The 127,609-nt window shown below is 51.9% G+C and overlaps 4 protein-coding genes and 1 long non-coding RNA gene across 7 annotated transcripts; 1 reads left to right on the forward strand and 4 right to left on the reverse strand.

Annotated features, from left to right (window-relative positions):
• Positions 1–32,698: 32,698 nt before the first annotated feature.
• LOC119089573 (flavin-containing monooxygenase FMO GS-OX-like 4) lies at positions 32,699–40,475 on the reverse strand. Of its 2 annotated transcripts, none has more exons than XM_037212323.1 (9): positions 40,360–40,475; positions 38,211–38,581; positions 37,416–37,563; positions 36,760–36,893; positions 36,162–36,262; positions 35,642–35,718; positions 35,039–35,186; positions 33,856–34,019; positions 32,699–33,224 (listed from the first exon to the last, which is right to left on the reverse strand). In XM_037212323.1, the coding sequence occupies exons 2-9, from the start codon at positions 38,408–38,410 to the stop codon at positions 32,880–32,882; spliced, it is 1,317 nt and encodes a 438-aa protein (XP_037068218.1). In that variant the 5' UTR covers positions 38,411–38,581; positions 40,360–40,475; the 3' UTR covers positions 32,699–32,879. The 2 variants fall into 2 exon arrangements, with proteins under 2 accessions (XP_037068218.1, XP_037068219.1); XM_037212324.1 differs by lacking the exon at positions 40,360–40,475 and adding an exon at positions 39,855–40,014.
• A 3,552-nt stretch (positions 40,476–44,027) lies between these two features.
• Positions 44,028–45,002, reverse strand: LOC119089294 (procathepsin L-like). Its single transcript, XM_037211959.1, has one exon. It carries the CDS (start codon positions 45,000–45,002, stop codon positions 44,028–44,030), a length of 975 nt encoding a protein of 324 aa, XP_037067854.1.
• Positions 45,003–52,288: 7,286 nt separating this feature from the next.
• On the reverse strand, positions 52,289–62,654 carry LOC119089565 (uncharacterized). Its single transcript, XR_005093162.1, has 3 exons — positions 59,241–62,654; positions 58,853–58,938; positions 52,289–53,405 (listed from the first exon to the last, which is right to left on the reverse strand). It is a non-coding gene; the product is annotated as an uncharacterized LOC119089565 (long non-coding RNA).
• Positions 62,655–62,807: 153 nt separating this feature from the next.
• qvr (glycosylphosphatidylinositol-anchored protein quiver) lies at positions 62,808–74,971 on the reverse strand. Its single transcript, XM_037212313.1, has 4 exons — positions 74,448–74,971; positions 70,090–70,134; positions 64,998–65,132; positions 62,808–63,578 (listed from the first exon to the last, which is right to left on the reverse strand). The coding sequence occupies exons 1-4, from the start codon at positions 74,482–74,484 to the stop codon at positions 63,379–63,381; spliced, it is 417 nt and encodes a 138-aa protein (XP_037068208.1). The 5' UTR covers positions 74,485–74,971; the 3' UTR covers positions 62,808–63,378.
• A 5,537-nt stretch (positions 74,972–80,508) lies between these two features.
• Positions 80,509–109,138, forward strand: Atf-2 (Activating transcription factor-2). Of its 2 annotated transcripts, none has more exons than XM_037212311.1 (9): positions 80,509–80,684; positions 84,887–84,978; positions 99,606–99,713; positions 100,233–100,341; positions 101,658–101,806; positions 102,160–102,296; positions 102,832–102,949; positions 104,010–104,110; positions 108,850–109,138. In XM_037212311.1, exons 3-9 carry the CDS (start codon positions 99,654–99,656, stop codon positions 109,034–109,036), a joined length of 861 nt encoding a protein of 286 aa, XP_037068206.1. In that variant the 5' UTR covers positions 80,509–80,684; positions 84,887–84,978; positions 99,606–99,653; the 3' UTR covers positions 109,037–109,138. The 2 variants fall into 2 exon arrangements, with proteins under 2 accessions (XP_037068206.1, XP_037068207.1); XM_037212312.1 differs by lacking the exon at positions 108,850–109,138 and adding an exon at positions 105,535–105,587.
• Positions 109,139–127,609: the final 18,471 nt, after the last annotated feature.

The following is a 127,609-nucleotide window of genomic DNA, read 5'->3' on the forward strand; positions in this document are numbered from 1 at the left end:
CAAATTACTACTTAATTACGGAACAGCATACGAACATCACGTTGAAGCGGCTGATGAAAGAACAGCAATGGTAGGATCGATTTGACAAAAATATCACGCAATTAGGACATAGAATTAGTAAATAGCCTCATTAGTACCACGCAAATGTTCGATACCTACTATTGGTATTTTGTGCAACTCTGCAGGTGAAAAACTGAGGATGTTAAGCTGAAATCATTAGTAACAGTATGCGTTGCACACAACTGACGACCGCATTGACAGCACCATCACGCTGTCCTCACGCCAGCATGGCGAACATAAATGTACTTGGCTAACATGGCTAACATGCTTTACTGCTTGAGTGCTACGAATAGTTGATATTGATGGCATATATAAACCCCTGACATGAATGTTGTCATGATTACCTATGATTCCTGTTTTTGACCAACTGGGTGCCTTTGACCAGCGCACAGCTTATGTTCTTTCAACGCCGGGTGCGGATGTTAACATCTTGGTAACCATCCAACGCCATTCCCATTCCCCACCTGTGGTTCCAGCGCACTGGTACTCATCCAGCAGTGTTACGAGCTATAGAGCATACCACACTGAAGTACTACATACTGTTCTTTCAACGCCGGGTGCGGATGTTAACATCTTAGTAACCATCCAACGCCATTCCCATCCCCCACCTGTGGTTCCAGCGCACTGGTACTCATCCAGCAGTGTTACGAGCTATAGAGCATACCACACTGAAGTACTACATACTGTACAAAGAAATATGGACAAAATAAGAACATGAACATTGTATTCAACTCAGCAAATCGTCTTTAGGTGTGCGTTGATGGCAAGTACACGAATAAGTGTTTTGCATTATCACAATCGTGTTACAGAATGTTTGCTGTTCTTAAATATTTCAGCTGCACCTCTCCAGGTTTTCACCTGAAGAATTCAACAAAAGACAGAGTATAAGCATCATTTCATATTTCATGAACTCCAATGGCACATACGGTATTGAAACTAGCACAGAAATTCCCCCTGCAGGAACGACTACCTGACATCGAAATTCTAAGCTTTTCACAAGGATTTCTAGAAAATCGGCATTATTGATCGAATCGTAGGCATCTGATCTAACAATCCGTAAAGAGCAAAAAAACAGTAGCAATGTTCCTTCAACATTCATGGTGCAGAATGTATGCTGCACTTAATGATTTCAACTCAAGCTCTCCAGTTTTTTTTTTTACTTTCAGCATTGCATAACAGCCATAGGAGTCGATGCACATTTTAGTGGTAGAAATTAAGCATGGAATCGTCATATTCAGGGGTTAAATGCATTTACTGGCCTTATCTTTCCTTCACTTAAACCCAGTAAGAGCGGGTCTGACCCTACAGACTGTCGCCCAATGGCGTTGACATGGTGCGTATGCGAGCTGATAGATTTTAGTAAATGGCCGTCTTGCATGGTGTTTAGGAAAGTACGACGTCTTCCCGGACGCCAATTGCGACATCCGAACTTTTGCTCTGACATCCGAGCTAGTTTTATGGAGAAGCAACAGACTGGTACTATACTCTTCGATATCGAAAGAGCTTACGATACGGCGTGGCGATATGGCATCTTACAAGTTTTTGATTACGGTGTACGTGGAGCTACGGCCTTGTTCTTGGCAAACTCTGCAACCCATCAGTTTTTCGGAGTTCATGTCGGCTCGCACATTTCCGACAGCTTTGAACAGCGCAACGGCGTGCACCACGGTAGTGCTCTGAGCGTGGTATTGCTTCCGGTAATTATTATTGATATTTGAGATCCTCTTTCAGCGTCGGCTGGGTGCTAGAGCTCTTCGTTGACGATGTCGCTATCTTGTACTCTTCGTCAAACATTGCGCCTTTGGAGCGCCGATTGTGCTTGGCCGTGCCCAGCCTGGATAAATGAAGCTTCAAAACACTTTTCGCCTCTCGGCGTCACGAATTAACTCCGTGAAATTTTGTTGACGTCGTCAATGTCCAGTTGTACCTAAAAGGCTACACCGGAGGACGATTCCTTGCAAACCCATTTCCTTGCCTAGTTCGTGGGCATGGGTTTGAAAATTGCTTGACATAAAGGCCACATTTTAGAATCTTATAAGATGGCCGCTCGGTTAGCTGTGAACATGATGAAGTGTGCGTCCCGAACCTCTCACGGCGCAGATTGGAAAATTCACTCTTGTAGCGTTCACATATACGCTCGAGACCAGACTACGGATGCTTTGTTTATGACCGCGGGGCCAGATTAACGTTCTCTGGACATTGAGCGTCATGCCATGTTGTGCCTAGTAACGGAAACCTTCAGGACACCTCCAGTCGTTGTCCTCTGATGGAAGCGAATGAACCACCGTTGGCACCCAGAAGAAAAATACTGGAAACGCAGTACGCCTGCGTGCTAGCGCAGTTCCCTTATCACCCGACACATCTGGCAGTTTTTTCACGTCATGCAGAAATACTGTTTCAGTCATATGGCATCCCATTTGACGTGGAAATGGAGTTTTTCCGAAAAGAGTCGTATTAATCTGCGTGGTGTGATGAGGTCAGGTCCCGTTCATTGGAGTGCGTTACCAAAAGTGGATGCGTCACTGTTAAGCATGGGCGAATAACATGTGCCTCCTGCGCAACCTTAAACCGAGGGCTATGCAACATATCGCGTCATACGGGAACTTTCACACCTCGTATACGGATAGGGCCCAAAACGGGGGATGACGTAGGCTAGGGATTTGTGTGCAGTCGAGCCACCCGGTCCTCTTCGATGTCGAAACGCGTCACGGTGTACACCCCCGAGCTGGTCGCAATTGTTTAGTCGCGGTCGGCGAGGACAACTAGCACCTTATCTTGTCTGACTGTGTAAGTAGCCTTCAGGCTCTCCCACAGCTTTTAATCCTATATCCCCTCATACAGGATGTTTTAAGTCATCTAATATCGCTGCATCATGAAAGCAAAACCGTCGTTCTATGTTGGATGCCGAGCCAAGTAGGCTCAGCAGCTAATGCTGCTGACGCCGCCGCAGCGCCGCATATGACGCTGCTGCATATGACCGTAGCTCTCAGCGCCCCCGGACACCCTAGTCACCACCACGGTACCATCACTGGTTGATGTTGACGTGAAATGACAACCTATGATGCTGCTTTTGACCGGCTGCATCAGCAGGGGGTCCAGATATTGTTCTCTTATTACGCAATATTTTGAGAAAACTGACCATGACATCTTGATGAGAACTCTGTGAGCATCTTGGTAAACAATTGACACTATTTCCAGCCCGCAGTTGTGGGTCAAGTGCGCTGATTCTCGCCAAGCGCAATTTTTGGCACAAGCCATACAGCATGCTGCACTGGCAAAGCAAAGTGAACGAACTAAGAAAATAAATACATTTAATCAATTCAGCAAGCCGTTTTTAGGTGTGCGCTGATGGAAAGAGCACACCATGATAATGCTCTGAAATTCTGTACTCATGTTATGGAGTGTTTATCGTTCTTGATTATTTCAACTGAGCTGTTTTTCACATGCACAATTTAACAAAGACGCGGTAAAATGTTATTGAACAATTTAGTGATCCGGTAAGACATGAGGCATGTCAAACAAAACGTTGAATTCATTCACTGCTTGGAGGACATCAAAGGTCGATGATCATGCTGGATCACAATCTCCGTTCACTGTCTTTGACCAGCTGTTTAAATGTGGGGTGCTGGCGTACGATTATTGACATCATTGACATATTGTCATCAACCAGTTCAATGTTGTCTCAAGTTTTGCTCGTATGTATTGGTAATCAACCAACACAATTTGTTGTGTCATCAGCGAAATTTGCTTGTGCTCACAAAAAATGGATGCAATGGCAACGTTGGTGCGCAGAATTCAATCCAGCATGCCATTGGTTAGTTCTCTGTGATGTCAAGAGCACAGCATGTTTTTTTAATTGTTTTACTCCTGATTCACGATCTTAGCTGTTCATCACTTTAGCTACATCTGTCCGGTTTTCCACTTGCGGGTTACAAAAAAAGAAAACAGCAGACGAATAGGCATTTACTATTGCGCTGGTACCAATGAGTATTGGGGATACAAATCATCACCTTTTAGTTCGTTACTGTTTACAAGCCACCAATGGCAGCTATTAATAGACATTGGCGACTATTAATAACCACCAATGGGGTATATTGATAAACAATGACAATTTCTCACTGCTCACTTACTTTTTCGAGCAGATGATGTGATCGGAGCTGCAATGCAGCTCTGTCGTAATCACTATGCAATATTTTGGAAAACAAGTGTTCACATGTCGAACGGGATTGTTCAGACAACCTGAAAGCCTTCATTCGCAACACACATAAGGTGTGAAAAATCCAGAAATTATCCAAAAGGATCATAACGTCTCCAATGACGGACGCAGTCTTGCTTGCGCTAGACATGTCCAAGGCTTTCGAAATACATTTCAGTGTTTGCTTGAAATGTTGGCCGCGTAATTTGCACTGGGAAAAGAGCTGAATTTATACAGGATGCAATTCCGCCCCCTTCCCTCCCCCGTGCTGTTTATATGAATGTCAGGTCCTGATAGTTGACGAGGTAATGTTTTTGAAAGTTGTTTCACAGGTGGGACGCTCCCTTCAATGCTAAGCTCTAAAGCGATACGAAGTTATAGCAAAGTGATATCGAAGGAAGCACTCACGCGCATATCGACTCGCACACGCACACGCACACATCACTTATTGCATTTTTATCCCCATCCACCATCCGTCCACACGATGTTTCATAGGGCATGAAGCATACCATTTGTAACACCACATGGGACATAAAACCAGCAGTTAACAGCACATTCAGAGTAATATTACGTGGTGGAGCAAAAAGGGAAAACATGTACACATATCGTACATCACGCTTCCATACAAGCCTCAGGTACACCCACGCCATACAAGCCATCAAACACCCATGCTCACAAAATGACGTATTCACACTGCAGTTCTTTCAAAAGCTGACATAGACGTACAAATTTGAGTACATTCATCAGCAAGATTCCGATAATCGTTGCCAATTACGACTTAAAGCCAAGTGACGTGCCTTATTTATGGCAGGTTCCGACAATGCGTCGTCGCTGAGGCATCAGCAACAGCATTCCACCAGTACAAGTCGTACCGCACGAGGACAGCGGCATTCCACCACTACATGTCGTACCGCATGAGGACATCAGTAGTTGTCACATGCAGGTCTTGGATCTCCATTCAAAATGCGCTAATGGGTATGTCTAGTATGCCCTACCTGTAGATGGCTGTAGGATGATTTCTTGGCGTCGGTAGTTCGTCTTGGAAGAGCCCCATTTTCCCCCAAAAAGTTTTCAAGGTAGTGTGCCGTCCATATCCATACGAAGTTTCGTTGGCAATTCTCGAATGCTGGGATTCAAAGTGAATAAATAGTGCGTGCCACGTTTGGGTTTCATGTAGTTCGTGTAACAGTACAGTCGCTTTTGCGTGCGCATCTGCTATTTTGTTTCCAGTTGTACCGCCGTGGCGTGGAATCCGGACGACGATCAAATCGAATCCCGTTTCCAGTAAACAATGTGAGGCTGCAAAAACATAGCCACTAGCCGGTTAGCAGACCAATGTTTCAGCGTGGTAGCCACCGACAGAATCCATGCATATCACACGCTCCGGGACACCGTTGTTTTCACATTATCCAGCCCCTGCGGGACAGCCCCGGCCTCAGCGAAAAACACCGAACACTCTCCTGGCAGTTCAAATCGAACATATCTCCCTTAATGTTTCCAGCCAACTCCCTCAATTATTTTTGAACCGTCTGGAAAATTAATGTGGAGTCAGGGGTATTCATTCTTGGTTCGCGGAAGCCATTTTGCATTTGAAGACCATTCGGGGTACTCTCGTGTTTATTTGTAAGCTCTCTGATTTCAAATTTGGTAAGCTTCCTAGGTCGTGTGTAACTTTTCTTTGACACAAAGTCATTAACGGAAGTCGAATTCAAACACGTTGCATATATTCGTTATCCTTACATGCAAAGGAAAACTAGAGATTCGTTTCATGTATACTTTTTCCACTTGATGTAGCTGGGAAGTTTCGGTGCTCAGTCCCTGGCACGGATGGTTGTTCTGGCTTCGTGCCTTCATACAGTATCGTATCATCAAAACATGTCGCAACGAAAGAGGAAGAATGCTCTACCTGTTGTCTCTACCTAAGCTGTCTCTACCTGTAACGGCAGATTTACCGGTGTTTGCAACGCCCCTGTTGCTATGCGTTAGCATGCATTTTGGATGCGTCACAATGTCTTGACCGCTAAATTATTGGGACCACCTAGTATGGGACATGCGTAATCCAAACTGCGTCCGATCATTGCTGTATAGGTGCGTACGAGGAAATTCTATTTGCACCACATACTCGGCCCGCCAGAAATTTTATAATTGCTATTGTCTTTTTGGCCCTTGCTTTGGTGCATTTGACATGTTTCTTCAGTGTGTCTGGAGTCTAATATGGCTAAGAAATTTAATCTGCTCTTAGGAAATCACCGGCTGCTCATCAATCTTAAGCCCTGGTAAATTCATCAATTTTCGCAGTTTTATGGACCGTGTGAAAACAACGGCGTTGCACTTCGAAGGCGAGAAATAAGCCTCCATTTGTCTGCCCAAGCAGAAACACGATCCAAAGCCTGCTGCATTTACTCCATCAATGGTGTAATTATTCTTTTTTGTACCCAAATCGAACAGTCGTCATCATACAGCGCACTACATATAGTTTTTTGGGACATCATTGAGAATGTAATTTATTTTTATGTTGAACAAAATATGAGGTATCACCTCACCCTGCACCAGTCCATTTTCCCGTTAAAGCGTGTTTGAGAGCACACCGCATTTCACCTGAAATTTTGTACCATCCAGATAGATACGATTTTAGGTAATGCGACAATGCGGTGCAATTTTCGATGCGATTAATGCGATATTATATTATTGTGATATCCAGTCCGCTCTCGCTGTCCAACGAGACACTACGTGAGGTGTTACCGTCAGTATTTCCCCAACATTTCAGTGCTTACAATAGAAATAACATAACGTTCGACGCGACCGACCCGGTCGCGTCCCCCGCCACACGCGCCACAACACCAAGCCCCCAAAACCACAACAGCGACAACTCTGGCGTAACTGTGCCAATTGCCTGGCGCGAAGGCGCTCACCTAAACAATTGTCATACACCACAATAATGCGATGCGATGCGATGCAATGCGATGCGATATTATATAAAAGCGTGATTTTAGATGTGCGATTTGCACCACGAAAGTCTCCTCGCTACCATCTTTTCCACCAGTTTGCTGAAGATGACGCCAACTGAATCGGTCTATCCGGCTCGTGAACGCGTGACACGCAGCACGTGCGACATGACAATTCATGCAACGGGATTGTTCGATTCCGCATCAATACATGCCATTCCCCAGTGCTTCCGTGGTCTGGGTGCTGCGATGTGTCACAAAACTTAAGAACCTGACAAAAACACGAGATTCAGTCTTTCCAGAGCGTGTGGGTGCGACACGTAATCCGTGCGTATGTACACAAGGAAACACACGACAGGCCATTTCATTCCTTATCGCAGCATACCAGTCCCGTGACTATATGCTCGGAATGCGGAAATGCGGCGGAAAACGTAAGAACCGACGAAGTCAGAAAAGTGGAACCCCACAGCTGTTGTGCACGTGGAACGTGGCACGTGCGACATCACATCTTACATCATGTGGTTGCCCGTTAGATTGCCTATCGAAGCGTGGCACTCTCGAGCCGCTTCGTGCCCTGGGTGCCGCGATATCGCAAAAAGTGCAAACACGTGGAAAATAGCAAAGTTCATGTTTCAACACGTGTGTGCCCTGACACGAAGCACGTGTCACCAATCATTGCCATCTTACTTCTTCCATTTCTTATCGACGCGTGCCACTCCGAAGTGATTCCGTTTCCTGGGTGCCGAGATTTGTCACAAAAGGTGTAAACCCGTGGAAGAGAGTAAAATCCATCTTTGAACGCGTGCCACGTGATACGTGCTACCATAGCATTTCACATGGTACATCTTTTCCTGTCATTCCCGCGTCGCCGCGACCTCCGTTCTCGAGGTATCTATGCAAGATGGCATAATTGTTCGGAGGCACTGAATTACGGCAGCCAGGTACGTGTTCTGACGGCCGTTTAACATTGAAGCAACCGCCGGGGTCGGCCGGGACACCGCACAGCGCCGCTCCATCGCGGCGCAAAAGGCCGCCGTGCAACGCGTTACTCTAGGCTCATTTGGGAGCAAACCACCATTGTAAAAATATGGTCCACAAAAGGGTGGTAAACACATAGATTGAATCGGCCAACGTGCTGGTGTAGTTTTTAACACAAAAATCTGAACAGTTTTGACGGTAGCGACTTCCATTCGGCGTCGATTGTGAAAACCTGGCTGTTTGCAACTTTTATTGCAATTTGCAACGCAACAGTGCGTTGCACAAACCCGCGATGCACACTGAAAATGTAGCCACTTCCATTGTGAATGTTGAGAATCAAAACTCACGCCTGTACGCGCGCTGGGTGTCAGGATGTGACCCCAAGGCTAAAAACCCGCCAGAAAACGGTGAAATTTGTCTTTTCATTGCACGTGCACGTGCCACATGCCAAGTGGCGCTTTAAACTTACACCAGCCCGATGACCCGCACATTCCATCGTCTATCCGGGTGTGCAAGTTTCATGTCGCTGCGAACCTTGGTTATCGAGGCTGGTTATTAAGTTAACGACGAAAGTCAATGTGTCCGTAGCTTTTTCATTAACTTTTGTAGTTAACCTCATAAACTTGATATGACATACTTTCATTCAGCCGAAATCTACGCACATCCCGGTCAGCACAACAACCATTCAACAATAAGCATGCATGCGGCGTCCCTATTCATAGCACGAGTAGTTCATACACCCCCGTTACATCAACTCATCCTCACCGCTGTGTTTACAGCGCATTTTTAGGCATCCAGTTGAGACATTTTTTTCTTTTAGCCTCAACCCAACACAAATATTCGTCGATACACTGGTGCCAAAATGGGGCGACATGAAATAAAATAAAGCAAAACCAACTGCAACTAGCATCTACAACCGCGACTGGATAATTAAGCGCATCATTGGTAATTGTGCATTAGGATTCCAGGTATCTTGTCGCATATACACAGCCTGCACGATGTAACAATGGGCCCGCATGTCTAGTTTCGAATGCTAAGCTCAAGCAAGCTTACAAGAGTGATGTGCGTGACCCTCGTCATCTGCCTGTGCCTGGCAACAGGCAGCAACTTCACTCTTGAGGTCAGACCAAAGTCATGAGTAGGGCATAGCCACACAAATACAAATTTTATTTTGTGAAGTGAGATGCTCATTCACATTTGCTCAGCATGCATTTAACATCAAGGTACGATCAAGTGAGCAGCAGTTTTGACTGACCCTTTGCTGATCGTCACTTGGCTTTTCACAGGCCATGACAGGCCATTTCATAGACCATGACTGTTGGTACTCAACTCCCATGATGTGAAGGGTGTAAGAGCATAACCAAACGTAATTAAGTTGAATGATGGACCAGTACATAAGCATAAGACTTTACACGGTCAGGCCCATTTATGCTAACCACATTGGGTGTGCCGTCCTTTTGAGGTGTTTCAGTGCATATCCGAGTCCTCGGCGAAGAGGGGTCATGACCGGCTTCCTGGGATGTGCAAAAATAGGCTCAAGGCTATGAGGAATGAATATAACAGCTTAAAGAAGGGACAGGGTTGGTTATGAGCTGGAGCCAAGAGATTGCAAACCAAGACTCCTCCAGCAGCTCCTGGGAGGACGACCAGCGGCCAACGTGGCCGCACCGGCAGTCGAGATACCGTTTGTTTAACCTTCATCAAGTTAAATTTAACCATCGTCTCGGAAGTGGTTAGTCGGCCCATGCCACTAGAGTCGCTCCAACTGCTTTCCTCCCGTCGCCGCCCCTGGGTTCGTCCTTTGCGCCCATTCCCCACACTTCCACATCGCTGCCCCCATCCCGCCCCGGCCTTTCCAAATGCCAGGTTCCGTCTCACCGCGGCCCGTCCACATCATATCCCAGCTCGTCCACGACCCACCCCGATCAGCTGACACCTCAGGCCGCGTACCATCCTGGCCCAGCCGCGCCTCATCCCGGCCCATCCGCACCTCACCCCGGGCCATCCGCGCCTCATCCCGGCCCATCCGCGCTTCATCCCGGCCCATCCGCGCCTCATCCCGGCCCATCCGCAACTCATCCCAGTCCATCCACACCTCATCCCGGTCCATCCACACCTCATCGCGGCCCATCCGCGCCTTAGCCCGGCCCATCCGCACCCCATACCGGTCCATCCACACCCCATCCCGGTCCATCCGCACCCCATACCGGTCCATCCACACCCCATCCCGGTCCATCCACACCCCCATCCCGGTCCATCCACACCCCATCCCGGTCCATCCACACCCCATCCCGGTCCATCCCCACCCCATCCCGGTCCATCCACACCCCATCCCGGTCCATCCACACCTTACCCCGGCCCATCCGCGCCTTAGCGTGGCCCATCCGCACCTCATCCCGGCCCATCCGCAACTCATCCCGGTCCATCCACACCCCATCCCGGTCCATCCACACCTCATCCCGGTCCATCCACACCTCACCCCTGCCCAGCCGCGCCCTTGCCCTGCCCAGCCGCACCTCATCCCGGCCCGTCTCATCCCTCATCCCTCATCCTGGCCCCTCAGCCCGGCTCGGGTCGACCACATCTCAGCCCGTGCCCCATGGTCTGGCCCCTTTGTTATCATCATCCTCATCCTCCGGCTCTGGTCGATCATCTGAGCCAACGGGCGCCCACCCCCGCTAACGCCACCTGACAAGGCTTCAAACGTCTGTTAGCCCCTCCAGCCTGTTGGCGGTGACGATGGTTTGAGCGATACCCCCCGGGCCGCCCAACAGCGTCAGGCCCGTCGCCGAGCCGCGTGCTCCCACCGTGACAGGATGGTGGCCTCAGCGGAAGGTTTAGAACCGGGCAAGCAGCGAGCTGCAAGGATAGAGGGGGCACGTGACGCCAGGGATGACATTTTTAAGGAGGCCCTGCCCGAGGAGATGCGGGCAGGCTGGGCGTTGTTGACGGAGGCTGTATGCGCTATGCAGGCCATCGCCTCGCCGCCATCGGCCAGAGCACCAGTACCGCCGTGGCTGGTCGCGCTCGCGCTCACCACACTGAGGCTTCATTGTGGTGCAAGAGTAGGAGGGTTACACCAGTCCTTGCTTCCGACAGTGCCATCCAGGGACACACCTTTTGTCAATGGCGTGTTTCCAGGCTAGTTAACATGAAGCGTCGGGCTAACAATGTTGCGTTGGGTGCCGCCATCACAGCCGCAACACAATGGCCAGCAACTAACGGAGGCCTTCGACGCCATGGGAAACGTCACCAGCGAGTGCGCTCGGAAAGACGCTGAGGTCACGAGGGGCTGACGCAAATCTAGATATGTACTATTGTACTAAAGGAACAATGTGTGTGTGTGTGTGTGTGTGTGTGTGTGTGTGTGTGTGTGTGTGTGTGTGTGTGTGTGTGTGTGTGTGTGTGTGTGTGTGTGTGTGTGTGTTTGTGCGTGTGCGTGTGCGCGTGTGTGCGCGTGCGTCTGCGCGTGGCTGTGCGTGTGCGTGTGTGTGTGCGTGTGCCTGTGCGTGTGCGTGTGCGTGTCCGCCACTTGATTGGGATCACCTGCAAGGTAAATAGTAAGGAACTTTTTTTTAATGGGATTTTCACACCACCAAGGCCCGCTGGCAAAGCGCATCTGAGTCACGTCAAAATTATGCATTTCGCAAAAATGAGCGCGTGGTGAGCGAAAAAAGGCGCAAAAATCCCGATCAGATTAACACGGGCAACACCGATTTTGCGACCACCGACCGGCGGCCCGACACGCGAGCCGTATCTCGATAACTAAGGGTTGCAGCGACATGAAACTTGCATACCCAGATAAACAGAATAATGGTTCATCGAACTGTTGTAATTTGTGGTGCCACGTGGTACGCGGCACTTGCACACGTATTGGATAGATGGAATTGACCGTTTTTGACGGGTTTTACGTTTTGAGTCTCATCTCAACATCCAGGCGACGTACAGGCGTGAGTTTTGTTTCCCAACATCCAAATTTAAAGCGGCTTCACTTTCAGCGCGCATCACGAGTTTGTGCAACGCACCGTTGCGCTGCAAATTGCAATAAAATTTGCAAACAACCAAATTTTAACAATCGGCGCCGAATACAACCCATTACTGTCACAACTGTTGGTGAGTTAACGTTTTAAGTTACATCAAGGTGTTGGCCGATTCATTCTCTCTCTAATGCACCCTTTTGTTGATCATATTTTTACTCTGGTTTGCTCCCAAATGACACTAGATTAATGGGCTGCATGGCAACCTTTTACGCCGCGAGGGAACAGCGCTGTCCGGTGTCTCAGCCGACGCCGGCGGTTGCCTCAAGGTTAAACGGCCGTCCGATCACATGACTGGCTGCCGTAAGTAGCTGCCTCCGGCCGATTATACCATCTTGTGCCGATATCTCGATAACGGCGGATTTGAGCAAACCTGGAGTGGCAAGAAAAGATGCGCTATGCAAACGTTTTGCGCCAAACCTCGGCACCCAGCAAACGTACACACTTCAGAGTGGCACGCGTCGATAATGGATGGAAGAAGTAGGATGGCAATGATCGGTCACCCATGCTACGCAGCATGGTACTCACATGTTAAAATAGGAATTTGGCTATTTTGGACGTGTTTACACGTTCTGCGATATCGTGGTACCCAGCGCACGAAGCGACTCGAGAATGCTGTTTCGATAGGCAATCTAACGGGCAACCATGTGATGTAAGATGTGATGTCGCACGTGCCACGTTCCACGTGCACGCTAGCTGTGAAGATCCACGTTGCTGATTTTGTGGTTCTTACGTTTTACGCCACATTTCTGCACTCAGGGCACGTATTCACACGGAGCTGGTATGCTGCGATAGAGAATGGAATGGTCTGTCGTGTATTTTCACGTATACGTACACACGGGCTACGTGTACCTTATACTCCGGAAGGATTGAATTTCGAATTTTTGACAGGTTTTAAAGTTTTGAGACACAGCGCAGCACCCAAGGGACGGAGCAACTGGGGAGTGGAATGCATTGATAGGGAATCGAACAGCCAATCACGTGGTATGAATTGTCATGTCGCACGTGCTGAGTGTCACGCGTGCACGAGCCAGCACGATAGATTTGGCCGTTTTCGCCCATTGTTACATTTTGCGCCACACCTCGGCAACCAAGGCACCTAAAACCGTGATTTGAACTGAAAAAGATGGACAATAAAAATATCTGCATTTTTTTCCTTAGCACAGCGAAGCAGGCGTGCAAACGCTTGCCGCTCCCAAAGTGACATGTTACACTTATTGACTGCCAAGGCGCAAGCTTGACTGACTCAATGGGCAGTTCCTGGCCAGGTATGACCTGATAGCATCCCTCGCAGCCTTTGCAGTGGTCTCGTAAAATACCTTACGCGATCGCCTGCTGGGCTGGGAATACTGGCGGGCTATTTCAGTAGGGGGAGGCCAAGCTTCGTGGAAAGCCTTCCGCTGGGACTTGCAAATATTGTTCAGGATACAACACGCTGTCACAACCAGCGGCACGTGCAAAATGACTATCAATCTGTTTCTTCTGCAGTTTGCGCCACCTCGCCTTCAGTCGTCCGAAGGCGCACTCGATTACCAGGCGGTAAACACTATGGTAAATATTAAAAGTCGTTTCCTCCCTTCCTCTTCCGCTTCCAAATGCTGCTGATTGGCCGTTAACTCTCGGGACCTGGCGGATGCGAGGGCCTGAGCATAAAGCTTGATCAGCCACGGCTGCAACGGGTATGCCGGATCGCCGAAAAGGCACGCATTCAATCAGTCTCGGTTCCTGACTGAAAAGGATACAGCTGTGTTTGTTGGCAACGTGAACTCGTCTAGACGTAAGTGATCGTCCAAGAAGCACTTAAAAGTTCACTGGTAACTCCTTAAATACGTGGAGCTGAAAATTGTTTCGCGTTCAATAAGTTATGAGCATACATGTAGTCCAAAACGGAAATTCGCAAAGTGTATTGTAATCGCCATGCCGGAAGTCCATTTGCAACGCTGCGCATTTTCCTGACTGTCTTTGACCCAGACATAAATAGTTGCTGAAATCTGTAGAGTCGTGTTGCGACGCGCTTACCTTTGGCAGCCGCTCGCACTGTCGGCACTGGGCGGCTGTAGCCAGCACACCTGCGTCGTGCCAACTGCCGCAAAAAACACGGTTCACGCTGCAAAACCTGGAAAAGAATGCGTTAAATCAGATATTTCTCTGCATGGCTCTGCAAAACAGGCGGTACACTGCGTGCGTAAAGCACGACTTTTTTGCACATCAATGTGATGAAAATAAAAAAGGGACGGCTGTCGCCGCAATCAGACGATGGCACCGTATCTACAAGTCCTTCCGCATCTTCTGCCGTTAATTTTACAGTCGCCAGCACTGGATCCATGCAATCCACGCATCCACCAGGTATGGGTAACACGGGACAAAAATGGTTACTTCCACGGAACGAATGAATAAATGATCGCTAGCCGGCAATTTGTGCCAGCCTACTGAGCAAGGCCCTCACAGCGACTTCTACTCACATGTACGCTAGCGGAAAGCACCACTTCTCCCAGCGTTGCGCTGTGTCAATGGCTTCGGCGGCGGACGGCATCTGGACGTATTCCCGCATGCCTTCCACCAGCGCATGCAAAATCGTGAAAGATGTTTGCGCACCTGACGGAATAAGGCTTAACTAATTCACGGTTTCGGTCAGTGATGGTACGGAAACAACGAATACAAGGGAAGGAAAATACAGAAATGTAAAAGCAATGTAACTTTGCCCATGACATCTTGTTACACCAGATACTCGAGAAAGGGTTTGTAACAGAGCGTAAACGAAGCGTAAAGAGAGGAGGAGAAAACTTTTGATTAGCGAAACTTTGCACTTAGGTGTGCTTCTAAATGGTGCGTAACGTTTTCAGTAAAAAATGGAACATTGCAGCGGGGGGAGGATACCCCTAGCAATGTTGCACGAGAATTGCTGGGAAATTACTGTGAAAGAGATAAGTGCTATGCTGATATACTATGAATTTTTTACCTTCAACTTCTGTGAGCCGAACTGATCCGCAGTTACCCGCTATTCCATGCTGCTCGCTAGGTTAAACAGAGCCATTGCTACCCTTTCTTCCAAAGGTATGGGCTCTCGCACCGCAGCTGGCTGAGCCTCCATTCTGTGGCGCACGAGCTCGATTAGCTTCATTAAGGAGCTCTGGGTGGAGCCACCGATCCTGATCCCAAGTATGCAGGCAGTGTGGAATATGATTATGTACCAGGCTGATGTATGGGTTTTATAGTAAGTCTCTCAGGTTTGAAAAAAGTACTCCATCAATGGTGACAAGCTACGCGTCCAAGACTTTGTCTGCCGGAGAGGGTGGGGTGATCTCCAGCATTATTTGCATTACACAAACGTATAGCATAAATGTTATTCGCTCACTGCCAAGTTTTGCATATAAGACTAGGGCCATGCAAAGTATTACATGGAAAGCTATAGAATGTCACCATGCTTGCAAAAGCTTAACTGAGCTGGTTTTATGGCAAGAAAAGCCATGCATAAACCACACTAAGGGAGACGAAGGTTTCCAAGCAAGATGCAGAGCATTTCAAGGAAGACCCTTGGATGAAAGTTTTAAGAAACTCCAGCACAAATGAAAGCCAAGGAAAACATATAGATATTTAATTCCCTGCATTTGGCGAACAGCCCAAATACCTAGCCAAAATCACAAGACCTTTGGCACAAAAATGTTGCCTGACAAGATAAATTTTCCCATACTCCGTAAATATGCTTCCCATACCAACCAGGACCACAAATTAAAGCTTCTCTGTGCACACCAGGTTGATAACAAGGCAAACGATGTTCCGCCTTGATTTGAACCGAATAGCTCATTGCATGCGACAATGTATCAGAAACTCCGTAAAACAGCGTGTCAAAGCTGTACATCAAATGATGCAAAGTGGTGAGTGGGGTATGTGGGCACAGGCCATGAACTGGTCCATATGAGGGCAACGCTTCGTAACCCATAGCATTTTCCTTTCATTTACTAGAAGGGAAATATGTGACGTATCCATCACATTATGCCATGTGACATGATCTCAGACTTTGGGCCCAGCACAATGCTGCACATATAGGTAACACAAAGGCAACTGTTCAAGTTGACAGCAATCACTCCAATAATTTGGCATTGACCATAATCAATGTGGCACGCGAGTGTCAACGAAATACAAACTGAGCTCACTGGACTTCAGACACATCAAATAAGCAGCGTAATTAAGTGGATCTTTTGTTTGATACGCATTCAATTTTTGATAGGTCCCATCATAAGCATGATGCATCCTTATTTTGAGCATGGGATTGCAGCTCTGGATTACGAGATTATGTCACCGAACAATGCCATCTGGCCCCACGATGCCGCTTATAGCCTCATGTGTGGCTTAACTGTTAATAATGGACGCAACCGCAACCTTAAAGGTCAGGAAGTTTACACTGGTCCACACTGCAGCAGCATCTGTACCATTGGAACAGCATGCATTAACACAAAGTCACGACAGTGGGATACATTCCATCAAGCAGTTAGACAGTAAACATTTACCTACAAACAACCCTCAGCAAAAACAAAAGCAAAACAGCAACACAAGCCTGCATCAGTTCTTGATGGAACCGCAGTTTGCGGACTCTGGGTAGTTTCTATATTCTTCCCCCATGAAACAGCTGTCTTTGAGCTCGGTGGATGTCGAGAACGCAATTATCGATATGGCGTCTTCTTCACCTCACCCATGCGATGGTACAAGACCCTTTGCCACCTACGCTCAACCCATTAACGGTATGAGCAGCTTTTTGGCATTGCAACACATGTTTGACACCCAACCAAACCAAAAGCATGGCCTGAGCCAAGTACCATTCCGCCTCTTTATCCATTCGTACCTGCTTCCGCCCATTACCTGCCGTCTGGGCGCGAATTGCTCGCTTTTAATTGTGGTTCAGTGCGCCGTTTCCATCATACTTGCGACAAAATGCGAAAATAACTCCGAAAAAACGTACACTTGTGGGCTAACACGCTAGGCGCTAATTACAAATTCACAATTAATTTTGGGATTTGCTCATGTAAGCGTGTCGAGTTATCGTCCAATCCAAGGATACCAAAATAATATTGAAGCAGGCTGTGTAATTTGGCCAAATGGCTTGTCCCCCAACCCCGTAGATCTTGACCGGGATCAATAATGACCCGGTAGTGTACTTTCCAAGGGGACCGTTTCCCGGAAAGGAATAAGGGGTCACAATAATGTTGAACAGAGTGGGTTGAAGTCAGTAAAAAACAAAACAAAAACGAATGAGACCATTCTATGCCTGCTTGAGAACGCCTATTCCTTTGCAGAATCGACTAGTGCAGCAAATTATCAAAAAGTTTGGGTCTGCGCGCCCCTAATCTCGTAAGCAAGAACGGCGATGGCCTGGGTTGGAGTTTCCGTAAAACCGAACGGCGCTGACCAGTACAAATAACATCAGGCGGCGGGTGCCGTGCGCGCGAGAGCGACCGGCATGGAATAATGCTTCGGAAAGTCTTGGAAAACTAATTCGTACCGTTCAAAGATAGGGCTGGGCGTATCTCTTTTCACAACCTTGAGGCCGTCTTCTGGACAGATTAACAGCCATGTCAACACATAAAATAGAGATTCTACTCTGCCACCAGATTCTCGCATCACTTCGCGTCGTTGTAAAGGCTGATCCGTTCAATCCATGAATTTAAGATTCGTGCAAGTCAAATGTACGCCCGGCTACCATATAGCTCTACGGCTTAATGTCCTTAAGTGTTTAAACGGACGTCTTTCAAATGCGTGATCATTTTTATCCATTCCTTGACTACCACTTAGTGTTAACCATAATGCCGACGCTGCCAGGCCTATGGAGACTGCAACGCCTGACATCGGAGTTTTTATTGGTACGATTTGCGGGCACGCATGCTCAAAACTAAGTGACACGGCTTGTATCACCAATCATTTCTGACCAAATGCTGAATATTTTCAGAAAAAAACATGGCTTGGTCGTGTTAATACATACTGTCGACGCGTTCCGATCCATATTCGAGCACTCTTAATAACTCTGTACAGCCCAGACAAAAATCACAATAAAGATTCTGAGTTCTCTTAGTTTAGATCGACCTATGTAAAATGAGGGGCGCCGGTGATTTATTGTGTACAGTCGTTTAGCGCATGATTTCATCAGTTCATTGAATATAAAATTCAGGCAGAGCTGATCTCTCGGTAGCGTCTGGTTTCTATTCCAGTTAAAGACGGTGAAAATGAAAACAACATCAAGGAAAATATACCTTCATTAAAGGAAATGTTCCACAGTTGAAGATATTGGGATAGGCATCATATATGATGGGAAAAAGCTTAGTAACTATTGGTAAGCTTTCAGGGTTCAGAAACGCTCCTAAGAAACAAAATTTCGAAGTTTGGAAAAATATGCCCCATTACGTTGTTGTTTGATGGCGTCAGGGAATGGCTTTATGACGACAGCAATGCATAGCAGCATCTGGCAGCCAGGCGTAAAGAATAACTCGAAACGCACGAAAACTGACGCCAACTGGCCGTTCTCGTTCGGTCGCTGCGTTGGGTGGTGAGCTAGTGAATGGCTTGTTTGTGGATAATTTGCCTTGCTTTTGGTCGTGACAGAGGCTTTGGTGGTCTGTTTGGCATACGCAATGTAGCGATCGCCAGCTTTTAGGGCAGATTATTAGCATCAAAGCACGATATGCTGTGAGGACTGTCATATAGCGTCATGAATCTTTTGCAGAAACCTGCCAAGGACTGCGGAGGATATCAGTTCTGCATCGTCGATTTATCCTTGCCCGCATTGCTGTAGTCCTGACCTTGATATCATGTGATGTACACAGTAGTTACTTTCTGTATTACTTGCGACTGAAAGTGCAGGTGCATACACAAATTAATAAATCTGTAACATTGCTATGGATTGATTGCCAAAACATTGTTATTTCTATGGTAAAGATAGCAAGATTGGATTACCAAGAATGTTGTTCGTGCTTAGGATTATTTATGCACATACTAGTTAACCATAATGTAACCATTGCAGTGCAACGGCATTCTCAGTCCTTTGGCGTTGTTAATCAGCTGATACCAGTCATTCATAAATTAAAAGCTGTCATATCAAAGGCTTGGCATGGAGTTGTCAACCAATGTCGTACATTGCGTAATGGCACGGGTCAGCAGTGCCATCGTGGCACTACCTTAGTGCTGTACTGTTGCATGGCATAATGGAAAATGACATGGTTTTTGTATTGTAATCCCTGCTGCTTTCATAATAAATTCCATCCTGAACAGATGGGTCAAGCACGCATTCTTGTATTAACTCCACATTTCACATATGACTGACCACAAACACATGATACAGTATACAAATCATTCAGCAAAACATTGCAACCAATAACTGACATCACTTGCTCAGCCTGGGAATTTGGGAATCCACAAAGCATAGGTGGTAAAAATGCAAACACGTCTTCTGCTTTCACAGGCACGCAACATTCTGCAGCCATCAGGCTGCTTTACTCAAAAATGTTGTTTACACAAGTGTATATATGTATAACAAGAAAATATGACATGTAGCGAAATGACACTGCAAACATGCTGATTTGCTCCAGTACACAAGGCGCCAACCGAGCTGTCCGTAAGAAATACGTAGTAGAAGATAACAAAAACAGCAGGTGAAAAAGACATATTTGCCGTCGCGTCATCTTTTTTATAACATTCGGGGGGAGCGTCGTTCTTTTTTTCGGTGCAGTACTTTTTGCAGACAGAGGCGTTATCATTTTATGACATTGACCTATGATTTAGATATAAGGAAAAATGCCCCGTTTGCGGCGAGTGCCGCACAACCCGAAAGTGCTTACACTTGCGTTCGCGGTGCGCGTTCAACTACGAAATCTTACTAACAGCCAATCACCTTCCGCGAATTGCATCATACGTGCAGCATCGTCGCTCTTGCAAATGTATCAGCGGCCATGCTGTTTTGGCCATAAGCAGAAGACAGCCTGTGATATAACGGCAATCCCATGACGTTTCTATGACGACATCAATGCCAGGGTGACTTTGATATAGTCTCTCAATAAACCTTTTCGCACTTTTGTGGCGTATAACTCAGGAGCCAGAGGGCTTTGGGTTTTAAAAAAGCATGGCTCTGAACTGCATCAAAAGGTCCTCAAGACACCACTCCAGTTCAAAACCCCATGTAGAGGGGGAACATTCCCTTTAACAAATAGGCCCTATTCAGCGATTTCCTTTGGTAGGGCGCCCTTTTACCCTCAGGGCGCCCCAGAAGGGAGAGCTTTATTGGATGGAGGTAGGAAGGTGAGAAGATATAGGGACCAAACTAAAATAAGAAGTCACAAACAAAAGATTCAGATGCATTAAGGCTACTAAGCAACCAGTCAAACGCATAAACTGAAAAGAGAACACGCCGAAGACGTCAAAGTAAAAAAAAGATGTAATGGTGAAAGTAAATTAACAAGCAAACGTGTCTAAAGTGAAAATGACGTCAAACGCAAAATGCAGTGACAGTCAGAAGGCATCAAAGTCAATCGGGCTAAGTCCTGGAGGCCTCGGAGCTGCGCTGGCTTAGGCGAGGCTATCCGGTTGGTGGGATTCAGATGGTTAGCCACAGCACTGGTTCTAGCGAGCTCGGGCACTGCCCATGGGCTCCGGCACCGGGGACTACCACGGAGTTTTAGCTGGCGTCTGCGGTTGCGTCGGCGTCAGTAGCTGTGCTGGCCCTGCCGACACCGACCGCTGCGTCACCATGGTAAGGCTGGTCACTACGCTGCTTCCGGCGGGACCGGCAGCTGCGCCGCCATGATAATGCGGCCGCTACGCTGCTTCCGGCGGGACCGGCCGCTGCGTCGCCATGGTGGGACGACCGCTACGCTGCTTCCGGCGGGTCCGGCCGCTGCGTCGCCATGGTAGGACGACCGCTACGCTGCTTCCGGCGGGTCCGGCCGCTGCGTCGCCATGGTAGAACGACCGCTACGCTGCTTCCGGCGGGACCGGCCGCCGCGCTGGCTTAAAGAGGCAAACAGCTACGTTGGCCCTGATGGGTCTGTCTTTACAACATGGCTGATGGGTCTGGCTGATGGGTTTGGCTGATGGGTCTGGCTGATGGGTCTGGCCGTCATGTGACAACTCTCGCGAGGCTGAATTCCATGATGGCTGTAGTGAACCCGGCCGCTGCGCCTGACTCCGGTGAGCTCGGCCGCTTTGTATTATACGTGCTCTGTATCATCTGATTAGGCCTGACCTGGTCATGCATCTGGAATGGTCCTGATCTGGCGGTGCCCACAAATGCGCTGACGTCACTGTCATATAAGCCACACATTCCAACAGAAATACCGGAGTGACATTTTTTTTACTTCCGTGGTGGCGGTCGACTTCTTTCAACCTCATCATTTTCAGTCACGTTTGTACCGCGCCCTTCTACGTAACTTTTGCACACATTTAGTTGCTGTTAATTTCATTCATGAGTGCGTATTTTCACCGCGTATCAACCCGCCTGGAATCATGTTTGCGAAGCCGTACTTTAACTTCTGACAGTGAAACTAAAATGCCTGCTGATAAGCAATTTTTTCTTAATACAAACACATTCTTTTCTTAATGCTAAACTTTCTTACTACTTTTCTTTTTTAACACCATTAATGCCGGGATCGTCAACAGCTTCACTGAATGTACGTGAGCAGCAGGACAGTTATCCAAGTTGTAATTCACTTTTTTGGCTATATTCTGCATTACGATCGCGCAAATTAGATGAATGCCTTTGCCGAGATGGACTTTTCTTGCCGTGATTCATAAGGCCCAAGGCCCTGTATGCAGATTACCGGGACGGTGACGGTGTGAGTGAGCGTCTCGCTATAAACAATCCATTCATATATCTCAAGTTAAGGGTAAGCTGGTCTTGAAGTGGAAGTAGTAAGCGGACTATTTGGGACTACACAAAACACTATGCTATAAATTACGCAAAACTGCCCGATGCGACTCAGCGTTTGTTACAATAAAGGGGGCTGATCCTGTCTACAGCACAGGTTTGAGGGAGGTTAGTCTGATGGGCCCACGGATCCCCCACCTCCCCAGCCATTTACTAAGCCCAACGGGTCTGGGAGCTCAGTAAAGGTAAGCGGCTGCCAGTAAAATCAGGTTATTTGACCGAAACTTGACGTGTCTGGAGGAGTTTCGGCGATTTGCGCACGAGACAATCACGGCAACAATGGTTGTAACCGCTGGCGGTTAGGGAGAGGGGGGGGGGGGGAGCAGGGAACCACCAAACTACGCGGCGCCAGTGCCGGCAGCTGGACCCGATGCCCACGACAATGCTGCTCGCGGAAGGCGACATCTAACGCAGAAAGCTGTCACCACTGGCGGTCTTTGAGCCCTCAAGGTGGCGTTACCGACCGAATCCGCGACCGAGACGAACCGATGCGGAGGCTGAGTGACTTCGCTTGACTGATCGAAACAACGATGGCGCAGTCAAACGTTCCGTTCTTTTCCCATTTTCGATAGTGAAATACGGAATCCTTACCATGCGATTTATATACACAATGGATATCAAACAGCCGACTACGGACAGGTAGGTACCCATAAATAACTAATAGCTGCACGAAATGACCGTTGAGACCAAATGAAATCTAAAATCAGCAAAGCGAGTCGTAAGTAGGAGTCTTGGGCAGCCATTCATACTGGTTCCACGATGCTCTCTGTTTCAGCTCCGAAAAGCCGGGTTGTTTAGAGTTGCGTGGCCCATCTACGCAATTTTCACCTCTTGTTTAGTTTCGGCCGAGTTTTGCTGTTTTTTTTTTTGGCGTGTTGAATTAACGAAGCCACATGTCGCTTGCCTCCAACAATGCAACGAATATATGCATGCTTCTGAAATGTTGTATCGCTTAACAACATCCAACACAATGTTAACAGCCCATTATTTCAGGCACTTGCCCTGTCAACGTTGGGATAGGAATTGCTCATGCACCGCTCACACGAACGATGCATGAACGGTTACTACCCAACTGCCACATTGTGCCATATGTAAAATAATTGAAGGCACGGCATTGCACGGGATGTATTTCCATAACGCAACTTTTGATTCGTTGGGAGCGTTCGGAGGATATAAGGAGCTGCCCATAGCTTACATTACGCATTTTTGGCTGTTTTCACCCCTCCTCTAGCTGCGCTGCGTAAAGCGCAACGTTTGGCTGACCCGAATTGAGCTAGAGGTGCGAAACAAAGATGGACGAGCTGCTAGTTGCGAGCGGAAGCCAACGCCACCCGGCTTTAATTTTCAGGTCACGACCCTAGGAGTCGCGATTCTTAATGTGACCTACAGCCAGTCCCACAGGCCCTCATGCCCTACAACCGAGCCCTTCTTCCGCTGAGGCGTCCGGGCCCCTCTTCGAGCCTCATCGGACACTGCCTTTGGTCGGCTTGGAGCCCCTGGCGAACACTGGACCCTCTGTAATGCAGTGGCCTCGGCTTTGTAGCCGATAGAGTTGAGCCTCCAGGCCCATACGGATTCGGAGCTGACTGTGCGGCACTGGTGGTGCCTGACCGACATGTGGGCCCATAGCAACTTAGTGGGCTTCCGATCGGCGCAAATGGCCATCTAGATGGTATTGAAGTCCCCGGCCCTGCGGGCCGGGCCGCTAAATACGATCTCCGGCCGGCCTTTCGCGCCTCCCGGCACCTAAAGGGAGGAGGGGGGCACGCGCCCCTTGTGTCCCCCTGTCTGCAATATTGCGTTGTTATAAGTCGGAGACAGTTCTACCAAGCCGAAGTTCTACGAAGTACCCCAGCCAGCTCTTTACTGGCGCGGAATTCAGTCGATGCCTGGGTGCAATACGGCCGGTGTAATCATTGAGCGGTGCTTTGCCATGCATCTCTTGTTACTGGCGCTAGACACGCTTCATACACGTATTTTACCGACAATTTGATGGTTGCTTTGGCCGTACCATTCACGTTCACCCGCGATTGATTGGCGAAATATTAAAGACGGGCTGCCGCATTCTTCACAATCGAGTAGCCACACCATTTATCATACTGCACTGTATCAGACGGTCTGTGAAGCCTTTGTCACCCTTGTTCTATTATATTTGACCAAAGTTCTTGGCTGTGCAAACACTTCAACCTATTAACGATGCATGACGTATGCACGGCGCCCGTACGTACCCGGCTCCATAGGACTCGCCACGAAAGAGGTTCCACTTAATCCCTCCATCGTCGGCTGTGCAAGCCAAACCAAGCATTGGGCGATGCATTACGCATGGAGGCACAATGCCGACGTGCACAAGCCGCCCCCAGCGGCGACGAGCGGCGTCAGACGCAGTGGACCGGTTCGGTACGGCAGATCGCCGCTCCTGACCTCGCGCCGGGTCAGCAGAGGCCACCAAGGGTCGGGCCGCGTGGACGCCGACACGAGGCGTCGTCCGCGGCCAGCCGTGAATCACGGCAGCTGGTAAGGTGACTCACCCGGCGAGCAAGTCAAGCGCTGGGAAGGCCCGGGTCTGGCGGCGGTACGATGCAGATGACAGTGAAGAGCCCACAGATGGAGCGGGCGGTGCCGGCCACCCTCCCAGAGCCTTCCGACTCGCACGGCGGGGGGTCGGCCGCCAGCAGCGCCTTCCTCTTTATTCTGAGGCTGGCCGCGCAGACCGGCGGTCAAGGCTGGGGCGCCCTGCTATACGCCCTGCTGATTCTGGCCTTGGAGACGGCGTTCTCGCTCTGTTTGGCTGCTTACCTGTTCGGGTCCGGCGCGGATATGCTGGTTAACAAAGGTCAGTTTGTGCATATAGCTCTTCAGACGGAGTTCTTCGGCTTGACGGCTTTCCTGATGTGGGTGAGCATTGTGCTCAGTGCAGTGTCGGGACGTCGAAGGTACTGGACGCTCCTCTCGAGCATTGGTCGCCTGCTGACGGACGCGGCCCCGCTGCCGGAGTTCGCCGAGGTCACAAGGAGCTGGCGTCGACACGTCGCCGGTCTGCTGATCGCCGGACTAGCTTTAGTGTTGCACACGTTGTGTTCCCTCATGTATTCGATGTTCACCACCATAGGGGGTAGCGAATCATTCCTGACATGTGTCATTTGGACGGTTTGGTACTCGACACTCAGCTGGATGCACATCTGCTTTTATTTGATTCCGTTGAAGTTCGTGTTCGCCGGCCAGCAGCTGTTGAGCGGGTTCCGAATCGTCAGCGCAGGGCTGCGGGCGGTGGCGGACAGGCGACATCCACCCGACCGGGCACTGCTCCAACAGCTGAACACACTCCAGGCCGAACTCTCCAGCCACTTCTCCCGCCTGACCAATGCCATGTTGCAGGAGCTACTCGTGACCATGCTGTATGGGGTCATTTCCACCACGTTCGTGCTCCTTCTCGTGATCGAATACATTCACAGCATGCTCGCCTCAACGTGGCTGATGATTGCCATGTACCTAATAGGCACGCTGCTCGCAATGGTTACGCCGTGTGAGATGAGCCAGCGCGTGCTGAATGTAGTGGGCGAGACCCGCGACCTCCTGCTGAGCACTGAGTGGCATCACCCCGACCTGCTGCCCGAGCTGAAGCTCTTCCGGGAGAGGGTGTGCCGCGATCTGGACACGCTCGGCGACCTGGGCCTGTTCAAACTGCGCCGCTCTAACATTCTCTCCGTCATCACCACCATCCTAACCTACTTCATCGTGCTGCTGCAGCTCTACCTGCCCGAGCAGGGCTACGTGGACGGCGGCGGACTGGGGGGCAACGGGACGGTGTAGGTGGAGCGGCACGTCACACGCCCGAGCGCTATGTTGCACACTGCATCACCTACAACGCGCCCAGCAATTTATAATCAATCGATAACGTCAATAGCAGCAAGTTCGGTCGATAACGTGTACAATCCTGTTATGTTTGATCGGCTGCTGGGTTTGGGCGCCGTTTGATATCCTCCGGCTACACGACAAAGCTCTGCTGTTATAACTGTGCGCGATTAGTGGAAATAGCGTTGAAAGCTCACCCACATTGTCATCGTGGAGCTCCGTGAAATGTTGACATCACGCGACGGCTACCTTTGCACGTGTTCGGGTGCTATCGCTATGGTGGAAGCGTCATCTTGCAGACCGCACCAAGTGGTCAATGATCAATAGCATATTCGGCCTACATTGTACGCAATTTGATCTCGTTTAATATTCTGTGTTGGTGTGTCGTTTAATATTATGTGTGTTGGCGTGTCGTTAATACTCTGTGTGTTGGTGTGTCGTTTAGTACTCTGTGTGTTGGTGTGTTGTTTCTCTCATCCACCTTAAGGATATGGTTATAGGACTATATTTGTGTGATTTGTGGAGGCAAAAGTATAACGACACTTCCATCGTATTTGTCAGCACACTCTAGCATTGACTTAAGCATGGCTGTTCGCATTTCATCCAGTTTTGCCGTCACGTTAGCGCGAAAGCCGTTTATCCCCATGTCCCAGGATAGTGGGAAATTAACAGTCCACATATTGCATGACATCGCCCTGTTGTTAAACTACGCTGGCTCGAGCCAAACTGCACAGAAAAACATTAATGGATCTGTGTTTGATTAGAGTAAGACGTGCTGCAATGTATGATTCGTAATAAATGTCATCCCTTATCGCCCGAGTTTTCTTTATGACATCGTCTGCCTCACCTCATAATTGCCTTGTCACACAGGAAGAGCTAATAAAAAAAACAATTTGGGGGGGGGAGAGTTTGGGTCGATGGAAAATATAAATAGATCCGTGAATGTGTTGCTTCCGCCAAGTCGTGTTTAACTGATAGTAAAACACACATACTATGCCGACACTACGTAACAGCTGTGCACGCAGGACACCAGCTTGCTTTTCCGCACGCGCTTTCAGCCTGCTTTCTTTCAGCGTCTTCTCGGTGACAAGACTGAATTCACCCAGCAAAGTGTCCCGATCGGCGGGAAACCAATTAAGAGGCCTCGACAGACCAACTTGAGGACACCAAAATGCATAGGAATCCTCAGCTGCGTTCCAGAATCCATATACTTTTTATGCCTCAAAGATAAACTTGATAAGTTTGGAAAATGATTTCTGTGTTTGTACGCAAGCACCTTAGAACAATACAAGTATTACTTTGTGTGTTATTTTGGGCTCTCTTGAAACACCTGAAAACTGGTTTCATAGAAGTTTGAAAGTAGGTTTAGAACAGCTTTGATAGTTCGCTTTTTACCTGGACACCACTGATGGAGCAGCTGCGTCGTGGCATTGTGTGGCACGTGAAACCCTGCGCATTCCTTCCTGATGCAAGGACCAGGCAAAATTATCCGTTGAACTGGACGGTGCGACTTGAGTGGTGGCCCCAGGGTAAACGCAGTAAGCTATGCTTAGCAGATGCTCTGAAACACAAATCCAGCCATGCAACCCATTCGGAAAAAGATTGGGGAAAAAGCGAGGACCGGATTAGTACGTCAGCTGTCAACAACAGTGCATCAGCGGGCAGCACTCTGGGCCGCGCGCAAAGTGTTCAGTTGAATCTTCATGACCCAGACTTGCTGCGACGAAACAGCTCGGACGTCCGCGTGACAGGTCTAGGAGGCATGTGGCTCTGGACTTGTGTCTCAAGCCATCGGGCAAGATGCACACTTGTATTGTACGTACATGGACGCGGCAAGTGGTGGGGGAAGGGTGGGGGCTGAGCGCTTCAATTTTTTGAGACTACGACATTGACCTCAGGGCGATGACTGAAAAGAAATAATCCACCTTCCATTGTTTCGTTATGGACCTATATCGCAAGTCCTGAGATCTCTTTTAATCGCCATATGGGCCCCGATCAATGCAGGAGGCCGTCCCTGACGTTCGGCGCCCCGTCCCGCTCCTGTTCAGCGGAAATGTTCCTGGAGTGGCCCTTGCCGACGTGTGCTCTCTGTTAAACATTGCAAACCGCTCATTATTTAAGTCTCCGACCAATGAAAGTCACCGGTCCGACATTGTACCTTTTTAACAAATGAGCCCCAAGGTTCAGGCCGAAATGGACCCGGCCGCTAGGTGTTTAACGGAAAGTTCCACATTTATTTGGGGTTTTGAGCTGAAACAGACATTTTGAAGGTCGTTCGGTGCAGTTCACAACCGTGCCCTGCTCAAAACCTAAAACCACCTAGTGTCTACATCACACGCTCGCGAAGATGTGCAGACTATTCAAGATTCACCCGGAGCAAAGTCTGCGCGGCCTGCTACAGCTGTATGGTATTGTTGCCAATGTCGCGAGAAACCTGCTGCCGGGAGATTTCCTCCGTCTGGAGATTCCGCCATAATAGCATCGGATTACGACCAGCCGTTGACGAGCTCAGCACATGTGGCGTAATTCGGACCAAAAAGGACCGGCACCATCGACGAAGTGGCGTACAAACAGTGGGTCCATATACGCCGCATGCCATTAAGAACACTTCGCCAAAATGCTTGGGAAATTATAGAGGAGATGGGCACGGCAATAACAAACCTGACAAAGCACCACTGGATTGCACGAACGTCCCGTGCGTACCTGGGAGGTTTAACACGCGCTCGGGTGGGGTCAAATTGACCTCCCCGAAGGTTTTACCAGAATGGTTTCGGAACAGCGCGGCGTAGCCTCGCCAAATTTTGCTTAGCTGTAGACAATTGAATAGCGGATCGTTTGGCATAAAAAATGTAGATGTACCTTGTAAGGTTGCTGACCCATGGCAGATCAAAGTCAAGACATGGTTTCAGCGAAGGCAATTTCTATGGAATCCTTCAATCTGATCCAACAACGGAGTGTTAGACGAAGCCGTACATATCTGAGATGCTTTCTTAGGCAACACAACAGTTGAATGAGCAAATTGCATTGACTTAAGGTCAGATATGAAGGCCGCACCAAGGTCAAAACCAACCTGTTTTATTTCTCTAGAGCTTGCTGTATGGGATAGCTTTTGGTGCTCATTTGGAGCTTATTGATAGCAGGAATCGCATTATACATCTTCCATGGACTTGTTAGAGGTCAGAATAGGTCAATGACCTAAAATGACCTAGGTCAACATTTTGTTTTAGGAACATACTGCCCAGCGTAATCTTTGTCGCTTAATCAAAGGCAAAACTCAAAGCAATCTTGTATGATTTTGGTCACCTTTACCTTCGAAAGGTCAAACTAGGTCACTAACGTTAAGTGAGAATGTGAACTGTTGCTTAGAAACGGTTATCTACGTTCTGGGGACATTTTGGAGACCAACCTGGAACTTGACCTTGTTTGACCCTTTTTGACCCAAAGGTCATGACATAGGGACCTGAAACTTTGACCTAAGTGAGTTCACGTACAGATCAATACACCCTGTAAATTTGGTGTTTCTAGATTTCTTAGTTCCCGAGATTTCAGGAGGGGGGTCAAATTGACCCCCCCAAACCCGAGCGAAGGGTATCTAGCCGGCCGTCCGGGCGCGTGTTAAAAGCACGCTTAGAGGAAGAGAGTTCGCTTCGTGTGGACATCTTCCGGAAAATTATCGTGTTGTGTCCATGATCTCAAGGATCCCATCGGGATACAGCGTAAGCGAAAGTGGATCCATTCGTCGGGAAAATGAAGGTTCCATATTAGTGCTTCGACGAAACCCCTTTCCGACGGGATTGTTACGACATTGCTTTTGCTACCAATACTTAAAGTTGACAGTAATGTCACACGGCAAACCTTCTTCCACAAAAACGCGGCTTTTGTGGAAATGCTAAACGGGCGTCAGCATCAGTCACCATGCACTGGCGGAGCAAAACGCGATCTTCAAGAGACAATACCGCTGGCTGAGCGGCGTAAACGCCTAAAGCAATGGAAACAGATAAGACAGCGTAGTAGCCTTATTCCTCAGAAAAACCAGGAGAATAGAGATATAGTTAGGTTGATATTTTGGCAACATGCCTTTCTCGAACCAATAGCAGAAGTGAATTCAAAATTGCCTGCCGATGATCCTACTCGATCTTTCCGGTTTTTTAAAGAGCAAGCCACAGTTTTTACCGGACACCAACATCCAGGGGATTAAACAAAGAGCGATTGCCAGCCATTACCAAGATAGTGCCTGTCTAAGAATTAGAATGCCCGGACATACGTGTACATGCAAACGAATTCAAGTAAATAGGCATCACGCATCACGCTTCATTCGAGCATGCAAGCGAGCTGAAGTAAACAGGCATCACACATCGCGCACCGATTATGCATGCAAATGATTTCAATCGAACAGCCATCGCATATCACGGGACAGGCATCACTTACACATGCAAGCGATTTTAAGCTAGCACACATCACACATAGAGGCACTGATGTTCATCACGTTCGCATAATTGGCCATGACAAGCCCTGTATGTTAAAATTTGGTCGCCGACTTTTTACAAGAATAGATCCACACGACAGGCATATTGCGGCAACATCCTTTCGCGAAACCCACTCTATGTGTGATGTGGGCTAGCCTAAAATCGTTTACATGTGTAAGTGATGCCTGTCGCGTGATGTGCGATGCCTGTTCAATTGAAATCGTTTGCATGCATAATTAGTGCGCGCCATGTGATGCCTGTTTACTTTAGCTCGCTTGCATGTTCGAATGAAGCGTGATGCGTGATGCCTACTTGCTTGAATTCGTTTGCAAGCACACGTACGTCCGGTCATTCTAATTCTTATAGGCACTGTATTTTGACAATGGCTGGCAATCCCTCAACATCAATCCCTGGATGTTGGTGTCCGGTAAAAACTGTGGCTTGCTCTTTAAAAAACCTGAAAATCGAGTAAGATCATCGGCAGGCAATTTTGAATTCACTTCTGCTATTGTTTCGAGAAAGGCATGTTGCCGAAATATCAACCTAACTATTTCTCTATTCTCCTGATTTTTCCGAGGAATAAGGCTAATACTACTGCCTTATCTGCATGACTTATGTTCCTCGCTAATGTACTGAACAACTTACAATGGAAACAGAGATTAATAAAAACATTCGGGTGCACAACATCGATGTGATTAGAAGACCCTGCACAATTTGCACGCGCATGTACGCGTTGTTCTCCGCACTAAGCCAAACGATGAAATATTTCGTGGTGGTGACATTGATCCAATTCACATTTGACGTAATGGTCACCTGCTCAACTCTCACTCGAGTGTGCAATGTCGCGGCACACTAGAACCTGATGCATGCATGCTTCTCGCAAATCGTCCCCCCCCCCAAAAAAAAACAACAGGTGGATAGTCCAGCCTGTATTTGACCCCATTCGCCTCGGCAACAAGTGTGCAAGTGCAAAAGGACGATCCAGACAAGGCTGCATTTTAGGTAATTAAGCGAGCCACCTGAAATAACGAGCCAATATCCGGAGCGATAAGACCAAGTAGTTCTCTTCACTGTGTCAGGTACGCCTCTAGCTACATGATCTGGAGCGTTACGCTCCGCACCACAGCTTCATCCATCCCGATATGACTATGACCTGCTACACGTTGCAACACTTAATGCATGCCCAAAATCTTCATAGTGCCGCCGCCCTTTAGTCAATGAAGCCCGAACCGCACGTGTAAAACCCCAACGGCCGGTCAGCGAGTGGAACTGGATCGCATCCAAACCGTACGCAGTCAGGCAATACACATACTGTCTGTCAAACGCAATGGCCGCATGACGATGCAATGGTATCTTTTAACATCCATCACTAGAAACGTGTCCAGTAACAGCCACACATATCACGCAAAAATCACAAATCCTGCAGCAATCACGCCCACACTCCGCGCTTGGGTTACACCCATATGCATCATGAAGGTAGTACTGCGCAAAAGCGCGCCACTTCGGCCACGATCAGTCCACACAGGCACAAGCCACAGAGCCAGGTACGCGTGGCAAACTTCGGATCACCTCCACAAGATGTTTGTGATGATCACCATCGGCAGAAACCTCAAATCATCCGATACGTCTCTCCACACCCGCCGGGAAGCCATTTCCACCTGAATGACCACCTCCATGACTACCAGTATAACCTGATGGATCATTGCACGTCATTATACCATTGCTCGACCCAATTAGCAATGAAATAGCCTTTACATAACATGAAGGCAGCGCATCAACACAAACCCAATGATCGGCTTGACTATCAGCTGGCGGTGAACCTCAGCAGATGACGTCACCTATCTCTCCAAATGTCGCCGACAAACATTAGATAAAGACCCCCTCCGGAGAAGACTAGCTACAGCGTTGGCACAAGGATCTGTACTAGGCATGAAGGACAGACGCGACAACTGACCGCCGCACGAAAGCACGGAGACCTAGGCTCCTCTAACAAGTGGAATACCTACTCATTGAACGGAATAAGGTCCGACAGCACGAGTCCGACATTTGCCGGCCCGAGCCACCCTGGCCCGTCGCTGGCCCTGAGACACGCCCACACACATAGACACGGCGCATCCCACTCTCCACACAGGACGTGGCTCAACTGAGGTGCGCGTCACCTGAGCCGACCCCGCAGCCGCGCTGCGCAGAGCCGAGAGCGGCTGGCCGCGATACATCAACGCGGTGGAGCTGAGTGCAGCTGAGCTGAGCTGAGCGAGCTGAGCTGAGCTGAGCTGAGTGGATTTGAGCTGATCTAGGATGATCTGAGCTGAGCTAAGACAATCGGAGCTGATCGGTGGTAAGCCATTGCTCCTCACCCACGTCCTGTGCCTCAAACTCAGGCCGGCGTTCGTGCACCACCCCCTCCCAGCTTCGGTGGGCATGCCACCGTTTCGGCGGGCGTCACAGCTTGCTGGCCAGGTCGGCCATTACCTCGTCAGTGACCTCAACGAACGTGGCGGGCCCCGTGATGCGGAAGGCGCGCTCCTTGTAGCCGCGCAGGTCGCGCGCGCGCTGCGCGTGCACTTCATCGTAGAGCTGACGCACGGCCTCGGGCACGGGCTCGGCGCCGGCTGCGCTCGCCAGCACGTCCATGTACTCCCACTGCAGCGGGCCGAGCAGGTGCGCGTAACGCGCGGGCAGGCCCAGCTGGAGCCGCGTCTCCAGGTCGGCGGCCGTGTCGGCGTCCATCTCTGGCCGGCAAGGCAGGCGCAGGCGGCCGCTCAGACTCGCCAGCACGAACTCCACCTGGCGGCAGGACAGCGGCGTCAGGCGGGGTGAGGTGACGGCGGCCGAACAGGCTGCAGAGCGAAGGCGAGTTCGACGCCGGCCACCAGATCGCATTTCAAGTAATTGTGGCCATGAGCGTAACCCGCTACATTGAGAAGAACGGCACATCAGTGCCCTGAACTAGATAATCTGAGCTTTAGAGGACGAACTTCAGAAGGAATTTCGGTTGGATACGCCTTTCTCGCAACACCAAAACTTGTGCCACACATATGGAAATGCCATTTTAATACGCACGTGTCTTGTCTTATACGTTACCTTCTAAAGGAGTTTAAGGTCCTTTTGCCATTTAGTGTTTCCGAAGAATGTGATCGCACGTAATGATACAGCATAAATCAATGGCAATGCTCATCGTCACCCAGCCGCCATCTATGTGTTTTTGCCTTCACCTCACGTAACGCTTGGGTATCACCTATACAAGCGCCTCCCAGCATCCTTGGATGCTGTCTGCGCCCTGCCCGAGCCGATCCCCAGTCCGTCAGACCTGCGGAGTGCGCACCCTACCTGTCCACGTCATACACGGCCAGCGGCCCACCAGCGCCACCTCGCCCCTCCGCAGCGCCGGCCCTGAGCCGCCGGCGGCCGTGCTGACCTGCTTGTGGAAGAGCGGGAACGGCAGCACGACCGTGGGCAGGCCGATGAAGGCCAGCCGCGGGTAGCCGGTGTGGATCACGTGCTTGTAGAGCGGTCTCACCTGGCGCTCCACCACTTCCACCCCGCACGCCGGCGACAGGAACGCAAACTCGAACTCGTACCCTGCCAGCGACCATGTGGCACGGTAGCAGCGCGCGGGATCAGTGGGAGGGCGGGGCGAGCTTTCGACGGACGGGGTCGGGCTCGAATGCCGCGCGTTGCCTGATATTTCGCTGGGTTTTTCACTAGCGCGGATTTGTCACGAGCATGTGAAGCAGCCGGGTCATTGCCGTCATTGGCGATTGCATGGGCCCATACATAACACGACGACTACCATGAACAGAATATAATTCAGAATGTAATGACTACGAATGTATTCCAGAAAACGCACTGCTCTCACCAACCGACAAACGAGTGCACATAAAACGAGAACACATGTTCCGCGGCACGATAAGGCCGCCCCGAACGGCAGCAGGGCCTTACAAGGGACTTGCAATGCCACGAGCCTTATGAGCACTATCAGCGTGCACGAGGGCGGTCATGGCCCACTCACCAGCGCAGGCTTGGATCGGTAGCGTACATGACAGTCAATGGCCCGCTGGCCGGTATATAGAATCAACAGCGTATAGGGAGTGACTGATGACCAATATGGAGGTTCAAGAGGCTATATGGGAGAGAGCAGGCACTACTGAACGGTGTATGGGATCCACAATGTGGGGGATTGACCACCAGGGGAGTGGTCAGCAGTCCGCCGGCCGGTACAGGGGATTAGCAATGCGTCCGGGAAAGGTCGGGAGGTCACTGACCGGTACAGAGGATCAGCGCGTCGACAGGCAGCCGTCGGCCGTCCTAGGTCACTGACCGGTGCAGAGGATCAGCGCGTCGACAGCCAGCCATCGGCCGACCTAGGTCACTGACCGGTGCAGAGGATCAGTGCGTCGACAGCCAGCCGTCGGCCGACCTAGGTCACTGACCGGTGCAGAGGATCAGTGCGTCGACAGCCAGCCGTCGGCCGACCTAGGTCACTGACCGGTGCAGAGGATCAGTGCGTCGACAGCCAGCCGTCGGCCGACCTAGGTCACTGACCGGTGCAGAGGATCAGTGCGTCGACAGACAGCCGTCGGCCGACCTAGGTCACTGACCGGTGCAGAGGATCAGCGCGTCGACAGCCAGCCGTCGGCTGTCCTTGAGCACGACACCGTCGGGGTCCATGCTCTCGATGCCGACCGTTTGCTGCATGTTGTCCGGCAGCGTAGCCACGAACGGAGGCTGGTTGTGGGACAGATACACCTGCGCCACGCAGTGACGCCGGTCAGGCGGACACAGGAGCCGGACACAGATAAACCCGCAGAGACGAGACAGATACAGAGACAGAGACAGAGACAGAGACAGAGGCAGAGACAGAGACAAATGCATAGACAAAGACAAAGACAAAGACAAAGACAAAGTCAACGACAAAGAGCCAGAGACCGAGATCGAGATCGAGACCGAGAGAGAAAGAGAGGGAGGGAGGGAGGGAGGGAGAGTAACGCCACGCAGCACCATGTTCGCATGCTCATGACATGCACGGAAACAAAGCAACAAACGAGCACTACAATGGCACCAGTTACAAGTTTTTTTCAGCTTCACAGGGCGCCTACCGCACGCTCCACGGCATCTCACGAGAACGTGTTCCACCAGAAAAATGGCGAAGCTGACCTGAGCCAAGCCGGGCCTGAGAGCCATCAGAGCGCGCTGCAACTGACCTGCTTGGCGACGGTGGCCACCTCCACCGAAATGTCAATGCCGGACGCTCGTCCACCCAGCAGGATCACACGCTTCCCTGGACAGGCCGAGGGGGGGGGGGGGGGGTGACACACCGGCCGGCACGCGGCTGCCGTCTCAGCACAGGAGCATCTCGAGCGGCGCCCGGCGATCACGCTTGGCGACGGTGGCGCCCGAGCGTCCACAGAGACCGCCCCAAGTGCCCTTCTATATCGGATCATTTACATGCAATGCTGCTGACTCCCAATAGTTGGTAGTTCACCAAGAGCTGCTTATCTATCCCTAATCTCCGCTACTCCGCCACCACTGCCATGCACTGTCAACCACGAGTAACGTGTTCGTTCGACTGCGATTCGCCCAGCAACAAAACACCCTGTTCCAACAGAGCGCTGCAACTTGGGGACAAATGTAGAACGTGTCGCGGCGCGTGCCACCAGGCTGGGTGACCGCGTCACGTCACGTCACGTCGTCACGTGGCCGCGCCCGCCGGGGGCCACTCACCGGTGTACGGCGCCGGCACACGGTAGTCGTGGCTGTGGATGACCTCGCCCTTAAACTGTCTTATACCGGGCAGGTCAGGCACGGTTGGCACCGAGTAGTGCCTGCGGGCGGGGCGGGGCGGGGCGGTGTGAGCGCCGGCGGTGTCAGCGTTGGGACGCCGTCACACGCGTCCGCTGACCTATGCCGGCGTGCGGGCGGCGAACGTTGGCGACCACGCTCTAGAAACGGTGTTGACAGGGGACCGGGTGCGGAGACCATAGTCGGCTCACGCCGCACACCGCAAACTGAGAACCAGCTCATTCGTGTTGGACCGAGTAACGACACCACACACGTTAACACGGATTCAAACACGCTTGGCGGCCCATTCGAACCCAGAATGCATCAATGAAATATCAGGAGGGAGTTGCGTGGACACCCGATTTCCACGAGACATTCTCTAATCAACAATGGCACAGACAGAAGGCATCAAACACTTCGCCCACATGTGACAGCTAGTGATAACACATCCCGAGAACGCAGCCAGCCAACAAGAGACGAGACATCACTGAGAGAGACATCACGAGACATCACAATATAAAAGCCATCACTGCGCCCACACCCGTTGCAAATGATCATAGCGTCGAAGAAGTGGTGACTGGTCTTGTTGGTGTTGAGGTCGCGCGTGGTCACGGACCATCCGGACGCCGGGTCGTTGGCACTGGTGGGCGTCACATTCTCCACGCGCGTCTCAAACTGCCCCGACAAGAGGAAACGAGGTCACCGAAGAATGCGTACATACTCATCACAAACGAGCGCGAGCGCTTAACTGAACGACCAAAGGGAAAAGGTTATTCTTTTGTTGAGCATGAATTCAGCCGAGAAGCAAAAGCCACCAAAATTCGTTCTAATGTATGCACAACACGCCACGTCCCTGCTTCATCATAACTTGCTATCACTATCACCACCACTTCGACAGCGACATGTTTCATGGTTGTTTTTTTTTGCTTTTCTTTTTTGCTTTTCGAGTCATACGCGCACCTCACGTGCAAATACTGCAAGTTAGATTGCAAAAGTTTCCATCAGCGTTAAACGATACCGGTCCGTGGAGACGCAAACAACGACGAAGGTCCACCACACACGTGGTGCCTCGGCCTTCTTTACGGTATGAATCCACGACCGAGGTCGAAACTGATAGTTTAGTTTACTAAACATTGACAACGTAGAGCAATCTTACACCCTGTTCCTCCCGCCGCCTATTATCTTATCGTAGATTACCAGGATGTACTGTTCCAGATCAAATCGGTCGGCGTATCTACACAGGTAGTCAAGCACTTCTTCGTGGAAGATAAAGGACTTTCCGTTGTAACTGTCTGACTTGAAGGGGAAGTCGGGAAACCCCATCACTTCTTTAGGTAGATTCGTTCTGAAAACGGTCGCGGACAATAATGAACAATGGATCGCATGATAAACACTCGTTTTTCATAGCAGCAAACAAGACACGCTTTTGCGCCACTGTAACAGAAGCTCAGAGTCCATGAAAGGAAGGGAGCATGAAATGATCCACTCCAGTCTCAGTACTATCAAAAGCCTGCTAGTCGGTCCAACGGACAGCTGATGAAATAGTCATTTTCCGCGAAAAGGACAAATTTCATGTTTAGCATGCACATGCTGTGCTGCAGTACACAACCAACGCCGAAAAAGATTGTTAACATTCTGACGTCTTTGTACCGCCTAGTCCGTTTTTTACGAACGATTAAGTTCAAGCAATAAAAAGTGGAGCTGGAGGAGAAATATGCAAGTCTGCTGTCCAATGTTTCTAACAACCTTCCATACCACTGACAATGTTTCTAACAACTTTCCAAACAACGTTCCAGACCCTGTAAGCATGGTTATTAAATACAAGCAATTTGATGGTGATCATGTCATACAAAAGGACAGAACATTCTCATTTTACGACATGGAGTGTGTGGAACATCAGTAAAATATATCGCGTGTGAATCCTGCCAAAAAACATGTTGTGCCTGAATAAACAAACCGACTGACATGCAGCATACAATGTCACGCACTCACCTGAGGTTCTGGTACATGCTGGAGTGAATGGGCAGCCCATGTCTGTCAGAGCCCACGCAGTCTGTGTAGACCCAGGTGCCGCCGACGGAGCCGGCTTGTTCGAACACCACGGGTGCAGCAAACTCACTGGGCCTGGCCGCGAGCAGGCGGGCCGCCACCAGACCAGCGGCACCAGCGCCCACCACTCCCACCCTCAACATGTCTCTGGACAGTCCAGCGTGACAAAATGGTAACTGGTACAGCTAGTCTTCCATTCTCATCTGGTGTCAATGGGCCCAGATGGCTTCATGTGGGCTGGTAGTGTGGTGGCAACCAACTTTTTTGGTTCTGTGGATGGCAGGTATGTGGGCTAGCCAGCCTGCAACAGCTACCTGCAACATAAATACTACTCTTTAATTTGCTGCTCCCTCCATTGGTCCTTGGGTCATTGGTCCTTGAGTATCAAACAAACTTTGGTCCAATATTTTGTCTTAAAACTTCCCATGAACACTCTAATTTAAAGCTTAATGTCACCATGCTTCTTCTACATTTCAGGGTCCGCAAAAATTGTGATTTGGTTTTAGTAGCTTTTTTATTTCATGATTTTCATCCCTGTGCTTCATAACCAATGATGATTTGTTTGATTTGATATTATGGTTAATGATGATTAATGATTTATGGTTTATGTTATAAATTATGGTTATCTGATGATTAATGATCACTTTGTTTAACCTGGTGATTGGATCATGATGATTTAGAAGTAAAATCCAGTGCACAGTACATCTGTTTGAGTCATCAGTAGAGTGACCACAACACAATGATACTGGTCCAAGCCTTATTTCCTTTGCCTTTCTGGCATTCAATTGTTACTTATTGACTATGGTTGTGTGATGAAAAACTAGCTCCCCTGCATTATTTGCAATTTGTCAGGAACCAACTCAAAATTTGGTAACTCTTGGGAGTGTTGGGAAACTGATGGGGTGCAACCAAAAATGCAACATGGCAGAAAGGGGGCTGGAAAGTGTAACCTGACACTCAGGTGTGGTACTAATCATGCTGGAATTCCATAACAAATACCTATTTTAAGAGCACACCCAAGGGATCTTCCATAATATAACCAGTCCATAACCAGGGAATGGAGAGAGCAAAAATGGACTTATATGCACTGAATTGCTGCATTTGCCACAAGCATTTGTGCCATTTGCATCCGGCATATGCCACGTATTAGAGGTAAAATAAATTCAAGAACTAACATGGTTATTGCACAACAGCTAGTCAGTCAGCCAACAGCTATTCAAAGGTTAGTATAATTTTGATGATGATTTTTGGTTTGCTTAGACAACCATGCACTTACACCATAAAATATGCACCTTTAATAAAATTATGTGGTCTTCTTTCTCTGAGTTTTTAATAATATTGCTGGAACTGGTTCTAAGCAAGAAATGTTACACTACATGAATACCTGACATGGTCAGGACTGCTGAATTTGGTTACTTAAGCCATCAGTTGAAATTTTCATAAAGTTTTAGCCCTTTATTTGAGCTAAAAGTATGTGAGCATTTTGACATTGGTTTAAATATCTTAACTCAGCGTGAAAACACAAATCAGATGATATGGCACATGAAATTGTCAGAAAAACAGATGGGGAATTACCTTTAGAAATACCTTTGGATGGTGGAATTATGTAGTGATCCATAAAATACCTGGGATTCTCAGAATGTGGTTTGCAACTCTAATGAAAACATTACTGCAAGATGCAGCATTCCTGTTTCTTAAGCACAAACTATTCATATACTTTCATTAAGGAAATGAAGGAATCAATTGAGTTCCCTCCCTAAAATGGAATACAGCCTTCTGTGCTTATTTCAGCATGAATACACTAATATACCTAAGTAATGCAGTCATGTAAAATTATTTGTTATATGCTACCAGATGCAAATACTTATTTCTGCACACATAAGTTTAAAATTTTACATGAGCTGAATTTGCAAACAAATTACACTTGATATCACCACATCACCAAGTTTCTGGAAATGCCTCGGCCCTGCAAACTTGGAATTACCTAAGCAATTAACCACCAGCCTTAGAACTGCCTAACCACAAATTAGGTCATATGAACTTTGTTCAATTACACAACTACCACCCATTGACCAGCCAGTGATGCACGTACCTAGCCCTACACCGAAGGGAAAATCTGAAAAACGCAGCCGGCAGCGCACACCACGTCCGATCCAGCTACATTAGACGGCCAAATGATGACAGCTTGCATGGCCCCATGGCTCCATTACACCGCTGACGATTGGCTCAGCTGCGCAAACTTTGGCCGCAGAGTTAAGTCCACACCTGCTAATGGACTGCCGTATTTACCATTTTTGTCAACCAAAACATTCATTGACTTACACGATTGAGTCGTTCATTACAAAATTCCGGTGCTGATCACGTATTCTTTCCACCCTGCCACCTGCTAGTTATGGTCGGAAGTCAAACAAAAAGCCAAAAGGCAAAAGCCAAGAAGGTCGGAAAGGTCGGAAGCCAAAACGGTTCGGCTTCCGGCTATAACCAGCCGCTTCCCGCGACCACTGCCTTCCTTACAAGGGAGGTCGGGTGAATTTTCATGCCCCTTATGAACTCGGTCCATGATTGGTCCAGGAGCCAGACTGTCTTTGATGTCCAAAAAGAAGGAGTGTTAATTCATATTCTTTCATGGGGTCTCGCTTCCCCCATACTAATCTGGCCACGTGTTTTTTTCTTTTACTTTGATTGCATACTTAAGGCGCTGCCCAAAGAATGGCTATAAGACAAACGCTAGAAACTAAAAATAACATTAACTGTGCATGAAAAACGAATGACCAAATTCTTTGAAAAACTCATATGCGGTAAAGTTGGGCTGTTGGGGTCTCGACTCGCCTCCGAAATCATTAGGCTTATGGACGCCTCTGAGAAGAGATGGTCGTCAGGTGGGAGCAGCAGGGCGTCATCGAGTAGTAGTTAAGCGGTGTCCGTCGCTCCTGAGTATGTTTTGGCCAACGTTGTAGATATAGTTGAGCCTATGGACATAACCACGGCTCGATCGTTAATCAGGTCTATGCCTGTGACGGTGTTATTTCATTCACTGAAGGCACGGAAATTGTCAAATTTGCCCACAAGTTACCGGTGTAAAAAATTTCAATCGCTGCGGTGCGGAACGCGCTTGCCACTCGCGGTCCGCATAGTGCGCGCAAGCGGAAAGGAACGCGGGTGGCTTCTTTCGTATGGTTTAGGGCCAGTTGCATCTGACTCCACAGGGTAATTGGCTCGGAAACCTGTTACCAGGCGGCGGTCACCTGCTGCCACCTGCGCCGTCGGCTACGCTGGCACTGGAGTCAAGGCCGGCCGCCAGGTGGACAGCCGCGCTAAGCTCCCAGGTGCCACAGCCGCGTCACGCGCATGCGGATGGAAGCAAACGTCCCAACCCGGGGCAACCACGACGTGGGACGCGGGGAACAGTCTTTCATGACACTTTGCACCGTGACCTCTCTGGGGTATGTTCTGGAGGACAAGCCAAAGAAGGTTGAACTCTGCGGCCTCTGTAGGTGGGGTTCCTCCAACTGTCTCAAATGACTGGACAACTCGCCTTATTTGGCCTTCAATGCGTAAATTTATAATCGTGTGCTTTTGTAATGTAACGTTAAAACATGTGACTTCATTCGGGAGGGTATGGTGGCACAAGATCTTTGTGTACCAGATGAGATAGTAAGCCAAATAGTATGCAGGCGCAGCGAGCATATCTTTTACTTCCTGTTGGGCTGTGCCGGGTTTGCTCTGCGGTGGACGCTAAACATACTATACCGGACCCAGGGGCGGATCCAGGATTTCTCCAGGGGTGGACGAGTGGGAGGAGGCACACAACATTGTATGGGCCTCCCTAAGGCTCAAGGACCCCAAATCCTTGCATTCCAACCATAATATTTTTAATTTGTTATTTACAGCTAGCTGTTTACAGCTGGCCCCCTTGCATAAACCGTCTTAATTGATGCCAAAAGTAATGTTTTATACATAGTTGCAAAACATTTACCACTCCCTCCAAGACAGGCAATTTGCTCTTTTCAGGGACAATTTTTACATGTTTGTCGTGTTTACCGTGCAGGGTATCCCCAGAAGCTAATGAGGCGTGTGTTTACTTGTACTAAATGTGATACGTATTCACCGTCTGCGTTGATGTCAGATCGAGGATTATTACATCCGTTGGGGCGATGTCAATTATGCGTACATTGTGAGCATTGTTTACTGTACAGATAATGCGTGGCCGTTGTGTGCTGTGAAGCGTGTGAGAGGCCATCGTCACTGTCTCGGGGACCTATGCAAGGGTTTGCCATTGCATTGCTATGCGTCACTCCAAGTGCCGATCATCTGTGCTGATGCGGTCATGTGGTGAAAGTTATTTGCGTGGAGTGTGAGAAATTGTGCCGAATAACATGGGAACGCGCAATTATGTGAAAGTGGAGGAGCGATTAATGACGGTGACGACGGAGACGCGACGGTAATAGCGATCCTGAGAATATCTGACACGCATAGGAGTTTTGAGGAGTTGACGCACGGATGGAAACATGCCGTAAAGGAGTGGAAGGGCTAGCGGGAGATGTTGATATCGCAAATAGGTGGCAGTGGTAGCCAAGGTTTATATGGAAAGGTTTTAGGAGGGAGCCAAAAAACGCACATTGAAAGGTAGAAGCACGCGAGAAGAGATGACGGTGCTCCAGTTAGCCAGAAACAGAGGCATACGGTGCTGGCGGTCCTCATCCTGAGCTCTCTCACTCCCAAATCTCGGGTGGGCGTGGCGTGAGCGAATCAATGACAGGTGTGGGGAATGTTTAGCGCCATCTGCAATGTGTTTCATATCCGACGCGTTGCGATCGCACGCAATCTTGCGCCTCCTTTTGGCGGGGGAAACGGGACATGTGCAGCTGCAATGGCGACAGCGAAGAGAAAACTACGCCACACGCAGTCACCAACATTGCAGTTTGAGCCACCTGGAGTGACTGAGAGAAGAGCGTGGGGCACGAGGCTGAGTCGATGGCGGCAGCCGGGTCCAACGTTCTTCCGCGGACCGAGGTCCATTTGGGAGGCGTCCATGCCTGGCGCCGTGCCGTGATGTTGCGTCCGCGAATGCGGTGCCTCTTCACGATGTCGGCCCACGCGCGAATGCCGTGGCTGCGGTGGGGAGAACCAAGGGAACGAGCGCAGGCGGCAGATCGCTAAAGTCGCCACGAAGTCGAGGGCACGCGTCGGGTGAGCCGAACGCTACGGTTGTTTACCACGTGATGAGAGACCCTGGTTCTCGTGTTCGGCGCGCTGAATATCCTTAAGGGAATAGTCGTGGGAGGAGAGATAGTTGTTGGGGGCCCAACTGGATCTAGCAGTGAATCTCTCAGGGCTCATCTGGCGTTGGTTTGTCCGACACTGTCGCTGCGCATTGTACGAATTACAAAATCAGTGACTCATTGCATGCCTGTACAGGCTGATGTGAAAAGGGATACGGGATGTGCCTTGATGCGGACCCACTCAAGGAGGTCTCTGAAGGAAACCGGACGTAGAAAAAGAAGGCGGAAGGGCGTGTAAGCATAACATTTCACATACACAAGTTCCGCGCCGGTACTGGGTCGTATATGTCAGTCTCAAAAATGTTGAAATAACATGTGACATAAATGGCAATGTTCGTTCCCGGTCATGGTTAAACTAATCATCCACAGATTTTTTTCTTCCTCGAAGATTGTATCATCTGCGACTGTGGTTTGATTTGTAAAATGCTACGTTCAAATGCTACGCTTTTATTAGAAGTCCGCAGGCTCAGCCGGGCAGCTAGACGGTTGGGTAGCATGCCTGGGTGGCGATGCCACACTGGTTGTTGTGGTTACGTAGCATCTTAATGTAGCCTTGCTCGCCCCAGTTGGCAGACCAGGAGTTCTTGACAATCCAGTAGTCGACGCCGTTGTCGGTGCCGTAGCCGACGACGAGCACGCCGTGGTCGAGCAGCAGGCTGGAGCAGCTGGGCTCGTTGTAGACGCCGCTGTGGTACAACTGGAACGACTGGTGCGACGCGTCAATCGACACCGAGATGGGTCCGTGTCCAGCCAGCGCGTCCAGCAGGTGACTTTCCGAGCCGATCAGCACGCTGTGGTGGCTCTTCACCTGCGCCACGAAGTAGGCCGGGTTGGCGTGGCAGCTGCCACCCACCGCCGTGTACGGGTACGTCGACTCGGCCATGATGCCGCCCTTAGCGTGGATGTACCTGAAGGCGTTGTCCATGCGGCCGCCCTTGCAGCCAAGGTTGAAGAAGAGGTGCGAGCAGTCGACCAGCTGCTGTTCGCTGAGAGAGACCAGCTGGTGGCCGGCCAGCGCCCAGGCACCCTCCAGCGAGCCGGTGGTCGAGAACGCCCAGCACGAGCCGCACGCGCCCTGGTCCTTCACCTCCGTGACGACGCCATACTGGCGCCAGTCAAGCGTCGCCGCCTGCACGCGGCCCGAGTACTGGTGCAGCCGCTCCGGCCTGGTGATGTTGCCCGGCTGGAGGCCCTTATACAGGGCGTTGAACTCGTCAATATTCAGGTCAGCGAACTGATTGATCGCTACGGTGAAGGTGTGCAGGCCCCGTTCGTACTCAGCCATGTGCTTGGTGACGTACGCCTTGTTGTCGGCGTACGCCTTCATGCGCCGTGCCTCCTCGTCGCGGTCGGCATAAGACTTGCCGTAGGTGGCCTTGAAGTCCTCCCACTCCGCCCTCTCCACAAGCGCACTGGCAGACACTGCGAGGGCGACAACAAGCAGAAGCTGCATGGCGGCAGTGGAATGAAGCTAAGCCACACCTGGAGTTGGAGTGCACCCTGTCACGGTTATATAGGACACACTATCTATTAAAGGATGATAACATCTGTCTGTATCAGCGCATTACAACAGGTGTGCTTGACAACACCCTCTTCGAGTCGGTTTAATTCCTTGATCATTTAATATATTTATTTACCCGTCAACCGTTGCCATTCTGGCCTTTCATGGGACGATGCTGGGCCATGCTACATAGAATGACATTAGCTGAGACCCTTTATTGTTTTAATTGATTGTCCGCTCTAAGTCTGGTGGAAGCCATGTGTGTTGCTTCTCACACATAGATGCTGGCAAACGAACCAAATGGTCTGCAGTCGGCCACGGAGCCCGCACATGAAGCCGAGTAAATACAGATGTACTCATTCTCACGGGAGACACCATTTATTGCACCAGCAGCACCCAGATAAATCACCGCGGGGGGGGGGGGCGGCTCTTCTGAGCAGTACACGTGGGTCAGCCACCAGCCCATATGTTGAAGTTCGTGAGCAGCCAGCGAGAAAAGCCGGCGAGTCTGTTACTCTAGGTGTTGAGTTATCGTTGGCTTCCGAGACGCGCGAGCAGTGTACCAGACAAGACCAGCACCTGTGCGCTCCCAAATCTCGCACAGATAATGCCGAGACGAGCTTTGTCTGCTCAGCCTACTGCCGCGACACGACCCCCTGTTGCTGAGATTGGGCTCGTGCTGAGGCGCCACCATTTGCGGAACGCGTTCTTACCACAGTGGCATGTAATGTGATCGTTTCTGCAACATACCTGGGCTTTGATGAATCGGCTGTTTGAACTTGTGCGATTCCCAAGCTCGTTATTTTTGTGTTTAGTTCCCTGGTAGTCAAGCCAAGCACATTCATTAAGAAGTTATGTAATAAGTGGTGTAGTATTTGATTACAGTCATATCGTATATGACACAAAAGCAAAATGCAGCGCTGCGCAATAAATCAAGACACTGCGAGACGAACAGTAAGACATAGGCCCATAATGACATATGATCACCGTACGATAAAATATTGCTCAACGCGATCGAATTTGCCGATTGATTCACACCGATCGACTGAATGATTGATCGCCAGATTGTTCCTGAGCCAGCGATGGCCAGCGGCAGGTATGTCCGGGATGAGGCTGCCCGGAAAAGAACACCCGGCGACACTGACGGGCGAAAATCTGGCGGTCGCGAGATGCCTGCCAACGTCGCCTGGGTGGTGTGCTGTGACGCAGCAGCACGTGTGGTGAACAGCGAGAGGATTCCCTGATGAGCACGCGGATGTCTCGGCGCCTGCACATGCCCATGCCGGCACTGTGGGTCACTAGACCACGTGCACCTCGCTAGCCCAGCGCTTCTACAGCTGGCAAAATACCACCACCAATACGTGCCCTCGAGACGACCCCGGTCTAGAAGTTCACCACCTTTCTGCTCGCTGTGCAGATGACACACAGCACCCCCGTCCCAGTCTGCGGGGCGGTACAGGATCTGTGCAGATGACACACAGCACCCCTGTTCCAATCTGCGGGGCGGTACAGGATCTGTGCAGATGACACACAGCACCCCCGTTAAAATCTGCGGGGCGGTACAGGATCTGTGCAAGATGACACACAGCACCCCTGTTTCAATCTGCGGGGCGGTACAGGATCTGTACAAGATGACATACAGCACCCCTGTTCCAATCTGCGGGGCGGTACAGGATCTGTGCAAGATGACACACAGCACCCCTGTTCCAATCTGCGGGGCGGTACAGCATCTGTGCAAGATGCGACGTTGAACCAGAACTTTATGGGCTTTGGGAGTGAGTTGGTGTCGGGCTTCGGGAGTGAGTTGGTGCCGAAGTTTGTGCAATCAGAGAAAGACGGAATTACACTTTTGGGTCACGTTGGAAATGCGTCCTTTTAGAATAGGGAATGGTCACTCGTCACTCCTAGCATATCAGCACAGAGGAAGAACTTGTTAGTATGTGACCAGATATGTTAAGATAGAGTGATGTTTTTTCAGATTTTGGGCTGTGCCTACAGGTTGAGTATATTTTCAAGGAGTTGGATTGCCGGTAGGTTTGGACAGCGAAAGGGGACTCCTGTTGTTTTTCCCCATGGCTAGATCGTACGGACGACCAGAATCTTACAGTTGGGCATCATTGTCATGTGATACTACATGTCCGCAAGAGACGTAAGACGGCGAGATTGGCTATTATCTAGATTGGCTATTATATGGATTGGATATTAGACGACATAATTGGCTAGGTCGTTTGTAAAGATGCTGAAGAACACTGGGCCAACCAAGGATCCCTGGGGGACACCGAGGGACACCGGCGTGGGTAAGGAACCACCTCTCACCACCTGCCGCCGGTCAACAAGGTATCTCTCGAACCATCTGGGGTCGATACTGTGCCCTGTGGACTTAATTAAGAGGGCACCATGATCAACGCTGTCGAAGGCACGGCTGCGGTCGTCGGATGTAACGGCAACGAAGCCTCCTTCGTTGATTAGGCGCGTGACCTATTCGACAGCATCGATCATGGCGTCCTCCTTTTGAATGGCATTGCCGGCATGCGGAATGCGACTGCGTTAAGACATGGCGCATGGCGAAATATAGGGACAGCTATGTGCACTCAACCTTTTCACAAGATTGGCGGGGTCAAACTGTCCAGATGGAGATGGGTCTAAAACTACTGGGCTTGTCACGAGGGGCGCGTTTATGCAGAGGAATGGTACTCGCCAGGTTCTCAGCGTTGAGAAACATTGGGATTGCATGTGCATTGACAAGATACAGTAAATGCAATCCTGATGTATATATATATATATATATATATATATATATATATATATATATACAGTAAATGATGATCCTAATGCTGACAGCGAAGTACAATTCGGTCCTGACAATAAAATGTGGTCGACATGGTATCCCTTTGGGAGTGCTGGAATATAGGTACATGCCTACGTCTAGGTTGACCGGGATGCTGGGGATGGAAACGGGGGGACACACAACTATGATATCTATGTTCTGAATCTTGTCATGCTTTGCCAACGAGATACAAGAGATACAACGCATACCAGAGTCAAAAACAGTGTATCTCGGCCATTAGCAAAACCCTTCTGTCCAGTTTTATGATGCCAAATGTTGGCTCCGCTTGCACAGCAGTGCACGCGCACAGAGGAGCCTGCACTAGCAAAGTATAAACATGCACACTGGGCCCTGATTGGGAACATTTATATATATATATATATATATATATATATATATATATATATAGGAGTTTATCCCCGAGCAAGGAAACTGCTAGCACAGTTGAGAAGTGTTCAACTATGTGTGCGCAAACCTCCGTTAAAATATCCGAATGCACGTGGACAGATATCCTCGTACGTCGTGTGCCTCGCAAAGTGGAAATATTTCAACAAAATTTTGACCCGTAGTTCCTGTGAAAACTAATGTCCAGCTTAGTGTCATAAAGTCTTGTATGCGTGCGTCCATCAGCTAGGCTAGCCCATACCAGCCAACACCATCGCCAGTAGAGACATTACATTAACAAGAGACCCACACGAGACCAGATCAAAAGGATCCGCGGCTCGATATGTCGTGTTACGTATGCTTCGTAGTTGAATTCTTAACTGGATGGAATTGTCAGTAGCGTTTTTCAGTCTTAGCCGTGGGGGAGGGGGGGGGGGGGGGGGCGGGGGATGCGACCTCTCCCCTGAGGCTTTCCCAGAATACCTCTCCAACACGGTATGCGATTGCGCCGAAATTTTATGAAGCCTTTGGGACACTTATTGCACGTGTTTTGACGCAAAACCGTGTTCCTAACTTTTCTGGTATCTGAGCAGCGGTGTTTTTTTAGGAACCACTGCACGCCGCGACCTGCGGCTGGCGCGGGCAGGGGGCAACAACGGACGATGCTGTGGAACGCTCGCGGCGAGCCGACATTGTTACATTAACGGAGCCGTGCATCATAAGCTTTCGCTAAAAACACATTAACATATATGCCATCTTTTTTACGGCCGCCCGCATCCAGCACTAAGCTGCCTGTGGGTAACATGAAGCGAAGAGACACATTCGACCCATCTCGTTATTTCGGTGTCGTTTGATGGCCCTGAGGCAGTGCCTTCAAACGCGCATAGTTCTACTTTCCGCGCACGATTTTGAAAATCTTTAAACCGGTGTCATATTTCGTCTCCACGCGCCGGACGCCAATCTGGTGTCAGCGATACGCTTCCACGAGTTCATTTCAAACAGGCCCGGCCGTCCGATGTGAGAATCCGCGAGAATCTTAGTTGGTCTAGCAGACTTGCCCGCTTTGTGCGAGAAAAAAATGCCGTTATAAACATAGTGTATTACTTAAACGAAGCAGAAGTCTGTGGCTAGCAGCCACGCAATAGCATTATGCATTATTGGGAACATTAGTTGATCTGTGACAAGTGTGCTGGGCTAGCTTGGTTTGCGCTGTTGTCGTCCAGACCGCTGACGTCGCCGGTCCATGTGGTTTTTAGCCGAGCTTCACAGGCACTGCTGCCGGAGCTGTTCAATGGAAAGGCATGCAGAGAGCAGAACGCAAAGTGATTTGAAATCTTGCATTTTCTTCTGACTTCCAACGATTCAGAAAAAGTGTTACAGAGAGACGAAGCCTCACAAAAATCATTGCATTGATCCATGGTCCACGCAAAAATTCTGGGGTGGCAAAAGTAAACCCAGACGTCGGTAGTTTGAGCAGCGAGAGAATAGAAGCGAGGATGTGCAGGCACGCAGCGCCACCTGCATTCCCGGAATTGAGAGCGAAGTTCAGCTGCGCTTGCTGCCACTAGGTGACACGGCGACCGCCGCGATGGCACGTTCCCCGTTACCACCACGATGCACGCGATCGCACCGCAACGCTTGTCCGTTTCAAGCAACCGCAGCAGACAGGAAACTCGACGTGGTCACTGTGCAGTAGCTAAAAACACCGCACACTGAAGCACGGCCATCAGAATACCGTGCAGCGCGCCGCCTCGTTAAGCTGTGCATGACGGCGACCAGTTCACTGTCGCAATGTGGGCCCGAATCGACACTTCCAAACTCTCGCCCGCATGTGGGCGGAGCTCTGCCTGCAGCACCGAATACATTCGGTGGGACGTCCCGTTTCAGCCGCCGGTCGATCACACGAAGGTGCTTATCGCCCTAGCGACCGAACGACGCCATTTTACTTTTGACATTTAACATTTATTAGCATTATCTTCCCACACATGTGCGGCTATTACAAGCTGCGCGTCAGGTCGATGTGTAAAACCAATGGACGAGAAGCAATAGCACTAAGGTCTATAACACATCACACGAACGTGTGGACAAAGGTCGGCGTCAGCCCGAAAAGCCGATCACATCATACCACGTCATACCAGCCCAGCGGCAGCTCTCTCAGTCGAGTCTTCAAACAACGCATGCTCATGTCATGGATCCCATTGACGATCTAGGATAATGACGCAGTTGCGCTGGGACCTGATCTACGAGTATCGACGTTTGTGTTGGCTGTAGGTTGTTGAAACAGTACGGGGGACTTCGTGTCGTTATATTGAGCAGCGGTGGGGAATAACACCATCTCAGGTGGCTGACAGTGGAATGACACTATCTTGCCGAAAAACAAGTGATGGTGCCATGGAAGCTATTCTGCATTCAACCATACTGGACGCCTGACATCTCTGGATTCATGGTCGTGCTTCCTTTTACCAAGGGCAACCCTGGCGCAAAAGCTGAAATAAGCTTTTGAATGCAATATGTTTGATCCCTTCCATGAGTTACGCAAACCGAAATGCGGCAGCGTACTGCAGGATGCGGCCTTCGAGCTGTATGAAAATAATCTTTGTTTGATAAAATATCGATTAGAAGTGTCTGATAATGAGCTACTCACTTGATACTTTCTAAACTGGTGGTGGCCAAACGACGGATGTCCGACGAAATTTTACCATGTGCTCGGGCGGGGGTCAAATTGCCCCCCCCCCGAAGGTTTTCCGGGATGTTTTCCGAACGACGCGGCGTAGCCGCACCCAATTTTGCACAGCTGTAGATCATTCAAAAATAGATCGTCTGATATCAAACATTTAGACGTACCTTGTATAGTCGCTGACCTGCAGCAGGGCAAAGTCACGTCATGGATTCAGCTAAGTAAATTTCTGGGGAATCTTTTGATCTGATGCAACAACGGAGTGTTAGACGAAGCGATGCACCTCTGAAATGCTTTCTTAGACGACACAACAATTAAATGAACAAATTCCACCGAGCTAGGGTCAGATATCAAGGTCAGACCAAGGTCAAAACCAACCTGTTTTATTTCTCTAGGGCTTGCTGTATGAGATAGTTTCTGGTGCTCATTTCGAATTCATTGATGGCAGGAACCGCATTATACATCTTCGATTGACTTCTTAGAGGTTAGAGCGGGTCGTTGACCTAAGATAACCCGGGTCGACATTTTGTTTCATGAACATGCTGCCTTGCGTGATCTTCGTCGCTTATTCACAAACAAAACCCAGAGCAGCGTTGCATGATTTTGGTCACCATGACTTTTTAAAGGTCAAACAAGGTCGTTTACTTTAAATGAGCTTGTAACCTTCCACTTGGGACAGGCATCTAGGCTCTGGGAGCACTTTGGAGACCAACCTGGAGTTTGACCTGTTTGACCTCATTTGACCCGATGCCCATGCCCTAGGAAGCTAAAGCTTTTGACCTAAGTGAGTTCACATACGGGTCAATACACTCCGTAAATTTGGTGTCTCTAGCTCTCTTAGTTTCTCAGATCTCAGGGGGGTCAAGTTGACCCCCACCCGACTGAAGAGCATCCAACCGGCCACCCTTGCACGTGTTTAAGTGCTATTAAAACTCGTTCCGTGTTCAATACTGCTAACATTTACAAGGTCTGTAGTACGTGTTCGTGCCAGAAAGTTCACACAAAAAATATGCATGGCTTTTTTCGCCAACACACCATTTCAGAGTCAGCCGACCGCATCTGAAGCGGCAGCCCGACGGGCCATGACCCCGACACCTCGTCAGCGACTCCCCGCCAGAAGGTGTCTGCCTCCGCTGTTGGCAGGTCCAGCGCTCTGGCCCCTGGCAGACACTCAGAGGCCATCGAGTCGGCATTCTCCGGCAGATTTTGACAGTTCGCCACCGGAACGTGTTACGTTGGCCGATTCTTCAGCATCACGAACAAGCTTCCCATCTGCACAGCGCTGTTGCTTCTGAGCGAGATACAGGGGTCGGCCCAGCTGTAGCCGAAGCACTGTGGAATAAGCCTTCATCTAAATGGCCAACGGATTTCAGTAGCCGATGGCTATTAGCAGAATGGACGTGGATTAACGATGATGTGGCAGACAATAACGCAGTCCCGAAACAACCTACAGCAGTCATGCAAGCATTTATATTTGACTCCACTCAGCCCACAGCACATGTACATAAATGAGACCAAACATGTCTGGCTAGCTCTGTTGTTGCTTTTATGAGCATCTGAAACCTTTTATGCTTAACAGAAAGGTGTCATACATTATTAGCTTCATCTACGAGAAACAAAAACACAGAACATCTGGCCGTACTGAAACGCTTGCTGATTATTTCGTGGCAATGCTGTGGGATCAGACAAAGCATGGTATTGCGGTGAATTCTACTTTTAACTCGCCATGGATCTACCAACCTCACTGCCATTCCTAGTCACAGCGGTGCTCCACATGGGTCCAGATAAGATAATAACATGGAAATGCAATTGCAAGCACACAAGGTAATATAGGAGACCTAAATAAATCCTCCTACCACATACAAATATTGACTTAACGAATGTTTAGCGGCACAGATGCGTATGTTTTTACACGGTTCTAAATGTGTGAGTATCGCTGTGTTGATGTACCCAGAAGGTCGTTCTGCGCCGTATCAGAAAACACGATTTGCAATTAATCCCAACGGTGTCAGTTCCTCTACCACAAATTTAAACAAACAAAAATGCTCCATAACAAGGGAATGAAAGCACACACAGAGCAAAACACAGTTTTTTTGTTTGTTAACTTACTCCTTTAACAGCCCTTTCAAGGCCTCTGAACAAAATGTCGGTACCCATAAAACCGATACACGAGAGCGCAATATGCGAGGTATGCGAGGCCAATGTTCTGCGTGCGCTGTTTGACGTGCTACACGTACGTTTTGCTACAGGTCCAACAGAGGAGGGTCTGTTGCTCGTGTCAGCTCATGGTTCATCTCATGAGTCGGCTTGGTCGGCTCCGCTCTACCCCCGCCAGCTGGTGAGCTGCTGCGGCGCAGCGCGTGTTCCCTCGAGGCGCGGGCGGGCAGCCTACTGTGGTGTGGCGGGTATTCTCTCGATGAGCGGGCAGGCAGCCAGTCGAGGGTACACTCCAGCAGCTTACTGCGAACTGGCGGCAGAGATACAGTAAGCTTCCGCTGGTCCACTCTCGGTTGAGGTCGGTCACAACAAGCGAAGAACAACGGTTTCTGTGCATTAGTCTAAATTAATCCCTCGTTGCAATTTTGTAAGTAGCACTGATACTGACTTCGTCCGAACACGGGAGGGAGGCGTTCTCTCTCCCTGCCCTCCACCACAGTTCTGCCGTACATACTCCAGGGATATTCCGGTATCCCGCTAAGGGTCAAAAGTCTCAACGCAGCATCCAGTGGGTACGAAAGTGGTGGGCACAAGTGCTTGCAGACTTGCTTCGCTAAGCGACGGGCATTCTATGAGCGATTTACGTCTGCATTATTTCGGGATGCATTCAACACTATTCGTGGGATTTTACGGCCAACCCGGCCTCTAGCTGTCGGGGTACTCGGCGGGAACGTGGTGTGATGTGCTGCGAACTAGGGCCGTAGGTAGGTCAGGTAGGAAACAAACGTTACCGGCAAGCCTGTTTTCCGTGCATCATCATGGGTTGAATCGCATGCAGAGCTGACGGATATTGGTGTGTGATAACATATTCTTCCCCGCCCCGTTTACACGCGTGTGCGTGCTGGAAGGTGGCTGTTCGAAATGCCTGAATAGTCCCGTTCGATATGCTTCAAGAAGCGATCATAAACCCTTCGGGATAACATTAATTCGAACCTTGATTAACGCTCATTAAGATTAACATTCAGATTAACGTTGCAATAGCCTTGCCGGTTTCGCGCCACCTAGTCATGCATCAAGGCTGATGAGGCAAGACAAAGCAGTAGCAATAAATGATCCGTAAAGATCATTTAAGACATTCTTCTGTTGTGAGCCCACAACCTGTTACTAAGGTAAAATCGGCGATTGCCCAGCTTTGAAATTGCTATCTGGATTCACACTGCGGTCAGTGTTGTTGCGAATTCCAAAAGTAAAAAAAAAAAAACAGCACTTGCCACCACTGAAAATGCCAGATCTGCCTCATTTCGCCATTGCCACGTGTCATGCTGCCACAATGTTTCTGCGTTGTCAGGCTTTTTAGTGACTCGAAAACCCACTGCGCGAAGACAGGTGATTGCTGTTTTGCCGTAGCAGTGAGCTCTGCTGAACATTTGCTGTAATGCTTAGGTTCTCTTATTGCATCCATTGCAAATTATCACTCCCTCAATATGTGTGGTTTGTCTGACATTTCACAAAGCAAGGAGCTCGGTAATGCACCTGATCGTCACTTTGGCTGACCTTTCTCGCCGCAAGTACCGGACGCCTGCAGCATACGGCACGTGTGCGTTTCGTCGTTTTGCTGAAAATACTGGCCCCCGTTGACTGAGCGATCAACCAGTGGTAATTTGGCAACGCTAAGATGTGATTAACAAGCTGGATGACCGCGACTCTGTGCTCGCGCCATGTTCGATGCTGCCCAGATTGCTGCTATTGTCGCATTCCGATAAGGAGGAGTGGGTCTCTTTTGCGTCTGTTTTGGGTCGTTAATTTCACCTCGCGGTTCATCATCGCATAACTCCAATAATATTTTAGAGCCTAAGAATTCTATCAAGACCCCAAACAACCAGCCCCCGTCAATGCTTTTGCTTTTTCAGAAAGCGGAGGAGTTCTCTTTTTAAAGTGACTGATGCTCGTGCCCGTGGATCCAGATTTCCACAGCTGCACGGTGCAAGCTCGCCTCGGCTGGCCACGGTCACCCACCTACAGCTACAGCTTCAAGTGGTAGCTGTAGCTGTGGTTCCATTTCATTCCGAGTCGACGGCTGACGGCAGGCACCGTAGTGTGCAGGCTCAAAGCTCCCTTGTTTGCAGATCTTTCACCTCCCTGTATGATCACGTGGGGCCTCGTTTAAGTTAACACGACCTCAGCGAACAGGCGTTGTGTGTCACCGGAAAAGAACTTGGCGGGAACAAATGTGACCGGCTTAGTTATTTGCATCTATCGCCCAGTGTAACTTTGTTCACCGCATAATATGACAGTCAAGAGAATCTGAAGATCACCACGGTCATCATCACGGTCAGCGTGGGCATGCACGACATTTCTCCCCGCGTTAACATCAGAGAACATCCGAATTCCGACGTTGATGGTTACAACGTTTACTGCCATCGCAGCTGTATTCTGCTGTTCCTAAATTTATCCCAAGAAGCTTTACGTATTTTTGTTTCAAGACACAAATTGCATACTTACTGGCAAAATCCAAAGCTCGAGTTAACATTTTTTTCTCACAGCCTCGTGACATGCCAGCTTTTTCACTAGGACAACCCCACGATGGGCTTACTGCGATGTTAAGCTCACCAAACGTGTACTTCTGGCCATGTCAATTAGGCCAACCAGGTCTGATACTGTTTACGATCGATTGTATATGGGGGGGGGGGGGGGGGGGGCTGAGGCGAGAAAGTTGATAGACTTACCCCAAAGTCCAATTTCCACCATATTGCGGCCAATACCATGCACCACGTTGCCGTAATAAAAATGTCTGAATTTGGCCGATTCCATTTCTTTGTTTTTGCACAAGGGAAATTAATTCACACTTCATGTGATATGGCGATGTGAGGATGTGAGGCTGGCTTTTTGCAACAGGCTTAAAACTGAGTGCAATTCCAAGAAAAAATAAATATTTGCTGGGCGACCAATTATCAGCAAAAATACGTAGTGCACTTCGTTCATCACAAGTAGCCCGGGGCGAAAAGACGATATTATGCTGAATGGCATGGCTACATCTGACGAGAGCCCAGGTAAATTTGTCGTAGCACAATAGTGTGCACCTCTGTTTGAAAGTAAAAGTGAACTTGCACGACCATCTCAACAGGAATGTCATTAACTGGCGAGACAGATTAGGTAACGCCTGGTAACCGGACGAGTCGCCAGTGTGGCCGTGCTACAAACACAGAACGAGCAATGCTTCGGCACGTTTTAAAAAGGGGTACAAGCCGGAGAGGCCTTGTACTATTAGTGCTTCGATCTTATAATCTGGGAGTTTTCTTGTTGAAAATGATCGACCTTCAGCATATCAGGAGGTAGTGGCCAACCAACCTTATGAAGAAGTAGTGGTGATAATGAAAACACTCCACGTATAAGAGTGTGCCATGGTCAGATTGCTTTGCAAAAGTCGATCAACACCACCCCATTATTTCTTTCATTCTGGGGGACACCGTACAAAACGTGATGATCCTCTTCCTTGGCATCCCTTTTCTGCGGTGCAGCCAGGTGATAGATACATCGCCGATCTGTACTTATACCCATTCCATCTAGAAATGTATGTTATCGTTCCAACAGCTCAGTTGGCTAGAGCGTCCACCTCCCGATTCAACCACCCATGGTGGGGTGGGTTCGAGTTGCTCTCGGCTTTCGCTGGCAGTCCGTGATTGGGATGACCTGCGGCCAGTGACAGCGTTCGCCTCCACGGTCAGACGATGGCAGCGGGCGGGGCGCACCACGCCCAGCATTGTGGGACATTAAGCCTTCGTCGCAAAATTCTGCCGTTGACCGGAAATTTTACGATAGGATAGTGGGGAGGAGGCTCAAGCACTGCCAAGCGCAGGCACTGATCCCAGAAATACATCCAGTCAAGAGTTTAGGACTAAATGGAAAACCTATGACCTAAACCAAAAACCCGAGAAATCAAAACAAATTGCAACTAGACACATCGCATGGCCACCAAGAAAACAGTCCTTATATAAAAAAATGTGGAGGACGATGCGCGAATCCATCTGGATTGGAATGTAACCTACTCAGAAATGCACACCATCTTTAGAATGGCGTGCTGTGGCTGCTCACTTGCCCGACCTGTCGTCCCCGAGCTTCATGCTATGGAGCAACCTCCAGAACTAGGTCCGCATGGACAAGTCAGCGAACCTTCAGGAGCTCAAGCCCGCCTTCACACTTGGGATGGACCGCATCACCGTCAACAGGATCGTCCGGACAATCGACCACCTGCGGCCTGTTCAGATGTTGTGCATCCTGGACTGCCAGGGGCTTGTCTGGTGTATCTTTTGCAGCCATGATTGACGGATATGGAATCGCTGATGACTGCCGCTGTCGCTGCTCGTGCTTTGCCATGGAATTGACAGTTGAATGTCATAACAGCACAGTAACGACTGCTATACAAATACACTTGCCACTCTTGCGAAAAAGGTTTGTCGGGCCACCCTGTACTTATAAAACACATCACGTACTTATCCATAGAATACTATTAACTAACAAGTAAACATGGCATTAAAAGTGGAGTGTTTAAGAACCTTGTGTATCCTAGTGTAGTGTATTCCTAGTGCATCCCTTTAATTACCTTATGTAGTGTGTACCATGATAATGGTACGCATTTTCTTAGCTCAGGATTCCATTTTTGCTTACATGCATTGAAGGGGGAGGCAGGACAGCATTGGGTTGGGGAGAGGGGAGAGGGGGGGGGGGAGGGCTCAGGCACCTCCGACGCATATTAAGGGACGTCTGTGAAGCCAACTGACTACTGACAACTGACTCACCACTCCGCTTTGGACGGATAACTAGCCTACTACCATGTTTACTCAGTCGGAAGGCATAACTGGCAGATAGCGCCCCTATGATGTAACTCACACCGCCAAATGTTTATCATACACATACATTTTACATAACAATGCAGCACCATGTACACAATGCCACTTTTCGAATGTAACTATCACCACTGCTACAATGCTACATTGTACACCATGTATACAACGCTACATTGAAGCCAATTGCAATGTCGCGCCCATTGCGGTGTGTCCACCAATGGGTCGTGCTACCGGGGCGGGCTTCGTCTCAGCCCTCAGCAAGGAGGGCCTCGCCTCAACAGGGAGGGCCTCGCCTCAACCTTAAGCAGGGAGGGCCTCGCCTCGCCTCGCCTCAGGTCAGATCGCCTCGCCTCAGCAGGGAAGGCCTTGCCTCAACCTTCAGCAGGGAGGGCCTCGCCTCGCCTCGCCTCAGGTCAGATCGCCTCGCCTCAGCAGGGAGGGCCCCGCCTCAACCTTCAGCAGGGAGGGCCTCGCCTCGCCTCGCCTCAGGTCAGATCGCCTCACCTCAGCAGGGAGGGCCTCGCCTCAGCAGGGAGGGCCTTGCCTCAACCTTCAGCAGGGAGGGCCTCGCCTCAACCTTCAGCAGGGAGGGCCTCGCCTCGCCTCGCCTCAGGTCAGATCGCCTCGCCTCAGCAGGGAGGGCCTCGCCTCAACCTTCAGCAGGGAGGGCCTCGCCTCGCCTCGCCTCAGGTCAGATCGCCTCACCTCAGCAGGGAGGGCCTCGCCTCGCCTCAGCATGATCCAGACAGTCGGGTCACGCTTTAATCTAATCACCCTTCAAGACCAGCTCAGTAAGCAACTGAACATGTGCGTCTCAGACAGTAAGAGCCAGACAGTTACGTATCTGGCTGCTCATCGAATGACCGCCGCGGCAACAGTTGGTTCCCAGGTTACCATGGCGACGGCAGCGTACCGGTAACAGCGCCGCCCCGGCCACCTCTGCTGACGGGCGGTAGCGATGGCGTCGGGCATGGTGTCCGCACCACTGCGTGTGACGAACTGGGGAAGGTCATTATCTGGATCAGGATGGCGCGCAGAATCACAGCGCCTAATCACAGCAAACCGGATGAGTCGCGTTCAGGTCGCGTTGCATACGCCATCATTAAACACCATTTAACTAAAATTAAACATGATTAAATCGCCAGCGGCCAGGTCACGGGCCAGGCCACCATGGATACGGATATAGCTCGAAACAACGAATTAATGGCATGGCGAAGCGTTCTTTCGCGGAAGCCAGCCCGTTCCAAACTGCGACGGATGCCAGACGAGACGTTACCGTCGGGCCACGCCGGGCCGTCTACCTGAAGTCGACCGTTGGCAGCGCTGCGAGCTCTCCGGGATTGCAGTCATCAGCGTCGGCTGACTCCAGACGACGGTGTGTCTGGTTCCGGATCCGACCCGGACCGGCTTGGGCGCCCCGGGTCGGACCCTGGCTGGATCCCAGCCAAGGTGTCCGGGCGCGCTGCAGCCCCCGCTGTCGGCTCCGCCTCCGCAGCTAGACCACGGCAGCTTCGGACGGCGCCCATAGCGCTGCCGTCCTCCTCGTGCGGTGACTCAGTCTGGGTCCGCGAACTGGTCCTGCTGCCCCCCCCCCCCTCTCCTGTCGTGCCCACTGCCCCGAGCGCCGCCGCTATCCATCGATGTTCTATTTTTACTCGCTCGACTGGCGAAACTGACAAATAGTGTTGACAAAATGTCTGGCATACGACGCTGAGTAAGTTTACGGTTCGGGAAACCAACAAATGGAACAACGTCGCTGACAGGCACTCAGTCTTTGCAAATTTCACATCGTAGATTTAGTTACATCTTTCCAAAACCGTCGGAACGCAGTTGATTCAGATCCCAGGTCTACTAACGTTTGTATGCGCTTTTTAAGGTAATGCATTATACGTACTTTGAAGATATCATAAGGCGGTGATTTCCATTCGCAGCTGTGCCATCTCTCGTATCAGTAGTCACAAAGGGCAGGAATGAACTTGGCGAAGAGGGCAAGAGCAAGAGCTAGATATTAATGGAGGGCCGAGCGTGTTATTAAAACAGTGGTAGAAAAGAAAACCCAATGAATGACAGTTGGTAGCAATAACCGTCAGGGTTTGGAGGGGACTAAGAGCCTGATGATTGCTGGCTTCAGCGATCACTTGCTTTTCCCTGTTTTTTTTTCGAGTAACGAACTCATATGTACCACTGACCAAGCTCTGCATGTCAAGCTGTTACGTGTACTCCTAGAGAGCGTCCCCACTTTTTGCATTTTCTCTACCGTGAAAGGTAGTTTTTTCATCGTTGGGAGAGTAAGAGTAGGAATCCTGACCACTTGTTTTGGAGCGACCTAAAAAAGTAAAACACAAAACAGAAATAAAACAACATGCCCACTGTGGCCAATTCGCTCATTTTCTCCACGATTTTCCTGTACAAACCAAATACCCATGCTTATAGATTATCTGGTAGACAGACCGTTGTGGTCAAAGTGCTTGCCACATTATGTTGTTAGTAGTCGATATGACTTCCGAAGTGTTATTAAAGCACATCATTTACTGCTAAGCGCTACTCGTCAGGTCACCTTCAAGTTTGGGCTGCTGTGCAATATTTCAGTCGTCACCATGTGTTGGCCCACCAGCCAGCAGCAGCCCAGCTCGAATCCAGGCCCCAGTCCCCGATCGCGGTTTATGGTAAGCAGAAGTGGCATGATGCAACTTAGTGCTTCATTCGAGCGTGTTCTGAAAAAGTTGTTATCCCAATTCACATTGTTAGCCTTAGAATTATATGTGTATGATGCCTGGTGCATAGCTTGAATGCATACATTCGATAATCTTTCTCATTAGCGTTACGGACCCAACAGATTGCATGTTTAAGCAATCACCTCTAACATACGCACCTGTAAGAATTGTGATACGTGGCGAACGTTTCCGATGTCAACTGGAGCAAAATGCGTGAAAACGTCTTTTTATCTTCGATTTACCTCAGGCTTAGTCAATACTGAGTTGTATTGCTTAAAATGAGAAAACTTGACTTATTCGGACGCATCGCAAGTGACGCATTAATAAATGGCAACGGTTACAAAAAACTCAAAATTGTTCGAATAGGTATTTGCTTTGAAGGACGTCGACTTCATCATAACCTGAAGCCTTTTCTCGGCGGTCAAACCCGGAAGAATATGGTCCCAAAGCAGAGTGATCTACACTAACCTGCCTAATTGTGATCCTGGCTGAGTGGAGACGAAACGGAAGAGAGCGTTGCGCACCCCTCTCCAAGGACTGGCGAAACTCCGTACGGAAATCCCGCACACCTGGCGAGGCCTGACGCAACGCGCCCTTCTCACAGTCGCATCATATAATTCGGCGGGGTCAGCAGCGCATGCTCCCTTGTAGCCCGAATGCGAGCTGACACCCTTAGCTGTCGGCAGTCACACGGCCCGACACTGACGTGACGCCGATTGTGTCAACCGACGGCCGCTGTTCTCTTCCTGTGGGTAAGGGTGGCACACAACACACCGTGAACACAAGCGATCGACTTATATTGCACCTTGAGCCGCTTCCTACTCGCCTTTTGTCACAAGCCGCCGATGATATACGTTTATCACACCAGGGCTTACAAGACTACAATACCGTTATCACGTGTCAGTATATGTCAACAGAGTGTCAGCTTACCACTGCTGTGCCAGCATAGGCCAATCGGCCCCGAATGCGACACAAGACTAAACAAAAGGGCAAAACAAATAACCCAGCCGGACAGAGAGCCACCGACAGTTTGCTGCACCAGGCCAGTGCAGTTCAAAACAATCAAGGAACAAGACCGTCAACTGAGACATCATCCACAACTAAAACCAGGCCAAACTGATTCGCTGGGCGAGGTAAGGAAATATGAGCCGTTGAAGGAGGAGAATGACAGCGTCGTGTGAACTGGCGGTGAGCACGGCGGGCGTGAACACGGCGAACACAGCGGCAACGCAGAAAGCTATGCTGCTAACATGAAGGAAAGGCCGGGAGCTGACACGTTTCGCGGAGCTGTCCCCCATTGGTCGAAGGCAAAATGATTGTCGCTGTCAGCTTTGTTGAAAATGAAGTAAGCCGTTTACATTACGCGGTGTTATGCCCGATGTCAGTGCTCTCTTCACCCAGATGAATATTAGCAATTAGCGAAGGTGAAGAACAATATAATTTCTGCATTACAGCGCTCATCTTAATAGAGTTCTGATTTGTGTGAGGGAGTGAAGACTGGTGTGGAGTGAAAGGCGACAGGGCACAGGCTGCAGGTTATCGTCTTCGTCGGCAATAGGTCAGCAAGGCTCGGCACCCCGCGCAGGGGCGGCACAGGAGCTGCGCAGCAGAGCATTCTCGAACCGCACCCGGTCCGGCATTCCGCTGGGTACGCATGCACCGACGCCGCGACCACCTAGTAAGAAGGCGTAAGCAAGAGAGAAAACACCACGGCGGAAGGGAGCGGGCGGACGAGACGTGGCATGCGCGGCAGGCGGACCGGGCGCGCCGACGCACCCGGACTACACAGTTCAGGTCACCAGGCGCGAGGGTCCGCGCAAAGCTGAACCCGCGAGCTCAGCCCTGGGCGGACGCCCCGATCGTAATCCTTGTGATTCACTTCAACACCGGTACACTAGTGGGCATCGGATGCACGGAAAGCGGCGAGCCAGAGCCGCAGAGTGTGCGTCCCAGCCGGCCGGCGCTCAGCCGTGGAAGGAGGGCCGGTCGGCCGGGACTGGCGCCGCCGCGGTGCTGCGCGCCACCCAGAGCCGCACGCCGGCGTAGCCGCCGCGCCGCGGCCGCACTCTCCGCACGGCCGGCCCGCCGACGCAGCGTCCGAGGGCCAGCCGTCCGCGGCGTGGGCGCGGCGCTGGGGCGGGCGGGCCGGGCGTCGGACCCGGCGGCGGCGCGGCCGGGCTGTCGGGCGCGTGGGGGACCACTCCAGCGCGCGCTGGTGTTCGGGAAGCAGAGTACGAAGCGCCTCGCGCTCGGCCTGACGTGGCGGTGTCGTTAGAGAGAGGAGAGGAGAGGAGATGCCGACCGAGCCAGCTCAGCCAACACTCAAAGCTGGCGCGCAACATGAGTGAGAGAGACAGAGAGCGCACAAGTAGGCGTCAACAGCGAGAGGATGGCCTCGGAAGGAGCAGGCCGACGGGCGCATTGCCTTCGCATGATGGCTCCATAATCTAGCGAGCAGCCGCAGTGAGCAAAAGAGTGATCGGATAAAACACTCGACGTTCCAAGGGGACGCGATTAGATCTTAGTTTAATAACAAGGATTGCATGTATCACAAGCCCTCCGATCGAGCTATATGCTACAGCTGGACCGAGTAGTAAATATATACAGCGCTCCAACAGCACACGGCGTGTGTGGGCGGCGGACCGGCGCCGCGCCTCAGCACGAGGAACGGAAAACGACCCGGACGGGCGTTGGGGTGGCCGATTGACCGGGGCACGACCGGCCACTACGTTAACAGCCAGCGGGCCAGGCCGGCGCCAAGCAGGAGGACGGCGGGAAGGCGGGCTCGCGCGCTAGCGTTACATCTGTCCTTTTTGCAGAAACACAGTGAGCCGTGTCCGCTGCTTTCTTCCATGCACACGTTGCCCACTATGAACGGATTGATGTGCATCCTATCCGTACACGTCCGGAGGACCTTTTCGAACTCTGAAAGTACAGGCGGCATTCATTCGTACCTCTCCCTGCAGCCGGCACGGGGCACACAGATCAGATGGGGCCCGGTCCGGCGCCCGCTCGTCGTCACATCTGCAGGCCGGTCTGCCTTAAGCGGCAATGCCTTTGCACGAGTTCATTTGGAGGCTCATCGACCTGGCCGGTGGAGCGAAACGTCGATAACGTCGACGTTCGGCTGGCGAACGTGTTCACGCTCCCTGTGGCGAGCAAAGGGCTTAAAGACGTTTAACGCTTCAGTCAATGCAAAGGCTTTCGAGTGCGTGGACAATATTTTGGTCAAAGGCAGCGATTTTCACTTCTGACAAGGTTTTGCGTTTGCATTGTTCAGAATATTTGGAAGTGACAGAGCCAGGTTTGCTGGTTCCAACATCCAAGCTTTAGCGTCATTGCTTATAGCCGATTCCGTTTACTCGGAACTACATTTCTGATTTTAGTTCTGAAATCTGTTCTGTTCTGTTTGCTGAGTTACTGATGCTCCGAATACCACTGATGAAAAAATCGGCCATGGCCAACTAGATCATGATGGACACTGGACCTCACTGATATACGGCATTCGCGGGACAAAGACCGCCACTCATCACCGGACGGCTTATTTTCAGTGCGATGTTAACGTGGTGGTTACCGTCCGCCAAATCGGACGGGCCATCCACTGGCGACGAGCGAGCACCGTGGCGAGCCGGGCAAGACATGTCATAGTATCCTCTAGAGACGCTGTTTATGTCGAGATGGCACTGGAGATGCATGGCACAGAGCTAAACGCCTTCCGTCGCGAGCATGCCGTCTAGGGGCGCCAGGGGACGGGCCAGTCAGGACCCAAGCGAGGACCACCCGCGCAGCGGTGCTACGCTCTAAGGGCTCCGAGGTCGCCGAGGCTGCAGACGTGCTTGTCACCACGGTTACACGGAGCTAGGGGAGGGCGCGGCCCTAACCGACCGGCTGACGCATGCCGCATGCGGGCCAACACGGGACGCGTCTCGTTAACAGCGGCGGTCGCTTCTGAGCAGCGTACTTTGTCCAGGCGGTGAACGTCTCACACACTTTCAGAACACTTTCTAGGAGCTATACAATAACGGTGCTAAACCTCTGGCCATCGTAACGTTCTATGACACACTTTAGAACTTTTAAAGAGCGCTGAGAACCGAAACACTCAACTTCCTGCTGGAATCACACATAGCATTGTCCTGAGCTCCCTAACCTTTGTAGAGCTCTACTATGGTCTCGCTGTTCAGATAAGAAGCATGGACTGCATGACGTCGCACAGGACTACCATACGGAACACGCTGAGAGTCTAGCCCCTGCATCACCAACCTATGCTCGGCCTTGACCTGTCGTATTCGTTGGCCTAGCTGGCACGGGGCCAAACATTTTGGAGCTAGGTCGCACATGACTCACCTGTGTCGATATCCTCGACAATTTTGACGCACCATCCCTTGCACGGCGAGGTGGGCGGCCGATCGGTGTAATTAAACGGGTTGAGACACCGGCTGTCGTCTACACTGTTGCAGGAGTAGCACTGCAACACTTCATCTGCAGACAGAATGCCGCGGACAGCTGTTGGCCGGGTCGTCTGCAGGGGCATCAGCTGCGCACCTCCCCACGACCGTGAATCGGTGCACAGCAACGGCACAGCTACGGACAGCGGCACCAAACAGCCACCTTGGCGCCCAACCACCGCAAGTGACGTCACGGCGGGTGCACAAGAACCTGGCAGCTCGCCTGCTGTGTGAGTGCAGTCGCCGGACGCAATGACAACGCGGTGCCAGAGACCAACGCGCTGTGGGCATGGCGACAGCGCCCGTCCGAGGCCCTCCTGGATGGCAGCTGTTGCGGCTGAGCAGCTGCGGGCAGCTGACTGTCTGGTGCCCGACGCTAAGCTGTCTGCAGCAGCTGGCGGCAGGTCATGACGTCCGGGATGACTCTCTACCCGGCGACTGGCAGCTTCAAGCAGCCGTACACACTTCGCTCAGACTTTTTTGCCACTTTTTAAAAGTTGGTTTACCCTTGAATCCGAGCGTGCTTCACCAGTTTGATTTTGTCAGCGCTCACCATAGCGCTTGTGAAAGCTTGTTATTTGGCGGCATGTGGCATTCATGCTACACTGCACCCATTTATGGACACGCATAGAACACGAAACACATCCAGGCGTGTCACTGAAATGAACCACGTCATGGTTATCACCGTCTTGTAACAAGTCCGCCCTTTAAATTCATGCAAAAGGTGCTGTCTGTTGTGTCACGCGACATCTATGTTTCGTGGACGAGAGGAGCATCCATACCAGCTGTGCTGTGCCTACTTTAGAGTACAATGACACGCCATGGTCACTTCCGCAGGATGCCAAACAGCAGGGGTGTAGCCACGTGTATGAAATCGGGGGCAGGTAAATCAGGGTTGGGATGGTAAATTTGACATCTGGAGAGGACAACTTGACCAGAAAATTACGTTTTGAATGTAAAAACGTGAAACACGTGCATTCCATAGATGAAATTGTGGGGAAAACAACACTTGAATTTGGAGAGGCCACGTCCTCTCGCCCCCTTCCCCCCCCCCGCCCCCACGTACCGTAGGGGTTTCATCCATGCTAAACAAGCAAAGCGCAGTGTGTTTCCTTTTTGAAATGTCAACTTTATATCCTATAATATCAAAAAATTCTATGATATGTAAACGAGGACGGCTATTGACATTTTTCTTGATATCACACATCGTTGGACACTGGGACAGTTTGTCTTTATAGTCAGTGTTCATCATCTTAGCAAAAAGCATTCACGACGGCCCCCTGGACTCAACAGCACTTCTGGAAAGTCCACAATGAGACACATTTGCCGATGTCTTGTGAATGGCGTGGTTAGGTGCCGAGCGCTGGGAGAGGAATCCTGCATCTCCAGCTCACAGACCACACTGGCTCCAAATGCCAGACCACACTGGCTCCAGCAGACAGACCACACTGGCTCCAACTGCCAGACCACACTGGCTCCAACCGCCAGACCACACTGGCTCCAACTGCCAGACCACACTGGCTCCAACTGCCAGATCACACTGGCTCCAACTGCCAGACCACACTGGCTCCAACTGCCAGACCACACTAGCTCCAACTGCCAGACCACACTGGCTCCAACTGCCAGACACTGGCCCGAGTTCCCAGACCATACTGGCTTCAGCTCACAGACCACACTGGCCCCAACGGCTAGACCATACTAGCTCCAGCTCCCAGACCATACTGGCTCCAACTGCCAGACCATACTGGCTCCAGCTCTCCAGACCATACTGGCTCCAACTGCCAGACCATACTGCGTCCAACTGCCAGACCATACTGGCTCCAGCTCCCAGACCACACTGGCCCTAGTTCCCAGACCGTACTAGCTCCAGCTCCCAGACCATACTGGCTCCACCTCCCAGACCATACTGGCTCCAGCTCCCAGACCACACTGGCCCTAGTTCCCAGATCATACTGGCTCTACCTCCCAGGCCATACTGGCTCCAGCTCCTAAACTACACTGGCGCTATTTCCTAGACCATACTGACTCCAGCTCCCAGACCACACTGGCCCCAGTTCCCAGACCATACTGGCTTCAGTTCCCAGACCACACTGGCCCGAGTTCCCAGACCATACTGACTCCAGCTCACAGACCACACTGGCCCCAACTACCAGACCATATTGGCTCCAGCTCCCAGGCCTCACTGGCCTTAGTTCCCAGACCAAACTGGCTCCAGATCCCAGACCACGCTGGTTGTACGAGACACTAAACTAAATGCTCGCAATATTGAATAATACTTTACAGGTGGAGCAGGCTTGGCTTATTTTTTGTACCTTACTTGGACCTTCTAAAACTGACATTTAAGGTGAAACTGACGTTTATGTTAGGAGCAATATCAAAGTTGCAACTGCCAATAACGTGAAGAGTAAGTGGTAAGAGAGAGAGAGAGAGAGAGAGAGAGAGAGAGAGAGAGAGAGAGAGAGAGAGAGAGAGAGAGAGAGAGAGAGAGAGAGAGAGAGAGAGAGAGAGAGAGAGAGAGAGAGAGAGAGAGAGAGAGAGAGAGAGAGAGAGAGAGAGAGAGAGAGAGAGAGAGAGAGAGAGAGAGAGAGAGAGAGAGAGAGAGATATATATATATATATATATATATATATATATATATATATAAACTTTCCGCAGTTGTCACGGAAATTACAGGCTTGTGGTTGTTTTTGCTTCAGTAAAACCGATTTCAACTCCAAGTCAGAGCACATGTTGATAATTACTCTTTCCACGTCACGTGATTTTAATTCTACGGATGGAATAAATATTCTGACTATCGTCCTTGTCTGCTCTGTTTATATCTACATTCCTGAAGCATTCTGAACATTCTAATCACAAGACGAGAACAATAGACCTAAGAACAATTTCGTTCGTAGTACTGCCACCTCGTCTCAATCATGCCGTAAGAAGTGGCTCGCATGATCCCAATCTAAATAGACGTGATTCGACTTCAGAAAGCATTCCACTATCAGCCGATTGCGACAGTGAAGTATATGAATACTGCTAGTGTACATACACATCACCGATTTCAGACGGAAGATAGGTTGAGATGCATAAATTTGTCTGTAATGACGTACCAAGTGCTTAAGTTGGCACTCGTCTTGCACGTAAACAATAAGAATCAGGGAATGTGTTGGTAGCGGTTGTTATTTTTGCCTCGCTTTTGGACGATTGAAGTCAAATCATATAACTCAATGCCGATCCGACCCATTCTACTATTTTTTAAAAATTCATATAAGATCACACAAAAATTGCTAGCATGGCGAATATGAACAGCGCAGCTGGATGGATGCTCGAATTTCGCGCGGAATCCGTGGGCTAAGTCCTTGGCTGGCGGGGTGGTTTCTGGCGTATATCTGGCAAAGTCAATAGTTTACGCTGATCAAATGTTCGTGCAATTACATGCATCGCACATCCTAAAAATAACAGCGTTAAACCTGGAGTCCAGTGCGACCAGGCCGTGAATCAGGCATCGGGTGTCGCAGAAGCGAACAGCTTGATGGATTTTCACCACTTGTTTTAGCTGTGAAGTTGAAAAGACTGTTTGGACGCTGGCCGTTATGTCTCGTGCATTGTGCCTTCACAGCGAAGGCTATTGCGAAATATTTTGGTAAGACTTGCAATTTTAATTTGTGCTTGATGGGACAAAACAACAAATATTCGCTTACACTATTAAAGTCATGCAAAGTGAACCATTTGGACAACACAACTCACCAACGACAAGACTTAAATCGTGTCAAACACAAAGCAGAGCACCACTTATCGACGGAAACAAAACTGTCTACGACACCACCAGTGACGTATTTAGACTATATTTCACAGCGCAACTTTCAAGACCGGTGACAGTCTTGAAACCAAGGCAGCTGTCGGAAGACAGCTACGTTTTCAAGCATACGTGGGTACAAATTGTCTGTCGCAACCGTGCAGCCTAAATACGCCAGTGGACACTACCACACAGACCAGACACCAAGCGAAGCGGCAGACTGACGGCCGTATGTGCAGCGTTACTTACGGCGGCGCAGAAATAGACCGGTTAGCCAGAGTCGCGTCGCGAGGAATAGTGCGCACGTGTTATCGTCCGATCGGCCCACTCCTGACCAGCTCGCCGCGGCTCGGCCAGCGATGGGCCAAGATAGCTTTGCTCTGCCTGACTTATTGTCGGAAAATCCTACGATGCTGATCACGACATATTGTCGCAGAAAATGCATGCATGTGAGCACGGGTTGTTTTTACAGCGAGCCACATGAACAAAGGGTGGGAAAAAGACTGAGAGAATGTTTTGCTACATCACAGTACTTCTCTTTTTGTTTGATCGAGAGCCAATCAAATTCGCCTAGTATATAATCTATCCAATGCGCGCTGCCTCCACAGGTCATGTGTGATGACCTATCTTGATGTCAACACATCTCGTGTCACTCGTTCAGGGCCATATCCGAAAAGCTTTACACAAATGGTCCCTCAAAATAGCACAGTACAGTGCAAATATGACATCTGACGGTCGTAACCATTTCAACCTGCTGTACAGTGGCATGTCAAAATGTAAGCTATTGAAGAGTTTCTTGGAAATGAGACAACAAATGTTATGCAGTAGGATTGCCCAGGACGCTCATGCGCGCATCCAAATCGTAAACGCGCCGAAGCATCACCAAAACTGGGCAATGTTGCGCGTGCATGGTATTACAAAAGATCTTTTGCAGTTAGTCGTCACTACAACTACGGCAAAATCACCTGCAGGCAGGTGCGTAATCGTTAATCGAGCTCATCCAGCGTATAGATCGACTTCAAAACCCCAGCATGGGACTATCATGTCTGCAACGCTTTAAGTTAGAACACAAACATCTGACGACTTGTCATTAGAATCCAGTAGAATCCAGTTATCCTTTATCGTTTAGAAATGGATCATAGCTTCACGTTAAGTTGCTATTAAAATCATTAGAACCCCAGCCGCACAGCATGACAGATAACTTGCTTACCTTTGCAGCCATCCTGTGCGCGGACCACTCCCAGCAGAAGAACCACTGCAATCAAACAACTCGGGTCAGATTAGTGGATTTTTTACGACACTGCAACCAAACAACTCGAGTCAGCTTAGCAGACTTATTCACGGGCAGTGTGCAGCACTTCGCAAGGCCTGCAATATCGCTACTCGTACGAAGTTGTAACTGTGATCGGTTAAGGGCGCTGTAAGATTACATGGTTTTGACTCGGTCATATGTGTGCTACGTCTGCATGCTTTCCAAAGCCTGTGGTTTAAGGGTAACAGCCCATCTCTCTTTCGACACTTATTTCACTAACGCTGGGCCGTTTGTTTCTTTCATCACATTCTTTTATTACGCGCGGCACCGAAGGCGGAGCGAGGCTGTTCGCAACTTTAACACATTTTACGAGCTAACCCATAGGCCGAGACAATCTTACTTTTTTACAATCCTATCTGCGACTTAAGAAAGACCCGTCCCGGCCATCACACCTTCTGGACGCTAATATTCTTGCAGCCACTGATCGAAGGTTCACGCATTCTCTGGCAACAACAAACACGATGCTCCAAAGTTGTCCACTAAAAATTATTGTCCATTGACACCCAAGCTGTTTCATCAGGGGTGATTTTTCCTACAACATTGGAATATCACCCCAACTGTACAAACCCCATTCGAATAAATTGGAAATGAAACATTTTCAAGCATCGAAAAATCCCACACCACGGCTCGAACCCGAGCCCAGATTATAACCTGGCACCGCAGCACACACGACAGCATTCTCGCGGATTACAAGGAAAACACGACGATCGTTTTGGCAAAACAGGTGAGAAGAGGTAAGCATTCGTTTACGCCGCGTCGTGCGCAAACCGGGGGCACGTGCACGCCTTCAGAGCTGATGTCCAATTTCAAGAACAAGGGCAGCTGAAGACTTGACACGTGTTCCACAGCGCAGGCACATGTACCGGCTGCGGCTCCCCGTCATGCCCCAAAGTCGTCCGACCAAGAGGACAGCCCGTTTGCAATCGAAGAGCGCCCATTGTCACATGTTCAGCAGCCGATTTCCAACACAAGTCACTGTGGCCCAGACAGGAAACGACAGGTGATGCAAATTGCGCAGACGTTTAACTCTGTTCACTGTGAACAATCTCCAACTAAAATATTTGGATTCTCTGCGGTACTTTATTCCCAACTGCCAACATCGTGAATCACTACCGATCCATCGATTTCGTCGATCAGGCTGGTCACCAGGGCCGGATGCATAGCTGGCCATTTTTACACGATGCTATTTGTGAAAACGAGCGCAAATGCGACATCGGTTGGCCCGTCCGTACTGAAGTACCATGTACGGTCGACTGTGCGATGCATTGATATAACCCATTGATATGGATTGTCACAGACGGCGGCCCCGTTATCTTAGCCATGCCATCATCTGAATGATGACAGTCGATAACTGCTGTATCCGTTATCACCTCGCTCGTTCCGCGTTGCATCAGATGGCTCATCGGCTGAACCTGAGCGGACTGGTCCTCTCCTGCCGGACCGGTCCTGCCCAGCCCGTCCCCCAGGCCGGTCCTGCTCAGCCTGTCCTGCCCGGACCAGTCCTGCCCAACCTCTCCTGCCCGCACCGGTCCCGCCCAGTCCTGCCCGCACAGGTCCTGCCCAGCCTGTCCTGCCCAGGACGGTCCTGCTCGGACTGGTCCTGCCCAGACAGGTCCTGTCCAGCTTGTCCTGCCCGGACCGACCCAGCCCAGTCTGTCCCGCCCGGACCGGTCCTGCCCAGGCCGTACCGCACGAACCGGTCCTGCTCAGCCTGGCCTGCCCGGACCAGTTCTGCCCGGCCTGTTCTACCCGGACCGATCCTGCACAGCATGTTTTGCCCGGACCGGTCTCGCTCGGCCTCGCCTGCCCGGACCGGTCCTGCCAAGCTTAGCCTAGATTCGTCCGTCACGCTTTCCAGATGCTAACATCTTCTCAATAACTTATCGATGCTTCATGCAGTGTTCAGGAACAAGTGGCGCAATTCTTTAAAAGTTATGATGACTCAAGTTGTAAGTGTTATCATGCATGCCATCCGACCATCCATGGTTTTCCTGGAACATCCTGAGTTACAAAAGATATGGTCTTTCCCACCCGATGAAAGGGAAGCGTCAAACATTTTAAATCGCAAGGAAAGGAGAACACAGGTCAACACTCGTTTCAGATAACAACGACAGGGCGTCGCAGGGACGTGAGCCAACTCGTTCAGACGGGGCAGAGAACGGCCAATCCTACTGGCTAAAGAACGGGTCGATATATTTGGCCGCCTACGGCTTCCGTGCGTAAGCCATGAATGCACCATTTTGGTGATTTGTAAGAATCGATGTCATCTGATTAAGACACGAGCCCGACTGCGCGGAGAAAGCGAATGCATCGTCTTCAAATCAGTCCTACATTTCAGCACTGCTGGACTCTGGTCCGCCAGTAATCGACTGGCAAGCAGCCAACGCCAGCCGTTTTTGAAACCGACCTCAATTATAGCATGCTACGACGCGAACCGAGAAGTGAAACATGCAAATGCGTAGAAGAGTCCAGGTTATTGGGATAAAATTCAACCGCGAATAATTGGGTTATTCGCGATATTATGGTCACATCGCCACAAACGTACATCACACGAAACGTCTCGTTTTCGTTGATTACGCTACCACGCTCTGCCATACTGAGAAAAAGTACAATCCGAATTCGATTTGAGCTATATTTTCCATAAATTTACGCGCAAACGTCAAATTTCAGCGCAATTACGCCCACCAAGCTTATGAGGAAGGATACCACGGCCAGAGTGGTGCGCTGTCGGGGTGGGCGGCCAGAGTGGTGTGCTGTCGGGGTGGGCGGCCAGAGTGGTGTGCTGTCGTGGTGGGCGGCCAGAGTGGTGTGCTGTCGGGGTGGGCGGCCAGAGTGATGCGCTGTCGGGGTGGGCGGCCGGAGTGGTGTGCTGTCGGGATGGGCGGCCAGAGTGATGCGCTGTCGGGGTGGGCGGCCGGAGTGGTGTGCTGTCGGGATGGGCGGCCAGAGTGGTGTGCTGTCGGGGTGGGCGGCCAGAGTGGTGTGCTGTCGGGGTGGGCGGCCAGAGTGGTGTGCTGTCGGGGTGGGCGGCCAGAGTGGTGTGCTGTCGGGGTGGGCGGCCAGAGTGGTGTGCTGTCGGGGTGGGCGGCCAGAGTGGTGTGCTGTCGGGGTGGGCGGCCAGAGTGATGCGCTGTCGGGGTGGGCGGCCGGAGTGGTGTGCTGTCGGGGTGGGCGGCCAGAGTGGTGTGCTGTCGGGGTGGGCGGCCAGAGTGGTGTGCTGTCGGGGTGGGCGGCCAGAGTGGTGTGCTGTCGGGATGGGCGGCCAGAGTGATGCGCTGTCGGGGTGGGCGGCCGGAGTGGTGTGCTGTCGGGATGGGCGACCACACGGACGCTGCCATCAGGACGACAGGTGCTGCTGCCGTGTCGGCGGAGTGCCGCAGGTCAAGGCCAGGCGGCGCTCCACTAGCAGCAAAAAGCCAGCGACTTCGGCCGGCTGGCAGGAATGCATGTGACGTTATGGAGGAACATGGCGCTGGCATAGCTGACGCGATTCCGGACCTTCAAATTGCCAGGCGGAGTTTTAGGTTGGTTAAATATAGAGTTTCCTTTAAGTGATGAGAACTTGGTCGGGCTACAGTTATCAACATATACAATGGACCCTGTCCTTGAGCTGGTCTCCTCATCAACTTGTTCATACAAATTCCGGTAATACCGCGGTCACGGTGGGCTCAGCAATCTTCGTTTTGTTTGCACCATTTATCTCATCAGTGCAACGAGCGCCGGCCAGCCTCTTTGTGGTATGGCCAATGTCAGACTCGTGCTTTCTGGCACCGCAAATAGGCGGCGAGCAGTGAATGCACTTAGCCTACGGTGTCGAGTTGGGGGTGTAGTGTCCTCTTCACTTAAGTGGGGGGGGGGGGGTCTTTGACGAGAAAGGGGGTCAGTCTGGGAAGAAAACTGCTTTAGTGCATTTAGGGGTTGGTTCAACTATTTTTGAAGCACTCAACTAATAACTTAAGTCGAAAAAATTCCACCTCTGGTAGTGAATTCGTAGCCTTACGCGACATGTTACGTTTGTTGGTTCGAGTCGGACGGGCTTGAGACACGCACATTCGTGCCAATAAATTTTGCCCGATATGTCGCAACCAATTAGAGACAAACTTCATTTTGTCACCAATTCAAATTGGGCATAATTATGAAATCTATCCTTTATCCTTCAATATTTCTGGTGACCAAAGTCCACAAGTTAGTGTTCATTGCCGCTGACCCGTCACCAAGACGTTGCCCCACATTGCCGGGTCCAGCAGAGCCATCACCTGCCAGCAGGAGGGGCGTCGCTGTGCCGTGCGACATCGGGGCTGTCGCCGACCCCGGCGGCCGACCTGCAGCCTGCTCAGCGGCGGCGGTCGGCTCCAGAGAGTGCCCGGCTCGAGGCGCTGGGGCGCATCCTCAGCCGGGCCCGCAGCTTCCGGCTCCGGTGCGGCCGGCTCTGCCTGGGTCCAGACACCGAGAGGCGGGCTCAGGCCACGAGGTCGCGCTGAGCAGGCTCAGACCACGAGGTCGCCCTGCGTCGGGTGGCGTGAGCCGAGTGCCAGCTCGGAGCGGTGGGAGATCCGAGCCGGCTGTGATCGCGTCCGGACGAGAGCTGCTCCCTCACACTGCCGTCACCAGCGGAGTCGTCCGTCCGTCGGGCAGCGGCGCTCAGCCGTCCGGTCTCGCCGGGGAGGCCCACCTCCGGACGCCAGTCCGTGACCTCACCGGCTCCGGACGCCAGCGGCGCGACGTCACGCTCGCCTCGACGCTCCGGCTCCGCACTCGCGCCGCCTCTCCGATCCGCGCGGGCCCGCCGCGTCGCCCGTGCCCGCGCGCGGACCTCTCAGCCCTCTCTCCCGCGACTGAGCCGGCTGGCGCCGACACAGGCCCCACGGTCGGCGCGCCAAGCTCCACCGACGCGTGCCCGCTGGCTGGCGCGGCCGGCGGCTGCGCGCGCAGCCCTGATTTAGACGTGGCAGCGCCGGGTCGACATATGCCGTTCGGTGCGGTCGAGGCCGGGGCCGACCGGAGCATGCCCGCCGCTTCAACCGCGAGTGCGTCGCAGAGCGGCCCCAGCATTCAGCAGCGCTCCTGTACGTCAAATTGGTAGGCGAGGTCTGCTAGTCGGAGCTGTTGGGCGTTTTCCGTTGCCGCAGACACGACCGGCACCGCCAGCATACAAACTGCCTCGCCACTGCGCAGTATGCCTTGTGCAGACAGGACTGCCAGTGACCTGCTCCACTGACCGCAGCCTGGCCTGGGACGCGTACAACATCCTCTCTCTTGCAGAGCTCCACTTTGATCTCAAATGCCATCCCTTACGCTGTCAGCGCAGTGGCAATAACAGCCTCCGCTTTATCTGGATGGGCCGGGTCGGAGCCGCCGCACGACAAACGGCCGGTCACGACGACCGAGGCCATCGCTGCTACACGGCTCCCGTGTAGCAGTGGCGGCAACAGCTCCCGCTGGGACCTCGTCCTCAGTGGGCTGTGCAACATTCCAAAATGCTCGTGTGGTGCTGCGGCGTACAGAACAGACAGATTCTTGCACCAAAGACAGATGATCATCCAAGCAAAGTACTCGGTTCCTTACGGATGTTAAATCACGTTAACTCACTATTGGTACATAACCTATGTTTTCTATCTACTGCGCGTTTGCAAGAGAGCTTCCGTGTCCAGCAGTGAATACATCCATACTTTCCTCTTCAGGCACCTTGTCCTTCCGCTTGACATTTAACACTGGTACGTCGCTCCGCTTGACATTTAACGCTGGTACGTCGTTCCGCTTGACATTTAACGCTGGTACGTCGCCCCGCACATGACCTTATGTCGCTTCCTTCCGCTTGACATTTAACACTGGTACGTCGCTCCGCACATGACCTTATGTCGCTTCCTTCCGTTTGACATTTAACACTGGTACGTCGCTCCGCACATGACCTAGTCTCGCTTCCTTCTAACGTAGAGAAAAGCTAAATGCAACGTTAGGTCACATATCAAGATCAGCCATCGCGAAGTATCATTTATAGTGATCAGCTTGCTGAGGGTACAGATACAGGTCTACCTTATACTGAAGCCATCAGCCGCAGTGTTTACAGTGACAGCACTACGTTACCCGACAAGGGCCCGCTGTGGTTGTAATGGCACGCCCCGGGCCAGGGGCGGCAGCGGGCAGGCGACAGCAGTCCCCCGGGGCAGGGGCGGCAGTGGGCAGGCGACAGCAGTCCCCCGGGCCAGGGGCGGCAGCGGGCAGGCGACAGCAGTCCCCCGGGCCAGGGGCGGCAGTGGGCAGGCGACAGCAGTCCCCCGGGCCAGGGGCGGCAGTGGGCAGGCGACAGCAGTCCCCCGGGCCAGGGGCGGCAGTGGGCAGGCGACAGCAGTCCCCCGGCCAGGGGCGGCAGTGGGCAGGCGACAGCAGTCCCCCGGGCAGGGGCGGCAGTGGGCAGGCGACAGCAGTCCCCCGGGCCAGGGGCGGCAGTGGGCAGGCGACAGCAGTCCCCCGGGGCAGGGGCGGCAGTGGGCAGGCGACAGCAGTCCCCCGGGCCAGGGGCGGCAGCGGGCAGGCGACAGCAGTCCCCCGGGGCAGGGGCGGCAGTGGGCAGGCGACAGCAGTCCCCCGGGCCAGGGGCGGCAGTGGGCAGGCGACAGCAGCACGGCATCAGCGGACGCCGGCGCGCCGTTGATGCTGATGGAGGAGGAACGCGAGGGACCATGACAGACGGTGCGGGACAGGGTCGATCTTCTGCTGATGCTGCTCAGCTACTGTACTTTTTATACCTGTAGCCTTCGACAAGTGATCGCAGTGCGTGTGCACGGAACACGTGTGCCAAGGCTCGAGTGTGTGTTGTGTTGTGATTGGACTGTATGCGTTACGAGACACCCGCGCTACCTTTCAAGCTGCTCACGCTATGGCGTAAGTCTGGCTCCCTGGCGCCCACTGGCGTGGCGGACATACGCCTTTGTGTTCCTTTGTGTCAAGACCAAGACCACCCGAGCCCGTCCCGTGGCGACGGCGCATCAAGACCCCACTTCAAGTCAGTTCGTTCGTGCATCACAATGTAGGTTGCGTTGGTGTAGCGTGCAGCCTTGGAACAGTATACTTTACACTATAATGGGTACAGTTATGCGAATTATAATATAGTTTCCATTGCCTTTTGCCTTGCACACGCAAAATGCTCAAGCTTATCTACAGTGATTTATTTATGAATCGCGCCCAGTCTGTCGCCATTAGTGAGAGCAGCTACCCCACCTGTGCGCCCTTTGTTCTAGAACAGCTAATATCCCAACTGACATTTGTTTGACAGCTGGCTTGTTTCGGCTTGTTCAAATCAAGTTTGTTTCTGTGCGCGGTAGCGCCGCGGCCAATTCAGAATGTTTTTGCTGGCACATGGACTCCCGTCACACGAACGCCATGGAGCATGTTTCGGCCCATATTACATAAACATCACTTCACAATATGCGTGTTAGCTCTGTTGTGGTAATTGGGACTTATCGACGCACTTAGCTACTGAGGCTGTAGGTGTCGCCACCCTCCCACCCTGGCAGGAAGGGAGGACACTGCCGCGAGTCGAACCCTGTACCCCTGGTTTCTCAAGTGCGCGGTACGGAGCATGAGCTATGTATGCTATTTTGTTTGAAGCTGAGGAGTGGTCGGCATCAGCGCTCGTCCGCGTCTCTGCACCATCGCGGGTCTGACGCTTCCGGTCAAGTCGGCGGAGCGGCACCGAAAACTAAGGTCGCGTGGGCTCTCGGGTGCTGCAGGAGCTCTGGCTGTTTGATTTAACATGGCAATTCAATTCCAGCAAAGCCGTTCGGATAAATGAGGGCGAGCGGCTTTACGAGTAAAGTTTAGTCATACCAACACTGACTGCTGGGCGTCAGTTATTCATAAGCCAACTGTCAGGTAGGAGTGGTGGGAACGTGAAACAGCTCACATCTGACATATATCAACACACGTGAATGTACGATGACACTGACGCTGTCTTGCCGGGCCGGAGTGTCGGCCGACTGTCCTACAGCAGCGAGAGGGCCTCTCCCCTCAAAGCAGCCGACCCCGGGCCGGAGTGTCGGCCGACCTGTCCTGCAGCAGTTGGTCCCTTCTCAGGCAGCTAACCCCGGTCCGGCCCGCCGGTCGGCCGCTGCCAGCTGTCCGTCACTCCACACCTGTGACCCGGCCAGTCGCCGGTCAGTCGGCCCTGTCGACACCGCCACCGAACACTTGTGCCCTCCCCCCCCCCGCACCACCGGGTCATGCCGGGTCGGCTGGGACCAACTGGCGTCTTCAGTGTGTCCGAGGGGAGCTACTGCCGCCGTCTGCAGCATCTGCCGTCATCCGGCATGAGGCTGGTTGGAGACGGCGGCGATCAGCGCGCGGGTTTTCGTCGCGTCAGCTATTGATCCCGTGTTGGCGTGGGGTGACTAAGCAACCCCGATGTGGTCGTGATGCGACGGCAGTTGCTTGTCTTGTGTCGGCACCACCTACGTCAATGGGCGGTATAATATTGCCCAGATGTGCACAAAACGGATATCATTCTAATCAGATAGCTGAGAAACCTGTATAGGGACTTTTGATGGAACATGAGCCAGGCTCCCTCCAGTTAGCGCTGTTATACCATCCGGTCCCACCGCTGCGGTCAAGAGGGCTGCCTCAGCGGCAACAGCGCTCCCCTACTTCCGGTATTATATCCAAAGGCATTGCATTTTCAGTTTCAGCTGCCTATTTGGTGCAGTAAAATGGCGAGACCAGCATAATATTTTCAATGGTAAATGAACTGCCTTCTTCTTAAGAAAAAATGTATGCAGATACTTTGACCCGTGCTATTTGGATTGGCCGGCTGGCCAGTTAAGTTTTTCACCAACATACAACTGATTGATTTTAAATTGATCAACATGTAGTTAATCTAACCCACAAATTGGGTCTATGGGGCAGGTTTCTGGAAACTTTTTTTGACAAGCGGCGACAGAAGTCGCCCGGCCTCGACTCCCATCAGGTCTTCGCCAACCCATGCAACTGCTTATGCTTGCGTGTCTATGCGACGACTCAGCTGTATTATATACGATATTTTCTCCCCTTCCGCCTATCTTTTTACGACCCTCTTCTGTCACCCCCCCACACCCCCCCACACATATATATATATATATATATATATATATATATATATATATATATATATATATACATACATACATACATACATACATATATATATATATATATATATATATATATATATATATTATTCAGTTATATATACGAGCATACAGATAAAACTTTTATCATTTACTAATTATGATAGTTTAATTATTATTATAAGCGGCGTTTTTATTGCCACGTGCCTTCAGGAGCTGCTGTGTGCGTGCGCCCCTGGTGATAACATATGCGCAGTCTATGCTACATATTCGTAGGATAAGACCGCATGTTTGCATTCTTTTAGTGCGAGAAATGCCTTAACGACGGCTGGTGGTCTCATTATCATTAACCTAGCGTACTGACCTCCCGTTGAGACGATATTAAAACGGTTCCGTTGAGTCCTCCAAAGATATGAGATAGGATGTGCCAAGCATGATTTTTATTTCGGTTCTTTGCATGTGGCGCCATGCGCTTAGAACTAATATTGTTCGAGACTTGGGGTTCCGGTTCCGGTTGGTTCCGTTAGCCCTCAGACATTGGGCTTATCCTAAAGGTAATGATTATTTGGCCCAAAAAGCAAGCTTCTCCAATCACAGAACAGTGCTATGAAAAAGAACAGTTTTAATAGAACACAACCGAAACTTGACAAGGGGAGGGGGAAGGGGTCTGATCCAGCGTTGCGTTTAAATCAGCTTAATTTTGTCTTCTAAAACCTTAAGACCGCATTACCTCTAGACCGTTTCCCCTCATAACAAGCTGCACGCCCATTTTTGTTTCTCGTATCTAGCTTAATTAGGGACCAAACGGACATCGCTTTTGGGACGTTACGCTTAAAACAGCGTAACCAGAGGGAATGTTGAATTCACCCTGCGTGACGGTCTGTAACCTTGAGAAATAGGACTGAACAATGACGAAAACTGCCTAACAGAAGCCATCGATGACAACGGACCAAGAAACCCTTGAAACGGTGCAACATTATGAGGAAGTAGTTGACGCTCCATTAAGATCCACACAATTTTTTCGTTCCCAGTAAACCAGGCTTGCATTTTATTGCGACAACACTAAGCCGCGTCTGACAAGTAACAACTCACGACCGGGATATGCTTAGGTTTGCGAACTTGGACAGTAAATTATGAAATGCGTAGGCGTACACTGTGACATAACTGGCGTATTTAATACATTGCTGTAGGTGATGTTATGCGCGTAACGAAGGTTTGCGAAAACACAGTCGGTAAGCCAGTCCAGTTAAGTCTGACTGGACGTGCCACTGAATGGCTAAGCGGGGCTTGCTATGCTATGTATCGGTGTAACTTTGTTGGGTGTGTCTACGATCAACAGGATAATATATTGACCTAGAGTGAACAGGGAGTCAGACACCATCTTAAGAGAAACAGGTGTGTGGTAGTGGTACATTCACATAGTTGACCATAGGGGAGGTGCCCCACTCCTTAGGGAATGTGTGGCATGATTTCATATATTCATAACTACACTTTGACAGTGGAAAATTCAAGGTAAATGTTGCACCCGGCTATCTGAAAACTTGCTGCGCTGTTAGGCCTTGTGAGATAATCATGCACACCTGTGTTAAATTAAACCTGGTTTCGCAAAAAGCATCTGAGTTATTGTCCCCCCTCCTATTGTGAAACTATGCATATGCCTCTACTGTCAGTAATATTATCTATCCACCATTTCATGGTCGTGGGCTGCAGTCATGTAGGCGGTCAATTTTGGTACATGCTGGCCTTAAATATGATGCCTCAAGCTCTGTGTGGTCACCACCATTTTTTTTGTGCTTAGAGAACCAATTTTTCCAGGTATCATGATGTTTCTAAAGGAATTATAAGTAAAAACAGCCTCAAAAAGTGTTTTCAATCAGAAATTTGAAAGATCAGTTCCATTTGGTGTGGCCTGATTTTGGTACATTGATATGCCAGGTTCAGCTGACCTGCATGTTGTGCATGGTGGATTAATTTTATGCAGGCTTGGGCAATGAGATCAGAATTAATTCATCTTGATCTTCAGTTTGTCAATTCAGCTAAAGATTATCACTATTGATATGAACAGTAAAAAGAATGCAGGCATATAGCTACTCTGTTACTAAACTACATGTCATATCTGGGGTTTTACGAAGCTGATATGACAGGTGTGCAAAAGTGGTTCCACTTAAAGGGACTCCTATCAGAATTAACCATGGAATGTAACCAGAGGTCTGTTATAGTTGGAATAGGAAGTGATTTGAGCCATGCCATGCTGTTTTGAGCCATTCCGTGTGTGTGATGTAAAGTTAATGAAATATTGTTATTAACTTAAATATTGTGAAATATTGTTAGATTCATGCAATTTAAATATTGTCTTATATTGATCCTCAATTGCAAAATCTTAGCACTAAAAATAAAAGCCAGGAATGAACTTTAAAAATATGCTTCTAGCAGACTATTTAAATAGAAGTTCAGACAAGTAGGTGCTATCCTTATGCATGTTGTGTCACAGTGTACACTGATGTATAAATCATAGTACTATACCAATACTATGTCTGGTTTATCTGTAAGCAATCAGTTTTACTGCTGGCATGGAAAATGACACTTTGCAGATGTCAGAAATGTTGTTCTTGCAGGCTCAGCAGCTGAAACACTGTTTTTTTGGTTTAAGCTGTGATGCAAAATTTGCCTTTAAATGAAGACTGATTGTGCACTTGTTATTTATTACTAGACATTCTTCCATTGTACATTTGAGCCTTCCAGATATAGGTGAAGTGTTAATCTGACTATCCAGTAACATGTGTGGAAGGCATACATATTGTGATACACTCCTCACACTCATTCTCCATTTCACTCTCTTGCAAGGTGTTTTCTCTGTACACAAATCATGATGCAAGGTTTGGCATGTGTTAATGTAACATTAATATGGCACACACTGGGCAGAGACAAAGTGCACAAATTGAGCATAGTTCTTTTGGTTTATTGGGTTTGAAGGCTGAATCTTTACATACAGGTTTTCCACTAATTCCAAGAAAGTGTAATGAAACACATTCAAGAAGCCAGAATATTAGCATTAATGGACACTTGTAGAAAGTTCTCTTTGAGCAATGCAGTTTAATTAAACCTTGGTTTTTGGGCCTATGCTCTCACAAATAGTCTTAAACTGTGATCCACATCCCATTTCACAATCACCATGTCGTCTAAGTGCGCCAAATTATGCAGAGTTGCTAGCCACCATACCACTGGGATGCCCTGAAGTGGCTAAATGGTTGAGACCAGGGTATCATCACATATGGGTACTAGCTTGGCAGGGGATGAGCACTGGCTTGATGCCATTGTTGTGGCAAATTTGGCTGTATCTCAATCAGCTGTGTAGCACTGAATGCCTGGTGGACCAGACTGGGATCTTTTCTTGAAGTGACCTGATGCAAATATTTTTTTTTTTGCTATGGGAAAGGTGATATGATCCCTCTGTACTCTGGGAAAGGCGATGTGATCCCTCTGTCCTCAGGGAAAGGTGAGGTGATCCCTCTGTACTCTGGGAAAGATGGTGTGATCCCTCTGTACTCTGGGAAAGGTGATGTGATCCCTCTGTATCTGTGATGTGGTGCCTTTGTCAGTAATATTTGGTTGTCTTGTCCTTAGAGTCTCATTCACCTGCAACTATAAAGCATTTGTTGTTTGTCCACTTTATTTATTTGCCATCTGGATGCCGTTTTAATTATGTTATGTTAGCAGCTGAAAGGCTTGGGGCATGTGTGGAATATTGCTTTGTGTGCTGCAGCTTTGGAAATCCTCAGCGTGACCTGACGCAGTCATGCAAGCACCTAGGAGATCCTTTCAGATCGGGACATGGGAAAAGATTGAAATTTTTTTTAGAATACAATGCGAGGTAATCGCCTATCAGTTTTCACGTGTGGCCTAGTTGTTTGCAGTGCGGACTTGCAATCTAATATTTAATCAGTTCGTTTTGTATAATTATATGCAGGTTATCCCATACGTACATTTAAGTCGCATTTCACTGCACAATCTAGATTTCAAAAGAGTAGCTTTGTAGTAGCACCTCCTTGCGGAAGAAACTTCAATGTCTGCCTGAACGAAGCACGGAGAAGGCCATGTGCAGGCAGTCGAGACTAAATGACCTTGAGGCCGGAAAAATGGGTCGTGCACCCCGAAACAGAGGGGCACGTCTTGCCCTGCCTCGTAAAATATCTCTCCAAGCCAATGCCAGGGAACGAGGCCGGACTCGGCCAGGGGACGTGTGGCCGGGGCCGCGACGTCCGCCTGGCCAGTTGGCCGACCGCTGGCGCGCGCCGTCCACACGCCCGCGCATCGATTCGAGTACCGGCCGGACCGGAGCCCGCGGCATGGAGCGCGCTCCCGGGAGCGGACTCCCGGCCAGCGGCACCGGACTCCGCTCCGCCCAGCGGGGACCCGGTGCGACGCTCACGCTCGGGCCGGCTGCCGTGCGGCGGACGACAGTGACTGGTCTCGTTCGCGGAAGGTTGGGCCTCGACGACCGCCACGGCGCGGCGCCTCTCGCCCACCGGCTTTTGAGGAGTGAGGCCGTGCCCGCTGATGAGCCCGAAGGCGGCGGCGGGGACTCTGCGCTATAATTACCTGCCATCTCCCTTCGGAAGACTGCAGGGTGAGGAGGTCCTGCAGTCCTCCCCGCGGTCACTTGTAATTGCGCGTGGGTCGAGCGACTCCCAGCTGGCGGCCGGCCGTCGCAGAACCCGCTGTCTGTGCCGAGGAGACGCCACCACTCCACCCGTCGCTAAAGCTCAGCTGGTTGGCCCCAGCGCTGTGAGTCGCCGCGCGCAGCGCCGCCGCGTTCCCGTGACGCGGCCGTCTGCAGACTGCAGGACACGTCTGCCGGAGCGAGCGCTCTCGCCGCCGCCCCAGAGGCTGCGGCCGTGTTCTCGTGACGCGGCCGGGCCCTCTCCCGCGGCCGTCTGCAGACTGCAGGACACGTCTGCCGGAGCGAGCGCTCTCGCCGCCGCCCCAGAGGCTGCGGCCGCCGACACGGCACGACATTGATCACCGCCGCCGCGACGCCAATAGTCCGTCATCGGATGACGTCCTGTGGAAATGGGAGACACGGCCTGGGCGCCGCTGCGGAGAGGGGGCTGGGTCGTGGTGTCCTGTCGCCCGTGCTGGCGGCCAGCCGGCCGGATCGAGCCAGATGAACGGATGTTTGCTGTTGATACGGTGGGCGTCAGAGGTGTCCTTGCATTCTGATTTGCCCGAGCAAGGTTTGGTGGAGAATTTCGCTGGTTGAAGGCGCTGGGTCACACCGCCTGCACCAGATTTCTTCGTGATATTACTTCCACAGCGTGCGGTCTGCGCAAGCATTCTTATTTACTGTGAGAAGCGATGAGTATTGCACAAGTATTGGAGCTAGTAGTTTTCTTGCAGTGCTATCATAACATGCCCAACCCAAATCCCACATTGACCGGTCAGCCTGGACGACTGATAACAACTATCGTTCCTTCCAGACCCTTCTCCGGTCATAAGGTGCCATGCCCGAGATTCCATGTGCGCATACATTCCGCGCGGTAATTTGCCTTGGTATGTGTAGGATTAACGCTAATATACGCCCGCTGTCTCCCTTTCAGACGTGTTCGTGCGAGGCATGCCAGGAGCACCAGAAATGCGGAGCAGATGCCGGGACGGCGCCTCTTCCAGTCACCGTCCGAGGCGCCTATAAGTCAGTGGCAGTGGTAGTATGGTGTCTGGCAGCAACATCGTCGCTCATGCGAGACACGATACTACGCCATACTACTGGGGCATGTTGGTTCGATTGAAGCGACTGGAATGACCTGCTGCCCTTACACAGGCGTCATGTCCGGCTGAATCATGCGGCCGGGCCAATGGGTCGGGGCGCTAGGGCCGCCTGTGACCAGCCTCCGCATCGCCCACGCTGGCTCGGGAGCCGGCTGCTTTATGATCATGATCTGGCGAATGGCTGGCCCCCGGTCTGCTTTACATGGCAGCACGACCAGGGGAGCAGGGCATTGAGTTGGAAATGTTTGTCAGGATGCTTACGTTCTTGGATTTATTGAGGCTTGGCATGCATTTTCGTATCTATGTCGAGTTATTTGTTGGTCATACATGTGTTCAGTTCCAAGCGCACAAATTGAAAGGACATTGATTGACGAACAGTATTATTCAGGTTTACGACATTGACGGTCCTGTTTTGTCCACCTCAGATCTCCATTGGGGACAGACGCGCGCAATCGTTTTTAGAATCAATTTTCCCTGCACGTGTCCCGCGCTTCGGTTCGGACCCGTTGACAGGGAATAATGGGGAGGGGGTCGGGAACGGGGGATCGGGGGGAGGGAGAGGGTCGGCACGTACGCCTGCAATGTGCCGCGGACATGCCGCGTCTGCCGCCGGGCACCATACCGTCGTGTGGGGTACGTACCGGCGGTGATGGCGCAGGCGGCGCCGCCCGGCCGCCGCACTCCCCGGCCGGCCATGCCCTGGTGCCGCCCGCTCGCTGTAGCCGGCCCGGCTCTACCGCATCGCTCCTGCAGCAGGCGGCAGCGTGCGTTAGCAGCGCGGACGTCCCGCCGCATCGGGGGGTGGCGGGGGATGCTGTGTTCGTGTCGTGGAACGCCGGCGGATACAGCGCGGCGAGGTGGCACGCGTGGGTGTCAGGTGTGGGAAGGCTGGACCGGACCGGTTTGTTGTCTTCCACCGAACGCCAGACAGCAGAGGAATGATGCGCTGACTTCAAGTGATGTTAGATTAAGAACTGTCTCTCACGGGGGCAAGAACTGGCAACGTTTCTGTCATTCTGAGTGGAAGTTAATGTCAAACAAATGGCGTCGCAGGAAAAGAGGCGCTGTAGGAGCCACGTATCCCTGACAGCTATTGTCTGCGGTGGGGTCTCTGGCCGGAACTGCAGCGGATTCTAGTCTGAAATGCATCAGCTGAAAGGATGACCTTCCAGTTTACATGGCTGTTTGGGACTCTTGCTGATTGCTGACTGATTGCTGACTGAGGCAGGGAGTGTTCTTTGGGGTGTGCAAACTGATAATTATTCCGTCTGGCGTGTGGCGAAGGGAAACGAAACCATCGAAATGAGCCTTCCCGACCAGACCGACCTGATATTGACGTCAACAAGTGGACGATAGGCCAGGTTGCCACCAGAGTGGGAATGACGGGCTCAGGGTCAAAGGTCAGAGGCGTGGTGTCGTCCGACGCGCCCAACGCACCACCTCGCTGTTCAAAGGTTCGGTGGTTCAAGTGGTCGCGACCCGCCTGCAGCGCCCGCGCCAGCGCCGCCGCCACCGCTCCGCGCCAGGCCGACGGCCCTGCCGCCGTGCGCGCGCGAAACGGCCGGGCTGGCGCCGCGGGGGCGGGATGAAGGACGCGACGGCAGTAACGGTCGACAGAGGCCGCCGATCGACCGTGCTGCGGCGCCCCGCCGGCGTCTCGCGTGTCGCCACGTGCGTGGCTTCTCCGGCCGCCGCCGCCGCCGCCGCCGCCGGCGCCGCCGCGCCGCGTGGACGGGCAGCTGTGGTGGGCGTGCGTGACGTGGTAGGGCGGCGAGACGCGGTGGGGCGGCGAGACACGCGGTCAGCGGCAGCCGGTCGAGCGCGCCCTCGCAGCCGACGCGGCCACACGGTGAGGCGCCGGACGGCCCCTGGACAGCCGCGGCCGCCGGTAACGTACTCACGGTTGTCGGTGGTACTCCCGCCACTACTGGTCGCGCGCTCACAGCCAACTGTCTGTGGTGCGCTCACCTCGTCGGCGGTCGGACGCGCACGGCTGTAAGTTGCTCACTCGGGCCGACGGGTCGCGTGTTGTTGCGCCGCCTTCGGCACCCTCGCGTCCCTGTTGGATGCCTCGCGGCCGCACACGAACTCGTCAGCCTCCACGCGACCGCACCCTGGCCACCCGCAGCCGTCGGTCGGACGCGGCTCGCGCTCACCGTTGCGGGTCGATCGCGGACGGTGGCGGGCCGGTTGCTGGCGGACCGCCGCCGTGGCCGCCGGCCGTGCACTCGCCGCCGTCCCGCCGGCCGGCCGTACCCGTCGGCGGCCGCTGCGGCGCGGACCGACGGCGGCGGTGTCCCGGCCGCTGCCGCCAGCGGCGGCGGCGCCGCCAATCGATGCAGGCACGCGCCGCGCTGCGCTATTGACGCCGCGTGTGAAGTGACCGCCGCCGCCGCCGCTGCCCGCTCAGGTGCCGGCCTCGGGCAGGACGTCTCGCTAACCCCCTCTCCCTCCCCCCATGGAGTCGGCCTGCTGCTGGCCAGGAGGAGGAGGGGGGGGGGGGGGGAAGTTTCGTGGCGAGCGGTGCTGTGGGTCTGTGGTGCCATCCGTCGACGCTTAGTCAGCCGACCCGGCCGAGAGGGCCGCCGGCTGACGCCGGCATGATGCTGACGCCTGCATCGTCAGCATCATGTGTACAGCTTTGCTAACGCACATCAACAAATCATATGTAGTGCCATGTAACCGCACACCAGCAAAACAACCCCGCTTCTGACCACGCCCGGCTCTGTGCGCTGGGCCAGTCTTCTCTCTAAAGCCGCCATGTGAACCGTGCCAGTCTCCTGCTGAAAGCCGTCATGTTAACTGGACCAGTGTTCTCCCAAAAGCCGCCACGGTGACCCCAGTGAACTTTGGCTCCGCTTGTCTGCATCGAAATATACAGCAAGGCGAAAGGTCTTTCGGAAAATCCGCACGATTTGTACCGAGTCAAATTAATAAAGTGGTAGCGCGTGGGCGCACGATCACAACTGGTGACCCCGACGTGATCGGGCCTGGTACATCATCATATTTTTCCAACAAGAAAAGACAGACAGGATCAAGATGACAAGTGAACACCAAGAGAAGACCGAGCACCAAGTAGAACGTGTGCAACATCTGAAGGCTTCAGCCTTCTTGGAGGCCGTGCTGCCTGGCTGGTGCGCCATCCTCAACACCCAGTTCAACCTCAGCCGGATCACCCAGAACAAGACGATTTTCTGTTGTCACGCCCTAGCAGCACTCCCTCCACAAACCGTTTGCAAATTAGGCGCAAGTTTTATCAGCAACGAAGACTTCCATACATTGGAAGACGCTGTCAGTAACCTCTTCGAGCGAAATAAACCTACCTTTTTCAACGCCTGATCTGCGAAGCATGTTCAAATGTCACCGGAAAACCATCTCTCTTCTTGGCCGAGCTTCACGACATAGCACGTAAAGTTGGCGTAAGCGACGTTCTTACAGTGTGTGGACTCTTCCACAGCTGCCATATTAGGTACCCAAGATCTTCCCCTGCCACAGCTCGACCGATTCGCTGGCGAACTCCTGCCCTTCATGAGGAAGTCCGGCGTCTACATGGTCCAAGCTGAACACCGAGCTCCCCCGCCACCAGGGCCAGCTCCACCTCGCTCAAAGACATCAAACAGAGAAGCACCAAGGGGATACAACCATTCAACGAAGGGCAAAGACCAAAGGTATGCAGAGCGCACATCTACTTCGGACCATCGACAAGAACATGTTGGCCATGGTGCCAGTGGCCCAACAAATCACCTAGTGTTCGGACGGAATCCGGCTCCAGACCTGCTTCGCGATTTAGTTTCCCCGCTCCTGCACGATCGGAAAACTAGGGGAGCAGGCTGGATCGGCGACATCTGACCTGCCACTCATCAAAGTCGCAGCTCAAGTCGGCAAAGCTGATATCGACTTCATCGTTGACACCAGCGCATCCATCCCGCTCATCCCGGGATGACAACTCTCCGGTCATCACATCAACCCTACCGCGATCAGCCTGTCGAGCGCAGGATAACGAGCGCATTGCTACCCACGGTGAGATAACCTTATCTTTCCAGATGCCCAGCCTCCGACGCGAGTTCCGCTGGACTTTCGTCATTGCTGACGTAACCTCCTCCCTACTTAGAAGTGATTTTCTTTCCCACTACACAATCCTCGTCAACTGTGCCAGCGGTCCCTCATCGACTCAGCTACCTCACTGTCAGCCATAGGTACTCCGGTACCTTCCCAAACGGCGTGCCTCGTGAACGACCTATCTCAACAACATCCATCTGTTTGGTTGCTGCTCGCCGAGTCTGCCTCCGTCCTAAAGCCATGCCAACCGAGCGAGGAGCCGGAGCCGAATGCGTCTGCCATCGCGACGTCGCATCACATCGACACCGGCAGCGCGCCACCAACCCTCGCAAGCCGGAGGAGACTACCGCCCGACACACTCGACGCCGCAAAAGGAGCATTCAAGACTGCTCGACGGGGAATCATTCGTCCACCTGACTCGCCCGAGGCCTCGCCATTACACATGGTGCCGAAATCAACACCAGGAGAATGGAGAGTAACCGGAAATCATCGGCCCTAAACTCCAACACCGAACCCGATCGCTGTCCGATTCCACACATCCAGGACCTAAGCGCACACCTCCATGGAAAGAAAGTATTCTCCAAAATCAACCTCCTCCGTGCTTATCACCAAGTGCCTATGAACCCCGATGACCTCGCTAAAGCCACCGTCACCACACCCTTCGGCTCGTTCGAATACGTGTGCATGCCGATGGGACTTCCCAGCGCCGGAGACACCTTCCAGAAAAAACATGGACCCCATCTTCAGGGAATGTAAGTGCGTCTTCGTCTGCGTGGACGATCTCCTGATACATTCGTAAGACGAAGAGCAGCATGTTCAAGACCTCGAAACCATCTTCTGCCTCCTGGGCCAGTATCAACTCAAGATCTCCCTCGACAAAGGTAAATTATTCCAGACTGGAATCTCCTTCCTGGAACATTACCTCATCGCCGAAGGAAACCGTCCTCCGAAAGTGAATCGCTGAAATCGAAGACATCAAGACACCAACCACATCAGCCGAACTTCGATGGTTTTTGAGAATGATCGTTTTCTATAGCAGAATGATTCCCCAGTTCGCTGACATTACACATCCGCTCGCTGAACTCATCCATCTTCATCCGAAGTCAGAAGAGTTTCCCTGGACTAAGGCAGAGACAGACGCCTTCAACGGTGCAGAAGTAGCCCTGCGGAATGCTTGCCTCCTTGCTATTCAAGTCCCTGATTGTGAGAGATGCCAACTCGTAACGGACTGCTCCGCTGTCGCAGCCGGAGCAGTGCTCCATCACGTCACCAACAACGAACCCGTGCCCATCGGCTTCTCTCGAAAGCTAAGCCAGTCTTAGAAGGAGTACTCCACGTACGACCGAGAGCTACTAGCTGCATACCTCGCCGTCCTCCATTTCAAGCACCTACTGGAAGGCAGAACCGTCACCTTAATCACCTATCACAAACGGCTGGTATCCGCATCCAAAAGCCAGCATCTCGCCAAGACTGATCGCCGGCAGCGCCACTGGAGTATCACTCTCGAGTACCTCGCCGACGTCGAATATCTCCAGGGAGTGGCGAACGTCGTCGCTAATTTCCTCAGCCGCCCGACTCAAGAAATCACCGGAGACGCCCTCGATCTGAACACCGTCGCCGAGAAGCAGGGTGAGGGTGAGGAAGTCATGGACGTTCTGGATCGCCTCAAGCTCCACCCTCGACCCGACGGCAAACCCTGCTATGCGACACTTCCACAGCTCATCCCAAGCCGTTTCTTCCTGTCGGTTGCCGCCGACCTACCGTCGACAAATTCCACAACCTCTCGCACCCTGGAGTGAAAGCCACCCTCAAAATCCTGACTCGACGCTACTTCTGGCCTAATATGCAGCATGAAATCCGAAGCTGGATCCGTGAAAGTCAGTACTGTCAAGGAGTGAAAGTCCATCGGCATTCTAAAAAGCCTTCAAATCCTTCTACAAACCCTGCTCTCGATTCCAGATTGTGCACATCGACATCGTCGGTCTTCTTCCCCGATCACGAAACCGAGATCAGACCTACACCTCGCCCGATAGATACCCCCTCACCTGTATCGACAGAGCGACCCGATGGATCGAAGCTATCCCACTGGAGCAGATCGCGGCCCGCATGTGGCTGCTGCCTTCATGGAAGCCTGGGTGAGCCGTTTCGGCGTCCCACTCGAAGTCAGCACGGATCGTGGTTCATAATTGGAAGCGAGCTCTTCCTCCATCTTTCCGATATCCTAGGTTTTCATCGCATCAGGACAACAGCCTAACACCCGCAAGCCGATGGGATGGGGGAAAGACTTCACCGCACCCTCAAGACCGCCATAGTCGCCCTCAAAGAGGAATGGCTACAATGATTACCTGTCGTCCTCCTCAGCCTCAGGACCATCCCAAACGAAAACAACCTATCCTGATTCACCGCCGTGACAGGTACGCATCTGCTGTTTCCGAAGATCGCCGTCGACCCGCAGTCACCTCTGTCACAGCACCCCTACGCCCACCAACGCGCCATCTGCTGCTTCCGAAGATCGCCGTCGACCCGCAGTCACCTTTGTCACAGCACGCCTACGTCCACCAACTCGCCAAGCACATGACGCAGGTCGACCCGCAGTCACCTCTGTCACAGCACGCCTACTCCACCAACTCGCCAAGCTCATGACGGAGGTCGACCCGCAGTCACCTCTGCCTCAGCACGCCTACGTCCACCAACTCGCCAAGCACATGACGCAGATCGACTTCACAGCACTCTCTCAGGGTCATTTTCACGCGGAATGCTCGACCCGTCTGCCTCCTGAGCTATCTACGTGCACATATGGGTGCGCGTAGATCACGTGAAACGACCGCTCTGCGTCCTTCACAGGCCCGTTAGCTATCGCAAAACGCACCGCAAACTGGTTTCGAGTTCGCATACCTTCTGGTCAACTCGACACTGTCTCCATCGATCGCCTCAAGCCCGCGGTCCTCTCCGCCATCGCTGACGACGAGGAGTCTCGACTTCAACCTGCAACTGAAGCACACTCAGGACCTGCTTCGCGACCGCCGCTCGCCACCGAACCCCGCGGATTGAAGCACCCCGCGTACATTTGGCCCCTGAACCGCGTGTCATATTCTGCGCTGTGTAACCCTTACGCTCCGCTCTGAGGGAGGAGTATTTGCGGTGGCATCCGTCGGCGCTTAGTCAGCCGGCCGGGCCGAGAGGGCCGCCGCCTGTAGCGTCAGCATTATGTGTACAGCTTTGCTAACGCACACCAACAAATCATACTTAATGTCATGCAACCGCACACTGCCAAACAACCCCGCTGCCGACCGCGCCCGGCTCTGTGCGCCGGGCCAGTCTTCTCTCCAGTGTTCTCCCAAAGGCCGCCGTGGTGACACCAGTGAACTTCAGCTCTGTCTGTCTGCCTCAAAATATACAGCAAGACGAACGGCCTTGGCGAGAATCCGCACGATTTGCACCGAGTCACATAGAGTGGTAGCGCGTGGGCGCACGACCACAGGTTCAACCTGCAGGGGATGTTGTGGGGTGTGGGATGTGATGCTGTGGGGTGTGAGATGTGATGTTGGTGAATGCCATGCGGGGGATATGGACTGCGTAGTCTGCGAGCGGTGATGGCTGATCGTGAAATGACACGAACAGTGCGCAACTATTTTTCGGCACGAGTCACGTTGATACACGTTGTCGATTCGCGGTTTTCCGAACAATCCTTCCCTTTCGTCTTCCGTATCGATCGGCCTGGAGGGACGTGTGTAGACATGGACATGCCATGCCACACAAACATGGGCAACGAAATGCTCCATATCTTTTCCCTTGCTAACTGTGTTCCATGCCGCGTATATATTGCTCCATAATTTCAGTCGGGTGTGATTGAGTGTTAGGTCAGGAGCCATTTGCGTGGGCCAGACTCCCGGTGTAACGCGAATTTATTGTCAGTGTATCGGTATTTATCGGATGGTCTAGTTCGCCAAGCCCCTGCAACACGTCGAGTAATGTTATCGTAGTCCTGTTATTAAGCTTGTGAAACAAAATATGTTAAAAGCTTATGACGGCTTTGGTTGGTCCCGAGAGCACTCTGCTTCATTATTCGAATGCCGACTTATACTCGTCTGCCGTTGCAGAACTTGGGGGTATCCTGATAGAGGACAGTACTTTCGGTCTCCGTGAGCCTCCTACTTCGGGGCTCAGGTATCCCGACTGAAACTTCCCGCACCAAAAAACAAAAAACAAAAAACAAAACAAACAAAAACACGAAGCTACATATGCTTGAGGATCTTCCTTGGTCCTGAGTGGTGCCTGCGATGTCCGGTGATGAAGACGGCATGTGGCGCATAGTGCCGAATCCATCCCTCCTCCTCCCCGAAGCCCCCCCCCCCCCCCCCAGAGGGCCAGAGGGCGCTCCCCTCGACTGGACGGCGTCGGTGTCGTAGTCGCGCTCACGCGTTTCGTCTCCCCGTCGCGCCTGTTACTGCGACGCCGTCGTTTAGCGGCGTCGTTTGGCGCGGCGGGACTCGCCGTGGCTCCACTGTTGGCGCGGCCTCGGCCGTTTGGCAGCGGGCCTGCGGCGGCGGCGGCGGCGGCGGCCTCGTCCCAGCCGCGGCCACGCAGCCGCGCCCCCCGCCCGGGGACCAGCCGGGCGCTGACGTCACAGCCCGGCCCGCCGCCTCTGACGTCACAGCTGCGCCTATTTCGGACGGCCCAGCTGCATTGTCAGGGTCGCCCGGAGCCCCGGGCTGTCTCGGGGCGCTGCGAGCTGGCCCGGGCTGTGTCAGGGGCACTGGGCTGGTCCGGCCTGTGTCAGGGGCGCTGCGAGCTGGTCCGGGCTGTGCCAGGAGCACTGCGAGCTGGTCCGGTCTGTGTCAGGAGCACTACGAGCTGGTCCGGGCTGTGTCAGGAGCACTGCGAGCTGGTCTGGGCTGTGTCAGAGGCACTGCGAGCTGGTCTGGGCTGTGTCAGAGGCACTGCGAGCTGGTCCGGCTTGTGTCAGGAGCACTGCGAGCTGGCCCGGGCTGCGTCAGGGACGATACGAACTGGTCTGGGCTGTGTCAGTGACACTGCGAGCTGTTCCGGCCTTTGTCAGGACCGCTGCACTGCGGGGTACTGGTAATTAGGCAGCTAAGCTGCGAGTCTGGGAAACCAAAGGTACGGGATTCGCTTCCCCGCGTTGGCCCCCCTCCTGCCGGGCTGCGAGACAGACGACGCCAGACTCCAGAAGCTGAGTGCGTCGTAAAGCCCCATTGACGCGCGTGCGCACACACACACGCACAGACACACGCGACACCCATGCCGAAGCCAAAGTTTCCATGGTCATCGTGCCTGCGAAATAGTTCGGTTGGTGCGGGTGCAGAGCATCGCTAAGGCCGGGCCTGCTAGGTCGTTCTTCGCCCGCCGGGCCGGTGACTCTGGCTCGTACTCATCGATTTTAGCCGCGGCGTTAGCGCTGCCCCAGTCGTGAAGGGGCGTCGCATTATGGGAGCGGTGCGATATTCATCTTCGGGTGTGTCTTTTGGTTTTGAATGAGACACGCCGACGTTGATGTAGATAATATAAGGGGTCGAGAGTAGAGACGCAACTTTCTCCAAAATATCAACCCGTAACCGTACTAGTATGAACTAGTAGCGAACCAGTCTAAATTTAAGACTAGTTCTGAATGGCGGTTTTACGTTGTGATCACGCTTCGAGATGCTTGCGTGTTGCGTGCAGTTTTAACACGCGCCCGGGTGCCGGTTACATACGCTTCGCTCAGGTGAAGGTCAATTTGACCCCCTGAGATCGCATGAGCTAAGAGGGCTAGATATAGCAAATTCACAGGGTGTGCTGGCCTGTACGTGAACTCACTTAGGTCAAAGTTTGAGGTTCCTGGGTCATGATCTCCGAACCAAGTAAGGTCAAACAAGGTGAAACTCCAAGTTGCTCTCCAAAGTGCCCCCAGAGCCTAGATTCCTGCTCTTAACAAAAGGCCACATGCCCATTTAAGGTCAGTGACCATGTTTGGCGTTTTGAAGGTCATGGTGACCAAAATCATCAAGACCGCTTTGATTTTTGCATTCGAATAAGCGACAAAGATTACGATAGGCAGTGTGCTTAAAACGCAATGTTGATCCGGGCCATTTTGGGTCAGTGACCTCTTCTGACCTAAAGAAGTCTCCTCGAAAGCGGGCACCTGAAACTATCCCACTCAGCCAGCACTAGAGTACTAAAACAGGTTGGTTTTGACCTTGGTCTGACCTTTATACCTGACCCTAGATTAATGTAATTTATTCATTCAATTGTGTTGCCTAAGACAGTATCTCAGAAATGTTCGGCTCCGTCTAACACCCTGTCGTTGCATCCGATTGAACGATTCCCTAGAAATTGGCTTCGTTGAATCCATGGCCTGACTGACCTGCCGTAGGTCAGTGATCTTACAAGTTGCATCTAAATTGTTGATGCCGAACGATCTGCTATTTAATTGTCTACAGCTATGCAAAGTCTTTCGCGGCTACGATGCGTCGTTCGGAAACCATTCCAGAAAATCCTTCAGGGGGTCAATTGGACCGTCACCCGAGCGTGTGTCAAATCACGTTCTTATCCCTGCGCTTTTGTTTTACTAGCCTTCGTGATGTTGCATTCTCAGCCTTGCATCTTTATCCGCTGAACGTCTGTTGCTCTTCAGGCTGCTCTGTATCACTTCATTATTTTTTGGCTACTTAGAGCTTGACAAAGTGTCAATCGGTCTTTGTTCGTAGTCTGTGAGCCCGACATGTTCTACCTTCCAAACGTCAGTCGTCGCAATGTTTGTTCTTTGTGGCGACCCATGCCAAACGGTTTGGGCTCTTCGCTAATTGTTGGTCTAAGAGCTGGCTGCCGCGCCTGGCTGTTTTTCTAAAGGCTCGACTGCGTCTTTTGGACGAGGCTTGGAATAAAAACCTTGAACAGCCTTTTTACAGATCCACGGGGTAAAATACACAGGCGAAACTAATTATCGAGGTTGTGTGAACTGCTAGCCGACTGGGAAGGACCTCCATATCTGGATAATGACGTCATTGATACCCCCGGGACAGTCGCCTGTAGATTCTCGTGGAGCCTTCTCTCGGGTCGGATGCGTCAGGCGCGAGTCGGCCGACCGTTGGCCGAGAGGACAGGCTGGTCCTGCATCGCTGACCACGTGCTGTCTTCATCCGGACGAGCGCTGCCGTCTGATCCTCGTTACCTACCGCCGTATCGGTCGCAGGAGGTCCCAGCTGCAGCGTTGCTCTCCGCCGGCCGTCACCAGCCGCGCCGTGTTTGTGTTTGTGTGGGACTCGGCCGGGACTGTGTGTCGGTGTTTGTGTTGCGGTGTGTGTGGGGCGAGCGGACGGGTCGTCCTCGACACCTGCGGTCTCAGTCGCCGCTGCTGCTGCGCGCCCCGCCGCCTCCCGTCGACGTCGGTTTATTGTGCCGCCTGCCGTTGACTGACTCGAATAACAAAACAGCGGGCGGTGGGTGGTCCCGGGCGGTGCCGCCGGCGGTGTAGCGGCACCCAGTTTGTGCCGCGGCGCTACCCCCAGCTGCGATGGTGGAGTCGACGGGCACTAGAAGTACGGCCCGTAGAAAATGCGGGTGTTTCGCCCGACGCCCGCCCATTGTCGCCCGACCGGCCCTAGGCCCGCCGCGGCCTGTGCCGGCACGTGAGAGTTCTGCGCTGGTTCTAACATGTGCGCTGGCTTTGTGTGGCGCATTTCTTTCGCAAATATCCTTTCATGAAGGCAGACGTCTGCCATCACGTTCGCGGAATCGTCTGCGTTGGACTCGCCTCCGGCGAAGTTCAAATCGGCTCCAACAGTCAATCAGTTGCTACTTCAAAGCCCAAATTTCCGGGACATGACCTGGTGTGTGGCTACCTCACAACGCTCCGTTTATAAAAGACTCAATCACACGGACTCCTCGCTCTATATTAAGCCCTGACGGGGCCCGTTGCTGCTCCGATCTCCGCGCTCGCTGCGATCCGGTCTCCGGGATCGCTGCGCTCCGATCTCCGGGATCGCTGCGCGTCGATCTCTGGGATCGCTGCGTTCCGATCTCAAAGCTCGCTGCGCTCTGATCTCAGAGCTCGCTGCGCTCCAATCTCGGCTCGTTGCGCTCCGATCTGTGGGATCGCTGCGTTCCGATCTCCGAGCTCGCCGCGCTTTAATCTCCGGGATTGCTGCGCTGCGATCTCCGAGCTCGCTGAGCTCCGATCTCAGAGCTCGCTGCTTTCCGATCTCCGGGATCGCTGCGCTCCGATCGCTGCGCGCAGCGATCTCGGAGCTCGCTGAGCCCCGATCTCAGAGCTCGCTGCTCTCCGATCTCCAAGCTCGCCGCGCTTCGGTCTCCGAGGTCGCTGCGCTCTTATCTCCGGGGTCGCTGCGTTCCGCTCGCTGCGCTTCGATCTCCAGCGGCGTGGCGCCGTGAGACCGGCCCGGGTACCAGCTCCTCTGTCACCTCTTCCCGATCATCTCCGGACCACCTCCTTCCTCCCTGCCGTGGTGATCGCGTGTGAGCAGTGGTGGGCCGCGCGGCGCAGAGGGCGCCCTCGTCGCCGCCGGCTCGCCCGCCGCTCGATGTCGGAGCCACCAGGCACCGCGTCTCGGCCTGCCGGCATGATTCGGTTAGGGCCCCGGTCGGCCGCGCCGGCGCCGGCGATATCCTATTACCGTCGACCAGCGACGCCGGTGGTGGTGGCCGGCGTCTTGGGACTTAACGCACCAGCGCCGGGTGGGCGTGCTATTCCGACAGGGATAGAAATTGGGTGGGGCGAGATGCGGATTGAGTGACAGGGATGAGAATCTGGGTCAGACGGGGATGAGGTTTGGGTCTGACTCAGGTGAGATTGTGTCTGTCGTGAATGGTGATTAGGTCTGGTAGGTAACTGATGTCAGGGTCTGACACTGGGATGAGGTCTGGATCTGACGATGGGATGAGGTTCAGGCTTGGCGGTGGGATGAGGACTGAGCTGACCTGATGCTTGGAGCACTAGGGCGGGATTGTAACCAGGGCGGCATTGTTATTAGGGCGTGGTTGTGACCAGGGTAGGTTGTAATTAGGGTGGGTTTGTAACAAGGGCTGCGGTTGTAACTAGAGTGGGGTTGTAACTAAGGTAGGGTTGTTACTAGGGTGGGGATGTGAGAGAACTTGTTCAATGGTGGGAAGGGGACGTGTTCTAAGGTTGGGCTGAGAACTGGACCCGAAAAGGACTGCATTGCTGGCTCTGACGTTGGGTGGAGACTGGGCTCGACCGTGGAGTGAACGTTTGTGCCGATGAGGGATGGATGCGCCGGCGGTTTACGGATCAGGCCTGATGGTGAAATGAGGACTGGATCTGGTGGTACGTGATGATGACGTCGGGTCGGGATGGAACAGATTGAAGGGCAAGTCCCTAGATCTGATGGTGACGTCGGTGCTTTGCTAGGGAGTTGGGGGAGGGGGTGGGGGGGGGGGGTTAAAGTTGTCGGTTTCTGCAATACGCATGTGACACATTTCATCCTGGGATGTAGACAAATAGCGCGTACATTCTTTGAAACCGCGAAGCGTAAATGACTGGAGCCGAGCACCGTCTCATCTGCAGAGCTCCCTAGCTCTGTTTCGACCCCGCAGCCGCTCCGCTGGTGCCACAGCGGCCTCTACGACAGCGTGACCTTCTCCGCCCCCTTGCCCAGCTGGCTGTGAGCCTCGGACCAGCTGATGGCGGCGTGGTCGGACCCGATGCTGCCCCGGGCCGCACCAGAGAGCAGGCTGCTGGAGCTACTGCCGGCAGCGGCGGTCGGGTGGTGTATCGACTGCTACCCGGCCGTCGCCGTTTTGTCGTGTGCCCTTCGCGCACGCACCCGTCTGCTGTTCATCGGTTCCCCTCTGGCCATCGTTTGCCGTTAGATCCGCGGCCCACGGTGCTCGCGTCGATCGGCTTCGTCCACCAATCGTCCATCACTCGTGCATATCTCGTCCGCGGCTCATTCCAGATAATCACCTGTCAGTCTGCGCAGTCCTCCGCTGTCCGCCCCGCCTCGTGCGCCGCTCGCTTGCTCGTCTGTCAGCTGACCGCGGCCCTGTACCGTCCTCGTCCGGGCCGGCCTCGGCGGCAGGGCGGCCGGGCGGCCGAGCCGGGCCGGGCCGGGCCGTGTCGCCGCCTCGAGCGGCTGCCGCATCCGATCGATCAGCCCGGACGGCGCTGCTGCAGTGGCGACCCCCGGCGCCGGCGGGCCGGCGGGCCGGCGGGCGGCGCCAGGTGCCGTCCGGACAGCGGCGCCGGCGCCAGCCCTCGGCGCTGGGCGATGCGCGCTGGTGGGGGACGGCTGGCAAGGCCTGCTCGGTGGCGTGACCAAAATGAGGGCGCACAAAAACGATACGGAATGAGCCGTTGGTGAGACTGTCGTTTCGCCTCCACGGGGGTGCTGCGCTACGTTTTTCGATGGCTGTCGCAGTCTGTTCTGTTGCTGGCGCTCATGCGCATGTTAAGAACAGGACGCATGTGAGGACCCGGGATGTGCTAACTGACGCATCGCCGCGATGTTTCAGACTTTGTCGGCGGCGAGTCGGCCTTGCCGGCGCCCGGGTGAGCCGACAATGGCCGATGCTCCAGAGGTCAGCAAGCCGTTCGAGTGCACCTCGCCCGGCTGCCGAGCGGTGCGTGAGCTGGGTCACCTCCCTCTGGGCAGGCCAGGGCTGACCGTATGCCGGCGTCCTGGGCTACAGGGCGCCGGCTAAAGACGCCGGGCTTTTTCTATCAGCATTAATACCAGCGTAGTCGCTCTGAAGACAGTTTTTGTGTTAGCTTTTCGGGGGTTCAGGGATGGTATTTCTTTGTAGTGCAGCGCGGCGCAGACCATGGATGATCACGTAGTCGACGTCACTTCTTTTCTTCAAAACATAGAAGACGCTGATGATGATCGGTGCGAATCTTAAAATAGCGCAGCGTTGTGTCTGTGTCACAGTGTGCGTGAGAGCCATTCATACCACCATGACCTTTTTGAAACCAAGAACTTGTACTGAAGTTTCCTGTAATTTTGGCTGGTCCCTATTGCGCAATCTTCCCTGTCCTCCTGTTCCCCTGCTATTCTTATTGGGAATCAACACGGCTTTGCCTGCACGCTCTCGGTGTTGTGGTCCATTCAGCCTTGTGCTACGGGTCGGACCGTGCTTCAGACGTTCACCAACGAGGACCACCTGAGCTCGCACCAGAAACGCCACGAGATGTCGCTGCTCCTGCCGGGTGGCATCACCATCAGCCGCTCCAACAGCCTGACCCTGGGCGGTGAGTGTTGACCCGTGCCTGGCCCTCGAGCCAGCGACAGACGCGGCCGGCCGGGCGTCTCCGCCGCGGACTCCGCCTGTCCGCCGCGGCTCGGGCCCCGACGCCTTCACGGTCATGCCCTCTCACAGACTGACGTTTGAGAGCGCTCATGAGGCTGCTGAGCTCCGTGCTGCGCGGCCACCTTGAGCGGTCGTCGGCGGCGGCGGCAGCGACGGCGGCGCCCCGCGCGTATCGCGTGAGATGGCGGCGCGGCCGGCCAGCGGATTCCGCGTCTCGGGCGGCGGCCGGCGTACCCCGCGACTCGAGCGGCGGCCGGCGTACCCCGCGACTCGAGCGGCGGGCCGCGTACCCCGCGCTCGAGCGGCGGTCCCGGCGGAACCCGCGTCTCGAGCGGCGGCCGGCGGACCCCCGCGTCTCGAGCGGCGGCCGGTGGACCGCCCGCCCGAGCGACTGGCCGGCGTAACCCCGATTCTCGAGGCGGCGACCGCGAACCCCCGCCGCCTCGGAGCGGCTGACCCCGCGGCGGCCTGGCACGACTTGCGGCCGCGGGCGCTTTGATGCGCCTTGTGCCCGGCCGTGGCCCGTTTGGCGCGACTTCACAAGGCGTCCGCAGACACGGAGATGAGTGGCGGTGATGGGTGCTTGACTGGGCGTCAGGTGTATGGTGATGGGTGCTCCGCTGGTTGGGAGGAGATGATGTCTTCCTCTTTTCACAGGAGGTGGGATGTTATGCGCCCAGTGCCGTGCGGGTGGGGCCAGGCTGAAACTGGAGTGGCCATGTGCTTGTGACATTGCTTGGTAGGCTTAAGTCAGCCGTTAAAAAAGAGTGATTTGAATAATGCTTGCTCTGCTGAGTTGGCGTAGTCTGGGCCTTCGCAACAGCCTTTACTTGTTGCGTATTCATTGTGACGAAGAGGCTTCTGGGTGAGTGGAGGGGATGGTGGCGTGCTCCCAGGCTGGTGGGAAGGCTCGTTAGGGGCACGGTACCATAGGATGCGTTTTCTACTCTACGCTTTGGGTTGGATAAGCTAGAACGGATAGACGGACAAGCCTCTGTGTTGGTGATGGTCGGCCTTGTGAACTGACGTGCCTTTGACGACCGATCGGCGGTGGAAGCAGCTGGAGGCCGCCTTTTCTCTGTATGCAAGAACCCAAGTTCAAATGCCCATGCGTGGCCCATATGGATAGGTTGGGGTTGGCCGTGCTGGCTGATCACCTGCTGCCCAGCTGACGCCCAGCAGCCCAGCGTTTCACCCCGGCGTCTGCCGTATCCCAGCACCGACCTTAGCCGTCTGATATTGCCTGACCGCCGCCAGCCGACCTCACGCCGACGCCGACCCGCTTCATCCGAATCGGAGAGGAAGTCGGCCTCTTCCAGGACCTGCTGAAGGCCAACCCGTTCGACGAGCAATTCCGCAAGGCCGCCGAGCAGAACAAGGCGGCTGCCGTCGTTCAGCTGCCACTGGTACGTCCGCGGGAGACGGCGCTGCTGATACCAGCTGGCTGCCGGCCAGGCAAAAAAGGACGACATCCTTGGCGAAGGGCTTTACGTGACGCGTGCTGTCACGAAATGAGCCGTTCTAGCACTATGTTGGCAGGTCACCGTTCAAGGCTTAGCTGTGATTTTTACATAGTCATAATTGTAAGTACTACATTGTTTCCTGTGCTGCCCAAAGTGTGTTCAGAGTTACGTGCCAGATTTAGCGGGGGTCGCCGTTTTAGTGGCCCCAAATGAAAAGTAGAATCCTCCCGCGTCGTGTGCCCGTGGCGCCACCACGCGCCTTTGGCCACTTCACGAAGCTCTGTTTGTCGTGGCAGCCGTTCAGCGGCGCCTGCGATGAGCCGCTCAACACTCCGCACGTGGTGCACCCGGCCGAGGGGGAGCCCCACGCGGCCAAGGACGGCGCCACGCCGGCCGTTGACACGCCCCAACCCCGCCTGGCCAGCCCACACAGGTATAATGCGCCTGGCCGACGGCGGGCGCAGCTGCACCGTTGTTGACAGTGGCACGAGGCACTCACCCCATTGGTGGAACTGGTGGTCGAAATGTTAAGATTGTGCTAGAGTAACTGTAATTTCATACAGCGTGTAAATCCTGCTTCAGTACCCAGCCGTCGTGCAGTGCATTTGGAACATGGCCAGGCATGCAATACATGCTTTTGATATGTTCGCTCACTATCATGGATATTGAATGGACAATCCGTACAGCATGCTGGTTTAGAACCCCGCTAAACTTCTGCTGAAATGCCACCTTTATGGTCTGATCCCGAAATCGCATATCCAAACATTTGCCCCTCGTATTCACGCCTGCATCAGTCCTGACAGGGGAGTCATGCTGTTACGTCAGCTCTCCCGATGACGTCGGTAGAACGCCCAGCGTGTGGAGCGGAGCCCGAAGCGGCGTCCGGCCTGCGGCGCCCTGCCGCCGGCCACAGCGGCGGCGGCCGCTGCCGGGCGCCGGCTGTCCCCTGACGCCCGGCCGTGCCGCAGGATGGGCAGCCCGCCACCGGCACACGTGATCATCACGCCGTGCAGCCCGCTGGGCGGACGGCGGCGGCCGGCGCGCGCCGACGCCCGCCAGGACGAGACCATGGCCATTGAGGACGACGTGAGTGAGACCGGTGACACCGGCGATATCGGCGACACTGGCGACACCGGCGACACCGCGCCGCGCGCACGCGGGGTGAAGGGCGACGGGAGGGGAGGGGACGCGAATGAGGGGGAGCAAGGCAGAGGATGGAGTTGGTTTGCGGAGGGGAGGTTTGGATTCGAAGGACGGGGCATGGTGGATGGCCTGGACCATTGGATGGGGCGGATCTGGAAGATAGATAGGTTCACTCATGTGGTTACGTCTCACGGCGTTTGTCTTCACCCGTCAACTTTAGGTATTAGGCCATGATCTGGATGATTTGCTGTGTTTGCGTTGCAAATGCGGTGGCGTTCTGGCATAAATGTGATGACGTGTCAGTATCCATATCGGCATCAGCCTGCGACATTTGCATACACCAACGTTGGCTGCCTGTAGAAAGTTGCAGTTGTATACCGAGCAGTTGTCGTCTTTTTCAGTTGTTTGTTGGGTATTGTTTTCACAAAAAGCATAGCAAGAATTTTGGAAGGATAACCTAAGCACTAATTCACCACAGCAAAATATGCTCCTGATTTACCACCCAGAGCGGTCTTGTTTATGTCCTCGACACGCGATGTGGTCCTTCCACTTCTCGGGACGGCTTCTGTCAGAAAGCTTTGATTTAAGTCTACCTCACTGCGAGCTCGTCACTTCGTCTGCAGTTTCATCGTATCATGTCATCGTAATTGTGCGCTTTTGAAGAGAGCGTGCCGTGCTGGCGAGAACAGGCGGGCGCTTGATGCGATCCGACTGCTCAGACGGGCTCAGTCCTCAACACCAAAGCTCTCTCGTGTTTCGTTATGCGATTCGCTAGAGTTGGATTCGATTCGCCAGATTCGCTAATACATTTAAGCGACGCCGACGTGGAGGGGGAGTCCTCGCAGAAAGGCAGCCCGACCGCCCATTGTTAGCTGCTTTCAATGACGCGAACGAAAATTGGATAGCCGTGTTACGTCGCTGAGCATTGCTGTCACATTGCGCCAGGTGCTTATGAGTGGGACGCACGTCCCCCGGCTGACGACGCCACTCTCTGTGTGGCCAGATGGAGGTGGAGGGCCCGTTGGACATGCGCTCGCCGACGGTGGTGCCACCTGTGGCCGACCCGCTGCTGTCGCCCGCCGCCGTCCACACGCCGACCACTGTGTGAGTAGCCCAGCCTCGTGGCCGGCCCTGGACGCTGGTGTCCTCCGCCGCCGACGCTGGGATGCCCCGCGGCAACATTCGCGCACGGAGCGTTTTGTGCTTTGTCCCGGGCTGCTACACGCGCTGGAAGGAAGCGGTGTATTGGGGTGTTTCACACAGCTCCCTCTATCTTTGCAACAATTCAGTTGATCGTGTCACTCGATCGGAAGCTCTTATAACGTGCAGGGAGAAGAAAACAGAACTTGCGATGATCTCTAGTTACCAGCGATAGCGCATGTCTGTTCATGTAATCATACATGGCCGGTTCCGGTAACTCTAACATTGAACTTAATCTGGAGATTGCGGGAGGCTTACGTTGTTAGAGCACTTGCATTCAATAGACGCCAAACTGCTCTAGCGTTCGGTACGTTTGGATTCAGCGAAGTCTTACGTGTGGTAAACGGATCAAATTGCCACTGAAGCTTCTGCAATGTGATGCATGGTCATGTGACTCATGTTTACAGGCCTCATTTTCGTGAGGACCTCAGAAAATAAGCCCAAGTCCTCAGAAATGTCACTTAAATACGATGACATGTATAAGTAGTATTGAGAATCCGGAACTTCACATGCAAATACTCATACATGCATATGACCAAGTCACGTCTTTCACGAACCAAAGAGATCTCCCACCGCCCCTCTTAAATAGACCAGGGTCACGTTACGTAAATGAGACACAGAACTGCACGGCCGCGCAGCACGACGTGGAAGGCGCTGCGGACCGGGGCCGTTGCTGCTCGAAGAAGAAAATTGAAGAGCTCTGTGAAACCCGAGCGTCGTTCACGAAAGCACCTGACTGGCAGTGTCGATCACGCACATCCTAGGTGAACTCGAGCGGTATGCTCTCGATGCGCTGCATACTGTTACCAAGAGGATAGGCCGAGTGTTTGCGCGTCTGGGCGGGGTCAATGCTCAGCCCCACGTGCTTCACTCAAACAGTCAGCTTGCATGTCACGGGATTGGCAGTGATGTTCTAGAAGCGCGACATGGGAGAGTTTGTTCAGTTACCGTTTAGGAACGCACATCTCCACGCCCGCATTTCAGTTTAAATTTATGAGTGTTTCCACGGAGCGTGTCATTCACTGATCGAACGGCGGATTTTCTGGCGAGGAAAGTTTGTTTCTACAGAGCGTGTCATTTACTGATCGAACGGCGGATTTACTGGCGAGGAAAGTTTTTCCACAGAGCGTGTCATTTATTGCTCGAACGGCGGATTTTCCGACGAGGAAGGCTGTGGTAAATGCATTACAATGACACAATTTCAGAGCTCGTCAGTAGTCAGTAAAAAAAAAACAGTCATCCACGGACAAAATCTTGAAAGCATGCTCGTGCATGCAGGGTATATCTGTCGGTTGGTTAGTGAAAACCTTTCTTTTTACCATCTGCAGCAGCGCGAGTGGAGAAGAGCGAGGGCGAGAGCGAAAGGAAGAGTGAAAGGAAGGGCGAGAGCAAGAGCAAAGCGAGAGCGAGAGCGAGAACGAGAACAAGGGCAAGAGCAAGAACAGGAGCAATGGCAAGAGCGAGAGCGATAGCAAGAGCAAGAGCAAGAGCAAGAGCAAGAGCAAGAGCAAGAACAAGAACAGCAGCAAGAGCAAGAGCAAAAGCAAGAGCGAGAGCAAGAGAGCAAGAGCAAGAGCAAGAGCAAGAGCAAGAGCAAGAGCGAGAGCAAGAGCGAGAGTAAGGGCAAGATCAAGAACAAGAACAAGAACAGGAACAAGTGCAAGAACAGGGAAAGAGCAACAGCAACAGCAACAACAATAGCAACAGCAACAGCAACAGCAGCAACAACAACAACAATAGCAATAGCAACAGCAACAGCAACAGCAACGGTAATGGCAAGAGTAAGAGCAAGAGCGACACCGGAAGTAAGATCGAGAGCGAGATCTAAAGCGATAGCGAGGGTGAGAGTGATATGGGATGGGGTCTGCTTTGCCAGTTGGGTTAGTGAAACTGCCGTCATCCCAAACACCGTATGATTGACAGTGCCGTGCAGGGAAGAGGAAGAGCACGCGCCGAGTCCGTGTCCTATAGCCGGCAAAGCGCATCCGATCCGCGATAGCTTACAACTGGGAGCAACATGCGGCCGACGAGCCACTGGCCCGATGATCGTGTCGCGGCCCTCAAAGAAAGCGTCAGTAGCTTAGAAAGCTTACATCACCGCGATTGCAACTCCGCCATCCACCACAAATTCGCGGCCGGCCAAACAAAACACCGCGGTGGAGTGCGTAGACACGGTGAACCGCGTCGGGTTCGCACGACGCCGTCCGATTGGAAGACTTTTTTGACTCTTTTGACCCAGTTGTAAGCTATCGCGGATCGGATGTGCTTTGCCGGCTATAGAACACGGACTCGGCGCGTGCTCTTTTGAACCTGACGTTATGAAAACCCAATGAAAGCATTACCAAGCCCGTGTTGTGCAGGGAGGGGCATGGCGGCTCAATATCTTAAATTGTTAGCCTTCGCTTTAGCCTAATTGCCAGCTTTAATTGAAGTTAAATGTAACTTAACAAACAACGCTTTCAGAACAGTAAAACCGTTTTCTCAGTTGCTTCTACGCTTCTTGGGACGGGTGGCACGCGGACACCCAGTGGCCAGCCTAGCCCGTGAGCACCTCCAGCCTGAAGGAGAGGCGTACACAAAACTGGAGCCCGATGCGATATAATAAGAGGGCGAAGAAAGCGGTGTGGGCCGTAGGTGCGGGGTCGGTGAATGCGGTCGCGGCACCAGCTCCGCGCGCCGGGCTGTGGCGTTGCGCTGCAGGGGCAGCGTAAACAGGCCCGCTGCGTGTGCAGGCGCGACGGTACAGCCTAGCTGCCAGGAGCTGCTGTCGGCCCCGCTCCCGCGCCATCGGGTGCCGTTGGGCGACATAGCCTGTGCTCTCGGGCCTCCCATGCCTAGAGTTTGCCGGAAACTGGTCGGGCGATATCAGCTTTGGCCCAGAACGACGCCATAGACGCCCAAAATCTGGCAGCCTGGAAATGTGTAGCCGAGGAAGGAGATGTTGGGAAGCTCAGAATGTGGCTAGTCGTTAAATGGACCTGGTTTTGCGTCAGCTGCAGCAGGCGCTTCCATTAGACTGGGGAGGACAGCTACAAGCATATGGGATAAAAAGGCCCAACCAAGCAGTTCGAAGATGTACACACGTATGTGTGGGTGTGGGTGTGCGCGTGCGCGTGCGCGTGCGCGTGTGCGTGTGTGTGTGTGTGTGCGTGCGTGCGTGCGTGCGTGCGTGCGTGCGTGCGTGCGTGCGTGCGTGCGTGCACGTCTACAAAAATGATGGGTTCCAGGGGGTCTCTCATCAACCGTTATCTTCAAACAGCTTTGCCATAAAATGCCGTCAAGTGTTTCCCGGCCAGCATGCACCGGGTTGCTTGCGTAAAACTGCATCGCTTATCCGTTAATGGTGCGTTATTGAGGCCATCAAGTTTACATTTGGTGATTTTAGGTCGAGGGCAGAGGATGAGAAGTAGATTCGCGTTGTGGTCGCATTTGCGTCCTGGCGGTACACGCGCACGGCATATGCCGATTGGTGTTCTTGGAATGACTATTAGACGTAAGTCTTGGTGCAGACTCACGGCATGGATTAGCCGTCCAGTAGTATCCTGACCAGTTAATTGGTGCGGCGGCCTGTGCTGGCGCTTGCACGAATCAGTCTAGCTAATCTAAAGAACGAAGGTCGTTAATGCCCAAAGAATCATGCCAACTTGAGGTTTGATTCCAGTCTCAGGACATGGCGCAATATAGATTAAAGCGTGACACCAAAAACACAAAACTGGTCAGGCCGCAGCAGACAACTCTCGAAGATATATACACGTAACGATGCGGTCTCCACAACACGATTGAGTTTCCTGAGAAATTCAGCGCTTGTTTGATTTTAAAATGCCTTAAGAAACACCAGATTTTTAAGCGTGGTGGTGAACGCCCTCCTCTGCTGGGATGCCCTACATTTTCAGGGCACGATTGCCTACTGCTTTATGTCGCTTGATTGATGTTAGATGAGCAGATAACTATAATACCCCGGCTGCGTAATAAGTCTGCTCGCTTGCCCTGCTGTGCCAGCTCGGCTAGGTCTAAATTCGTCGGCGGAAGCCGCGCCGGCCGATCCGTGCACTGGCTTAGGCTGGGCGTGAGCTCACAAAACAGGTGACGGCCGCGGCCGGCGTCTGTAATGCGGCCTGCTCTTCAGGGTGTAAACAGACTGGCAGATGTCGTGGCGGTGTGGAGGAGGTTGCGTATGAGGCCCTGTCACTGCACATCTGAGCACAAACTTGGCGTCACACTCAATGGATATGTTGAGTCAATAACGTATACGTGATTTTTTTTAGCTGGATATGGATGCATATAGAAAACCATTTTTGGGCTTACGGCCCGTTGCCTCGCGATAATTGGTTCCTGGTTATCTTCTCATTAACAAAGACATCCCAGAGCTTTCTGGTTTGCACGTCTCGAAACTGTCTCTCTCATCGTTCTTCCGCCAGGCCGTCTCCCGCACGTCGTGCCTGCCACCTCCATAAGCTAGTCCCTCCTCTATTGTCTGTGCGCCATTGTCCCCCGGTTACGCTCCACCCCATGCGTGTTACCCACTGTAATCAGTGGGCCCGTCGTCGACGCCTCTGTCTCATTGTTCTCCGGTGAGCCCCATGCTGGCGCCTCCACTACCGATTGGCAGCCCCCTGAGCGGTGTCTTGGGTCGCCGCCGACAGGCAATCCTCAGCAGGTGAGCTCGACCGTGAGCACACCCCGCCAGCCGGGCCAGCCGCTGGCGCAGGCGGTGCCGCCGCTGCGGCCACGGCCGCCGTCCGGCGCTGGTACGCCGCCGGCGCCGCGGCCGCCACCGCCACCACCACCACCGCCACCGCCGCCACCGCCACCGCCGCCACCGCCGCCTGACGCCGTCGAGTTCCAGATCAAGCTGTCCGACGGACAGGTGATCCCGCTGACGATGCAGGCGCCCCGAGCGCCGCCGCAGGCCACCGCCGGCACCGGCACCGCCGCCGCCTCCTGCTCCTCGCCTGGTGGCGCACCGGCGGCAGGAGCGCCCAGCGTCAAGGAGGTACGTGCGCCGCCACTCCGGCTGGCTGGGCGGGCTGTCGTATCTGGTGACTGTGTGGCGTCCGGGCGGCATTTCCGCTACGGCCTGTGCCGGGTTTTGACGTGCGTGGCAGAGACCACCGACAACTGTCAGTTTATTCTATCGCCAAACAAAACAATGTAGTTAGCGCCACTTCCGAATTCAGACCGGAAGGACGTCTACCGTAGCAGCGCTGATCATCCTCGCCCTTCCGAACGCCACTCGAACGATGCATTAGGTCTAGCGAAACTCTTGGTGGACTCGAGACGGGAGGGATTCGCTCGTGTCCCGCGACACAATGAGCGTGGATCGCATGATGTCGTCCCATTTTGAGACCCTCACTATTCACCCACACCTATAGCCTATCTGGCAACCGCACACCCGGACTCCCGTAGCCGGAGGGTTCCAAGCGCGTTCGTCACGTGCGGCAGAGCCCTGTGTGCAATTCTCGAGCGGTTCTTAACCGGTGGGGAAAACTCGCATGTAGACTGGCGTGATGTACGTGCATATCTAGCAATTTCAGAACCACACACGACTTTCTTGTCGGCTTCCGCATTGTCTGATTTACGCGCAAATGGATCCCCAGTCCTAGCCTACTATGAGTGTTGGTATTGATTGATTGGCGTACCCGTGTCCAGACAATGTAATCTCGACGACTGATAACCGCCGGCGTTACGCAATTTCCGAATATGAGATGTCCCCGGCGGCTTGCCCTGGCACATTCGGCTCATACATGTCGCGTGCTGTCGTTTCGTTAATGGCGACATTGTTGCATAACCGACAGATGATAAGGCTCTTGGTCAGCAGACGGCCATTTCGTGAACGTGACGGAACATAAAAGATCTGTTAGGCTAATAGGGTCACGACCGGGGCAGACGTTAGAGGTGGCGTAGCTCACAGGGCGTGGACAGCGCCGAAGGACCGAGCTAAAGGGCTGCACGAGGACCGGCTTTCTCTCCCAAGGGAATCCCTTCAAACATTAGAAACGAATTACGAACGGAAAGCAGGATGCCTTTGGGAGTAGTGCGTGTTTCTTGGAGTTAGTTTAGGGAACCACCAACTTAAATAAGATCCTACGCTCGCGTAGATATAAGTCCAAGGTGTTTTTTAAGGAACAAGCGTTGAACATCTATTGGATTTCAAGCAAACCTGCTTGAAATCCAACAAATCCTTAAAGGGAGTGTTCCATGTTGGTAAGGGATTTGAACTGAAATGCCGTCTTGAAAAATCATTCAGTGCATTTCACAGTCCTGCCCTCCTTAAGATCTAACCCCTCTAGTGTCCGAGCTGCACGCCCGCAAAGATATGCAGACTATTTCGTGCCGAATATTTCAAGATCACCCAGGCATCCATGACGCCATAATGACGCCATTCAAATCCTGCCATTCCACTGGTTTTGCGGCAGTGAAGACCAAAACAGAAAAAAAATGTGGAGTTTGTGCTATCTGGTGTTCGTGAGCACGATTTCCAGATAAAACGGCCGCACATTGGCGCTCAGTCACTTGTGCAAAGCTACGATGGCGTAATCAAACAATAACGTATTGGGCACGATATTTACTAAACAGAGAAGCCGCCTTGCGTAGGGCAGTCGTTTCCACTTGAAAGTTTATCGGAAATTATAATTGAGCACATTTCATCATATCTGATGCCTGCTTCAATATATTCAAATATTCAAGTTTGTGACCCTTCTTTTTTCGAAGTATTCCGAACTGCAATGTAATTAAAACCCACGAGCGGTGTGATGATCTCTTCAGCTGAACCGGGATGACCGTAACAAAACAATCAAGGACTTCATCACGACGTAAACTGGCCGAAGTCGTATACCAGACTCCCGCCCGCCACAGGCCGGTGCCTGCAGCATGCCTGGCCGGTGACGACCCCATCAACATTGGCATCACGCAGCGCCCGTCCGCGTATCCCCGCAGCGTTTCGAGTGGCCGGGCCTGGGCGCCGGCGCTGTTTTTGCTGACGCCGCTGCACTCACCGGGGGGCGGTCACGCCACCGCCGGTGCCTGTTTGACACGCGGGGCCGGCTGTCGGTGCGCGCCGGTCGCCCGAGGGCCCAGGGGTGGGACGGCCGCCGCCGCCGCCTCCGCCGCCTGGGGACGAGCCCTAGCGCCGGCCGCCGCCGCCGCCGCCTGGGGACGAGCCCTAGCGCCGGCCGCCGCCTCCGCCGCCTGGGGACGAGCCCTAGCGCCGGCCGGCGCTGGCGGCCGCTGGGGGCTCAGACGGTGACCTCGCGCCCCGGTAGCCGTGCGAGATGGCGCCCTGTTGCCCCGCGCGGCGTTCGAGGCCGCGCTCGGCGACCACCCCTACCTAGACCGGCTGGCTGCTCCACTGGCGGCCATGCCTGCTGCCGGTCTGTACCGAGTGCTACGTGTATGCGTCACTGCCGTGCTCATGCTTGGTCCGCAGGTGATACTATCATTCGGTGCGCCGTGTGGAAGCTTTGCGAACGGGTATGAATAAGCAGATCATTCAGAGAGGATAATTAATAACCCTTTTGGATGGTGATAGTTACATTTCGCAGAAGATTGGCCAGAGGATGCTAATAAGGCCAGTGGGAAGATGATAAAGATCTGGTCTGCATGGTGATAGCCGCCGATTCTGCGGTTTGATTTCTCTTTGGAAGCGGCAGGCAAATGTTACATAAAGGTAATAGTAGAAAGCAATTCTGTGCGGATCATCCAACTTGTACCAAAGTTATACGGCTCCCTGGCTTCTTAATGTGTGTAATGTAGTTGTCTGGAATAGTTACGGACGCCGTATTGTTCTTTCGGAGTGCGAACTGGCCAGGGTTTAAGTCGATCGTTACCATCTAACCTCTAAGGTTATGTGATAAATCGACCCTACTTCAGTGGCGAGGAGTCACTTTGCATTCTATTTCTCAGCTTCATAACACCACCGAAAGGACCGATCAGTGAAATGGATGTTTTGTTTGTTAAACGATTGTTTTAGTTACTAGCGATGAAACCTCCACGCCTAGATATCACCACGGTCCTTGCTTCCGTTGCTTTCGATTATTGAAGTAGGAAAGACATTTTAAAGCAATGGTAGGCCATTGGACGCACCCTTTTCTTGTATTGTTAAGGTTACCTGAAGACACGCGTCTGCCTTTGTCGGCAGACCTGTTTTGTCTTCCAACTTGTAGTTGTTGTCGTTTCAGATGCCTTCGCTTACCAAGTGCTGATGTATACCTGACTGAACAAGGCAGTTTAATGGCGTCCAAGTGACATTAATTTAGGACCGCTAGTTGGACAAGGATGCTTAATGACTTACGACTGGCTGAGTTTGCGAGCGTCAGGCGTGGTCTGGGGGTTCGAAACAGCTGAGTGGGAAGCATGCTTGGGGTGGCCGTGGGAGGCCCGGGTTCGATGCCTGGCTGGCGCTCTGTCCCCCCGGTGGTGGCCGTGGAAGGCCCGGGTTCGATGCCTCGCTGGCGCTCTGTCCCCCCGGTGGTGGCCGTGGAAGGCCCGGGTTCGATGCCTCGCTGGCGCTCTGTCCCCCCGGTGGTGGCCGTGGAAGGCCCGGGTTCGATGCCTCGCTGGCGCTCTGTCCCCCCGGTGGTGACCGTGGGGGGCCCGGGTTCGATGCCTCGCTGGCGCTCTGTCCCCCGGTGGTGGCCGTGGGAGGCCCGGGTTCGATGCCCGTGGAGGATTTTGTTTTCGTTTTTTACGATCGGGTTGAAGATTTTTGACAGGTACGACCGGCTCGCGTCGTTCTTGAAGATGGTATTGTTTAAAGAGCTGAACATTTTCGGTTTTGGCACTGTTCAAGCGCATGCACCTGTCTACGAGTCATTGCAAGCCCTTTCCACCCTGCCCTGACTCGGATCAGGTGGTGCCCTGTCATGGGACTGTTCCAGTGCTGGATGGGCGGGTGACGAGGTTAACCAATATGAATCCGCTTCTTCTGGAAATAGGGTTTATTTGATCACTGCACTCCGCCCCGGCAACCTTCCAAACATCCGGTGTCAACAGCCTTTTTAGCATGATCTGTCTCAGGACGGACAGTAAGGCACAGTACCTTTTCGTGATGGTTTTTTCGTTGTCATCGAACTTAAGTTTTAGACCATACCAATGCGCACCATATGCGCTTGTCTTCTTCAGCTCACACTGGTAGGGATTAATTTAAGCCTCTCTAATTTTTTTGCATAAACTACGAGCCGTGTGAAACTATGCGTAGGCACAGACAATTAAATAGCCGATCCTTTAGCTAAAAACAGGAAATTTTGCCTTGCTTGGTCCTCGACCTATACATGACAGGGCAAAGTCAGATCATGACTGACAGCGAAGGCATTTCCTAGGCATCTTTGAGATGAATTATTATGCAATAAGACACTTTGATTAAAGACTGCAATATATTCTATGGACTTTGGGTGAGGTACTGGAGGTCAGGCCAAGGTCAACAACAAACAGCCTTTTGTACTGAAGAACTTGTGTGATGGGACAGTTTTTGACGTTTGCGAACGTCAGGGTTTAAATCAGGGCTGGAATAATATCGAATTTCTTGATTACAGGGACATGCACATGCACGACATGTGGTCATTTTTAAGGTCAGAGGAGGTCACTGGCCTGATATGACCCGATCAACCGTTTGTTTAGCGGAACATGCCGCCTGGCGTAGGCCTTGGCACTGAACTGAATGTACATATTAAACAATCTAATTTTTCGGTACCCTTGACCTTCTGAAGGTCAAATAAGGTCACTGACCTGATATGAACACCAGTAACCTTTTGCTTAAAAGATGTATCATTATTTAAGTTGGTTGCATGAGAAGGCATGGGACGCTTCGGACGCTGACCTGGGTTTTGACATTGTTTGACCTTGTTTGACCTCAACGTTATGATCTAGTGACTTCAAAATGTGGCAGAGTGGTTTCACATAATGCTTATCGTTCATGTGACTTTGTTTTCCCAGATCACTTTGCTTTTGAGATCTCGGGGGTCTCAAAAACCCTCCCCCACCCGAGCGCGTCGCGTTCAGTCGGCCGCCCAGGCGCAGTAGTAAGTTACAGTGCCCCAAAATAAATAGCTTTTAATGTCAGACCCATACCACAATCTTGATCGGAAACCGCAGTCTGTACCTGAGCCCACGGTGACTGCGGCTAGTCGCTTAAAATCCGGTGCTTCAATGACTTCTCATATACAAACCCATCAGCGCTGCGATCCTGTCTTCACCGAAACGCTGTCGGCCCGCTTTCCCCCGCTCTTGTTTCGATGCGTTTTAGCGTTGGTCAGGTGGAACCATGGCGCATTACGAGCGGTCGATGTCGTATTTCCCGGATCGTCGCGCCAATGACGGCCAATGTATTTGATGCAGTGTGAAGATGGCCTTAAGCTCTGTTGAAGGATGGGTAGTCTCCCGCTGGTTGTTATCTTGGCGATCGAAGGAAGATACGGAATTCGAAGAGCGGACATTTTCGCCATCCGCACTCGGCGGGTTCGCTACGCTGAAGGGCGCGAAAAACAGGAGACAACGTCGGCGTCCACAATCAATGATGGAGATGGACTGATGGAGCCCGCTTGCTGTCCCCACTGTCCACATGATGGCGGCAAACGCCGAAAATATGTGATCTTCTTTTATGGCATCGGTCGATTTTTAAAACGGTCGGCAAATGACTGCTGCTCAGCCGACAGGCGCGAGGTCATCTGGCCGCTTGCATGGTGTATTGGCATGTTGAGCAGTACCACACCGCTGAGACAGCTTGCATTGTTCAAGATTGCACAAAAACGCGCCAAATGTTACCAGAAAATTGCATCTGCATTCCGTCTGTCCGGCAGTTACGAATGTGATGAAGACGATGGAAGGAAGCGCCCAATCATGACCTCATCGGTGAATCCCGCAATGAGTTAGACGGATGGGGCATTAGGCCATCAGTTCATTGCATAATTACGGTAAATAGGTATATATGTATATATATATATATATATATATATATATATATATATATATATATGTATATATGTATATATTGTGTGCTTATTTAGCGGGGAACTCAGCCAACACTGACCCAAGTGGGACTTTTGATTTCTGACGTCTTTTGACAGCTTTGCTTTGTAGCGTTTTCATTGGCCAGCGCTATAAATAAGAGCGTCACCAATGTTCCTGTCTTCAATCTTACGTCACGGGTGTTATAAACCGCTTGGTAAAAAAGAACGGCACGGAATATACGTCAGGATAAAGTAGATAGTGGGGCTGTTTGAGTATTATAAAACTCCTTGAGACAATTCCCGCGGGGCTCTGCGCCAGAGTTGTAAATAGACGACAAATGTTACGTCAGATAAAAACGTCACCCTATCCCGACATTTTTGTCGACTGCGGCATGACGCTCGTGCATTTAGAGTGAGATTTCAGCTGTTTAAGATGGGAAATGTTACCAAGAATGCTTCAATATTGTCCCAACCATGTTTTTAATGCAGTTCTTGCACCTCATTTCTTATCTTCCATTTTGGGGAGAGCATTGATAAGGCACCTCCCCGTGCACATCACTGGGGCGTACGACCACCCACGGAAAGTAGCAATCGAAAACTAAATGCTGGCCAATTATTGTCGCCATATGATGCCTCTTTTTGCCCGCTCCAGTTCCAGAGCTGTGTCAACATAATGCCAACACAAAAATGAACTGATTCAAACGCAAATGATGAACAGGCTGACCAACAAAAGCAATGTACCAGGATGGGGCGGCATCATGGAAAAGTATCATTGTGAGATAAAACTATGTGCTTGTTTTTAAGTCCATACTGCCGCCGCCTCCTTTTAAGTCCAAGCCGCCTCCGTGGTCTTGGGGAAAGATGCTGGACTCGTAATCCAGCGGCACTGGGTACGAGTCCCAGAGTGGGCGCATTGTTTGACCCGACTGGAACGGAAAAGCCAGCTGGCAACTGGCCAACGAGGCTCAACCCAGACCCGAGGCGGCCGTGTCGCAGCATTGTGCGGCACGTAAAACTCTCCGCGTTCCTGTCCGGCGCAAGGGCGGAGGCAAAATTAGCTGTTGAACTGGACGGCACGCTTGGGTGGTGGGTTCGGGGTACACGCACAAAGCTATGCTTAGCAGGTACTCTGAATCCGAAGTCACCCATACAAACCACTGGGGATAAATTTTAAAAAAAATGAAAAAATACTTAACTAAAAGCTAATGACCTGAAGGGAATGCTCCTTATTTGAAGATATTGAGATACGCATCAGGTATGGTGGGAAAACCTCACTTGTAACTTTTGTTAAGTTTTTAAGGCTCAAAAGCGACTCTAAATAGCATAATTTCGAAGTTTTTTTTAAAAAATGTGGCCCATTACGTCATCGTTTGATGGTGTCATGGAATGATTTTGTGACGACAGCAATACCTGGCAGCATTTGGCAACCAGACATAAAGAATACTTCGAAGCGCGCTAAAGCTGACGCCAGCCGACCATTCTGGTGGCGGGTGCTGTGTCGGGTGGCCGGTCAGTGAATGGCTTGTTTGTGGATTTGTCTCTCGGGACTGGTCGTAGGAAAAGCTTTGGTGGACTGTTTGACATACGCAACGTAGCGATCGCCGGCTTTTAGGGCAGATGATTAAGAATCTGTACGATGAAAATACACGGTATGCTATGAAAACCGTCATATAGTGTCTTGAAGTACTGAAACCTGCCAAGAACTGTTGAGGATGTCAATACTGAGTTGTCGGCCTGTCCTTGCCCGCGGTGCTGTAGTCGTGACATTGATATCTCGTGATGTACGCGTTATTTGCTTTATTTGTTATTTGTAACTGGAAGTGCAGTCACATGCAAAAATTAACGATGAATAGATCACAGTCATTGTTATTGCTATGGTAAAGATGGTAAGGTTGAGCCACCAAGAATGCTTTTTAGGATTATTTATGGATTATTTATGCGATCAGTAGTTAGCCCAGATATAATCATTGTGGTGCTATGGCATTCCAGCTTGCAATAGTCCTTTGGCAGAGTTAAATCGGCCGTTACCAGTCATTCATAATTATAAACTGTTTTCTCATAGGCTTGACATGGACCAGTCAACCAATGTGGTGCATTGTGTAATGGCACTGGTCAACAGTGCCATTGTGGCCTACTTCAGTGCTGTCCTGTGTCATGGTATAATGAACAATGATACGGCTTTTTGTATTGCAATCTCCCGCTGCTTTTACAATCAATGTCATCATGAGAATATGGGTCAAGCATGCATTCTTGTATTAACTCTGCATCTGACATATGACTGGCCAAAAACACAGGATATAATATACAAATCTCAGCAAAGCACACAACCACTAAGTGACTTCACTTGTGCAGCCTGTTTTGTGAATCCACAAAATGTGGGCAACAAAGACGCAACACGTGGTTGGCAAGGCACATTCTGTATCCAAGGATAATGAAAACTATTTTTTCACACCCCTCCCCCCCCCCCCAACAAATATCGCATGACATTCCACCAGGAGCATCCATCCTCAGGGGACAGTGCCTAACGCCCACCAGGGCGAGCAAAGCGGGGTTAGCTAGTCATGACAAATGTAACTACTGGAATCGGCGAGCCGGGTGCGGCTGCCCGCCAGGCCCTGTGGACTCTCGTCCGGCCGATTTCCGCGGTGCACATTTGGGTGTGCCACTCCAGAGTGCCCCGACGGACCAGTGATTGTGACCTGCGTACGCTTGTCCACGATGGCCTCCAGGAGCGGGCGCATGTGCGGAAAGGTACTCGACACTTTCACCGGCCACAAGATGCACTGATCGTAGATCCGGCTGCAGATGCGAGACGTTCTGGAACCATGCAACAAAGTTGAGTCATAACTGATTCATATTGGCATCCATCACTATGGACTTTCATTGCTGGCAACACGTTTCTCAGAAAATAAAAATTCTGGAAAAAAACAAAATAAAAACAAGCATAGACACCATGTTACAGAAAAAAGCTTTCGTCATTTAGGTACACCAAACCGCCAAATGATGACGTTCTATAACTATGTTCAAACCATTTTCCACGAATAAATTTCTATGATAAGTGTCCAATATAACAGAACCTGGTGTGCGCCTTGAGCACATCTGACCGTAGAAGTGCGGTTTGTAAAAGAATTTATGACGTCCCTACATGTGCCACATTGCTCGGCAAAGTCCACCCCGCCCTTTGACATCAACTGGCCTTGAGCGGCCACTGCCACCGGATGCAGGCCATCCCAGTCATGAGCAAAATAACGAGCAACACAGCTGTTCCCGCTCACCCACCGCCGCGCGTGCTAAGGCAGACATACAAACTGAGACGGACAAATGTTTCTGGGAGTCACGGCCAGGTGCATAACATTCATTGCATTTTTTAAAGGGTACTCGTAATCATAATTTTTTGCTCGTTGTGGAAAAATGAAATAAGATTTTTTTCGGGGTTGAGCCCAGTCCCGTAAAGGGCGCGACGATGCCATAGTTAGTGAAATACTGCTTTTTACATGATCACAATACTACCAACTGTTTCCTGACTACCCAGCAACAACAAAACGCCTATGTCCCTGCTCATCCCACTGTGCGGACCACTAAACCACAATAATACTGATCAAACGATGAGTGCCGCACAATCCCGGTAATAATGTCACATCTTGAAAGAGCACCAGGCGTGAAGACAGTGTCATTGCAGTGTCAACCATGGCACGGACCACGATCCCCGCAGGGCCGGTCCGAATACGGCTGAGGCGCGGGGGCCATCATAGCGGCTGCAAGTCATCCACCGAGTGTGATGAGCGTCATGGAGAGCACCTGGACACCGGAGCCGATCAGCACGGAGAGCAGCATGCCGTGCCGAGGCGGTCGGAACACGTCGCCGTACACCAACTTCCAGCCAAACCCCTCCTGAGAGTCGTCGCCCGACTCGATCTGACGGGCAGCCCGCCGACTGTCACTCCCCAGCCCGGCCGGGGACGGCCGTCACCCCCTAGCCACGGTCAGGGACAGCTGTCATTTCCCAGCCGGCCGGCCGGCGCACCTGGTTGTAGCGAGCGATGTCCTGCTGTGTGCGCAGCATGCTCATGGCCACCATGCCGGAGTGGAAAAGCACGATCACCAGCAAGTTCAGGATGGAGAACCATTGGATGTTGGTGTTCGGCAGCGAGTCCAGCAGGTAGTCCGAGCGCGACGACCACTTGAGATCGTGCGTCTCCTAAGAGCGATAGGGAATTGGCGCGGTCAGCGGCGCAGTCTACCAGCGGGCAATGGACAGGCACCGCCTACTGGAGCACGACAGACGGGCGCGGTCAGTCGAGTCATGTGGAAGATGACGGCGCGGGTGTACTGGACTTTGACCAGGTGGCCAACTCACGTGGAAGACGACAGAGTGGTTCTTCTGGTCCTTAATGAGGGGCCCGGTCCTCGTCGAAAGTGATGGAGTACGAGTGCTGGACTCTAACGAAGGATCCGACTCACATGGAAGACAACACAGAAGGTATGCTGGACCTTGACAAGGGCCCTTACAGACGCAAAAGGTGCTTGGGCAGGTATGCTGGACCTTGACGAGGGTCCCAGCACACGAGGCAGGTCCTGAAGCTTGAGGACGGCGAGCCCCACTCACGTGGAATGTGACGGAGTAGGTGTACTGGACGCCGGAACACACCATTGCCTTGGAAGGAGCTTTCCCAGACCTCGTTGACGCCACTGTGTTAGATGATGTTGAAGTCCAGGTGGTTCTACACATCATACACGTTACTGTTGAGGGCCAGTTTGCCCTGTGAACAGAGCAGGACTGGATGCAGACATGCGCATTTAGCACTCACAAGGATCAAACACAGCACTCTCTACCTCAGAAAGCTCACAACCGTTGTCTTTGTGGTTGACTTACTGACAACCTGGGTTTGTCCCTGATGTTAACATAATATTACCGGTATTAGATGACAGTATTACTCGTTATCACTGATTTAATCACCTTCATACTATTCATTAATGTTAAGTATTATTGTTGCTAAGACGAAGTTCAATCTTATAGTCAACAAAGTGAGCTGGCATTCAAAATGTAGCCATGAAAAACATGCTGACCTGGACTCCGGTCTAGAAGCTGGTGAAGATGATGCAGGAACACCTTCCCTGCGCTGAAAGCAGTTTAGTGCAACATTTTTATCACAAGTAATGTGATAAAAATTGTTATGAGTAGAAAATTAGACTATCATTCAATACTATCACTGCCAACATATGATAACTGGGTGCTCAGTTTGGCGCAAATCCAATTTCAGCACGTCAGGTATTATATCCGTATTTAAATCACCGTATATGATTGTGCTAGCACCACGTAGCCAATGTATAACTTCACAAACTTATTGAGAAAGGTTGGAGATGGAACTAGGAAAAATGGTTACACTTACTCAAAATGTTAAAACGAAGTTTTTCCTATATTTCACACTGGATATGGGTAGGAAATAACCTATGTGTAGGTGTTTGTCATCCCTCACATTGAGGCCCACAGTGGCAGTAATGGTATCCCTGTGTACTCAATCTGTGAAAATCCATCAACTGTGCCATGCCCACTTCATTTTACACCCACCTAACATCGACATCTGTGTGTCAAAGCTGTTACCATGTTCCATATTTGTGCCCGGATAGTTGCTCCCAAACCTCACGGGGTGTATTGTGGTATAGCAACAATAAATTACATAAACAATATTGTTTCTGAAATTGGTGGCAACCATAAGCCAATTCCTAGCACTCAATTCGTTATTAATATCATCGCTACCATGTTGTTGCAAATGTTAGCAAGTTGTGCATGCTCTCAAAGTCTGGCTATCACATGCTAATGACTTTAAATCACTATTCTGAAAAGCTTAATGAAGTATAAAATTCACAACAAAAGCACCCGGAAGCCAGCGAACTCATGTCACGTCAACATGCACGTACTCTTCAATGGCTTTGGTTAGTTTTTAGGGCATTTTAGCTGGACATTGGGTCATGGTATACACTGGTACCTGACATCGCAATATCAAATTGTTCACCAGTTGATGTTTTTCAGAAATGACACCATAAATAATAATAAAACAGGTACATCTCATGAGCATCGTACCACCTTAGCCGCAAAACACAGTAATTACAACGACGGCAGAGGCCGGTCAAACGTCTGTATGTTACACTGATGGCACTGATCCCAATGGGACATGGGTTGCAGGGTAATGAGTGGGGAGGCTTGTCAGATGACAATGGTATGGTTAGATTGGGTTAGGTTAGATTAGGTTAGGCTAGGCTAGGCTAGGCTAGGCTAGGCTAGGCTAGGCTAGGCTAGGCTAGGCTAGGCTAGGCTAGGCTAGGCTAGGCTAGGCTAGGCTAGGCTAGGCTAGGCTAGGCTAGGCTAGGCTAGGCTAGGCTAGGCTAGGCTAGGCTAGGCTAGGCTAGGCTAGGCTAGGCTAGGCTAGGCTAGGCAAGGCTAGGCAAGGCTAGGCTAGGCTAGGCTAGGCTAGGCTAGGCTAGGCTAGGCTATTTTAGGTTAGGGTAGGTTAGGTTAGGTTAGGTTGGGTTAGGTCATTGGGATAGGGATAGGATAGGTTAGGCAAGGTTGGGTTATGCTAGATTCTGGTCTTTTATCATACTTTTTTCAAAGGACCATATTCTCGGAGGGACTGCGTGTCAGCTATGTTGTAGCAATTTTTGGAGCACTCAGACATAAACTATTGCAAATATAAGGTTGAAGGTAAGAGTGCAGATATATCTGTTTATGTTTACCTATGCTTTTTGCCACCTTACATAAGACGAAATATGTACCATGCTGTTTTGTAACATAATGTACCAATGTCAACCTACCCCGGACTTGGCTTTAGTTGCATGATCATGCCTCAAACAGGGGCTAAAATTGAAGGCATACCAAACCCGACGTTGCGTGCGATGTTGGGACGTGCAGGCTCTGAAATTATTGCTGCGATATCGCTGACACACCAGACACATTCGGCGTTAAGTATGTTGTTAACAGATTGGGAGCGAATTAGTCACTAGAAATAAGGAAAAATGCCCCGTTGACGGCGAGTGCCGCACAACCTAAAAGTGCTCACGCTTACGTTCTTGACGTGCATTCGGCAGTGAAATCTCACTAACAGCCAATCACCTTCTGCAAATTTTATCATATGTGCCGCACTATCGCCTTTGCGAATTTATGAGCGGCCATGCTGTTTTTGACCATAAACATAAAACAGCCCGCAATATGTGACGGCGATTGCATGACGTTTCTATGACGTCATCAATCGTAATGTGAATTTGAAATAGTCCCCAAATAAACGTTTTCGCACTTTTGCGGGTCTTTTACTCAGGAATCAAAGGGTTTTGGGTCTTAAAAAGGGCATATCCGTGAACTGCATCAAAAGGTCCTCAATATAGCTATTTCAGTTTAAAACGCCATACGAAGGTGGAACATTCCCTTCAAGCCCTTTAACCATCATGGATGAGTCCTGCATTGGCACTCACTGCGAATGTACACCTCCAAATTTGTAGGTTATGTTGAACAGCATACTTGATATGGACAATGTGTGTACTTGCAGCACGCAGATAATCACGCTACACAGCAGGAAGCAGACTTATATATTCCCTAGTACTGCCTTTCAATAGCAACTAATTCTACTTTAATGGTGTGACGGAAACATAACAGCTGTTATTAACATTTTGCAGAGCCCAAAGTGATCACGTTGTTTACGTTTACAGTCGATAGCAGTGTGCTAAAAAGTAATAAAAGGCTGCTTCAATGAATGCAATGCTATCACAGCCATGCAACATGCTGCAGCCATCAGGCTGTTTCACTCCAAAGTATTGTTCACACGGATAATAACACATGTATAACAAGAAAATATTACATGCATTGAACTGGCACTGCGAATCTGCTGACCTTGTATAAAGCTGGATGCATCACAAGTGCATGCAGTTATGGTTCGATGGGCGAAATGCAAGGAAGTGACAAAGCTACCAGTGTACACAAGGCTCATAAAAAAATATCGACCACTGCGGTTGTAATGACCTCTCGCGCTCCGGGTCCGCTTCTGATGTCGGGTTCGGATGTCCGGTGTTTACGTTCTTGAGATGTCGCTTGGACTACTGATCCGGTAAAGGCTCCGGTGTCTGACGTGCGAATGTCAAATGAGCTGGCGTTTTCTTGATGCCGGCCAGACGCAATGCAGGGTGTCAGAGTATTCAGCGGCCTTTCATAGAGCCTTTGATCACACATAATGCGGATATCTAATAAATTATTGATCTTTGGTTTCTGATCAGGTCACGGATCATTCTCAGCCATTACCGCCCTCAGTCCAGCAAGTGCTGCGGCCCATTGAGCCGGTGTTCCGCTGCGGCTCAGGTGGCTGGAGCGTCCGTCCCATGGCTGTGCACCGTGGTGCGTGTTGGATCGTGACCGTTGAGCCCGTGTTCCGCTGCGGCTCAGTTGGCTGGAGCGTCCGTCCCATGGCCGTGTACCGTGGTGTGTGTTGGATCGTGACCGTTGAGCCCGTGTTCTGCCATTTCCCATGAAGTTGACGTAAAAGATTGTGGTGCTCTCAGGTGATGCGTGATTGGTGAGATCAGTAAAATGGTACCGTTTTTCACCCGATATCTTAGGGTGGCGGAAGCTCAGTCGTTTAAAAACCTGTTTTAATGTGAATTGATTCTTAACCTTTGCTGTCGAGAACCGTATGTCTTCGCCACGGACAACACGTCTGTGTCTTACAGATTTTTTCGTCATCTTCACATAACACCACAGTGTGGCGGATAGTGATGTTTTATCTGTGTCAGGCCTTGTTAACAAGGGCCGCCGCATCGGACAAGGCCCGTTTGGTCACGAGACTCAGTGCGTCATTAACGCCTTTGGTGCGAATAATACCCACTTGATATCAAAAAGGGCTTCTTTTTGCACGGTTGGCAAAAACCAGGTTAAAATGATTGCAATGTCACTAAGGCAAGTTTGAGAAAGCTGTTCCCAGGTGTCCACTCGAGCTTTAAATGACTGGTTGTGTAAAATATCTTCTCACTAGGTAAAATGTTATTACCTTGACTGTCGTCATGTGAGGACGTTGAGAGCTGATTAGTCCAAAGGCGAACAACTGGCAAACAAACACTATGAATCAAAAGGATACAGAAGCTTCTTACCCATGTAACACAAAAATAATATGTTCGTTGGGCAGGTGGGCACGACCCCCTTACACTGGCCCTTGTGTGCATGTTAGAATAACAAATCGTGGAAAGAGAGCGTTTTGGTGCCGAAATCTCTCCTTGTTGTCTTGCTCCAAGTAACGCTGAAGTCCCGAAATTTTCGAGAACAATGTAAGGTGAGAGAACCTACCAGTTCTTCCAGTTCGCGAAAGCCATATCGGTCACATCGGTCATGGTCAAACAAGGCTACCAATGGGAAAAATATTTCGGTGGGCAATCAACCTGGAAATGTTCAACATCACAGACCAGTGGGCTTACGCGGTGTAATGATCGCCTGTTAGCAGGGCGGGCCACGGAGCTGGGTGCTGCCACATCATCACGGGATTGTTGTGATTGGACGTCGCTCGAGGTCACCTTGAACCATGCGCAAGACTCCATGCATGGTGATTTCGGCCAATGGACGACGGCGCTGGTTTTCTGAGAAAGCTCATTCTGATCCAGAGTGGAGTTTGGCCGATGACATGGGCCCACGTCTGAAGTCGCAGCCGGAGGAAATACTCCCGGGCCGACTTCGCTTCCGTTTCCTCGTGACTCCGCGAACGACACCGCCAGCTTCCGGCGGTGGGTAACGACTGGGTGCGGCGGGTCCGCGATCGGAGTGAGTGAAGGGTCAGTTCGCTGACGAACTCTGCTCTCAGAATTTCATCGGAACTAGGCTCCGTGAGTCGGTGCCGATTGTGCAGTGGTTAACGCGTCTGCGATAACCACTGCGCGACTGGAAAACCAAAGGCACGGGGTTTGATTCCCCGCAACCCCCCCCCCCCCCTTCCCGCCAGAGTGAGCGGCAGGCGACGTTATAAAGGCTCAGCAGCTGAGTGCGTCGTTAAGCCTCAATGACGACTGGGCTCCGTGAATACGTGCCTTCCTTCGTCGGTTGTCCTCCTGCGCCGCCGGCTATGGTGCGTCGGTGAGACTCGCCGCTGTCCCATGGATAGCGATTTTGACTTTACCGGGCCGCAGCAAAAACAAAAAAGCGGTGGCCTGCCGCTTTGGTTGAGTTTCTGGGTTTCTCGACGCCTCGCTTAATTTTTTTGTGTGAAATGCGTCATAACATACAAAGTTTGTTGGTTGGCAGCTTCTAGCTTTGATGTGGCTTAAGAAAAACAAAATGGTGGGACAAATTTTGCTCCGCCATCCGTCCACTGCGCGCGTTATTGAAGAAATTTTAGTCTTACTCAGCGAGCTTTGAATGCAGGCTACCGCGGAGTCGTGGGCCGCCCGTGGCTTTTGAGTGGCCGTAAATGAACATTTTTTCCGCTCACGTAGCGTACAACTTGTGCCAACCTGAAACATTTCCTGCTTTCAAGCCACTTTGAAGTGGTGTTTCAGCTTGCGGAAAGTTGACATTCTAGCACTAAATAACTCCTGACGAAGCGAGCCAAAAGCCGTTCGCACCGAGGAAGTCCTGTGCCGCGAAAGCTAATGGTGAAGTTAGTGAAATATATCCAACTTCCCAATGGCGGTGGCCGCAGGCGTCGCTCTCGGTAAGCGGAGAGAAACTTGCGTCAAACTAATGTCGAGCTTCAGCCCCGAACGGCCATTCATGCAGTGTCACACGAAGTGCCCTAAATGTGGCGAGTACGGAATCGGGAACCGGATGCCTTGATCAGTTCACCATGTGATCATGAAATGTGGAGTTTTTTCCTCCGCTGCCCCGACTGCTTCATTGCACCAGCGCACTGCTGGGCTCAGTTTCCTGACACAGCTGAGTTTGCGCTGGGCCTTGGCATTTATGGAAAATCGTCATTTTTGATAGCTCCCCATTGTGAACGGTGCTTATTGCTTGCGCTGGGGAATGAGAAATTACCCACCACATGGCTGCATTTGTCGCAGCGGATTGTTTGTGACGTTTCTGCGCGAATAAGCAACACCAGCGTTCATGTTATCACCGCAACGTGGCGATTGCGTTAGTTCATGACGAATCTCCGCCCATTCGTCCACGCGGGCTTGCTTTGAAGCTTTTTAGAAAAAACGTTTATCACCGATGATTTTCGGCGATATTTTTCGGTGTAAGTGGTGTCGAAAGATATAGCAGTAATTATCCAACACGCCGGACATTTATCCCAGGTAGTTTTGCCTGCCCGGATCTGACAGGGATTGTGGGGGAAGGGGGATGGGGAGGGGTCTGAGAGGGATCCGGCTCAGAAAAGATGGCAGGGCCTTTGATACCGGATTAGATTGTTGACCGTGGGAGTTTGACGTCTCAGTTCGATTAATTCCGTGCCATCCGCGCGACAACGGCGACGACTGAACGCTGAGCTTCCCCAGCTTTTCGTCGCTCACGAGATATCTCATCTGTCTGCCACCGAGCTGCTGCGCTAGGTGTCACCCTTCTGCCGCGTCCGAAGCGGAGGCTGATCCGCGTGGCGCGTCCGAAGTGGGGTCTGATCCGCGCGGAGCCATTTGTCTCAGCTGGACCGACGGCGACGGCGACGTTGCGCTGGCTGCCGGCCGGACCCATTTCTGAGCGGCGATTTCACGGCCAGAACGTGCACCTAATCAGGCACTCAACTTGCGGCGTGGAGCGGTTGAGCGGTGCCAAACTTTATGGCCTCATTTGTCTCACCGGGGCCCGTCGGGCACGGCTACCGTGGGGAAGAACTGCACCGAGCCCTGAAGCCAAAACGGTCTCGAGCTGAGGCGGCTGGTGTGACGATGCGTGCTGCTCGGCAACGGGCTGCCGCTGAGAACCTGCTGTTGAGTGGTGTTGCTGTTGAGTAGTGCCGCTGTTGAGTGGTACTGCTGTTGAGTGGTGCTGTTGTTGAGTGGTGCCGCTGTTGATTGATGCTGCTGTTGAGTGATGCTGCTGTTGGGTGGTGCTGCTGTTGAGTGGTGCCGCTGTTGAGTGATGCCGCTGTTGGGTGGTGCTGCTGTTGAGTGGTGCTGCTGTTGAGTGGTGCCGCTGTTGAGTGGTGCCGCTGTTGAGTGGTACTGCTGTTGAGTGGTGCCCCTGTTGAGTGGTGCTGCTGTTGGGTGGTGCTGTTGGCCAGTGGTACTGCTGTTGGGTGGTGCTGCCGTTGAGTGGCTTGCGAATTATATAGCCCGTCCTCGTTAAGTGTAAAGTGTGGCTCTATGCGAATATGCGGAAACTGACGTATTTTATAACTTGCTTCGACGATACAAACGTGGGACGACGGTGTTCTTAGTCGCTCTGGCTCGCACTCAAATGCATAATTTAGAGTGCAGCTATGAATTTATTCTGGGACGCCTTGGGCACCCGCCACGTCGTGTCACGTTTTCCCTGAGCTTGAGAGGGAACGTAAGTTCC

The sequence above is a fragment of the Pollicipes pollicipes genome, unplaced genomic scaffold (genome assembly GCF_011947565.3).
Source record: "Pollicipes pollicipes isolate AB1234 unplaced genomic scaffold, Ppol_2.1 Scaffold_3087;HRSCAF=3621_pilon_pilon_pilon, whole genome shotgun sequence".
Lineage (NCBI taxonomy): Eukaryota > Metazoa > Arthropoda > Thecostraca > Pollicipedomorpha > Pollicipedidae > Pollicipes > Pollicipes pollicipes.

Coding starts and splice junctions, on each gene's coding strand:
- LOC119089573 (XM_037212323.1), bottom strand. CDS start 38,410: ATGTTGAGGGTGGGAGTGGTGGGCGCTGGTGCCGCTGGTCTGGTGGCG. Junction 36,263..36,759: donor GCTATGATCATTTGCAACGG/GTGTGGGCGCAG, acceptor CCCCGCCCGCAG/GCACTACTCGGTGCCAACCG. Junction 35,719..36,161: donor TGTGCCGGCGCCGTACACCG/GTGAGTGGCCCC, acceptor CGGCCTGTCCAG/GGAAGCGTGTGATCCTGCTG.
- LOC119089294 (XM_037211959.1), bottom strand. CDS start 45,002: ATGCAGCTTCTGCTTGTTGTCGCCCTCGCAGTGTCTGCCAGTGCGCTT.
- qvr (XM_037212313.1), bottom strand. CDS start 74,484: ATGTCGCACGGCACAGCGACGCCCCTCCTGCTGGCAG. Junction 65,133..70,089: donor CGCACAGGATGGCTGCAAAG/GTAAGCAAGTTA, acceptor TTCTGTCTGCAG/ATGAAGTGTTGCAGTGCTAC. Junction 63,579..64,997: donor TGTCGAGGATATCGACACAG/GTGAGTCATGTG, acceptor CTGTACTTTCAG/AGTTCGAAAAGGTCCTCCGG.
- Atf-2 (XM_037212311.1), top strand. CDS start 99,654: ATGGCCGATGCTCCAGAGGTCAGCAAGCCGTTCGAGTGCACCTCGCCC. Junction 102,297..102,831: donor CGCCTGGCCAGCCCACACAG/GTATAATGCGCC, acceptor GCCGTGCCGCAG/GATGGGCAGCCCGCCACCGG. Junction 102,950..104,009: donor CCATGGCCATTGAGGACGAC/GTGAGTGAGACC, acceptor CTGTGTGGCCAG/ATGGAGGTGGAGGGCCCGTT.